This window comes from Seriola aureovittata, chromosome 12 (genome assembly GCF_021018895.1).
Source record: "Seriola aureovittata isolate HTS-2021-v1 ecotype China chromosome 12, ASM2101889v1, whole genome shotgun sequence".
NCBI lineage: Eukaryota > Metazoa > Chordata > Actinopteri > Carangiformes > Carangidae > Seriola > Seriola aureovittata.
In genome coordinates, this window is record NC_079375.1 from 10065122 (window position 1) to 10172862 (window position 107741).

Below are 107741 nucleotides of genomic sequence, written 5' to 3' on the forward strand. Positions count from 1 at the left end.
CACATATGGATTTAAATATGTCTTCAAGTGCAGCTATGGAAAATGAGGCACGTACCGATGCTGTTGCCAAATATGTGATACCAGAAGCTCACACATGTGACTTGACCTGCGTGTCTAGGGAAGCTGATGAGTCTGGCTGCTGATGAGATGTTCAGGTTGTATGCAGCTGTTATGAGCATGTAGTAGCCTGAGGGGGAAAAAAAGATTAAAAATCGTGCAATTGTTAAAACTCATCAAGTACTCAGAATGTAATCAGAGTGTAACCAGGAAAACAGATGTAGATTAACTCGCATTTAGTAATGTAAATGTGACTGGGGATGAATATGCAGCCTCTCGAACGCGCTTAAATCTACTGTTGTAATTTCACGATTGAACTCTTTATTTTGATATAGTAAAATAAGCACCACAGATGAATATGAAAATATAGGGAATAAAGTAGCTGCTAAAATAAAATTCTTGTTAACCGTCCATAAGATACTCACCTTTCCCAGCTGGGCTTTCATTATATTTCCCACTTGTCCTTTCCCACAAGAGGCTGGCAGTGTAATCATGATACCATGAACAGGTATCGTTTTCAAAATCACATGAGAGTTGGTCTGATCCTGCAGGGACATCTCCCTCTCCACAGTTGTCAAAGCTGATATCATCCAGCATAATGTCTTGGCCTCCAAAAGACCAAGTGGAGAGTGAAAACAGCAGCTGTAGGAAGAGAAGTGTTTTACTCCACATTTGTTCTGCAAATCATTATCCTTCAAACTGATTTAGCCGTTCAGGGCCACATTAACACACTATTGGGCCCTGGAGGAAAAATTGAGACGTGAAACCCCTATTGACCATCTGGTTCAACTGACACTCCCTGTTTGTGTATGTACACCTGTAAGTTGTCATGAAGTTGCCTCTAAGTACATTTCAAGTACAAGGCACCCAACAGACTACGCATCTTCATTCATTTTGCCTTGAACACGGGCCTGGCTCTAGACTTCGGCATGGGAGGGCAATGCCCCACCAAATGCTCCGACTGCCCCACCAAGTCGTCCTGTTTCATCCCAAAATTCAGACAATAACTAAAAAGTATATGACCAATCATACACATGCCACATTCAAATGATCAAAGTTAATTTGTATGTGACTGGTTGGTCTGGCCATATAAAGACTGGCTACATCGGGGAGAGCAGTCACTTTGCTATCATTTCACTTCACCGATACTCTCTATTTACCAGTCTACTGTACTCGCACTCAGTGACTTGACTCAGCTGAGAAAAATCTGGTTTTAGTTTTAGTAAACCATGAAATTTGATCTCTAGATTTTATACATTTATCTGGATATTTGCAAATTGCAGTGTTTGGGATTATTTTCAGCGGTTCACTCACTGATTTCTCCCACTCTAAGGCCCCCTCTCTCTCTCTCTCTCTCACTATCTATCTCGCTCTGTCACCATGCACTGATTTGTTGTTGTTAACACCTCGCAACAGCACTGTTACGGGGCTGTAGTCTGTGGAGGTTGGTTTAAAATTAAATACCTTATGGACCGATATATTATTAGATTCTATGGCTTTAGTTTAGTTAAAATAAAACAGTACATGTTACAGCTTACAGTCATAAAGAACACTGAGTATCCCAGTCACGAGTCTGCAAGTCTGGCAGTTAGTGATCTCTTAATGCTCCCCCAGTCAAAGCCGTCTAGAACCGGGCTGCTTGAACCTGCTTGAACCTGCTTGAACCTGCTTGAACCCCAAAACAACACAGTCAATCCAATTCCTCAGTACAACCTGGCCCAGGTTTTCTTTGTGTGTCTGCTCGTTTGTGGCAACACAAATCAATTGAGGAATATACTACATTACAATTACAGCACATTCACGTGGCAGATGCTTTTGTTCAAAGCGACTTATATTTAGTTCTTTCAAACCTTGTAAAGGCAAAGGCTAGATCTCATGTCGGGAGTGTATCCTGTTTAAACAAACAACTAAGAGCAAGTTCAGTGCTACAGTACAAGTTCAGATCAGAGATCTGTTTTTTTCAGGAAATGAGACATAAGCAGTTGCTGGCAAATTTTGTTGCGATGTGATAAGGTGTCTTTTTTTTTTTTGTCTGCAGCAGAAGATGGGCTGTGACTCTGCTAGCCTGACTTCAGTGGAGAGCTCATTCCACCACTAATCTTCTGGACAAACATGATATCAAGTAAAAGTATAAAATCTAGATTGCTTTATTGATGCCCCAGGGGGGAAATTAGGTGTTATAGAATGAAACCAGATAAAGATTCAATCAAATTTAGAGGTACAATAAAAAGTAATAATAAAATAAAAAATAATAATAAAAAAAGCGCTACAAGACCAATCTAAATAAAATTTTAAAAATGATTCCAGTATTAAAGGCGCATTAAAGGTGTTTCTATCTAACCTAACCTGACTTCTTAAATATTTTAGATTACAATGTCTGTGTACAGCCTAAAGGCATACAGGATATTTTACAAACCTTGTATCCTCCTGGCTGATTACCAATGAAGACTGTAGCATTCTCCCAGCCGTCTGTATTACTTTTAGAAATTTCCAGCAAGTCTTCCTTAGCGGAGTCTCTGTGCAATTGTACTTTGAGGCGTGCAGGAAATGACGACTTATTAGTATGGTACCAGAAGCTGAAACAAATTAACAGTCCAATCACAAAAACATCTGACAGCTAGCAAAGGGTATTTCACAACTTCAAATCAGATTTGACTAAAATCACAATCAATCAACCAATCAGTATCTAACTGTAATATACATAACTGAAAATAACAGATTCTTCTGAGTACCTGATCTGGCATCCCAGAGCTGCCCGCTTGTCAACAGAATACTCCAAATTAGCCGGAGAGTAAGAACTGACATTTCCAGGTATGTGCATGACGTGTCCTGGATCCAACAGACAAATATCAATATCAATAAAGGCTTGATCTTGTGAACAAATGAAACACTTTTATCACTAATTTAAAATGCCTCGTCTGTTTAAAATGAATATGAGCAAAGTAATGGCACAAACAGATCATGATAGGAAGTTAATAATTACCCCATGAGGTTCCTGTGGTATGGTCCTGTCCAGGTATTGAGGTTATGTTTGCCATCTGCCGTCTCCACTGGAAGGAGTCAGCACTAACGACTTTCCAGCCACAGGTGTGATGCTCAAAGTCACACGACCCTTGAGGAGGGCAACAGAGAATAACGTCAAAAGTTAAATATTAAAATTTGCACACTGTGAGAACTTTAAAGCATTCTTCTTCTCGGTATCCTGCTGTTTTATATGTCCTGTATTGATTGTATTTTTCAAAGCTTTTAATATGTTTAAAACCCCTAGGCATCCATGTATTCATCAGTGAATACACTTAACATGTTTTAATTATTGTAACACAACTTTATTCAGAGAATAGAAGTTGTAAAGAATAGTTGACACCATAAAAATGTTTTTGGAGGGAAATTTGAAATAGTGAATTATTGACATTTTAAGCGATTTATAGGCATTGATAGACATAGTGTTTAAATGAAAAAGACATAAAAATCTCTTTAAATGTAAGTAGACTGTATTCTAGTTTTATTTCTATTATTTTGTATTTCTGTGCATAAATAGTGACACAATATTTTTTACAACCTCGAAATGTTCCACTATAAAATTTTTATTATGACTAAAGATCTGTACTTTCAGTTTATGCTGAATAAAGGACACCATGCTTTTGAGTTAACCATAGTTTAAAAGGTGCTAAACAAAGACAAAAGTGAATGCACAGAAAGTTGGCAGAAATTAACCAAAATCTATTTACTCTCAACACAAAGATCGGATGTTGTTGAGTTAGTAAAAATCTAAATAAAGAATTCAGTTGACAATGTTCTGCAGAAAAGCCAGCATACCACAAAACTCCTCGTCAGAGCCATCTTCACAATCCTCCTTAAAATCACAGACAAGTTGAGCAGGAAGACATCCTCCAGATGTGCAGTTGAACTCCCCATCAGGACAAGAAGACACGATGACCAACAATACTGTAAAGACAGTTTTATGACAAAAAGATTAAAAGATGAGAACCTGGGGACAAATGTGACTATCCCCTTCAATTACACTACAGTAATCTTTCTGATTTAATTGATTAAACATCTCAAAATTGCCAGAACACCACAGCTTGTTAATTCCACAATTATATGCATGTTTTTCAACAACTATAGACATTGTACAACTTGTCACTGTGTAGTTTATTTGTGACAACTCTGGTGACTTCTTCTTACTTGACCAGTATGCATATAAAACAATGTGCACAACCTTAAGGATACAAAATGATATAGAAATGTGTGTGATATTTAGTTCTGAAGACCCTTACCTGACAAAACAAGTAATTGCTTCATATCTGGAGAAATATGACACATAGTCAGAAATCCAAAGAGAAGGCAAAATCCCTAAAGCATGACTGCAACCCCAGCTACCCCTCTGATTAACAGTTTGCGTATGAATTATTGGAGTGCAACTTCTATTACAACAATTGCGCTAAGGCCGTCAATCCTTATCGGTAAACCCCAGATTAAAGTCCAGGGTGTACTCAGTTAACTGCATTACATTTCCGTTGCTTGTCTTTATGGCTCTCAGTGAATGCTTCAGTTGTTTTACTGAGCAAAGCAAAGCTTTAGATTACAAGAATGACCTAATGTCATAAATGTTCCAGGTGATAGTACAGATTCAGAATTTTATAGTCTCCTGTTGTACATGCAAGCATTTGTAAACTTTAACTTCTAAAATGAAGTGAGGATACAGTATTGATTCATTAGTAAGTATTAATTTTGATTTTTCAAAAAGAAGTCAATTAAAATCAAACATATACAACTTGCTGTAATGCATCCAGTGAATTTACCAGAATCATGTGTATTTGGATCACAGTATATGTTGTAAGGCCAAACTTGACGGCATCTTATCTGGTGTTCCAGCTGGTAGGCAAAAATACAATTGAAATGAGATAGTCCATGTTCCAATTTCAGTGTGTGAGGTCAATGATAATAATTTTAACTTTGATAATCAGCTGTCAAACAGCTCTGCGTAGTAAAGCATTTCAGTAAGGACTTCTGAGTGGTTTGACTCCTCATAAATAAGCCTTGACCCAAAAATACTGAACCGGTATGAATGCACTTTGACTGTTCAAGTTAAATACCTTGGAAATACTATTACATAATTATTTTACATTATTTTATTCTTTTCACATTGGTTAAATGTGCAATGAAACACATAACCAACAAGGTTGCTTCTTTCCTTTTCCACCCAATAACCATTCTTTTCCTCCTACTCTGTCTTCTAGAGGGGCTGTAAACCCACTTCTGTCCAAGGTGTCAGGTCTGTTAGGTGTGCAGGCGTCTGGCCTATAAAACTGACAATGATAATGTTCTGACAGAGACAGGACACTATCAAAACACCTGAGCCAAGGTCGGTGTGTTTTCAGGAAATCATGAACGAAGAGCAGAATCTCTCTCTCACGCACGCAGGAGGGAGGCAACAGCAACGAGACTGACTTTCTATCAGCTGATAAGCAAAGAACAGCAGGTGGTAGACATGCTTTGGTAGACTTTAATCTTTTTTTTCATAGCTTTCAAGTGTTGACAGAGACTTTGAAGAGCCGGTGGTGGTATTTTGTTCAGTTTCCACACAAAGCCACCAATTTAAGGCAGCAGAAGTGACATGACATTTTCTGTGCCTGACTGAAATGGACCGTTATGGTTTTTTTTTTCCTCCACCTATACTTTATCACCATGTGCACTTCCTTTATGATGACCAGAACAGGACTCCCTGGCCACTTGGTTGGATAGCATTTGGTTTGTCTTTTATTTAATTTCTCATGCAGTTACGTAAAATGAGAAGGGTCTTCCCTTTTTGTCCAGGCTTGAGCTGGGTTGTGACGAATTCGTCCACGATAGTCTCTGATTTTGGGATTTACCATTTTCTGTCGAAGTGGCAATTTGTCCCAGTTTGTTTTACAGAATGTAGTTGCCACCTCGTGTGACAACTGGGGATTTGTCAATTAGTTTGTAGTTCTTTGACCTTAAACTTAAACTGCAGTTTTCTCTTCTTGGTTAATTACAAATTTGGGGAGTATCACCCATTAGTACTGTAGTGTTAGAAAGGAGCATTATTATTTTTTAAATTATAATTTCTCCTTTGTATTGATCAGTCTTAGATTTGGGGTGATATCTGGTAAATGCTAATCCACTGTGCTTGGTGGTTTTCACATGTCCACTTGGATACTAGGTTTTTTGTACTTTAGGCTTTGACATCAAGCTGCAGTAATGAGGTTGTTGCAGCTTGAATTACAACATCTTAATATATACATTTTTTACCATTATCATCACTAGTCCAAATTTAGAGTGACCCTTAAAATGTTAGGAGATAAACATCTGTATTGAGGACTTACAACAAAGCTACTCAGAAATTCCATTGGTATAAACCCACAACAGTATACAAAAGTGTACAAATCCCACTTGTCCTACTTAAGAGTCTCAAACGTTAATATTTCAGCACAGTTGCACCAAAAAGGAGAATCACAAAAGAGGAAGTGAGAATACAAAATGCTATGATAGATGTCAAGGAAGAGTTGGAGAACAAACCTCAACATCTGAATGCCTCTCCCCCAAAACAGGATATCGTGTTGCTACACTCAGGATGCACAAAATGTTCTCTTCATCAGCAACAATGCAATATCACTCTGGTCTAATAACCTCACAAGTAATTTGTGCTTCCTTACACCTAGCACAAATCGTTTCTAGCGTATAGGCGATCAATGAATTCATGACATTGAGTCTCTTTTTGTGATTGTAGGTAATCCACAATGGCACATTAGTAGTGTGCTATTATAGTGTTGTTCTTGTGTATGTCATTGAAAAATGCTCTAGTGCTCTGCGTGAAAAAAGGGAAATTATGAAAATATATAAATATATGAAAAATAAAAAAAATATTTCTGAAGAAAATCAGTGCATGCTTGCTGACAATGCAACACTCAAAACACTCACAAGCTTATTGCTGAGTTCCTGCTAGGTGGTTGCTAACATTTTTTCAAAGTGGTGAGCGATTGAGTGCACTCATCCTCTACTTTGTTTCTAGTACTCTTTTTTTTTTTTTTTTTTTTTTTTTTTTTTTTTTACACCAGTGGCCGTTATCAGGAATATGAACCAAAGTCAGTGAGGATGGATGCTGGTCTGGACCACTGAATCTGATGAGTCATGTTTAGAATGAATCTCTTATAAATCTTTTTTTTTTTTCTTCTTTTCCCCGGGACAGGAAGTGAATGGGGCCACTTTTTGCTCTTTCTGGAGTGTGACATCCGTGCGAGCAAAAAAGTGTGTGTATGGTTGCCCCTACTTCCCTCCCAACCCCCCACCCCCTTTTTACCAGTAGTAAAATGCTGAAATCTGCCAATCTGAAACATGACACTTACTCATTGAAAAGGAGGAAAGAAGTGATAGTGTCAGTGCTATTAAGATTCCCTCCTTTCCATGCTCATGCTCATAAGTCCTCTGCTTGCAATGCATGGACAATGTCTGCGGCTGTGAGACTTATCAGAAGAATGCTGACCCCAAGGATAACTCTAGTGGCCTCGGTGCTCTTCATCCTAACATTTCACTGTTCAACAGCAAATGGTACAGTATGAACTCAAGTTTTCATATGCAGCATTTTCTGTTTTTTAAGACTTTGTTCAAGGTTTGTATTTTGCAAGTCTGGGAGATTTCAGTATGTCTTACTTACAGGTACTGATGTAAGGATCAATTGTCCTTATTTGTTTTACTGTCTGACTGGAGAAGAAGCAAATTCAAATTCGGACATTCACTTTCCCACAGGAGTGTTTTCAGAACTACTGCTAGCACTGATTATGTAAATGTATTATGCAAAATTGCAAATGATGATGATGAATCGATATCGTGTTCTTATGCATCTTTAAAAAATATTCCTAAAAGGTGCAAATTTGGGCAAAACAATCAACTGACTCAACTAAAGTGATAGACTGTATCGACGGCTATTTCAAGGATGCTGTGAGTGCAGCTCTAGTCTGTCAAAGTTTAACAGGAAATGTGTTTTGAACAGAGAAGCTCCAGTAGAAAACAACAAAGATAAGTGAAACAAATGTATCTTCAGAAAGTAATAAAAAAAACAAAAAAACAACCTATTTTTATCTTTATGTTGTCAACTGTAATTTGGGGAAAATAAAAAGAAAAAAAAAGAAAATCCTGAAAAAGAAGGACTCATAGACAGAACGTGAAACTATCTTTGTTACAAGGTAAATTTGTAATTTATGTTGCAAATACATCTATGCATGTGATAGGCTGTTCAAAATATAATTGTGTGGATTAATTCAACAGATTTTTTTTTTTTTTTTTTTTCAAATTTCTCTGCAGATGCCCCATTCTCACTCACTAACAAGGCCACTGGTTTCTGTTTGCTGAAAAAATTTACCCGCTGCCTTGACATGCGCTGGACGACTAGTAATCGGCTTTATGCTGTCACAACCAAAAAGTGCCTGGGAGTGCAGGGCAAAAGTGTGGGGAGTGAAGTGAGCCTCTACGACTGTAACGACAAGTCTGACCTCCAAAAGTGGGAATGCAAGAATGGAACACTGCTCGCCCTGAAAGGCCAAGAGCTCTACATTGAAATCAAACCTGATGAAACAATTGCTCTCTCCAAAACCATTGGGCCAAATAACCACCTCACAATCACTGGGACATCTAGCGGTGCTTGCACAAGAACATACAGAGGTAGAGTATGAAAACTTTGGAGGGCACCAGACGTGTAGCCATAAGACTGAACAGCACTCTCCCTTTAAATTGGCTCATATGACTTTGTGTGGCTACACGTTGTTACCTGGCAACTAAAACTTACTGATTTCAAAACATCAGTTTAATTATAATCAACTAGAACGAGGCATCAAGCTCCTCATCATGAGATTTTGGCTGTGCACGCCTAGAGCACATCAATAGCGAAGAGAGGAGAAAGCAAACAAATGATTTAAGTCTGCCATGCAAATCTGGAAAAACATGACACCATTGCAGAATAATATATTGATGACAGTTCAATTAAAGGAGATGTGATGATTTGATCAAACTATTTTTTCTCTTTTAGAACTTTATACCATCGAAGGAAATGCATTCGGTAAGCCCTGCATGTTTCCCTTCATGTACAAAGACCGGTGGTTTGGAGACTGCACTACCTTTGACTCCTCACAAAAACGTCTTTGGTGTGCAATCGAAACCAAATATGAACGTGAACAGTGGGGATACTGCCCGACTACTTGTGAGTACTGCATCTACGATTGAAATATCACTACAGTGAGTAGGCAGGAAGTGAATGTTGTACACGTCAGCATTATATGCATCTTTAAGCAGATTAATTTGGTTCCAGAGCGCACATTAGTTCAGATTAGAAGTTGTTCTGATTAGAGGCCTAGCTCCAGTTTAGTCGACATGTTATATGTATGCAAAGCTCACAGTATTAAATCACAATTTTAGGTTACAATTATGAATTAAAATCTCTGAGTGAAGAATTTCATTTTCCATATTTCTGTATCAATAAACAGCCAGAGACCACTGGATGAAAAACCTTGTTACAGGAGCGAATTACCAGCTCAACCCACAGGCACTTCTGACTTGGCCTCAGGCTCAGGCCAGTTGCAAACAGCAGGGTGCCTCGCTGGTCAGTATCACTGACCCCCATGAGCGGGCTTACATCTCAGGTAAGGTGCCACCTGGTGGATTTTTGTTTTTAAACACAAATTATTAAAAATTGCACATATTGATCTGGGTGAATCTGTTTTATGTAAATATTATTAAATTAAAAAAAATGCAAGTAGAACTTCTGAACTTCTGCTGATGTAAAATGAAATTGTTAATTTAGAGGTCCCTGAAATTATCATCACATTGTGTTAGAAAACATAATATGATAATAAACGTATGCATCACTTTTGGATACGTTTAGAAAAGTTATGAAATTCATCAAAAAATTATGTTTGATAAACTGCTTTTTAATGAATCCACTCTGACAACATGCCAAAGATCTGGTCTTAATGCTTGTATGTTTTCATTCAATGACAATGACACAAAAGGTGCTGCACTGAAACAAAGATAATGTCTCTTGATTTCTAAAAGAAATCTTCAGTTTAGTTTATTTGCATTTGACAAAGACAGCATAATCTAACTGGATAAAGGAGACAAGCGTTGTTTTATGAAAAAACAAGAAATCATAGATAAAATGATCACCAGTTACTTTTTGCACCCATTAATGTCAACTTGTTTGCTACAGTTGGCTTCTACACACTGCATGAGCTTTCAAGAACTAGTGCAAACCTTTAAGACAGCAGCTATTTCATGCTCCACAACCTCACAGTAAGATCACACCAGTGTTTCTCTAAATAGTCCAAGGATCATTGTGACACTGTGAGCACAGAGGACAGATTGTGAAATCCATTTTGTACATGAGTGATACGAAGCCTTTGCACTTTGTCTGCAAATCTGAAGGTGTCATTGGGCCAATCACCTTCAATTAATTTAGTATCACTTACTTACAAATTATTAGATGCGCTGATAAATGATCCGTTTTTTTTGATGAATTCACAGACAAAACATTTGAAGCCTGATATTCATTAGGGACATGATCAAATTTGATTGTTATAATTTCTTTTTCTATACAATACATTGCTTCCCTTGTGTTTTTGATGCACTACATTTAGGTCTTTGTGGTTGTTTGATTTCTGTCTTTTTGTGGATTTGTTATTAAGCAACAAAAAAGGAACAGTGTGAAAAAGAGGAACAAGTTCTTAACTCTGTCCTTTACTCTTTTTTTTGTCCCTCACAACCACAAAAACACACATAAACATGCAGCACTCTTAGGATCAGCGAGGCAAAAACTTTGGACTGGGCTGGTTCTGGACCCAGAACATGGCTGGCAGTGGTCAAATGGGAAGCCTTTCCGTTATCTGAGATGGGGCACTGGTAAGTCGCTACTCCAGTAAAAAGATCCCTTAAGCCCTGACCCTCTGAGATACACAGAAGTGAACTGAAAAGCAAAAAGAAAAGTTGTTCTATTAAGCAAATCCCAGATGTAAGTTGTGTGTAACGTCCCCCTGTAACTTGTCTTCAAGAGTGGTCATTCATATAACAAGTCCTCCTTTTAACCTTTTGTATGAAATGAAACAGTCTTTGCTTCTTACAGTACAGTTTTCAACAAAAATACACATTTTAAACCTTAAAGCTGCTAATAGCAATGCTATTATATATTACCAATGGATCACATGACTACTTGTATATGAAAAGGGTCACGTGTAGTGATGAACCCACACTGAATAATCTGCCGAGCCTCTCAGCTCTTTGGAGCATTATAGCGTCTCATCAGCATCGTTTCCGGACGTAGGCAGCTGAAGAGCCGAAAAAAAGACTTGATCAATTCACTGTGCGCTACCTGCCCACCACCAAACAGCAGACAGACAAAGTTAGCAACCAGCTGATAAAGAGCCAGATATTTCCCTCAGGAATGATTGGAGATCAAAAACAGAACTAAAAGGAGAGTGTTTACTGGACTTATATTTGGCAGGTGGCCAGAAACATGCCTCCAAATAAAAGCTAATGTTGCCCTTTCTGTTGAATTTGTAAATAAGCAATTGCTTGCCAGTATCGAGCGTTTTCTAGCATCTGGTGATATCAGATACAAGAAAACAAGAATGTTAAATGGTAGTATAAATGCAGTGTTTTATTCATATCTAAAATTTACAATAACTCCTACAAATTATTCTGGGATTTTACATCATTGGAACATGCAATGCAAGGATATCCACTAGTAAAGAACAAATCTCAAGTTATATCTTGATGTTTTTTTTTTTTTTTTTTTAGGAAACCCACTTCCTAATCCGGGACACAACTGTGCATTTCTTGACTCTGCTGGGCAGCACACTTGGCAAAGTTCATCCTGCGTGAAGAAAATGGGCTACATCTGCTACAATGATGGGACCCCGCCAGCTCCACCACAAAGTACAGAAACATACTCTTACCTCCTTTGATTTCTGTAACGTTTCTTTATCGGACACACTCACTGTATGATATCAATCACTCAGTCGAATATATCTTTGTTCTTTCCATCAGTTGAGCAAGGATTTTGTTCAAGCCCCTGGATTCCCTACAATGGTCACTGCTTCCACCTCCAGCGTACCCCTCAAACATGGATGAATGCTCAGAAAGAGTGTCGCAAAGAACATGGGGACCTAGTGAGCATTCGCAATGTGGAGGACCAAAGCTTTGTCATCTCTCAACTTGGATACAGTATGTGATGAAGCCATACATGAAGACAGTCCAACTTTCACAAACAGTTGAGACAGTGGTGATCTGTTTTTCGCTGTAGAATGATTTTAAAACTTTTTTTTGTATTTGACTTTAAGTTCAAGTGACTCACCTATACTGGAGAAAATCCTATATCTTGACAAGTTGGCATGTTCTCACCTTTAGTTTGCTGCGTGCCTCATTTTCAAAACCCATTAAGGTGGCCTATGGAAGAAAATAAGACTTTTTATAATAATGTTCAAAGCATCCCTAAAATCAACACTTTTAGAATTTAATTCTTTAAATTTAAATACTCTGTGATTGTCCATGTTTACTGATGTACAGATGCTTCCAAAAAAATTAATTATAAATGTAAAGAGCATTTACAACTGTGACATCTCAGCCACCGGTTCATCTGTGATATACTCTTTACTGTCCATGTCTGCAGCATCCACTGATGAGCTTTGGATTGGACTGAATGACAGGAAGACAGAGGGGCTGTTTGACTGGAGTGACCAGTCAACTGTCAGCTTTACCAGCTGGGAGTATGGGAAACCAGCTGTCTCCACTGCTGAAGAAGACTGTGTTCTCATCACGGGGGAGGTAAGGAACATTATGTGGGTATAATGGCGCATATAAATCCTTCTTCTATACATAAATTTGTATCTGGACACATCATACATGGGCAAAGTGTCAGAAAAGCTTCATGCAACAAATTCTTTGCAGTACCCACCAAGAAAAAAGGAAGAAAGCAAAGTAAAAATCAAAACATTTTTGTTCCTCATTAAAGAAATGTTTGCACACAGATTTGATCTTGACTGCATAGAAACAAAGTGGTCACTAGCAAATAAAAAAAATCCAAAGGCCAAAAAAAAAAAAAAAAAAAAACAGTCAATAGTCCATGAAAAAAAAAATCTTCACTTCTCATTCAGTTTTCACCACAATATAAAACTGTTTTTAAAAACATTAATATGTGGACTATCCAGCCAGTAAAGCTACAAATATTGGTTTTATAAATGTCTTTATGCTGCTTTCTTCTTTCAGAAAGGGAACTGGGCAGATCGCTTGTGTGATGAGAAACACAGCTTTATCTGTAAGAAAGAGAGTGAAACTGAACGCACTGGAGATGAGGTAGAGCTGGACATAGGCTGCAAAGCGGTGAGTGAAGTTTACATCTAGTCATGGAAAAAAAGTATTTGGCCTTCATGAGCATCCGGCTAATCAGGGTGTGTGATTAAAACTCTGAAATTAGATTTTGGAAAAGTGACTGATTAATTCACTTTCATTGACAAGTCATCCCTCTCTTGTAGAATAATAGAATAATAATGCAATTTTACTCTTCGTTTAAAAATATTCGTTTACAACAATATGGTCATGCAAAATTTTATAACTCCTCAGTTTTAACCAGTGCTCAATTTCCAACAGGGTTGGAAAAGACATGGCTCCTACTGCTACTTTGTGGGAACTGAGACAAAGACTTTTGATGAAGCTAAAAATGAGTGCAAGAGCTCAGAGTCCTACTTAGCTGATGTTTCAAATGGGTAAGAAAATAACAATCATATTTTGTTAACACTAACAACTGTTTATTTAAGAAGTAATATATAAAATGCGGAAATATTTCCAGGGTGGACAACGCATTCCTAGTCAGCCTGGTAGGCTTGAGACCAGAGAAGTACTTCTGGCTAGGACTCTCAAACCAGAAAGAAATTGATCAGTTCGTGTGGACCAACACAGACTCAGTGAGGTTTACTCACTGGAACGCCGAAATGCCGGGTACGGAGAAATATAAAATTCCATCTTTAGATAGTAGGGATAAAAAGCAGCGGCACAATTTACAATTGACAATTTTTTCCCCTCATCAAGGTTATCGACAGGGCTGTGTTGCCATGACAACCGGGATTTTGGCTGGACTCTGGGATCTCCTGCCTTGCACTAATCAGGAGAAATACATCTGCAAACACCTGGCAGAGGGGGCAGTTTTAACTGTTCCACCACCAACTCAAACACCTCCTTCATGTGCAGATGGTTGGACTCGTGTGGGAACAAGAAACGTCTGCTCTAAGGTACAACCAGAGGTCAACCTCAGCTAAGCACAATTAAAATATGTTACATACTGATACCACAAGCACACGCAGAGTTTGAGCTACTCCAGGCAATTCAAATAACACACACACCAACTGTGGAACAATTTCAGTACCAGATTAATGCTGATGGTGATAGAGAGGTCACTTTTTACAAACACTACTTTAAACTTCTACTACTGTATGTGTGCTCTTATTTCTACAAAGTATGTTCTCTTTACTATGTAAATATTTTTCTGCATTTAGTTATTCTGTGCTATGATGGAAAAATGTGTTTACAACCTAAAACCTCCATAATATTTAAAATATTTCCTATCACACAAAGTCACATAAAATATGAATTATGAGATATGATAGAAAACAAGAATTGGTTTAAAAGTACTCTTTTAGTCTAACACATATTTCTTACCAGTGTGCTTTGATAACAGGATGTGTGTGTTACGGTACAGAGTGTGTTGGCAGTAGAGCTTTTGGTTCACTCTCTCTGCTCTTATAAAGTCATTTGCAGCAAACCAACGTATACTACCTGACACACACAGTTATGACTAGCTGGTAAATGTATTTGCAACTTGTTTCTTCTTTCTAATGCCGCCAGTGGCCAAAAAACTCAGTTAATTTTGGGTTTAAAAACAAGTCAAATATATCTTTTTGAAGAAACAAATTCAAATTCTATTCAAATCATCTCATATCCGGTGTATTTTAATTTAGCCCACGCTTCTTGTCTTTAAGTTTTTTACAGGGCCTCGTGCAAACGAGAAGACCTGGTTTGAGGCCAGGGATTACTGTAGGGCCATTGGAGGAGACCTGCTCAGCATCCACAGCCCTGCTGACCTACTAGTGGGACGGTATGAGATAGTTAAATACATCTTTAACTTAAAGTGGAAAACTGAAATCTAAAGCATTAATCCAGTAGTTAATGTCACACTTACTTAGCTGGCACCTCTTCTTTACAATGGCTTCTTCAGCTCCACCATCTTTGCTGTAGCTCATCGCTTGAGTCTTGCCTCTAGAGGACGTCAATGAGCGGAAAGTTAAATATTTTAGCTGCTTTACAGAGGAGCAATGAGACATAGCATCATCAGACAAATGCAAAATTAGTGAAAGCTCTGTGTTTTTGAATTATAAAATAAAAATGGATGCTCAAGTGATTTATATAGGTTTTTTTTTTTTTTTTGCTGCACTGCAGACATGGAAAAGGCTGGATTGGACTTCATGTCCCTGATCCAAACAGTGGTTATGTATGGAGTGATGGATCCCCGGTTAGTTGTCTGTTCTACTTTTTACAACTCATTTCATAACTAAAATGCTTCAATCTCTCTCTTTTTAATATGTATACATTTATTATAAAAAAAAATTTAAAAAATCTATTATTTTCTTTATGTTTACAGGTAAACTTCCAGCACTGGCAGGAAGGCGAGCCAAACAATTTTAATAACGCAGAATCTTGTGCTGAATACAAAATATATAACTGGGATGAGTCTGGGTCCTGGAACGATGTGAACTGTGAGACTTACAATGACTGGCTGTGTCAGATCCGTCAAGGTACAGTTGAGAAAACATTTACTGAATACTCACTTTTATCTCCTCTGAAACAAAGTATGAGGAGAAATTATTTTTAACTATCATCCAGGACACACTGTATGTACGATCTTTCATGTGTGATTGCCTTCTCCCATTCTGCAAAGCTTCCTACAAGCCATAGACTTCTCACAAACACATCCCAACAAAAGGTTAAAGAGAGGGGATAAGAGTTGATTATTTCTTTTATATTTGGCCAGTAGCCAGAACAGAAATCTAAACTACACTACTAGACTGAAAGGTAATAAAGCCAAAAACATGCAATATATAACTGATATTTTTCTTAATCATCAAAGTGACAGATAAGGTGCAGTTAAGAAAATGAGCAAAATCCAAAAACATCTATGAAGATATCGGTAGTTCTAGTGACACAAGAGCAGTACAAGGGGACGATTAACCCAGGACAATCAAGTGAAACCAACTCTCTCAAAAGTCAATGGTCCAATAGGTTTAAAGAAACCACAGCACTTGCTACAGGCATTTTAAACCTCCAAATCCAAATCCAGTGGGAGAAAGACCAAAATACTATACCGAATCATAGGGTGATGTGGAATTAAACATATACTGAACTACAGTGTAAGAAATGTTAGTCTTCTTTATGCAGTCTTCTACCTCTCAGTGTAATGTAACACCACAGGAAACTACAATCTCAAAAATAAACATATACTTAACTTATTACATCTCTGACAGCGTCAACCAAAGGTTAACATAATTGTCTTTGTATATGTATAATTAATGGCAGAACTGTTGTATTGGATTGCACGTTAAATCTTACTGGTGTACCTAATTAAGTAGCCACTGAGTGTATGTTGAAGATTTTTGTCTTTCTGCACTTTCTGTCTTAAATTTGAGAAAATCTAAATAAAAAACAATACAAATCCTGCCCACATAATAAATGTGAATTCCCTCAAATATATTCAAAGTTGAAAGTCAGCATGACCTTTGGTGTGTTTTCTAAAATGTTGAAGAGTATTGTAATTCTACTGTACCCAAACATACACTTTAAAAGTATATGTATACAAGTTTTAATAAGTAAGGTCAAATTATACATTAAGTAATCCCACAGTATGAGATTAGACACAAAGTAGGAAAGAATGGCGGACATGTTTGCTATGTTAGCTTTGTTTGGACTGAAACTGACAGTTGTTTGTGCCCTTACAGGAATGACTCCAAACCCGCCTCCAAATACAACCACAACAGGTAAGTGAACATTGTTTAACCACACACCCACCCAGGGTGACAAAAAAACCTAAGCCAGCTCTTACCAGCTCGCGATTGTATGTCTGCGTCAATCAGTTAAGTTGCAGGATACCATTTGGATTTAAAATGCCATCGCTTTCATAATTTTTTCCTATCAGACATTTGTCTTGAATTGTATCCTAATTAGCATGTCATATCTTGAGTGACAGTGACCCTGACCTTTGACCACCAACATCTAATCAGTTCATCCTTGAATCTAAGTGGACATTTGTGCCAAATTTGAAGGGATACCTTGAGGAGTTTCCAAGATATTGAGTTCGTAAGGCCAAACTGTGTTTTGGGGGGGGGTCACAGTGACCTTTGACCTTTGTCCACCAAAGTCCAATCAGTTCATTTTTGAGTCTAAGTAAATGTTTGTGCCAAAGAAATTCCCTCAAGGTGAGGTTTAAATTCCCTCTGTTTTGCCTCTGGCCAAACATAATGCCTCCAGCCCTGGTTGTCACCAGCATGAAGACATAAAATATAATTTCTATGTTGTTTAACCTTTCACTCAACAGAGGTTGAGTAAAATATTTACTGTAAAAGAAAGGAACATAAAAATATGTTTTTAAAACTCAAAATATATTTTTTCCTCAAACCTCTGCAGAGTTTAATACCACTTCAGATGGCTGGCTTGTGTGGAGAGGGAATCAGTATTACATTAACAGAATGTCCATGCCCATGGAAGACGCTCGTCACTTCTGTCAGAGGAGGCATGGCGACTTGGTATCTATCAGCAGTAAAGATGAAAATGTGTTCTTATGGAAACAGGTAGGTATTTTTTTGGTTTGAAAAAGAAAAACAGCACATTCAAATTTGGCACATATTATGTTTACTGACTAGAAATGAAGGTCTTGAACTTTCATGTATTTCTTAATGTGTGTGTGTCATCACAGATTTCCAGAAGCTATGGGCACTATTATATAGGTTTGTCAGTGGATCTTGATGGGTCATTTTGGTGAGTATCAGTAAATACCGTAAACTGTGATACAGTATATATAGTATATATAGCATTAATATCTTTGTTTTACAGAAAGAGAAAAGAGAGGGATTTGATATATATATACTCAAAAAAGTATATATATTTTGCATGTAAAAAAAGATAAATTAATATTTATATATATATATATATTTATATATGTAGCCTGGTATAGAGACGGGTATTATTTCAATCACTGACTCGTCCAATGTTCACCCGCCTCATTAAGCCAATCAAATGCTTCAGTTTGCCTTTATAAGCTGTTCTTCTTGATTTTAGTGGGTTTGTTGTAAGTTGACTGGCTACATTTATGGTCAGCCCTACATTGAACTGTCATCTGTTTATTTACTATATGCAAAATGCAAACATGATGGATAAAAGGGTCCATTGTCAAGTGCTTTTTGTTTCCATGATTACATAGCTCATCTTAACTGTGTGTGCTTCAAGGTGGATGGATGACTCTCCAGTAGCACTGCAAAGATGGGATGAAAATCAACCTAAAGCTGATGCCTTTGATGAGAACTGTGTTACTATGGCTTACTACATGGGTAAGTAATCTAAAGAGTGGCATGCAACAAATGGAAGAATGACAAATTTAACCAAGTATCAAAGTGAGATAAGACGTTCTGGTTAGTTTAATATGCTGCTGGTGAAATGTTACTCATTGCATCTCTGCTCTCCTCACAGGCTTCTGGCGCACTTGTAACTGTGGCCAAGAGCACCAGTCCATTTGTAAACGAGGAACCTCACCACCTGTCAACACCACTGCAGCCCCAACTAGTCCTCCTAAAGGAGGCTGCCCACTCAAGTGGACAAAATTTGACTCAAAGGTTAGAAATCCTGAAAGATCTTTAGTTGAGGTTCCAAATGCGCTCTTAGAGCACTTTTTATTTTGATAATAACAATATTTTTAAACATTTTAAACGATAATTTCTTAAAAAAAAATTAATTAAATAAGATAAAATAATAATTATATAGATATAAAAATAAATCTATATAAATAAATTTAAAATGTTTACAGAATTTTGTAAACAAAAAAAGGACAAAGGCAAAGCCCCATGAAACAAGGATAACAGTTGTTTGTAGAGTGGAAAATCATTATTTTATTTGTTACCGACAGTGTTATAGTATCAACTCTGCCCGAAGGACCACCTGGGAAGAAGCAAGGAGACAGTGCATTACCATAGGAGGAAATTTAGTCTCTATTCCTACAAGACGTGTGCAAGGTTTGGTCTGTTTTTATATGTATTTTTTTTTATAATGATCAAAATCATATACAAACATGTCTGCAATGTAAATAGAAAGTGGGAGAGCTAATTCTTGACCTTCGAAACAGTTGCAAAAATATATTCAGGAAAAAAAAAATCCCCCAAAAAAAGCTAGAAAGTGGATCCTGAGTTGTTGTTTTGTCAAACTAATTAAAGCTTAAGTTAATCATCATCCTTTAGTGTTTTCTTATTCTATTGTGGTAATGTATTTTGGATTTCAGGATTTTGTTTAATATTGTATGTCTGAAATCCTTAAATGAATCAAATCATATCACATTTCCTATTATATGTTGGAAATTATTCCAAAATAAGGAAAAAACTTAAAATTTCTATGTTTAACATTTTCAGCATTTTTGATCACCAAAATGGCTGAAGTAGCAAATACAGACCTGTGGATAGGTTTGAATGGCATAAAACACGATGGATTTTACTGGACTGATGGAAAACCAAGGCGATATACCAACTGGGGCTATTCTGTAAGTACATTCAATATATGTACAATTGCCATGTAAATGACCAGCTGTAAATCCTGTTTTTGCTGACCTCCAGTGGTTTAACTTGCTGCAGTTCCAGAATTGTTACACCCCTAGCATTGAGTTAGGCATACTGTTTAATAATATAATATCTGAAATATTGTTTATGCTAATATTTTGATTTTAATAAATTTTTTTTGCTCTTTAGAAAAATCAGCATCGTCCTGGGACATTTTATCAAAGATGGAATGAGGTAACATTTCCAAGATTCAGGTTAAAGTAAAATAATGCTTGTACTTACTTTTTGTCATGATGTAAAGCAGACAAAAATTCATGATTTTTAAATTAGATGTCATGGTGAAAAGATTTGAAATCCTAACCACTCCCCTGTCCTTAACCAGGAAGACTGTGTTGTGATGAACAATAATCCAAGTCTTGGCACCGGTAAATGGTTGATTAAAGCTTGCAACGACACCAACGGATTTGTCTGTCTTCGAGATCTTGGTGAGTTCATCCATTTTCTGCTTTATAAATGATCTGAGGCTTAAAAGGAATATAATATGTTGCTTAATTACAGTATGTCTTTTTTCCTGAAGTGCAATTGGTATACAACACTATTCTTCCCAAAAATCAGTATTGCATGTATCCATGTATTAGAGTGAGGTCTGTAAAACACGGTTTGGGGAATTGTTAGCAGTAAATATGACACAGAATTTGTAAATAATTGGCTGAATTGTAAAACTTTGATCTACAGTTCTTGTGACAATAATTATGTAAGAATTTTTGTCTTGCTCTCGACAGACCCAAACATCCAGGGTCAACCAGAACCAATAGTTCCTACAGTCTATGTAGCTCTGGGAAATGACAGCATCAAGGCTGTGACTCAAAATCTAACCTGGGGTGATGCCAAGAGACACTGCGAAGGTGAACAAGCCAGCTTGGCTAGCCTGCGAAATGAATGGACACAGGCCTACGTTGAGCTGCTGGCTATGAATCTCAAATCTCCTCTGTGGATTGGACTGAACAAAAATCAGGTACAATGCCGCAACCATCTGGAATTACTGTACTGTAGCACGAAAACTCCTACTTCCACTGGTAATTAGGTTAAAAAATCCTTTAGTAATTTATCAAGGGATTAAGTTACTGAATGAACAATTAACCAGAATTAGTAGCTTCAAGATATACAGCACAGAACCCCCACAAGGCAGCTGACTACTCTGAAACAAAAACATAAAACTGAACATCTGTTTAATCTATCAATGTTGCATGTTGCAAGTCACATACATGCTGATGAATTTTAATAATTTGATCCATCCTTGCTTTTAGACTGGGGGTTACTTTAGGTATACTGATGGCTGGCACCTGAACTTTGCCAGCTGGGCTGAAGGCGAACCTAGCAGGGAACGACCTTGTGTGTACCTGGATGTTGACGGAAAATGGAAGACTGCTTTGTGCAACCGGACCATGAACAGTGTTTGCATGCAGTCTACAGGTATGTATGTAAATGAATACAGTCCATCGGTCATAACAAGTGTCAGCCTGTGTAGGTTTAAGTGATTCTACCATGAATTATACTGTATTTTTCCTACATCTACGGCCTACTCGTTTAAGCTGGTTAACATAGCGCTGATTTACTGTATGACTGTCATATCAGGTATTATATTCACCTTGTTCTATATGACTACAATGACTAATGTCAAGCATTCAGTGCTCATTAATGTCTTTAAGAGAACAATGTTGAAAGCAAGAACTCACTGGAGATAAGGTCTGAAGCTCTCAGTGACTGGAGTCAGTGGACATCACCCACACTCTATCAGAGTGTTTTTCTTACTTTATTCCCACACTGAAGTTAGTTTGATTCCAGAAGTCCTTTGTTAAAGAAATTTATAAGCACTGATTTGGGGGAAAAAGAAGTCAGTTCACTGAGATACAAAGCTAAATCCTTCATCCTTGAACTGTGTCACAGCTAGTTATGGCAATGATCAAGAGGACCAGTATATAAAGGTTTCAAGTTCACTGCATTGAATGTCACAGAAGGTAATCTTGTAATTAATCACCATCATCATCACTGTCTCTGCCACTCGCAGATGTGGCACCAACAGAGTCAACCAACTTCCCAGGAGTTTGCCCTGAAGAGGCGAATGCGGAGTATCAACAGAGTTATACCTGGATGCCATTTAAGGGTCATTGCTATTTGTTTATCACAGATGAAACTGAATGGCCAAATGCAGCTAGCAACTGTGCAAGGCATGGTAAGAGACACACACATTCAGAGGAAGCTGGACTCCCGAATTTAGATCAAGTGTAGATGAAGTGTACGGTGTGTAGTTAACTGATTTCAGTACATGTGAATAATACAGCACCTAGCAATATGTTTTTAGTAATTTTTACAACCAGGCTGTTTTTCTTTGTGAAGGTGGAAGCCTGGCGACCATTGAAGATCCTTCTGAGCAACAATTCCTCCAAAGCAATGTGGAAATGTTTCAAGACAGCCACACCTCGTTCTGGATTGGCCTGTATAAAACTCATAAAGGTATAATCACACTCTTGAAAATCTTTAAATGAAAAGAGATTTTTTTAAAAATAACACTGTATTTAATGAAACCAATTTTAGTGAAAGGTTTAAACAAATCCATCATAGTATAATTGTCCTGCTGATAAAAGTGAACCAGACTTCAGTAACTAAATTGTAGCTGAAATGTCTTATTCTAAAGTAGTTTTCCTCTTTTATTTTTTGTTTCCTTGTTTCCTTTTCAAACACACCTCGACAGGACTAACACTGCAGACATAATGGTACATAATGATATAAAAATGGTTATTTAGCACACTATCAAAGTGAAAATAGTAACACCCTGAGTTTGTGTTTGGCCCTAGGGACATGGATGTGGTTGGATAAAACAGTCATGGACTACACTAACTGGGCTGAAGATGAGCCTGATTCTGACTTTGGAGCTATATCAACCTCAGGTGGGATTTGGAAGTCAGGTCGCAGATGGCATGATAGACCATACATCTGTAAGACACCTAAAGGTAAGCTCATCATACCCATATAAATATATTTTCATAAGCGCTTCTCACACGTGTAGCTTGTTCAATAATCCTGTGTTGTATGGGGGAACCATACGCAAGACTCTGTTAAAGGTCCATTTTCCTAAAAAGCTTATGAAATTAACTTTTTAGCATATAATGGCGGATATTGCTGCCTGAGCACAGGGGATGTAAATAATACCATGTGCAATAGGAGATGCATAGAAATGAATAAAATCAATTCGATTTTTATCACTGACTTCATAGTTAAAGATGTTGTTGTACTCGACTACATTACATTGAGAGGTGTTTCTCATTTTTTTCCTCCCCATGCATATACATGAGGGGGCAGAATATCAAAGATGTCTCTCAATACAATGTACTCCAGTATGACACCATTACTAACTAGTATAACCTTAATGCTGAAGCATATTTTAAACTTATATGACAGTGTCGCCAAAAACTGAACATTATGGGCATGGTAACAGTAGACATTATGGCAGAACAGTTGTATTGGATTGCATTAGCTTGTACCTAATAGAGTGATCACTGGGTTTACAATAAGTAAATTCTAAAACATTACTATTATATTCCTCTAGGATGAGGCTAAACAAAATACTGCCTTATGTAATATACACTTCATATAACAAAAAAAAAATGCCCATAAACTTAAATTCAGTCATCACCATTTTCACTATTTGGTTAAAAAGCCTTGACCAGCTGATGTCTCAGACCTACAGACATTAGCAGATACTCACTAGCTTTACTGGAGATATGCTTTGTCAAGGTTTTTTGCCTTCAGTCAACTCTACAACAAGTAAAACACACTTCCTCAGACTGTGGTTAGGTGACTGTCTTGGTTAGACAAAGACATCCCATTGTTTGGCCATTAAATTAAAAGAAAGCTTAAGTTACTATGTACTGTATAAAAAATGCTTCAAGTACTTCACTGTTCACCCAACACGGATATAAAATCCCCCAGATATTTATAAAGCTAAAAGTAAGCTCTTTAACCACAGTCACTGTGCTGGAGTACAGAGCTTAAGTTTATGCACTCAATTATACAGCTTGTTTTTATTTTATGTGTGTACTGTGCACTGCCGAGCAGTTAATACTAGAATTTTATGGGTAGATTGGGGAGTGACAGGGTCAACATGGATACAGGGATGATGGCATAGCATGGAGAAATACAAATGTACATTCTTTAAAAAAGAGATTAGTTATCTGACCATTCTTCCCTTCATCCCCACCAGTGATACTCAAAGATTCAGGGTCAAAACCTGGTAAGTTACACTTTTGTATCTACTTAAGCTGTGTAGTATTTGAATAATCAAATGGTCAAAAAAATATTGTCATTATCATAATTTTTATACTTAAAGTGAAATTTTGAATTGTTTGGACTAATCACTATTTGGTTAATCTGTGCAGAACCTCATGAAGGTCAGGATCCTCGCAGTCGTGTCCACACGAGTTTGGTAGTTGTGCTGATCATTGCCATCACTTCTTCACTGATAGTCATAGCATTCTTCCTCTACAAGAAGTCCCCTCGGCCCTTACCCACCTTTGACAATCCACTCTACTTCGACAGTGAAAGATCTCAGCCCGATGTGGTGGACACCAATAAACTGATAGAGAATGCAGAGGTAGAAAATCCTGAGCCTATTATAACTCTGTGATTTATAAAGTGGCAGAAACTAGTGGGACATACATGATGCTGTATCTCAGACTGATGTATTACACTTTCATTCATGTTTTTGCTTGGTTTGTTTTTTTTACTATAGACAGTCTATATTCAGTTATTTAACAGTATGTCACAAAGTGTGAGTTTCAATGGAGTTGGCGATGTCTAACCTCATGGAACAGAACAATTTAGGCTCTAGGATGTCTCAATGGAAATGATTAGTATTTGATTTTTTTTGATGACTGAATGTATATAATTGTTACATGTTATGCTTACGCCCACTAGATGCTGTTCATTGCTTGTACTCTTGAAATGCGCAAAAATCTCACTGCTTGTCACTTTTAAATGAACATTAAACTGTGTTGGCACAACACAATAAATTTCCATTTGGCTAGTTATTTTTTACTAAATAGAATTAACGGGGTGTACTGGTGGCTCACGTGGTACAGCGTGTGCCATTACAGCTTAGTCTTAACCGCAGTGGCCCGGGTTCAAATCCGGCCCTTTGCTGCATGTCATTCCCTTTCTCTCTCCCTGACTTTCCTGTCTCTCTCTCACTGAGGCAACAATAAAGGCAAAAAAAAAAAAAAGCCTACAAAAATAAATAAATAAATGGAATAACCACCTTGTGGTTGTATGACTCCGCCAAACAGTCATGTTGCATTTTACATCAATGTCTGTCCAGACTCAAAGACTTTGAAGGAATTTAATAAAAGGTAAGTTTACAGATGACTGAGAGCTGACTGCCAGAGGAACAGGAGGCCCCTGTCCTGGTTGTCATCCAGGGAGAAGTGAAGAAGGTGGACTCCTACAAGTCAAAAAAGTTGACCTTTGACATTTTGAATGGCCCTCATTTATCAATCTTGCGTGAAAACAGGCACAGATCTGAGCGCAGAATTGGTCTTACGATAGGATACACGTGTGATTCTTGAAACATTCCTATCTGAGCAATCCCAGCGTAAGAATGATCGGGTCTTGATAAATGCGGCGGCTGAATTCGATCGTCATTAACATGTTACGCCCTTAAATATTCCTGGTTTGGAGGCCTCGCCCACTAAGGTCAAACATGGTGAGAAGAGTTACTTGCAAAAAACAAAACTTTTCAGAGATGGAGATCGACGTCCTGAAATCCGAGGTGGCGCAAAATAAGGATGTGCTTTTTGGCAGTCTGAAGAGTGGGATCAAAGGAGCTCATAAAACCGCTGTGTGGAAGAGGGTAACGGAGGCAGTCAACAGCGTTGCCATAGAGGAACGGACTCCGGCTGAGGTTTGAATACAAGTCAATAATTTAACCTATGCCTAACGATTTAAATGGATCTTTTATTCATCCGCAGCCCAGAAGCTTATGCCTGCTGATTGATTAAGGCAATTCTTTACATTTAGGTCAAGAAAAAGTGGTCTGATATAAAGCTGGCCACCAAAAAGCGGGTTGCTGCACTAAAGCGCAACATCAGGCAGCCTGGAGGAGGCCAACCAGACTCCAGCCTGATCTTGACGGGGACAGAGGAGAAAATTGCCTCGTTGATTGGGTCCGAGGCGATCTCGGGCATAAGTGGTGGAGGAGACACAGACGCACTCGCGTCAGAGCCAGAGCAGAATGGCAACTACGCCCTTTTGCTTGCATTGTAAAAGAGACTTTGGCTCTGCAGTGCGCCCTCCTGCAGCCGCGCGCCAACACAGCTGTTTTGAAAAATAAAAGAATCGTTTGTCCCCCCCGGACACCACGTTTAAAAGTGATAGCTTGGCATCAAAAATCACCTGTACATTTATAGACTGGTAGTTTTTGCGATTGATGAATGCGTAATCAATTCCCTCTTCAAACGGGCATCTAAATTGTTGCATAACTCGATGATGACATGTCTTGGGAGCCGAAAGCGACTTATCAGCCAAGCATCACTCTCCATGATGAGATCCCTGCGGTCTCTGAAAACGCGCTCACGTCTGACACGCGCGTATTGTTCCTCCAAAACGAGTAAATCTGCCAGCGTTATGATTTGATAACTGTCAAAGCATCTGTTTAAATAGGGGAGTGAATAAACATCTGACCAACCACAGTGCAACAATGATTATCTCACCAGATGCTTTTAATTGTTGTTCCAGTTGTGTCACAGCCATCGGAAAAAACAATTACACAATTTTGCCATGAGATAATTTGCAAACATATCTCATCATAAGAACACAGATTACTGGAACGGTTGTTTCCTATCAGCCAGGTGCAGAAGGTATGGACACATCTATAAGATACTGTACGTTTTAACAAAGAATACTCTGCAACAAGTGACAATGTGAACTTCAGGGCCTTTCGCCCTCTTGGTTTGTTTGCCTGGTGCCTATACTTGTTGTTAACTGTGTGCATTGCTTTCACTCTAGTAAAGACTCTCTGGACTATTTTACCACACCTGTGCCAAGTTCAATCTGTACAGGATATGACACCTGTCCTTAGAAACCTTGATCCAAGAATTAATTAAGAAACGTATAGAACTTACAGAAACTGGGACGTCATGTCAGTTATTCAGTAGTTTGCATCTACCCACAGAGACAAAAGAGAAGGCAGATTGTCAGCATTATGGTGGCTTCCTTTTTAAAAAATATTGCACAATGCTTTATCTGACAAACTACAATTTCAAACTGCCAAAACTCTTCTCTAGAAACCATCTCAAACATACTTGGCAAGGCCAACTGAAACTTGAGTCACTTCTCTTTTTGTCATTTCATATGATGGGAAAGTCATAGCCAAGACTTTTTGTGTTAATCTCTTTGAGTTTTTACTCGTTTGATATTTTCATCACTTATGAGCCACATGTTAAATATTAAGAATGTCTGGATTCACTATTTACAATATTGTGCACTTCATTTAGTATCTGTCATTTCACTTGCAAGTCCAAATTCTGGGTGTATAAATTTAACCCCCCCCATGGCAATTAATAATATCTGGGAAAACTGGTGGTTACTTTAATGGGTGTCTAAAGGTGGTTTTTTTTGTTGTTGTTTTCTTAGATACAGAGTATCTCTCACGTCGGTTCATGTGTCGTATAGCTCACTTAAAGAACTCATATACTGTTTTGGAGCATAGTACTCACACTTCCTGTTTTCCACCATGCAAAGAAGCACATCCACTTAAGAATCGTAGTAATGTGTATTTACTGTATGTTCCTGGATGAGGGGAGTGCATCACAGTGAAACTGCTGAGTGTGCAAACACTGGGTTTAGCAAAACTTCCCTCCTATTCATGTGAAGTAAAAAAAAAATACTGATAAATATGTCTGCCACATAAAGCTGATTCATTAAAAATAACTCAAAAAAAGGTGTGACAATATGATGGGACAGGATGCGTCTGTACTACTTAAATTCACTTCTTTCCACAATCATTCACACGTCTCATATTCTCTGCAACAACACATGGACAAAGTCTTTGGCTTTAAGAAAGTTTAGAAAAATGCTAACAATCAAGATAACTTGTACAACCTTGGTGCTACTCATCCAAACATTACAATGTTTGGCTTCAGATGGTACAGTATTCCAACTTTTAGTTTTAAGCTTTTTATGTACAGTATACTATGCATATTGAATGGTATACTGCAAACTGTGTCCTTTACTATGTGTCAGTGTGTTACCTGCGTTATCCTGTTTTTTAGATTTGTTACAAGTCAATATTAATTACAATATTGGTACTGTAATTATAATAAATTAGTTTGCTTATTAATTTTTCTGTTTATTCTGTGAATAATGTCAGTATTATTGTCCATATAATATAAAAATCAAATAAGACACAGTTGAAACAACTCCAATGACAGACTGTTATTAAGAGCATTATCTGATATCTCCTGCATTCTCTTAGAAACAGAACTGTGTGTTGATAATTTGAACAAACTTTCTCTGCAGATTCGCCATTTCAACTAACAAACAGAGCCACTGGTTTTTGTTTGGTTAAAATACATAATTTTTGCCCTGAAATTCGCTGGACAACTGGTGACCGACTTATGGCTACGTGGCTGAATAGGTGCCTTGGAGCCCAGGGGAAAAGTGTGGGGAGTGAAGTAAGCCTCTACGAGTGTGACGAAAACAGTGAACTCCAGAAGTGGGAATGCAAGAATGAAACCGTGCTCGCTCTCAAAGGCCAAGAGCTTTACATTGAGCTCAATGCAGATAACACAGCAGTTCTCTCCAAAACAATAGGACCCAATAACCACCTGACAATTTCAGGGACGTCCAGTGGTGCCTGCACAAGAACATACAGAGGTACAGTAAACAAACTCATAATAATTTTTATGGAACTTAAAGTATAAAACTGGAACGATGAAGATGACAGATTTAGAGACTTCAAAGGTGGGGGGTTAAATATCAAATTATTATTATTATTTTTTTTTTTTTTTACACATAATTACAGTATATGCTAGCTTCAGCCAGCAGGAAGCAAACTGGTACTCATGCATTGGAATTTACAATACATGTTCCAAATACTCACAACAATAAAAGGCATTTATTAGAAGGATTTCATTCCACAGTTTCACACTTACTATCATAAGTTGTCACATATTCTTGTTGTTAATTACTATAAGTACAACTATTCTGAAACTAATTAAACTATTCTTTCATATGTTCTTTTGTCCTTGTTTGGGTCTTTCAGAACTTTTTACCATAGGAGGAAATGCAAATGGTAGGACCTGCATGTTTCCCTTCATGTACAAAAACGAATGGTACTCCGACTGCACTACGGTTGACGTGGAGGAAAAGCACCTATGGTGTTCAGTTGAAACAAAATTTGAACATAATATCTGGGGCTTCTGCCCAACTAACTGTGAGTACTGCCTGTGAGAAATAAAGGTTTCATTTTATTGCAGTGAGAGAGGGGCACATAAATACAATGCACATTCTTTTAAATGTACACTGGGCTGAAGGCTTTCAGGATAATAATGCCCCTAAAAAGCAGGGCATCATTTGATTTTGCACTGATCTCGACTTTACATCAGCCTCTCACATTCAAAGAAAACATGGAGGCATAAATGTGCAACTTGAGGGAACATAAAAAAAATTACATTCTTTAATGCATTTCCATGGTTTTGTATGTGTATTTCACAGCCAAACTATACTGGAACCAAAACATCGCAACAGGAGTGTATTACCAGCTCAACACCCAGTCAGCTCTGACTTGGTCCCAGGCTGTGGCCAGCTGCAAACAGCAGGGTGCCTCCCTGCTCAGTATCACCGATCCCCATGAAAGGGTTTATATCATAGGTAAGGTGACACTGACTCTATATTCAATGTATTGATAAAGGATACATGTGTTTAGACTGAGAAGTGTTTGAAGAATACCTACAAGTAACATTCATTCATCATTTCTTCCACATAATAAGTGATCCAGTCTGCAAGATCTGAAGTCTAGTTTAATCAACATCTACTTCATAATTATTAGTTTACTGTGTCATTTTTCATTAAAATTATGCTTGATTAACACGATTAAATGAAGGCATGGGTACTAAGTAAGAAAGCTATTATTTTATAATTTTTCATTTTCCATGCTTTTTTTAAAATACACACCCACAGCACTACTAGGAGCAGAGGGCAGGGGAAAAGGGGACAAGCTTTGGACTGGACTGACACTGGATCCAGAACATGGCTGGCAGTGGTCTAACGGGAAGCCTTACCGTTATCTGAACTGGGACTCAGGTAGGTTTTTTTTTCCACTTCATTACTTTTTGTTGCTACATTGATGACGCTAAGATAACCTGCATCTTTGATCAATTCCATCTGTCTTGTATTCTTTCTGCCATATACACACCATGTTGCCAGCCAGATGAGGAATTTATATTATATTGAATGAAAAGATGACTCACAGTCTCACGAAGTTTGACAGGAGGGGAATTTTCCAACAAGACAATGATCCACAACCCACTGCAAAAATTGTGTGTGCTGTTTCAGGAGAAAAAAAGTGAAAAGTATAACCTCACCAAGTTTGTCCCCTGACTTGAATCTTACTTGAACCTGACTATCAGCAAAAGCCCTTCAGCAAAGAGCAGCGGGAAAGAATCATCTGTGAAGAATGGCAGAACATCTCTGAATAGAGTCCAGCAAGATTGGTATCATCCATGCCCAGGAGGATCAAATCTGTCATGAAAAATAAAGGCCCACATACAAAATATTACCAAAATAAAAGAGAGGATCTCACTAATGAAGGACGGGTGTACAGACTTATATGGACCTTTCATTATAGTCAAACACTTCTGTTTCAAATTAATTGGCTTCATTCTTCTTGGGATTTGGCTAAAAACAAATTGTATCTAATGGACAAGATTTGTAATTACTTGACCTTTTAGTGATTGTGACCAGGTTTTTGTGTCTGATTCTTTTGGTTCTACTTTTCCTATTTCTACTTCTTTTTATTGTTGTTTTGACTGTTGACATGCGTTGATATACATCAGTAACTTTGCTATTTATATTGCAATTCTTTTTTAGGCCTGCAAGTGCTGAATTTACACAGTAGTGATGTAATTCGATAGCATTAGAATTTGTTTAAATGTTAGAAGTAAAATGAATGTAAAGTTGAAATAGTGGAGTCTAGGCTATTGTGTCAAGTTTAACCATTGTCTTGTTTTAGGACATCCACTTGCTAATCCAGGAGAAAACTGTGCAATTATTGATGGTGCTGTACAGTACTCCTGGCAAAGTTCAGTATGCACCAGAAAACTGGGCTACATCTGCAACAGTGATGGAACTTTGGCTCCTCCCACTGAAGGTAAAGAAAAGACCTGTTCTACTCTAGTAGAGCTGTACTCCCTGTACTGTAGTTAGTGTGTTAATATTTTGTCTTCAGTTAATTTCATATATCTGTCACTCAGCCCTTATATGAATTTCTTCTTTCTTTCTTTCTCCTGACCAGCTGTTGAGACAGGCTTTTGTTCAAGCCCTTGGATTCCCTACAATGGTCACTGCTTCCACCTTAATCGCACTCAGAAAACATGGTCCGATGCTCAGAAAGCATGTCGCAAGGAAGGAGGGGACTTAGTCAGCATCCACAATGTGGAGGACCAAAGCTTTGTTATCTCTCAACTTGGATATGGTATGTGGAGACAATAAAATATAGTGTAGCTTGAAAGAAGCCTTTACAACAAACAATACACCTTTGAGTCTGAAGGGCTTTCCTGTGGTGCCATCCTGTGGCAAACCAAAACATAACCTGCCCCTCTATTTGTTATTTACACATCTGCTAGTGACTAATTTAGAGGTCTTTTAAACATACAATCTGATCAGTCATGAACTGCTATTTGATATCTGTTGGGCTGACAAAGATCCTTATGGATCTCGTTTTGGTATCAATTAAGTTACTTTATGATGATCTAAATATCTGCCAACATACATGACCTTTGCTGTGTGTATAGCGCCTCTGTTCTAATTTCCTTGTTATGTAGAGCCTTACAACCAGTTAGAGTTACAACAGTAATTGTAAATGTTGCACACAGACCTATGGCCAAACAACGAGAGTCTACAGCTGACACACAGTCGGCGCTAATGAACAAGCGCTCCACAAGAAATTGTAGGACAGATGGTTTATTAATACTTTTTTTTTTCTGTCCCTGTCTGCAGCATCCACTGATGAGCTTTGGATTGGACTGAATGACAGGAAGACAGAGGGGCTGTTTGACTGGACTGACCACTGTACTGTCAGCTTTACCAGCTGGGAGTTTGGGAAACCTTCTGTGTTCACAGATCAAGAAAACTGTGTTCTCATCAAGGGAGAGGTAAGGTGCATCATGTGGGTATAATGCACAATAGCTTCTTGTAAAAGTATCATTATTTGTCCAGTAATAAAAACGGCTTCGGTCACCAAAATGGGAAAATGTGTAGCTATGAATCACACCTTGGTTCTTACTATGTGGCAACAATCTGGGGCTGGCCCTTTCCTGTTTCAAAACGATAACGCCCTGTGTACAAGGCAAGATCAAAAAGTGTCAACTGGCATCAACTGAATTAGAGTGCCAGACATGAGTCAAGTCTTAGCTACTAACATCAGTGGTCGACCTCGCTAATGGTATTGTGGCTGAATGGGAACAAATCCCTGCAGCCAAGAAGAGTGACAGCTGGCATACTAGTATTGTAGTACCCATGGTTTTGGAATGAGATACTCAATGACCACAAACGTGTAACATCTGGATCCACATATTTCTGGCCATACAATCTCCTGTACATGCTTATATCTATGATAATAAATTTGAACAGATTGCAGACTATGGGGGTTTTGTCTGATGACAAACTGTACATTGCGGTTTGTCAGTACATGCAGTTTCCACACAGATTAACATTTTATGGCATTTCTTCTTGCAGAATGGGAACTGGGCCGACCGCGTGTGTGGGGAGAAACATGGCTTCATTTGTATGAAGACAAGTGCCACCGAACCTTCTGGAGATGAAGTGGAGCAGAATGCAGGTTGCAAAATTGTGTGTGAACTTTACTTTTTCTTATTTATTAAAATATGTCTGTGGTTGATAACATTCTCATTCTTAGTTCTTTTATATTGCATCTTAGGCAACTTATGATATTTGGTATCTTTCCCAAACATACCTATTACTTGGCATGCTGTTTAAAAAGGGACACAATTTCAACAAATTATAAATTCAGAGGCCAGGTTGAGAGAAATACGCAGTGAAGAATATTATATAATATATTGATATTTATATATTATTTATATATTATATATATATATATATATATATATATATATATATATATATATATATATATGACAAACAGTGAAACTCTTTTCTGCCTAAAAAATAAAGAGGTTATGTTACAAACAATTACAAGCTGGACAGTGAAAGCCAGCTATCTCAGCATGTTAAGAGATACTGAATCAACAATATCAATAAGCAGCCCTGTCTAATCCCTGAAGATACAGTATGTTATGCCGTTTTACTTTTTGCTACCCCCTATAATGATGAAACATACTAAAAATATGACAAAAAACGAATGAAGTTTCCCCACAATTGTTTTCCGACAATCCAGGGTTGGAAAAGACATGGCTCCTACTGTTACTTTGTAGGAACAGAGACAAAGACGTTTGATGAAGCAAAAGACGGCTGCAAGAGCTTAGACTCCTACTTGGCAGATGTTTCAACTGGGTAAAAGCATTCGTATTGACTCCAAACATTCTGAACAGACTAAACATGAGCATGCTAGATTTTGGAGGTTCAGATACAACTCAAATTAAAAAAATAAATGCACTTTTATGACTGTACATTATTCACCGATATGAGAAATGTGTCATTTTATTTGTCTAAATATTTCCAGGGTGGACAATGCATTCCTAGTCAGCCTGGTAGGCTTGAGACCAGAGAAGTACTTCTGGCTAGGACTCTCAAACCAGAAAAACATTGATCAATTTGTGTGGACCAACACAGACTCAGTGAGGTTTACTCACTGGAACGCTGAAATGCCAGGTACAGAAAAAGAACTGAACTTCCTTTTATAAGATACGTTTAAATGTGGCTTCACCATCGACAATTGACGTTTTCTCCCTTGACAACATAAGGTCATCGACAAGGCTGTGTTGCCATGACAACTGGGTTTTTTGCTGGCCTCTGGGATGTACTGCCCTGCGACAATAAGGAGAAATACATTTGCAAACACCTGGCAGAGGGGGCAGTTTTAACTCCTGCCCCACCAACTGTCCCCACAACAAAATGTGCAGATGGCTGGACTCTAGTGTCGTCAAGAAAGTACTGCTATAAGGTAAGATCCAACGCAGCTTAACACAAGTGAAACACGTACACCTGCTACACATTAAAAAAAAAACACCCATAACTCGCATATCACCTCGGGGGAGACAAACCTCATAGTTTGCAAATCTCTGGTTTGCCAAATATTCACCAATTCCAGCTTCCCAAATGTAAATTTTGGTTGGTTTCTTGCATCTTTCATGCGAGTATACTGAATATCTCTTGTATTTGAACAGCTGGTCAGACAAAAATAAGAAGATAAGAGGAAATTGTGACGGGCATTTTTCACGCTTAATTGAAGGATCGAAGAAATAATCTTCAAATTAATTGATAATAAAAACAGTTGCTACTTACATCCATAAAAATGAAGAAAATGGATCACACAACCTAACAAACAACAAACACAATCAGAATTGCAACTATGCAACCAACCAAAATCTAAAAAATATCCTCTATTCTATAGTACATAGTTGTGTCTTTGGAGGCATTCCTTTAAATTATGCATGGAGGTTAAAGAGACAGTACCAAACCTTTACTCACAGTCAGATTTCTTGCCTTGTGTTTAAGTCGTTTTTGGAGACATCTTTAAACAAGAGGACCTGGTATGAGGCCAGAGATTACTGCATGGCCATTGGAGGAGACCTGCTCAGTATCCATAGCACTGATGATCTTAAAATGCCAATACACAGGTACAGTATAACCTGGTCTCATTGATTTAGAGCAGCATCAGACAAGATTTTCTGTAAAAAAATACACCCTTCTTTCCAGTCAAAATCACACATTAGCTGCATCAAAGCAGAGCATTCTCATTCTTTCTAGATGCTGTAGATTCATCCAGGTTGCCACAATAAATATTAGGTCATAAGTATGCTCATGTTAGTGTTTAGTGAATGGGAGATTATAAATTAAAGGACGCAACAAAATGTAAAGGTTGGTTGGTGTCCAAGAGAGCACTGCGACAGTGCTTCAACAGATAACTATGAAATGTATTTCTAACACAGGCTTCATTAATCATTAATACGAGTTTGCCCATTATAGCTATAGGACACTCTGGATTGGACTCAGTGCCCCTGACCCAATCACTGGTTACGTATGGAGCGATGGATCCCCAGTGAGTTGAACAGTTTTCTCTTTCTTCAGTGGTTGACTTTATGTGACTCAATTACATTGTCATTTCATGATTAATTATTATTTTATTTTGTTTACAGGTAAATTTCCAACACTGGGAGGATGGAGAGCCAAACAATAAAAATAATGTGGAATCTTGTGCTGAATTCAATCCATACAATCAGGAGCGGTCTGGGTCTTGGAACGATGTGCAGTGTGAGAAGTACAATGGATGGATTTGTCAGATCCTTGCAGGTAAAGAGTGATCATTTGGTTAATACGTTTTAAAGAAAAATATGTTATTATGTTGTAACATCTGTTGTTGAGTAAGTTGAGTGACCGTAAATTGGGTGTTTTCAGCAATGTCTTCTTCATGTATTCAGATGTACACAATTTCAATGACAAGGTACCAACTAACTCCTCAATACTATATCTTTTTATCTCCTTTCTATGTCCTTACAGGAAAGACTCCAAACCCGCCACCAGACCCCATCACTCCTGGTATGTGGGCTACTATGTACAAGTATGAGACCACTGAGAAATACAGCATTTTTACATGACTTTTGAAGTAAAGAATTCTCCTACATCATGCAGATACAATCTGAGCAATAAATGCCCTGTGCTCTTTTTGGCCCACCCAAAAGAAAATGTATATATTGTGATTGTTGGTTTCATTACAGCACCCTGTGTCCCTTGTGTTGTGTAGTGTCTTCTCTGCCTATGATAAAATATTGACATATTACTGCTCTATGCAAGATTTGCTCAGTTGTATTGGAATACAGTCCCTCATCTATGTAAACTGCTACCACAAAGGTATCCAGTTAAATGAATGAAAACTAGGGATGCATAACAAAACCTAAAAAAAAAAAAAAGTATAATTCCTTCTTTATGCTTTCAAATTTTTTTCAAAGGGGAACATAGGACAAGTGATTTACAGAGCAGATATATGTGCTATAGCAGACGAAAATGCAATTTAGTTTCAAGTGGAATTCAAGTATGATGACTTGGTGACACTCCCATGCTGCAGCTGTTACATCTTTGTGGGGTGGGCCTTATTTGATTTTTAGCAGTGCACATCTGCTGCATGTCTTTAAATTAAAGCAGCTATCAGACACCAAGCTGAGAGCAACTGAAAATAAATCTGACATTACATGTATACTGAAGCTCTACTACATGTTTCTAACATGTTAAAGACAACAAGACCTCAGATGGGTGGTTGGAATGGAATGGGATTCAGTATTATATTAATGAAAAGTGGATGGCCATGGAAGATGCTCGCAACTTCTGCCACCAGAGGCATGGGGACTTGGTGACTATCAACAGTGAAGCTGAAAATGGATTTTTATGGAAACAGGTGAGCAGTGACATAAATACCGCATTATTTACATGGCATTTAAATACGGAAATAACTGAAATGTATGGGTGGTTTTACCATATTCTTCTGTCTCTGTGTGCAGATATCCAGGACTTACGGGTCTTACTGGATTGGCATGACTGTAGATCTTGATGGAACCTATGAGTGAGTATGAATTAAATACAAATTAAAAAAAGTCAGAAAGAAAAAATTCAATATTTCCCAGCAATTAAGGGTAGTGAGCATCTGCATTCATATAGTGATATTAGAATTAAATTATAACTCATAAGCCTCTATACAGCTTTATATCTAGTAAGTCTATCTAAGTATCAAATTCATAGGACATTTCTGTGAATTCTTTGTTGAATTTTAAAATATGTACTGGTGCAAGTTTGGCCTGATAGAGATCCAAACTGTTGCATTCTTGTGTTCATTGGAAATATTGTAGTAATCTAATGTCTTTGACAGAAACGTACAGTATACGGTTGTTGCTGTTACAGTATTAATATTTTAGGACTTACTTATACACAAATAGTTGGTGGTAGTACAGTGGTGTTACAGAGTGGAGCTCTTTCCGACACACACTATCTTTAGCAAGTGCTAATGACAGCATGTAGGGAGAACACAGGCTAACAACAGTCCAGTTTAATTTAGGCCTAACATCAAGTTACTAACAGACTTTAACTGAATTAGTTACAGCCAATAAGACGTACCAGCAGCTAAGATGAGTAGCTGCAACCAAATGTTTTCTACACTGCTTTGCTAATGATTATTAGCGTTGGAGCTTAGTGAATCTGTGTATCTTTTGAACTTCACTGTCACAGCTCCAATGACTATTGCACTTGCCAATTTTCAATGGCTTATGCAGTGGGACAATATGAAAAGCCAATTGAACCGAGCTGGTCATCTGACCCACTTAGAGCTCAGCCAGCGGTCCACAGCAGGACAGTGCCTCAGCAAAGTCAGTGGGCTGCCGCTGTTAAATTTACAGTATATAGTGGAAACACTGCAGCCTTTAGGCTTGAGGCAGTATGTCACTTTGCTAATTATATTTTCAGAGTGAGTTCTTTTGGTTAAAAAATTTCAATTTTGCTTGTATTGCATTAAGGTGGATGGATGGTTCTCAAGCAGAATTTGAAAGGTGGGATGAAGGTCAGCCTAATTTCAATACTTTTGATGAGAACTGTGCTGTCATGGAGCATGAGACTGGTGAGTAAATTACAATATGATTTACCTTCATTGACATACATGCAAATGATAAATTTAACATAGCACTAAACCTGTAATCTTTAATATTTCAGTACTGGTTTATTTCTCGACACTCACGCTCATTAAGCCACTCCTTTGTCAAAAATACAAGAAAGATAAAATTACATGCATATATTTTTTCCTGTGAATCCACCCATGCTTAGGTAGGCATCTGAATCTAGCCATTTAAAAAAAAAAAACAACAACAACTACTAAACAGCAGAGAAGAACACTGAATTTAAGAGGCATTAGAGGAAAAATGCTGACCATACACAGAATCAGAAATGGGGTTTGATTCTGTGAAAATCTTACTGTTGATTATCGTGTGTGTTGATTTTAATATCTTGGATTTTTTCACAGGATTCTGGCATGATTATAATTGTGGGTTCGAGCACAAGTCCATTTGTAAACGTAGTGGCTCACCACCTGCCAACACCACTGTAGCACCCACAGTGCCCCCCAAAGGTGGCTGCGTACTCCCCTGGAAAAAAATGAACTCCAAGGTCAGAGGTCATTTTCAACCTTTATAAATAAGTTGTGTTAAAGTATGAGAATAAAACCGATTCAAAGACAGAATGGAAATCTCAAAGCTTGCAATGACATGGGCTTTTGATTTGACAACACTTTTAATGTTGATCCTTTAAAGGTACAATGGTATTTGGAGATGTCACATTAAGCTGTTTTGTTATGTGAAATTTGGACACATGTACTGTACTTATAAGTACAATGTTTGTGTGGATGTATTTGGTATATTTCAGGAATTGTAAATTAACTAATTTCTTTTCGTTAGTGTTACATCATTATTACCAACCAGAAATTAACATGGGATGGAGCGAGGAAACAATGTCAAACAATGAATGGAAACTTGGCCTCTATTCCCTCAAGAGATGTTCAAGGTTTGTTTCACTTTTTTTTTCTCCAATAAAATATAGACCAATCTTTGTAACTGCTCCTGTTTAGGGAGCATTGTCAGGTCCACTTTACACTGGTAAGAAAAAGTATGTGAATGAACTAGTTTTCTTCATTAATGGGTGCTTCCATGCCACAGACACTGTATTCCATGGAACCATGCACTATGTTTTACACATGGTAGACTCATGAACAGAGATATTAAACAGCTCAAATGACTCCTTTAAACCTTCAGCTTTTACTCTGACCTTATTTTTTAGGCCATTGAGCATCTGAATTGTGTCTTTGAAATCATCTTAGCTTATCTTACTACTTGTAAGTGAGACAACTGATTTAAATGTTTCTTTTGTTATCCAGTTTATAATAGACAAACTTGTTAAAAACAGGTGAACCTCCAAGACTCGCTGTGACAGCACAGTGTATTGTGTTTCAGGTAAAATTGGAGGGAAATTAACTTCCATGCAAATAAATCATTGTTCAAATTTTCAGCATTTTTGGTGACTCAAATGGCTGACACACCTACTACAGACCTGTGGATTGGCTTTCATAGTTTCCATGGTCATCAATTTTACTGGAGTGATGGGCGACCAAAGTCATATGTCAACTTGGCTTTAAATGTAAGTGGATACAATCTGAATTAGGTTTTTACAATGTGAAGCAAGTGGATTGTGCGTGTGTGTCTGTGTGTAAAAATGTGACACTTTTTTCTCCACTGCCTGTTTTCTCAATTTTAGAGATTGGTCTATGATAACGTATTTCATCCACCCCACAGGATTTTGGTAACGTTTAAATTTAACTTTTCTTAAGGCATAACTGTATACAACAGTGTAATATGCATCATGTAGACAGAATCTATGTAAATTCACTATTGTGAATTGGGTTTACATTGCAGGATCTCGATCATCTCGGAGATTTTAACACACCATTTTTTCATGTGAGTGCAAAGCCACATATTTTTACATGACTTTTTTTTCATGAAAATTACCGTACACTTTTTGAATTTGTGTTTGTAATCTCTTGGTTTACATTGCAGGACTTCCCGCATTTTCGAAGATTTGAATCTCTCTTTTCTCATGACACAGTAAGAAGTTTGCCCCTTATTTTTTCATGACTTGGAGAGAAATTACATTTCAACTCTGTTATCAGACAACCACATTTTTTATTACACTGTAACAAGTCAGAATCTTGAAAACTTAAAAAAAAAAAAAAAAAAAAAAAATTGTGACTGAGGCCCCTCAGTGTTCCAATGCAATGAGGAGAATAAAGCAAATACTGAACATCTCTACTGTATTTCTTCAGATTGTTTTCTGTAATCAGATTACATTTGCAGACCGTCAGTACCAGATTGATAATGGTCTATTCATGAATGAAACATCCATAATGGCAAAGTTTCTATAAAGGGGCTTGCAACCATTTTAAACTATTTCTTGATTTTACATGGGAAAAATACATGGCTAGGCCTTCAATAAACTATTACATACTAGCAGTAATAAATGTATTATGATGCTGTCGTAATTACATTGGATCCTAACACGGTATTCTCTTTTCCCCACTGTTTTCGCTGTGCCTCCCCAGAACAAATGTGCTGTGATCAATACCAATCCACTCCTTGGTATTGGTAAATGGATACCTCAGTCCTGCAATGACACCAATGGATTTGTCTGTCTTCAAAAGGCTGGTGAGCCCAGCCATGATGTAATAGATGTGCTACTGCATCTGCCACCAACCAACTACACTTGGGGCCAAATCAGTGCCTCTCGCTTGCTCCCTCTCTTCCTCTCAAGAAAAGGAAAAATCACCTATAATTTATCTAAGATGATGCATAAATATGAATAACAATCAACAAGTACTTTACAAAAAGTCAGTGTGACATTTTCAGAATTTAAATTTAGACTTTATTCTACCTGTAAGAGCACAATTGCACAACAGCAGTTGATAATTTGCAAAGTGACTCTTCAGTATTGTATTCAATATTTCCCAGCTATTAGGTGAGTGAGCAACTGCATTCATATAGGGATGTTAGAATTGAATGATAACTAGCTAGCTAGATTACCTCTATACAGCAGCTACAACAGCTCTAAGTGTAAAAACTAAATTTGTTTCCATTCTCCCCCTAAACAGACCCATCTCTCCCAGACTCCCCTGAACCAACAGTTACTACCGACTATGCCAAAATAATGAATGACTCCATCAAGGCTGTGACTCAACCAATGACCTGGGATGGAGCCAAAAAGCACTGTGAAGATGATGATGCCAAACTGGCTAGCCTGCGAAATGAGTGGTCACAGGTCTATGTTGAGTGGCTGGCTCTGAGTCTGAACACTTCTCTGTGGATTGGAATAAACAAAATGCAGGTAAAATCTCTATCACAGCTAATGAGTGTTTATAACTACTGACCACTGCAAAAATTCATAACAAAAGGATTATTACTGATTTAAGGAGAAAATGGCATTTTGAGATCATGAAAATGCATTTGTCCATGACAAGTAATTAAACCTCCTCATGAACATTAGTGGTGTGATCCATGGGTACCAACTATTACGGTGGGGAAAAACATCTCAAAACCTTTCAACAGTGTTGGAGAGAAGCTGATTGCACTTCTTGGATACACAGAGTTTGATCATTTCCCAATGTGCTCAGGGAAAGCACGTCATCAATTTATCAAACAACCAAAGCAGGCCCCACTAGTTGCCTAACACAACTTGAAAATGTGTGTTGCCTGTTTTTGTGCACCCGTTCACCAGAGCAGAGTCTGCAAATCACTTGCCTGCAATCATGCACATGACGTGGCTGCTGTCACAAATAATGTCATCAGGATGCTAGAGGCAAGCTTTCAGTAAAATATGGCTTTTTTTGAGTGATTGTATTCCCGTAATGAGCAGCACCTCCTTGTGGTACAGTTAAAAAGTTACTGTCTAAAGGACTGCTCCATGCCTTCATGTAAGAAACGCTTAACACACACACGTACACACAAAACTTCCAGTATCCAGTTCTATCCATCCTTACATTTTGCCAGTATATGGATAAATCTGTTGCTCGAGTTTGAGAATTTTACTATCCTTAGCCACGCAGATTAAGCATACATTTGAACATTGTTAGAAATGTGTAGGGGTTTTGTTTTGTTGTTACAGAATAGACTTTTAAAGCACACATACACATGAATGACACTGCACTGATCTGGTAAAAATTTCCTATTTTCTCCATATTATATTTTTCACACACAGACACACATATACATATATATAACACTTATAACACTTGTGAAGGAGCGGGAATGTCAGCAATCTTTTTTTTTCAAAGCCTTTATTAGATAGCAGAAATGGAGACAGGCAGGAAATGTAGGGAGAGAGCAGGGGAAAGACACGCAGCAAATAGTCCAACTGGCTGGGAGTCAAACTGACAACTCGCTGCTCAGGGCATTTGAGCCCATGTGGTATGCACCTTCACCATTTGGCTATCAGGTTGCCCCATCAGCACAAAGTTTGATGACAATCCATTGACAATGTTGAAACATTTCAGTAAAACCCGAAAATAACAGCCTCATGGTTGCACTAGAGGAAATCTATACAAAACAACATGGTAATCTGACCAATGCTTAATATGATATTTCAGACTGAGACTTCCATCCATTCAGCCATGCAGTATTGACTTAAAAAGCACTAAGATGTTCTTGAAAAAATAAAGAACAACTAAGCTAAATGCACTCTGATCAATCTTTGCTTTCAGACCAGTGGTTATTTCAGATATATTGATGGCTGGCGCATGAAATTGACTTCCTGGGGTCACAATGAACCAAGCCCGGACCGACCATGTGTCTTTGTAGACATTGATGGAAAATGGAAGACTGCTTACTGCAATCAGACTATGAACAGTGTTTGTATGAAGTCAACAGGTATGACCGATAACAGTCTAATGTTAAATTTAAATAAATGAACTCGTAAGTCATCCTTAAAGCCAACATGTTTCAACTTAGAATTTATTTCCCTGTAAACATTAGGATACCTCCTGTGGTTTTGAAGACACTTAACATTTTTATCATTGCTCAGAAATGTACATTACATGAATTTTACCCTTTTACCTTTTATGCTTTTCTATGTGAACAAATTATCTTTCAAAGTAGTGTGAAAAAAAAATTGTAAATGTTTATTTCAATGGAAAGGATTTTAATCAATTACTCCCTCTCTCATTCACAGATGTGCCACCAACAGAGTCAAGTCTTTTTCCAGGAGTTTGCCCTGACGACCCAGATTCATTAAAAATAGGCGAGAAATATTTCTGGATACCATTTAAGGGTTACTGTTACATATTTTTCACAGATGAAAAAGAGTGGGCATCTGCAGCTGCTAGCTGTGCAAGACATGGTAAGAATTTTCTTGTGAAAGATATTTTTAGTAATAAAATGCCTGTAGCTTTCACTAAGGACTACTGTTTTGTTTTGTGAAGGTGGATCACTAGCCAGCATTGAAGACCCGTCTGAGCAAGAATTCATTCAAAATAACGCAAAGATATATAAAGACAGCCACACCTCTTTCTGGATCGGCTTGTATAAAACTCACAAAGGTACCTTCACATTGACTGCTCTAATATGAAAAGAAATATTCAGCTACAGGTAAAAGACTATACAAAAAGAAAAACTACGCTTGGTGGAAAAAATATATACATATAAGGTTATTTTGGGGAAAAATGCTATGGTTTTAAATTGTGTTTTTCAATCTTCAATTTCTTTTAATAGTTCACAAAGTATGGGAACTTCTTTTAGGTTACAGCACAAACATATGAGGAGAATTCTTTGCATTAAAAAAATAAAAATAAATTTGGTATTAAAAGAAACTGCACAAGAAAAAACAATCCATGTGTCTCCAGGGGACTGGTTGTGGTTGGACAACACAGTCAAGGACTACACTAACTGGGATGAAGGTCAACCTACTTTTCAAAACCATGGAGCGATTAGTGCTTCAGATGGGACATGGAAGACAGGTGCACAGTGGTATGATAGACCATACATCTGCAAAACACCCAAAGGTAAAATAATTCTTATGTAGACTGAGCTTGAATTGTAATTATGTTTTTGTTTTTTTTTTGTTTTTTTAAATCATGCCAAGATCAGACAACACAATATATCTGACTTTTGAGCTGACTGTGCCACATTAGACAATCACAGACTTTTCTGTCTTACAATAAGCATATACTGTAAGTGATCGGTAAGGTGCCAGTGACAACTTCACTGTTCCATCTGGAACAGTTGCTCGTTACTTTGCAAATGAATGTAGAGTTAATTAAGGTTATAGGTTCACTGACATTAAATAAAACATCACAAGTCGTCCTTGCAGATGTGAACATAAAAGACTTATGTTCTTATTGGCTAACATCCCAGACCATTGTAGAAGTTGTCAGATTGGATGACATCATTGTCTAAACGTAATGAGGTTTCCCAGATGCTGTGTTGCTTCCACAATGACACATGGAGAAACAAGCAATTGTCACATCCAATGCTCCCATCTTTTGCTCCCATCTGTGTAGCTGGAAGCTGAATATTGTGTAATTTTAGTGTACTATTGTGAACATTTTCCTTCTTTCTCTATAGTATTTCTACCAGTGCCATCCCCATCAGCCAGTAAGTAGCACATTTTATCTAATTCATTTCACTCAAAATTGTGACAAGTTCTTTTGGCTGATCATCACCTACCTTTTCAAACTGTACAGGAGTTGGGATTAATCCTAATCACAGAGGCCACATCATTTTGGCAGTTGTACTGGTCACTGCTGTGATTGCCGTGGGGGGAGTGATTGCCTTCTTCCTCTACAAGAAGTCTATTCGTCGCCTAACCATCCCTGGCACATTAAACACCTTTGACAACCCACTGTTCTTCAGCAATGAGCAGTCCCCACCTGATACGGTTGACAGTGGTATGAAGGCAGAGGACGTGAACCATGAGCCTGTTATAACTGTATGATTTAATTAAAAAAATGCATGACTGATGATGAAGAAAAGTTTCAACAGACTTGGCAATTAGAGGCTAAATTGGTTAAAGCAATATATTTTGTAGGATGTGTTATTTGGACTGAAATTATTTTTAATCAATCACATATGTTGTAATTACTAAGAATGAAGTGGTTGACTACTGGGAAGAATTCAATATACTTTTTTATTTTATTTTATTACAACTGTTAGGATAGTGCTGTGAATTTTTATCTTTGCTACATGTCGTATGAAAGGTTGCAATGTCTAGTTAACAATAAACACTTACAATTATTACTGCATTTCATCCTGCTTAAAGTTACATTATGCATAGCTTTATCTAGCTGGAACTTTCCTTTTTCAGTGTTTTTAACAGTTATATTCAGCGGGTCTGTTTGATTTGGGGGAGGAGACCTCTGTGGATAATTTGGCTCCCGGTAAAAAACCTCTTGAACGAATGACCTGGGAGAAGCTTACGGTAATGGTGGTAAAAACAACAACTCCTATGATCCCACGTTATTTCATGACGTCACCCAATGCTGTCTTTTGTTATTGTTTTGATTGAGAGACCCCATGTGGCAGAAGTTACATACTGTGCATTTTATAGAAAAAGAAAAATCATGACAAATTAGTTTCTCTCCCTAAATTGCCACAAAAGTGGGCATTCAGACTGATACACACCATAGATGTTTACCATAGATGATTGTTAATATCACATTCAGACAAGACACATTATTCAGTTTTCACAAAATTGGCAATAGGAGTATTTGCAAAAGACCAAAAACTCTTAAGAGGAAACCTTCTGGCCAAAGTGTGCTGAACCACACAGAAAGGTTTAATAACAATGCACTAAGGATTACCAAACTCTCAATTTGCATCTGAAGTTGCCCATTTGATTTGTCTTCTAAGCATTTGTACTAACATCTCATTGATTTTGGGTCTTTTACTCACCATCAGCGTTTTTACAGCTCACTTCTCAAATTCACAGAAGCCACTTCCTCTTTGAATAATGCATTATTTTGAAGAGGACACACATCAATTTGGTCCAAATGACTAATTCATAATGAACCCCACTGACAAACGCAGTACAGAAACCAAAGTTGTAAACATCAAACCACTACTTAAAACAAGCATGTTTTCTCTCCCTTTTGGTCACACACATGCACCTACTTCCCCATGTAGCATTGCTAAGCCAAGGGTTAAGGGTGTGGACCAATGAGAACAGATTTTCAGCACTTCCTCTCTAAGCTGACACTGATTCAATAACCGTATTTGTGCATCTAGCTGTCATATTTTTTTCCAGGCCCATTTACAACCATCTTTTGTCATTTTTTCAATTGATCACTTGACAACTGAGCATTCAAAAAAGATAACATAAAACGAAAAATATACCTTAAAGTGCAAAAGTCAAGTGGATGACCATTGCCTGCAGTTTTTGTGGTGTGTTCAGTAACATTGGCTCTAGTTGGTCTCTAGTGACTATCCACATCATCCATCAGCCCATCCATTATTATATACCCACTTATTATAGCTGACACTTGGCAAGGTAAACCCTGTATTCCACCACACTGCTGACACCTACACCCAATTTAGAGTTGCCATGTAATCTACCCTGCATGTCTGCTGACTGTGGGAGTAATCCAGAGCACATGGAGGAAACCCATACAGGTGCAGGGAGACATTATGTGGTACAAGATGATACGAGGCAAAGCATCCTATCCAAAGGTTTCCTGTCAGGGCCCTTAGGGCTCTCGGTATGTTTGCCTAGTCCGGCTGCCTTCTTGTTGACTGTAAGACTGCCTTTTCCTTGGAAAGGACTGTACTGAGCTATATCTGCTGGGAAGTATTCTACAGTGATAACATTAAATGATCAAACAAGCCATTCCATCAAAATACACGAAGCAGTAACTGATGTTCAAAAATGACTCGACTAGAAAAAGAAAAAGTTGAGAAAATTGGGGACATTCTGACATAATTTTTTGAGAAGGTGCAGCATTCGCTTAAAGAAACAAGTCAGCATTATGAGAGCTTCCTTGTTGTGAATATTGCACAATACTTTCACCTTTACTTTAACCTTCAAAGAAGTTAAGATTAACAAGAATTTCAAATGGCCAACCATAAGCTTCACCAGAATCATTGTAATTAACCACAATGTATCACATCTACTTCTCTTCTGTCTTTACATGTGGTGAATCACGTGAACTGTGGATTCATAGACACGAAATAAAACGAGGAACACTACTGCATAGGGATGCCACAATTACGTTTTTATGCTGCACATATTTGATCGTCTTTGAGTGCGATCGGCTGATGCGATCATTTTTGGAATGCATTGCAGATGGCATATGCTATATCAGTCTCACACACTTTGTAAAAGTTCCACATGGCTGTTTTGTTTTGGTGGCCTGTTGCACACCGGTGCATTGAACAAGGTGGAAGGAGGGACTACATTACATAGCACACAGTGCTTCTCTCAGCTGATCTCAGAATCAACCACAGGTGATCGGTTTTTAAGGTGATCTGTGACTAGCATTAGTGCCGATCTACTGATCACATATTTTGAATAAATCAGGGCATTCCTACTACTGTAGATGATTATAGTGTGGAATAACTGGTGGTTACCTTAATTGGTGTTAATAAAGAATAGAAAGATAATCTACCACCATCAAACATCGGAAATCTTTCACTCTGGTTCATGTGTTTGGTGTCTGTGTAGGAAGTTACTTAATGGAGCATGATTGTGACGCTTCCTGTTTTCCACAGTCTTTTTATTATGCAATGGCACACATCCACACAGCTAGGAATGCAGTTTGTTTTAAAATGAAACAGCTAAGTGTGCAAATATCAGCATTTGGGTTCTTCAAAAAAATTGAATTATTTCCCCTTCCTTGTTCATCTTAAGTAAAAAAGGTTTTTAAAAGAAAGTCTGACACAAGACAAATGAAAAGTCATGATGACAGGATGAGACATGATGTGTCAGTACTATTGAGACTGACTTTTGAGAACCACTCACACAGCTCTAAAATCCTTTGCGATAAATGCAGGGATTAAGTGTTCTGCCATAGGACATTTCAGAGGAATTCTTACAATGAGGTTAACTTGTACATCTTTTGTGCTCCTCATCCAAATGCTCCAATGTTTGGCTTCAGATGGTACAGTATTCCAACTTTTAATTTTCAGCTTTTTATGAGATTCAGCAAATGTTCACTCTACTCTGTATATGAGATTGTTCTCTAACATGTGTCATTGAGTAACATATTTTGTGTTACCTGTGTTACCTAATGAATCCTTGTACATTTCAATATTGGCATAAGGCTTTTTTACTTTGTGCACTTTTAATTTGCAGACAATGTATTTAGACACAGTAAAACGAACTCCAAGGACAGACTGTGTTAACAGATGTCCTCTACAATGTCTCTCTTGTGTCTCTACAGATTCACCATTTCAACTAACTAACAAGGCCACTGGTTCTTGTTTGGTTCAAACAAATAACAAATGCAATGACATACGCTGGACGACTGGTGACCGACTTCTGATTCAACAGAGGAATAAGTGCCTGGGAGTCCAGGGGAAAAGTGTGGGGAGTGAAATAAACCTCTACAAGTGTGACGAAAACAGTGAACTCCAGAAGTGGGAATGCAAGAATGAAACAGTGCTCGCTCTCAAAGGCCAAGAGCTTTACATTGAGCTCACTGCAGATAACACAGCAGTCCTCTCTAAAACAATAGGACCCAATAACCACCTCGCAATTTCAGGGACGTCCAGTGGTGCCTGCACAAGGACATACAGAGGTACAGTACTGCATACAACAGTGTTGTTTTGACCGACTTGTATTCGCCACACTAGGATAATAACCACTGTCATAGAATTTCATGTACAAATCAAGAAAATAAAAAAATAAAACTAAAATGATATTTACATGTTAGCTTTATAAACTTGTTCATATCTATTCATGCAGTCACATTTACTTGATATATAAGGTCATATTTGTTTATAAATCTTTATTTGGAATGGAGAAAAGATATCATCTTTTGAAGTATTTTATCATATGGTTTTTTTTCTTATTCGCTTTCAGAACTCTATGCAATCAGTGGAAATGCAGCGGGAAAGCTCTGCATGTTTCCCTTTATGTATCGAGACCAGTGGTATTCAGACTGCACTACAGCTTCCTCAGAAAACCATCCTTGGTGTGCAATTGAAACAAACTATGAGTCAAATAATCTCTGGGGCTACTGTCCAACTAACTGTGAGTAGTGCCAGTAAAAACTTAAAACACTTCAGGTGAAAGATGAAGGTTTGAGGAGCTGTAATTATTTTTAACTAATAATTATACGATTTAGGACTTGCCACTAGTTTTACAGTTAAGTAAATTTCCATCATTTAATCAAGGCCAAAATTCACAACTTTAGGTTACAGGGAGAAAGTATTACACATCATAGCAAATATTAACACCCATGTGTTGTACATTAATTTAACAGCCAAAGCAGACTGGCATGTAAACCCAGCAACAGGAGCAATTTACCAATTCAACACCCAGTCAACTGTGACTTGGCCCCAGGCTGAGGCCAGCTGCAAACAGCAGGGTGCCTCCCTGCTTAGTATCATCAATCCTTACGAGCAGGATTATGTGACAGGTAAGGAGAAAATGACTCTACACTGGATGGGAAATCACCTTAGGGAATATACTATAACTGTATACCATCTGAACGTGTGAATGGATACTATTAATAAAACCAACTAGGAACATTGAACCTTAAAAACAACAACAACAATGCCCCCAACAGTACTACTGGGGAGAGGGGGCAGTAAGCTTTGGACTGGGCTGATCCTGGATCCAGAACATGGTTGGAAATGGTCCAATGGGAGACCTTACCGTTATATGAAATGGGACTCAGGTAAGTTTTTCCTCCACTTCAATACTTTGTGTTAATATTCTGACAAACATATGTTTTTTCTATACATTAAGCAGAGCTAAAAATAGTTTTCTCCCACAGGCTCATATCTATACTAGAAAAATGTCTATATTTGTTACAGCAGTACCAGTAAGTGCATTAATAGAAAGTTATGAAGTCCTTAAATTATATGCAGGCAGTAAGCTTAGAATAAAAACTGAAAATAGGGGGAAATGGTAAGCCTGGCTCATCATGTTATATCCTGTTTGTTTATGCCATAAAACTGAGTGTAAAAACAGCCATATGATGTTTTATAGATAGTAATGTGCGGGACTTAAAGACTGCGGCAAATCCGACAACTTATATAAGGCTGTTTCGCAAAACCAGCATATCAAGTATAACCATCACTTTGTTTTAGGATATCCACTTCCTTATCCGGGACACAATTGTGCAATTGTTGATCCTACTGTACAGTACTCCTGGCAGAGTTTACCTTGCACCAAGAAAGTAGGATACATATGTTATACAAAAGGGCCTGAGGAAAATCCTAAACAAGGTAAAGAAAAAATATTCTATTCTAGTCTAAAATAGAATTTATTAGCAATACTCAACCTGTGGCTGCTAAACGAACCTAATTTTTTCCAATGCATTAAACTGAGTTATATTATCATTCAGTCAGTCCTCATATATTATCATCTGTCAGTCATTATATGTTCTTTTCATCATAAGCTGTTGAGACAGGATTTTGTTCAAGCCCTTGGATTTCCTACAATGGTCACTGCTTCCACCTTAATCGCACTCAGAAAACATGGTCTGAAGCTCAGAGAGAGTGCGTTCTTGAAGGAGGGGACCTAGTCAGCATCCGCAATGTGGAGGAGCAAAGCTTTGTCATCTCTCAACTAGGATATGGTACGTCAAGACAATAATATCAAAGAAACAAAGGTTTACCTTCAAGGAAGAATTTCTTTGGGTTAAGATGTTGTCCATGAACCCCAACGTCTGATTCAAGTCTGGTCACAGGCCTTTGTTGCATCGCCCTCTCCCTCATTTTCTGTCATCTCTTCACTATCGTTATCTAATAAAGACAGAAAATGCAGGACAAGCAAATTTTAGAGTCCCACAAGGAAGACATGAATAAAAACAAAACAATATCATTCAGTATATTAAGTTAGTGGATCATAATTTATGGAAAGATAATTTTCTTTTGTTCATGTCTGCAGCATCCACTGATGAGCTTTGGATTGGACTGAATGACAGGAAGACAGAGGGGCTGTTTGACTGGAGTGACCACTCTACTGTCAGCTTTACCAGCTGGGAGTTTGGGAAACTAGCTGTCTCCACAGATATTAAAGACTGCGTTCTCATCAGAGGAGAGGTAAGGAGCACTGTGTTGGTATGAGGCACATATCATCCATATGTACATGCACACACAGAGGGAAAGTGACATTAAATAATGTTCTTTCATTTGTCCAATAAACCAACACTAACAATTTATTTAGATGTACATGTGTTAAATTGAATATACAATATATTGTGTACTGCAGATGTCTGTATCAATAGTATGATATTACATTTACACTGACTTTTTGTTTGACATCTTCCTGCCAGTACATCCACTCTCCTCAAACATCAATACTTTATGGTTCTTTGTTGCAGAAGGGGAACTGGGTTGATCGTGTGTGTGATGAAAGACACAGTTTCATTTGTATGAAGAGGAGTGCTTCAAAACCAACTGGAGATGAAGTGGAGCAGGACGTAGGGTGTAAAACTGTGCGTTCTTTATTTATTCTTGTTAGTTTTAAAAAAATACACAAATAAAAAAAAAAAAAGAGGTTAATACGACCACATCCAACTATAACCACTATAAACTCATCAGAACTTTTTAACCTTTTTTAAGCTCAGCTTTTTGGTTGTCTCTATACCTTCAAAGTTACCCCTCCTCCCCAGAGTGCAGAAAAGCGAAACAGAGACAGCGATGTGACCTGGTTGCTATGTTTTGCCTGTTTTTAGTTTAAAACTATATTTTAAAGCTATAGAATATCTATGTCTGCAATTATAGTGATGGAGTCTTTCATTTTTTCTGATATAGCATAGGTTTGAAAAGTAATTGAAAAATGAGACATGGTTAAAACTGATGGAGTGTGTTGCTTTCAGTCTGTTAGTTGTCAGATACACTGTACTACACTAAACTTTCTAGATTTTTTCTATTTTAGAAATCGCAGTAGAGTATGATAATTTATATAATGGTCATTTCATTTTTTTTTTTTTTGCCCAACAATCCAGGGGTGGAGGAAACATGGCTCATACTGCTACTTCATAGGGAAAGAGACCAAAACTTTTGATGAAGCTAAAGATGACTGCAAGAGTTCAGATTCTTACTTAGCTGATGTTTCAAATGGGTAAGAATGTTCATTTTCATTAACATACAACTGAGATTTAAAAACTGAATTTTAACAAAAGAAAAAATTAAGTAAGCCTTTAATATTTATGATTATGCTCTACTCTCGTATTTACAGGGTGGACAATGCATTCCTAGTCAGCTTGGTGGGGATGAGACCAGAGAAGTACTTCTGGCTAGGACTCTCTAACCAGAAAAACACTGAAGAATTTGTGTGGACCAACACAGATATAGTGAGGTTTACTCACTGGAATGCAGAAATGCCAGGTATGGGGAAATATTATTTTTTATCTCCTGTAAAATGTGGTAGAAAGTGGTTTCACAACTGACATTTCACAATTTCTCCCTTGACAACGCAAGGTCACCGACAGGGCTGTGTTGCCATAAAAACTGGGATTTTTTCTGGCCTCTGGGATGTGCTGCCTTGTGGCAATAAGGAAAAATACATTTGCAAACACCTGGCAGAGGGGGCAGTTTTAACCCCCACCCCATCCACTCTTAACCCTCCAAAGTGTGCAGACGGCTGGAGTCCAGTGGTATTAAGAAACTACTGCTTTAAGGTACAACCATTAGAAAAAAAAGAAAATCCACCTCAGCTTAAAGGATAAGTTCATCTATCTTTATACAATACTAAAATATGCTACACACAGTGAGGCTTACTGCTTGATGTAATCGTTGCTATGCTAAGCAATGTAACTTCATAGTGCAGCTACACTGAAAGAAAAGTAGGACATGGGACAAAACTTTTGCTTTCGTCAGGACAAATTTCCATCAAAGTCATTTTTTTTCAGTATTTTGACCTGACTTATGTTATTGCATTTCTTCTATTTTCTTAACTTGAATCATATTAATGGGTGTCATGTGAACTCATACTCGCGGAAAAGGGAAGCAACATAAAACCAGGTGGCATTGGTAATATAAACTCATTGTGTAGTCAAGAGGGTAAATAAGTTAAAAGTACAAACAAGGTGAGAGGATAACTAAAGAGGGGAACAGGGCAAAACAGATGCCACTTAAATAAAAAAATATATCACCAAAAGAAGATTATACCTTAACGGGAGATGCACAACTCAATTTCTAAACTAAAAATTAAAACTGGAACTGGAGACTCCTCCCCTCTGCTCCAACCAATTCCATTGCAGGGTCTAAGTAGCCTGATTTGAATACTTGATAGATATATTAACACCCATTAATATGGTCTCTTTAATTAAGGAATTATAACAGTTTCAGCTAGGTCAGTTGTTCCTCACTCATACACAAATGAATGCAACTTAGCAAAATCTAAAAAGATCTTTGATTCTACAGTTGAAATCTATGGTGTAAGTAGGATATCTAAATTACACACTTTAAGTACCATGGTTCAGATATATAGAAATGCTTGTACATTGTTATAAAACAAAGCACTGAAATTACTCCAACCAGGTACACATATCAAGAGTGCATCAGAACTTGGTGTGAAGTGACATGTTGAACCTCTTTGTGAAGTTGTTTACAGAGCCATCTTTCAAAAAGAGAACCTGGTATGAGGCCAGAGATTACTGCATGACCATTGGAGGAGACCTGCTCAGCATCCACAGCGCTGTTGAGCTTGATATGCTGGATGATCGGTACAGCAAATTGCACGATTAAAAAGAAAAAAAAAAAAAAAAAAAAAAAAAAGTGGTTGCCGTAGATGATAAAAGGTTGAATATTGTCTAACAGAGTTCTGGGACATCACCTCTACAGGAAACTTTTTACAAAAAGGTTGTATGCTTAAATCATTAAAATATGGTTGTCCATCATAGCGATGGAGAAGTCTGGATTGGACTTAGTGCCCCTGACCCAGTCACCAGTTTTGTATGGAGCGATGGATCCCCAGTGAGTTAATAGCTTTTTATTTCAGTTGTTATTTATAGTTTATAGTTTACGAGACTCAATTAAATAGACTATGTAGTTCTAAATCACTCATCATTATTTTATGTTTGTTGTTGTTGCAGCTGCAGTTCCAACACTGGAGGTATGATGCGCCAAACAATAAAAATAATGTAGAATTTTGTGTTGAATATCAACTGTATTGGCGGAGGATCGGTGAATCTTGGAATGATGTGCACTGTGAGACGTACCGTGGATGGCTGTGCCAGATCCTTGCAGGTTAAATAATAATATTGATAATAATGATGAAAAAAATACTAATGCATTTTTTTTTCTGCCTTGTTTGGTTATCAGGTTTTTGAAGATTATGAAACTCTTTGTAGCATTTGCTGAAGGTTAATTGATCAAGCCTGACTTTCCAATAATGTCAATCCTCACATTTATTAAGGTGTATGCAGCCTCAGCTTGAAGCTAACTACTACCACTCTGGTGCTCTATTCAGTGTTCAGATTATAATATTCTTCCGTTCTTACAGGAGTGATTCCAAAGCCACCTCCAGACCCTGTCACTCCTGGTAAGTGGGCCATTTCCCTAAAAAAACACAGAGTATACATTGGAAATGTACTTTTAAGCCAAACCTTGTTTTCTTGCTAACTTTACATTTCTGTTCTGATTGAAAATGAATTTCTAATTGACAATATGTAGACGCACTAAAAATGAATGGAGGTCAGCCACAAAGATAAATGACAGCAGCTCGCACTTGTTGGCCATCTGTTATTCTCTGAAGCTGCTGCTGCAGATTGATCCTTGTTTAATATTTAGTGTGCCACACTAGCTACACACCTTTACATTAAAACTTCAGACTTCAAACAAAAATACTGCGATTCTGTAAGACTGTACTTAAATTAAATACTAATGTTAGTATGCTAACATGCCCAAGTTTACAATGCTAACATGTTGATGTTGAGCAGGTATAATGTTTACCATGATCACCATCTTAGTTTGATGGCACTAGATGAAAAGTTGTGGTATCACCTAACTCAATGCTAAACTCATGGTAACCCACAAAGTCAGTAGGATTCAACCTCTGGGGAACATGAATATCTGTAAAATGATCTGTAATCCATGTTCATGACACATTTCTGTCTAAAGCAACATGATGGACCAACAGAGTGACCAACCAACATTGCTATCCAAACAGCCATGCTGCTTGCATGGGAAGCATCTGGAAACTTGAACCTACACATATACTAGTGACATATTGCATAATTTTAAAATGTTTTCAGACTACAATAGGTCGTTGGATGGGTGGTTAGAATGGAAAGGAAATCAGTATTATCTTAACAGCAAGTTGATGGCCATGGAAGACGCTCGTCACTTCTGCCGACAGAAGCATGCTGACTTGGTGACTATAAACAGTGAAGCTGAAAGTGTCTTTTTATGGAAACAGGTAAGCAGTGACATTTATACCACATTACTCATTAACAACGGCATTTAAGAGCAGAACATACTGAAATTTAAGTTCTGCTGGTTTTATTATATGCCTCTGTCTGTATATGTGGATATCCAATTCTTATTGGCCTTACTGGATTGGCCTGAATGTAGATCTTGATGGAACGTTCACGTGAGTATGAATTAAGTAATGAGTAATGGACTAGGCCTAAATACAAAATATAAAATAAAGTCAAGAAAAGAAGTTGGATTGAATGATGGAAAATCTTTCAAAAAAAGTCTGTGATAACTTTTTTGAGGTTCAGTCTGAAGATCTGCACCAATTTTAGTGAAGATTACAGTTTAATTTACAGGTTTTCATAAAATCCAAAATAGCGCTTACATCAATTACGTTTACCTGACAAGTTGTCATGTGTCAAACTTCTATGATATAATCAGACACAAGAATTTTGATTTTAAGGAAACAGTATAAACAGTTCAAAGGCAATTTTTATAACTGCAATTTTTATTATTGCACTGAAGTCAAAGGGAATAAGATTTCTTCCTCCTGATGGGGTTCAGATTCCATGTGCAAAGTTAAGTTTTCATACATAAAAGAATTGTGCAGTTCTGAACTCACTTTCTGTTTGGCGGTTTTGCAGCCATATTTGATCGGCTCTGTAAGACGAACTAGATGTACCACTATCTTCACTAGCTAGTTTCTAACTGTGTGTGTCTGGTCATGAGTGCTGGGCAGGTAGTGTAAAATCAGTTCTTTAGAACTTTTCAACAAAAACAGCTGCCAGCCAACACTATTACGGAGGTTGATAAGAGCCGAGTCTGCAGGCCAGAAAACCAAAACAGTAATCCATAATAGACAAAAGGCTCTGTCAAGCTAAGGGGGATGAGTTTGGTAGTATTTCTGTGAGTTTGCCATTCCAAAATACCTCTTCAAATTATTCATTTACAAGAATTGTTAATATAAAATATTGTTTGGTGCATCTTTAATTATGAAGCTGCTCAATTATTTCTTTGTTTATAAAATTATAAGATTTGGTGGCCTGGATTCAAGGGCAGAACTCACATTTTGTTGTGTAACCATGTATAACATTAAAAAAAGAGATCGAAATTAAAATGTTAAAGTAATGCGTCTTAAAATTTGAATTGATTTTCTTGTGTTCTAAGGTGGATGGATGGTTCTCCAGTGGAGTTTCAAAGGTGGGATGAAAAGCAACCTGATTTCCAGAACAATGATGAGAATTGTGCTATCATCACTAGCTCTATGGGTGAGTAACCCAAAATTGATTAATCTTCACTGGCATACTTTCATATGAATTCATCTGAGATCAGATGTAAAAATGCAAATTTTTTCCCTGAAATTAATTTCATATTTTGGATTGGCTCACAGGATTTTGGCATGATAATAATTGTGGGTATGAGCACAGATCCATTTGTAAACGCAGTGGCTCACCACCTGCCAATGCCACTGTAGCACCAACAGTTCCTCCAAGAGGTGGCTGTCCACAAAACTGGAAAAGATTTAAGTCAAAGGTCAGAGGCAACTTTTATTATCTCTTATAATAGTTGTTTCAAGGGATTCAAGGGAATATCACCTGTAATGTACCTGTAATGAAATGGGCCTTCAATCTGACAACACTGCCTTTTAAGCATCCATCTATTCATGGGTGAAAAAATAATCTACTGCTCATTTGAAATATAACACAAAGCTGTCGATTTTTCACCTATAGTGTTACAACATCATTAATAGCCAGAGGGAGACATGGGAAGGAGCAAGGACACAATGTAAAGCAATGGGAGGAAATCTAGCCTCAATTCTCTCTAGACATGAGCAAGGTTTGTTTTATGATTTTTCCAGAAAGCTACCATTTCTATATTCCATTGAAATATATATATATAATTTTATACACCAGAAATGTATAGTTTTATGAAATATTTCATAAAACTATACATTTCTTGTCGGTGTTAGCCAGAAACAATGGGCCTCATTATTAAAAGAGTTAAAAACGTTGTTTGGGTTAACCAAGAATTTTTGCTGGCTTCTTCAATATTGTCCTTTATCCAAAATGTAAGTCCACAAGTATAACATTTATATTAAGTAGATTTTGAAACTTTTCCATCATAGACCTTTTGGCGTTCAGGGCTTATCCAACCAAAAGCATTTTTAGAATAAAATGGAGCTCAGAGCACACGCTATTTATAGTGAAAGAGCGTGCAAAACCCAGTGTGCAGAGGTTAATATTGACATATGATTGTTTTCTTGGCTAAGTGAGCAGTGGAAACGTTTGTTCTCAGAGTAGAAAGGTATGAAATGCTGAGCTAAGTTATGTACATGTCAAAGAGGTGTGGCCCTGACACACACAAAAATAAAAAATAAAAACCTCAATGAAAATGATCAAGATGTGCATAGCCTCACATTATTTTCTGTCTTCTAGTAAATGTTGTACTTAAACATACCACAAAGACTACAGGTAACATCAGACTAACCATAAACTGTACATGTATGGTATATTCTGCACCTCGTGCCACTGCATTTAAATAGTTTTCTATTATGCTCAAAATACAAACTGTCAATGTCTAATTGAAAATTGTTACATTTGTGTTACATTTTCAGTGTTTTTGTCAACTCAAATGGCCACGGCTACTACAGACCTATGGATTGGTTTTCATAGGCAACGTGGTTTTGCGTTTTACTGGACAGATGGGCGACCAAAGCAGCGATACAGCAACTGGGGGACTGTAGTAAGTGGATAATGTGATTGTTGCACTAAAATTTGAAATACATGAGTTATGTGGTGCACTACTAAAACCTGTTTTGCTACAGGGATTAAAACTTTCTTTACAAGTGCAACAAGGTTTGTGTGCTTTTTATGAAAATGGGACACTTTGTTTCTCCACTGTTACAGAGCCGTTCTCTGAGATTTAGACAGGATTCTTATAAGGTAACATGTTTAAGCTTTACTTTACTTGAAGCATAACAATTTAGGTCAGAAACAACTGAGACATATTGGTTTTACATTGCAGAGGCATTGCTATTAGAGAAAGTGCTTTTATCATGATGAGTTGAACTACTTTGATCATTTAATTTTAATGTGTAAAACCATTTCATTTGTCTTGACTACAGCAAAAATACAATAAACTTTCATGATGAGCTGGGCTTTTGCCTCTGCCATACACAACCTTTAAAAGGGTAAAAAAAAAAAAAAAAAAAACCTGGCTTAGTTCAAGTTAACATGGAAAACTAGTCATTGTTCAGTGGATGGTGATTTATATGATCATATATTACCATTAGGGCCTCCTCTTAACCAAATATGATTGCTGTCTTGACACGGATGCCAAAGATTCACACTACTCGCATAGGAACAATAGAGTTTAGGAGATCCTTCTGCATGATTGCATTTATCAGCAGTTTTCATGACTGCTCCATGATGGACCCAATTCTTACAATAGTTTGCCCTTAACATCACTATTCTCCCTCTGTGCTTCAGGAAAAGGACTGTGCTGTGATGACCACGGATCCTAACATTGGCACAGGGAGATGGATAGCAATGTCCTGCAATGACACCAATGGATATGTCTGTCTTCGAAATCTTGGTGAGCCTATTCTCTGGCCTTTCTCTTTAATACAATTCCTGTGGCCTAGAGTGATTTTAGTAGACAAGAAATGGCACAGTATTGTCCACTGGTATTAGTTACATGTAGCAATTTCCAAGGCATTTGTCATCTGCTACTCACTTATTCAATTAAATCAAGAAATAATGAAGACATGTCTTGTTTTAAGATGTATTCAGTTTGATATCATGAGCTACAAAAATAACATAAAATCTTCATGTTTAAGCAGTTAGAAATAGCAAATATTTGACATTGATTATTTAATCAACTGATCGTTGCAGCTCTAATTCAGATGTTTACTTTTATCAGATATTCTTTATTTCCTTAACTGATAAAACTTGTACTAAAATACATGACTAAACAAACAACAGCTGGTGTATTTTAGAATTAATAATTTTCAGTGATGAAAATACAAGTGATAATGAGGTAAATTCTGAAATTCAGGAGCCACTTTGCAATTGCTTGGGTAGATCTATCCCATGCAATGTGTTTGGGGATACATTTAGTGACATTTATGCATTTATTTGGAATTAAAAAGAAGGCTTTGAAAAAAAGGCCTAAATTTTGCACTAGCCACAGTGCACTTTTGAGTATATTTCAATGTAGTGATGATTCCACCTTTGAATCCTCTAATTAAACTAAAGCAACTGATGATCTGTTGTGCAACCGTATTTGATCAGTATTTCCCAATGATCAATGTTGTGATTTCATTAAAAATTTAAGATGCCTTACATTGTATTTCAAACATGTGCCTATTCGAATACAATGGTTTTATAATTGGGTGAGTGAGTAATTTCATTCTTTTCAGGAAAAGGGAAAAGAAAAGTAACTTTTAAGCATCTATGTAATGGAGCCCCTGACACAAAGATGAATGGAAAAACTAAATTTGTCAAATTTATCACCCCAAACAGATCCATCTCTACCAGACTCTCCTGAACCAACAGTCCCTATTGAATATGTCAAAGTATTTAATGACTCTATCAAGGTTGTTACTCAACCATTGAACTGGGATGCAGCCCAGAAGCGCTGTCAAAGTGATGATGCCAACCTGGCTAGCCTACGAAATGGGTGGTCAGAGGTCTATATTGAGCTGATGGCTTTGAATCTGAACTCTCCTCTGTGGATTGGACTGAAAAAAACGCAGGTACAAGGCACAAAGTGTCTCAAACAGCACACAGCAAAATAACACGACTAACCTCTGCTTGTAACTTGATGTTTCTTAATAAATGTTCAAGTAAAAATGTTGATAACAGGAGCATCCAGGCTGAGTGGTTAGGGCACATACCATATTGTCATAATGACCACTGAGCAGCATGTCCCCTGTTCAATGAATTTCCTGTTGTGTTCACCTGTTGGCTGTTTATGATCATTAAATAGCCAAGAGCGGAGGAGGAGGTCTTCCTTACAGCGCTCTAAATGGTCAGTTAAGAATCGTTGGCTATCGGTCAGATAAAAAAAAAAAATTCAAAATGCTATGCTACAACCCTGGTTTTACGAATGAGAATAAGAGTTCGTATGATGCCTGATGCCTTGTGCCGTCTCCAGACAACATCACTGAATAAAGCCCTTAGCCCTTTCCACTTAACCAAGTCTCTACACTTGGCCATGACAGACTGATTGGGCCCCTCGGGCTTACATCACTGCATCTGTCTTACAGTATAAAACCATCAGAAACGTCCTCTAGCACCCATAATTAAGCTCCTGAACAGGTGTCATATATATATATATATATATATATATATATATATATATATATATATATATATCTTTTTTTTTTTTAAACTGTAAAAGAAAAAATATGGGAAGTCCGTGTCTGACTGGAAACACAAGCGGAACCGATGTTAAGCTTGCAAGGTGATAGCCTCCACTTTCCAGTTTGACAAATGCTCTTTAGATAGGCCTTTGCCAGCTGTCTGGGACGACAACAACAAAAAAAAAAAAAAAAAAAAAAAAAAAAAAAAAAAAAAAAAAAGGCACGGGTACCCAGCAGTCAACTGTGAACAGGCAGAAAAATTGGTGATGCTACCTGGTGCACCGCCCTGGCAATTGATATAAGCAATCGTTGCAGTGTTTTCAGACCGTATCAGAACGTGTCGCCCCTCTATGATTCGCGAAATGCTGCAGAGCCAGCCATATTTTCTCCAGCTATAAAGCATTGATGTCTTGGGTCTTGTGTTCTCCCAAACGCCTGTTGACCATCGCATACTGCTCCCCAACCATATAGGGAGGTGTCGTTTTTAATCACCAAACGGAGTGTAATCGGACCCATCTGAACACCGGTTGAGAGTTTGAGGGGGTTCATCCAGAACAGCAGTGTCTCTTGACTGTGATTGACACTAGGTCTACTCGATTATGGCAAAAATGATCAATATTGACATCACGATTATTCAGCACAATTTCTCATTGACTTTGGGAAAAAAAAAAAGCTATCTTTTTCTCTTAGGGGAGGCTCACTTTCCAACACCCCTGATTTATATTATTTATAACTTTTATGATGCCAAATGTTTTTTTATGCTATTGCGCATGACATGTATCATGAAATCCTAATAGAGCAACATTAGTATGCTTACATATATAGATGATTTAGATCCACAAGAGCCAATTTTACAAAAGAAAACATTTCACATACTTTGACAGTGTTGAAAGCCATCTAAATGTAGGAAAAGATAAGAGAGTATATTCATTTTAAAATAAAGTTCCCAATAATTACAGATGTCTGTATAAAAAAAAATTTAAAAATCTGTTTGATAAGTGATGCTGAATGCAGGTTGATCAATCTTTGCTCTCCAGACTGGCAGATATTTCACATATGTTGATGGCTGGCATATGACCTTATCCAATTGGGATACAGGGGAACCAAGTGTGAACCAAGATTGTGTATATGTGGATGTGGATGGAAGATGGAAGACCGCCAACTGCAATAAGAAAATGACAAGTATTTGTATGAAGACTACAGGTAGGGCTCATGCCAATATTAACATCTGGACCACTGTTTCAATATTGATACAAATTAATTATTAATTAGATGAACTTAATTGATTATAAGCTGTCATCATTGTATATTGTTTTAAATGTGACAAACTTTACTTTTTCTAAAACAGTGTCAAATAGGTGCTTACTTCAGTGCACTGGATTTGAAAGTATGTACTGTAATTAGATAACCTCAGTGTCATCACCGTCTCTACCATTCACAGACATACCACCAACAGAGTCAAGTGATTTCCCAGGATTTTGCCCCGAGGACCCAGAAACAACTAGATACGGACGCCACAAGTCCACTTGGCTACCATTTAAGGGTCACTGTTACCTCTTTCATACAGGAAGCACTGACTGGCCAGATGCATCTGCTAAATGTGTGAAATATGGTAAGGATTTTCCATGGATTGTCTAATAGATATTTTCAATCACTCAGTTGTGTTTTGCTTTAACCAAGGACCTACTGTTTTTTTGTTTGTTGGCTTGTTTGTTTGTGAAGGTGCAACTCTTACCAGCATTGAAGACCCCTCTGAGCAACAATTTATTCAAAACAATGTGAATATATATAAAGACGGCGAATCCGCTTTCTGGATCGGCTTGTATAAAACTCACAAAGGTACTGTCACATTGTCAGTGGAGAAACATTAAGCCACAATGAACATGAAAAGAAAATAATCTTTGTAAATCAGAAGCTCTGAAACAAAGAGGTTATAAAATTATTGTATGTTGATCATTCATTCGTGCTGAATGGAGAACTGAAACTGGCATAGAAACTACATTTGGTCAACAACAAATGTAAATGAATATATTAGCTGTACCAGTCAATATCTTTATGTTAAATATGGATTGAGAGACTTTGTATAATATGAAAGGCATTGCCTTTAATGACAAACCAAGTGAGGACTCACCACCCAGCTCTTACAATTGCCTTCAGGTTTCAGAGAGTTGTTTTAGCATCTTTCCTCTTCCTTTGATTTTCAGTTTGGTTGAGATTCAAACCAGAATACTGAAGACTGAACACATTAACAAATGCTAATGTTGCTCTGTATGTGTATGCTTATATATTTGCCCAAAACAACTTTATAAAAAGGTGGTAATATGTCAACGTTGTGTTTTCAGTAATTAATTAATGTGGCTCTGAGATTACATTTCACAAAATTCCCTCTCTTTTTCAGATCAATCGTTTAATCTTTTTTTATAGGTTTTTTTTTTTCTTTCCCCACAGTATAAACAATATATTAAATGTTACATTATAGATTATGAAAGCACATTTGGAAATCTACAGTCTTGCTAAATCTTGTTTCATTTCACACCACACTGAAAGAAATGATGTTGAGTATCAAACTAAAGAAATGCTTCATCTGGGACAAAAAAAAAAAAAAAAAAATTAAAAAAAAAAAAAAATTAAAAAAAAACTGTACAGAGAAAAAAAAAAAAAAAAATACTGAATTTTCTTTGTCCCCAGACTTATGGAAGTGGTTGGACAAAACAGTAATGGACTACACTAACTGGGATGTAAGTCAACCTGGTAAAGGCATTTATGCAACGATTGAATCGTCAAATGGGGGGTGGAGAACAAGCAGACAGTGGCCAAACAGAGGATACATTTGCAAAATAACCAAAGGTGAGACCGTCACTTATTAGGATTTATATCTAAGTTTCAATTAAAGTAATAGTTTTACAATGACTGGTAACTCATTCTGTACTAAAACTAACAAATTAAATCAAAATAATATAGACTATGCTGTCAATGAAATAATAAAGAAAAGCACTTTAGTCCTTTATAAAAGTTTATGTAATGTTTGTTTTTCTAGTATTACAAGACACACCATCGACAACAGGTAAGTTCCATCTCTTCATCATTATTATTTGACTCATAATTATGATTTAGTTGTTACGATTGAAAATCATTTCTGTGTTGAATCTGTACAGTAAGTCCAACGGTGGATCTTCAAACCCATGGCCACATAATTTTGACAACTGTTCTGGTTATCAGTACAGTTGGCGTGGGGATATTCATCATCCTCTTTATCCTCAAGAAGTCTGGCCACCGCCTACCCATCTCTGAAAAGTCAACTAACTTTGACAATGCACACAACGTCTCCAGCAATGAGCAGTTCCAGTGTGATCTGGTGGCCACCAATGAGCTGGTACCAAATGCAGAGGAAGAGAGCCCTGAGCCTGTTATAATGTTGTAATGTAAATACCAACAGAGTGCTACAGGTATTCTTAATTAGAGAACCAATAACTTTAATGCAGTTGGCAATAACTAACCTTAATCAACATAACTATTAAAGCTGTAGAAGGGCGACATTTTAATCCACGCTTTATTTCACATTAAGATACTCTACCTGCTAGGAATGTGCAGTGGACTTTTGCATTTGCCAGACTGCTAACTGTGTAAATTACCTTTTATCTGTCTAGAAATTCTGGTGACTCCTAAGACACTGTATGTCTTGCTGATGAGAATCAAAACAACTGTTCTAAAAGATGTTGTAAATAATAAAACAATGTCATCTACATTAAATCTTATATTTGACTTTTCCCTAAAAAAAAAATCATAGTGGGTTTATCGGTGCACTGGAGTGCTTCACTTTGCTTAGCTTAAATAACGTTTTTTTATTAGCATTTTCTTCATGTTTACATATCTAGTCCACCACTTCTGACAAATTCTTAAAAATTTAACTGCAGAGCCACTAAACGGCAGCAACAGTCCAACATGAGCAAATCAATGAATACCTAACAATTTACAAACAGCATGTAAAAAAAAGGGAAAAACAATTGAGCTCCTATTTATTCACTGCTTGTGCACTCGGATATTATTAACCAGGTAGGGAAATTTGTTCTCTTATAATGATAAATGATGTGGAAATGTATCAGTGGATTCGCTGTGTAAAGGAGGGGTGACTGTTTCTTGAACGCTAAAATACATTTTAAAATCCAATTCAACATGTTTCTTATTTAGCTTCTCAGCATACAAAAATTATGTACAACAGTGCAATGTGAAACTATACTCTGTTACAGGTTACACAGGTTGGACCAAAAACATTTACAGAAGGTTATATTCACATCAAAAACCATAAATGTATGAAGTACTATGCACTTTTAAGTACTGTGAAACTTTCAATATTTAGATTCTTTTCTGTCCATCAGAAAACCATCAGGGAGGCATCTATCTGGTCCTAAACTCACTCTGCAGCATGACAGCAACATCAACAAGACAACAAGGACTTTTAAAGGCAAAGGATGGTCAGAGGCAAAGGTTATTTCTGTTTAAGGCCCTTCCTATGAAGTGGATTTTAAAAAACGAATTACTGCAGTATTTTTTAAAAGATCACGTCTTCGCTTTACTTTTAATGCACTAATGTCTTTGCACAGCACTACATATGCTTAGTAGGATGTATCAAAGGGAGCCTACAAGCCCTACAGTATTTTAGTCATTGTTTGAGTCATTGTTTCTAACATGCCACTAACAGACCCTCTGCACTGACTCATTCTTAGACCACACATGGTCAACAGGTGACTGAATAGCTAATAAATACACAAATAAAAGGAAAAAAACCTCTGCTCCTGCTACTGTGTATAGCCTTCAGAGGTTGTAACAACAGCTTCAGACACATAGGCTAATATAACGTATACACCACATCAACTGGAACACAGCTAGGTGTTGAATACTCAAACACATAACCACGGAAAGACATGTGGGAGAGAAGGTGACCAGCGAACACAAATACAGCAACAAACATACAAACAGATATGAGTTGAATCTGACTCACATTATTTGATGTCGAAGTCAACCGTCTTTTCCTTCATGTGGATGAAGTATCCATGTCATATAATGCCCCAGTGCATTTGTTGCCATGTTGATTTCGGCTGTTGACAAATCTCGTGCCTCCATTTTTATCAACAGTGGAAAATGCGCGAGCTAAGCTAACGTTAACACTGCTGGTTGTTTCATTTAGCATCGCACGAATTGTTAACTTGCTGTTTGTTGTGGCGACGTCGGCTCGTCTGTTGCCAATTGTTTGTTCTCTAACGTTAGTAGTTTCAATCAAACGATGCCAACTTCACTGAAGAACCTGGCTACAGCTGCAGGGGCGGGGTTCAACGTCAAACGTTTAATAGCGCCCACCGTGATTTTATTGGTCTCACAGTCGAATTTGGGCGGGGTTAAACATCGACCGTGATTGGATGCTAGTTAGGAGCGTGGAGAGGAACGTTAATTATGATGCTGGCAATGGCAGTATGAAGAACCACACATAAGCGTCACGATATATTTTTATTATAATCTGTTGTTATAGTGAAATTACACTTTTAGACAGAGCCTAACATAAAGAATATAGCCTTGTGAGTGCCCCACCACCGCAAAATTCTTTTGAGGTAAACAGAAACCTTTAGCTTTACCTGGAAACAGAGAAGCGCCTGTATTCTCCATAACCTACTGTTGCTAGATATTGCTGGCATGGAGAACAACACGTAGCCTAAGTGTCACATTACATTTTCGTTACAATCCTTTCACTGAAATGGCGTCAACTTACTAGTTCAGACTGGATTTCCCACATTATTTGAAACATCCTGGATATAGAGTCCTGTTCAGTCCACCTGTCAATCATTATTTATTAAGTTTTTGTGTATTGGTAGTTAATTTTCTATGTTATTTAGACTTTTTTTTCTCTTCATGTCTTGTGCAGGTCCAGAGTCATCCAAACATTAACCATTTGTGTGAAACTTTGTCATGATCAGTGTGTGAATTCTTTAGTAATGGCTAAAATGTGTTTTCTAAGGTCACCATGACCTTGACCTTGTTTGTCCTTGAATCCAAGTGAATGTTTGTATCAAATTTAAAGAAATTCCCTCAAAGCCAAAACCATGTTTTGCGAGGTCATCACACCTTTCACCTTTGACCCCCAAACCAGGGGTCCAACATTTAACAAAGAATTAGCCTTTGACCCTGTAACCAGTTCATCCTTGAGTCCAAGAGAACATTTGTGCCAAATTGTAAGGGATTCCCTTGAGGAGTTCCTGAGATATTACACTCACCAGGCCAAAATCATGTTTTATGATGTCACCGTGACCTTGACCTATGACCATTGACCAAAATCCAATCAGTTCATCCTTGAGTCAAGATAGTTTGTATTAAATTTCATTTTATTTTTTATATGTACATTAGATTGGATGTACAACACCTACTGTTGATTAGATTCAAAACTTTGCAGTCTTGTTGAATGTTTCTCCTATCTATTGGTATTTATTGCATTTCTAGACTTGGTGTGCTGCATTTCTCTTAATGTTTGTGTTTTTACTCTTATATGTGCTTTGTCCTAAATTGGCAGCTACACATGAGAGGTTAATTCATTGTACATTTAGTAAACCGGATATACATTGCTGTATATGAAGTATCTATGATATTTAATCTCTATAGATTTAAATGGACTTTCTTTGACTTGATCCTTCTTTTATGAATATTTTGTTTGTTTAATCCGTACAAAAACCAAAGTATAAAAATAAGCCCCAGTGTAAAGCTTTGTAAGTTGTAATGTCGAACTAACATTTAGCAAAGAATTAGCCTATAAAATATTCCACATTAGTTTTTTAAACTGTAGAATGTGTCGCCTTGGTTTCTAATACCCTCAACTTCCCTGGAAATAACCCTCTGTTCCTCCCTTGCAAAACAACATAACTTTCTGATTTTATTTTGAAAGGACTTTCATTAAGGACAAAATAGTGTGAATAGCAATATGTGAGGCAGGCGCTGGTCTTCAAATAAAATATCACTTAATACATTCTTTGTTTTACATTTTAATGATTTTCAACAATAGAATGCATACTTGTTAAAATTAACTTCTGAATGCTGTACAAAACAAAAATAACCAAAACAAATAATACTGAAAGGAACTCGCAATCATACACAATAGGTCAAGTTCTACCAGACAGTTCAACAGGCTCTCTGGCTCTCCTTACATTTACTAACAAGGCAATTATGAAGTATGTACAAATGCATAGAGATTGTATTCAAGCAATATAATTTTTATCACAAGAAGATGCATAGAGTATCCAGCATATAGCACAGGTCAATGTCACCAAAAGATTATTCATGCTTCCAGACAGAGCAAACGCAAGTCAATAAATATGCTTGAACACCATTTTTAAAAAGTGGGAAGCAAAGTATGACTTCCCTTTAATCAAGTAGAAAAATAGTTTGACTTTCAGTACCAATGTTTAAAATAAACCGTTGGCTTCTGAAGATATGTATCTGATTTTAAATACATGGGGGCAGAGTAAGATGTGACACTGAAACACACGAGTCAGTTGTTCCCCACAGTTATTTGACCATTTGATTAGACAAAAGATCCCTTTGTGTAACTTTGCAGAGACAGAATTCATAAAACACCAAGCCAAGAACAGATGTTGACTGAATTATTTTCTTTTATCCTGTTATCTCAAGAATATGAGTTAATTACCTGATAACCTGTTTTGGGCTGCAATTGTTGATTATTTTCACACTGATATCTGCCAATTACTTTCTTGATTACTCAATTAATCATTTAGTGTATAAAATGTCAATAATTACAAAAATTACACATCACAGTTTCTCAGAGGCCAAGGTGATGTCTTCAGATTGCTTGTTTTATGCGACCAACAGTCAAAAACAAAGACACACAATTTATAATGATATAAAACAGAAAATGCAGTAAATCTTCACAGTTGAAAAGCTGAAACCAGATAACGTTTGGCATTTTTGTTTTCATAAATATCAATGAAATGAAACGACAGCTGATTATTTTTTTAACAAATCCACAGTTTCAACTCTATACAGGATAATAATTATTTTTATTGTTATATTATTTTTATTTTGGGAAAACCAGCCATTTTTTGGATAAATCTCAAACATGGACCTTTTGTGTTTCTCATTTTTATTAGGCGATAACAAGAAACTTGTGATCTCAGATAATAGGTCAAATAAAAGTTTTGCAATGATGGCTATTTTCAGCATCCATACATTTGAATGAACAATACAAAATTACAAACTTTAGAAGAGATTGTCAAAGAGAAAACTAATCATCAACTATTCTAATAATTGAATAATCCTTTTAGTTATTTTTAAAGCAAAAATACCAAACATTTTCTGGTTCCAGCTTCTCCACTGTGCGGATATGATGTTTGTCTTTGTCATATATGATAGTAAAGTGATTATCATTGGGTTTTGGACTCTCTAAAACAAGATATTTGATGTCACTTTGGGCTGTGGGAAATTTCAATTTTTTACAGTTTTCTGACATTTTATTGACAAAACGATTAATCAAGAAAACAATTGACAGATTAATTGATAATGAAAATAATAGTTTAATGCAGCCCAACTTTAGAAAAGAATACAGCATGAGCGAACTGATGCAGTTAAAATTGAACAATGTTTGTGCAAAAATACACACAGAGCCATATGAATTAGATGAAAATAATTCAGACAAAAAGTTATCCTACAAGTGCTAAAACTCCTTTTAGTAAAGAATAAGAAAGAACAAAGTGTGTGTATGTGGCAGAGGGTAAAAATGGCAAACAATGTGAGGAGAAGATGACACACTCTGCCCTGTCCATTAGTGCATTATAACTTGAGCAGCATAAAACCATGCACCAACCCACGGCAGAAACAACAGTCATGAGTGAATATAAGAATCTCTGTGCCATTGTCTTGCATCTCTGTCTCTATCTCTGCCTCGATCCCTATCTCTGTCTCTCTCCCTGTCCTTGTGTCTTTCTCTGTCACAGTCTCTGTCTCTCTCTCTGTCTCTCTCTCTGTCTCTGCCATGGTGGTGGTGGTGGTAGTTGTGATGATTGTGTACAGGATAGTGATCCGTGTGGTGCGTCCGTGGTGGAATATGCTGGTGATGCCTGTGCTGCCGATTGCGTTCATTGTGCTCCTGCTCATAGTCTTCTTCGACGTGTGGCTGGCTGTTCCCGCGATGATGCTGACGGTGGTGGTGGTGATGATGGTGGTTGCTGTTGTGGTGGTGATGGTTATGGCCTCGGTGGTTATAGCGAACCTCCTCCTCGTCCTCCTCCACCAGATCCTCCACCTCCTCCTCCCTCTCCTCGGGCGGATGCCTGCGGGGAAGCCTCTGGCTGTAATCCCTACTCGACTGTACTTCCATGCCACCGGGTGTTTGGCTGTGCTGGGCGTGGCTGTGGTGCTCCATCCGACGGTGGTGGTGGTGATGGTGATGGTGGTGGGTGTGCTGGGGTCTCTTTGGTTCAGTCCTCAGGAGCCGCTCTTCCTCCTCTCTTTGGCCCTCCTCAGCCCTCTGTTCCTGAACCTGGGCTGAAGGGGGGTCCTGGTTTAGGTGGTTCTCATGAGAACCCTTCCTCTTCGGAGCCGCTGTCTTCTTGTTCTTCTGCTCATCCTGGGATGAAAAAATTCAACATAATGTCACATGACTAGTCACACCATGTGTGTGCTATACATACAGTATGTCTTCAAATTTAGGCAACTAAACTTTTGTATTTTCAAGTCCATGGACACAAACCCATACACACACACACACACACACACACACACACACACACACACACACACACACACACACACACACACACACACACAGCTGCTGTTATGGAGGCAGCTGGCCCCCATGTGCATGTACTGGCAGTCACACCAGAGGCAATTTGAATATTCTTGGATGATAATATTCAATTTTATCATGGGACCTTGGAACAGTCAGCGCAGCGTTGTGCAACTGCTCACAGAAAGACAGACACACAAGCTGCCTCAGGCTTCTCTGCAACTACTCTTTATTTTGACTACTTCCACTATATCATCAAAAGTCTTTTTGATTGATTTTTTGATTACATTATACTGAGGTGTAAAACCAAAGATAATAAATGTACTTTTACTTGTAAACTGTACAACTTGCAAAGGTAATGGGAATGATGGAAACGTATATAATATATACACAAACACATATACATGTATATTATAGTTATTTATGTCTGTGGATTTTAATAAGGTGGTGGATGAGGGTGGTGGATAAGGAAGAGGAAGGGACGATAGTTTTAAAATATGACTGTGAGTAAACTCACACATCTGTTAGTCTGTGTCTATGGCTGTTTACTGAACATTCATTCAGGCCCTATGATAAACGCTTTTGGGATCAGTTTGACAATCAGATGTTTGGTCTGACATTTCCCTCTAGTCCTGATCAGTCTGGTCACACCTATACAAGAATTAAGTTTTACCTATACGCACCGCACAAATGTAACATCTAACAACAAGTCTTTGCAATAATTCTGACAGATTTGTGTCCACATGTGGTATGTGGTAAAGAAGTTTAAAAAAGCAAGGATGAGGGCTGCCTATAATTTTACATTTAAAAGGTGATTTTACTGGATTTCAGAAAGTTGCTGCATCATTAAATTGAAAATGTCTATATGTAAACTATCATGACACTTTAGCAATGTGCTTTCTGCCTCCTGGATTGTTTATAAACAGAAAATCAATTATTTCAGAAAAACTATACAAATCCTTTCTAGTTAATCCTAAAGAAGGCGCTACTGTAACCAACCTCCATCACTGCGGTGGAATGATAAAAATGCAGCTACAGTAGAATTTGAAGGTGTCTCACTCACCAGAGGTAGACCTATCTCATTTCAGCAACTTTCCAGTGGAGTAGGATGAGGAGAAATGAAATGAAAATGTTAGATGAAAAAATGGAAACAGGTACAGATGCAGCACAGTGTGAGGTTTCTGTTGTTAAACATTACTATTCCTACTGAAATCATACTGTAATTACAATGCATTCAGCAGACTCCCTGTACAGATGAGATGATTGGGATGAGATGAGATGACAGTATGAAATCTTTGAAAATCACATTATATTCTATCACTTTATTGAGTACATATTTTTTTTCCCATATACAGCATGTATCTGTGTCTGATGTACCGTTATTCCTGAAGGATTGGTGGGCAGTGTATTCTCGGCCAGATGGGCCACCAGTGCATTGGTAGGCTCCATTTCTGGTGGATGAGTGGCTCTCCAGTAGGACTCCAGATAATCAGCGATGTGCTCACAGGCATCTGTTAGCTGGTTTTCATCTAAGATGACATCAAACATTTCCTACAGAAAAACAAAAAAAAAGAGACAAGAGTAAGTAAAAGACCATAAGACAGAACTAACCTGTAACTGGGAGTATTTTAAAATATAGTCTTTGACACCACTGGTAGTGTGGCAGTGTGCTTTAAAAATGGTTCTCTTCTGGTAATCAAGTGAGTCTGTGATTCTGTCTTGTAATGAGATTCAGATAAGGAGATGTCAGGAAATACAGTGAGAAATATGTTGAATTTGACTGTGTTTTCACTTCATTAGCAGTAAAATAATATATTTTCTGTAAGTTTTGTTTCCCAACATGAAAATCTAAATGCCCTCCAACACTTAAGTTTTTATTTTTGTTGGCTTAACAGTAGTAGAATTCAAGTCGACTGTGTCGAAAAATACTGAAATCAGCTTAAACAAAATACCACTCATGTGCAAACTTTCCCCAAGCTGCAGAATCCCCCAAATTCCCCGAAAAATATGACCTTATAGTCATTGTTATAGTTGTCAATGTAATCTACAGTTCTGCATGTAAATCAAGGACCCACCACCATATTTCCAGTTTATCCCCAACTCACTACTGTTTTTCAATTTATAGTCAGTTACTACCAGTTTCACAACTTTAACTACTGAAACAAAGCCAAATGTATAGTTCTGGACAACAACTGACATATCTAACATAATATGACACAATATCACTACATGCATTCATTCAACATTCATGAACTACTACTGCATCAATTTCGAACAGTGGCCACTAGATGACGCTCACCGGTGGACATTGAGCGAGCTTGTCTGCTGCCACCAGCTGCACATTAAGGTGTTTGGTCTGAGACTTCCCTCTTGTCTTGATCAGTCTGGTCAACACCTAAACATCATGAGAGAGGAGAGGGAGGAGATTTGAAGAAGCAGAGAAAGAAAGATGGTTACGGTGGGTGAGTTACTGCCAGTGAAGCTCACTGTTTAGTAAACATACTTTATCTAACAGTAGCAATCACTCACTGGTGAAGCTTACCTTTGGTGAGGAGATCTTGACATAGACCAGGATTGGAGCCAGGGAGGTCTTGGACACCTGGAGAGGGTGGTTGACTGTGTCTGCATCTAGAACTACAAGCTGCAGGCTGCGGGCGAGCTCAAAGATACGCTCCACCTCCCCCTGGATCTGGGCTGCAAAAGCAGACAGTAAAAGCATGATGTTAGCACCTAAGGTCCAGGAAAGCCATCAGTTGTGCATTGTTCATTTCCTTGTTCACATCTGAAACAAGGAAAGACGCCATACTGTATCTCAGGTAATTCATGACGATGTATTTAGATTATCGACCTGTAGCCTTTAATAGTAATTTTTTATATTCATAATTTACTGATCATTCATTTGGAACACCCACATTGTGCCATTGCATGTAATTTTGAGTTATATCATAAATATTGTACGTAATATATACTTTTTAAACGTCTTCTGCATTATTATGAGAGTAGCTGAAATGATGGTGTTTTTCCTCTTTTTTTCAAATCAAGATGCGGAAAGAGCCTCAAATCTAAAATCTTTTATTTTGAAAGTTGGAGATAAATGATCAAGTTATATTTTGAGAAAGTTCATTCTTGACCTCGGAAACAGTAGCTGACAAAATAATCTCACCGCAAGGCCCATTTATTTGCCTCTCTGGAACTTTCAGTCATATCACACAAGATTCCTCAACAGAAGTTGGAACATGTGGCGAGATGGTTTTGTCAACGAAGTTACAAGTTGGTTTTGTAACTTAAAGGATATTTGGGATTTTACTTTTGTTTCTGCATATGAATTGAATAAAACAAAATTGAAAAAAAGTTAGTCATATTCATGTTTATGATAAATCATTTCTAAAACAAACAAGGAAAAAAGTACACAAACCTGTTAGCAACTCATACAGATAAGACTGCCTACTTAATAAGAGCCTGTGATTGAGTGGTGTATTTGTATGTTCCTGTGTAACTAATCCATCAAGACAACCAGGATGTATTACACTAATGGGAGGAGTAATTCAAAGTCTGGCCACAGGAGGGAGAGCAAGAAAGCAGGGCATGGAGGAGGCTGTGGCTGTGGATTTTTCAGTCCTTTAAGAAATGCTCACACTCACAAATAACAGCAAACCCACTACAACAAACTATCTTGATCCAAATTCAGTCTTGTTTTCATCAATTGTAAAATCAGCACCTGTGTATATTTACACATGGAACAGTGTCTTAGCAATGACTGCTGGCACTGACATGAGGTAATGAAAGGAAGAAAAGAAGGAAGGTAGAGCGTTGAAACACACATGGACTACCGGTGCTTTCAGTCATACATACCGGCAGCATCTGTGATGAGAGAGCAATGAGAAAGACAAGAGTAGAGAAAACCAAGTAAATCTTATCCCCTTTCTTCTCTACATCTATTCTTTCTTCCTCTAACCGGGGGGTGGGGTGAGGGGTGGGGGCGTTTAGACTAGCCTACTGTTCTGTGTCACTGGGGTAAAGACATTCTATTATCATGTAGAATGAGGGTTCATCTTTGCAGTGAACATATAAGAAAAATCATATAAACATAAAGTGCAAAGTGTTTCAGTAAGATAAAGAAAAAGTGCAGGTCTGACACATTAATTCCACACCTGGGTCAGACAGTATCACTTGCTTGTTTTAACCTAATTAGATTTCGAAGTGGGTAAGGTTTGCCACAGGGGACAAAACAATGAATGCCAGAGGGCTAACACAATTACAAGAAGTTATTTTAAAAATCAATTTAGTGTTATTTGCTGCTACTGATACAATCTGAATTGTATTGGTGCGGTAAACCCAAACCATCTGGCTCCACAAACAGATAAATTAAGTGCCAGTGGTGATTTGCAACGACCAGTGGAGGCAGGTTAGGATGATAAAGCCGTTTACCTAAATTAGAGCGAGTGTTGGACCGGTCCATTAAGGCCTTTTTGCCAGGGTTGTTGAGGATGGACCGTTTAGCCAGAGAGATGTCTGCTGTGACCCGTGTAATAGTAATTCTGGAGAAGAGACAATACAACAACCATTATTACACAGTCATGATTTTCATTATGTTTTATTTCCACATAAAAAGTTGTGACACAGAAGAATTAAATCAGAACATACCTGCCTTCAAATCGATGTTTTAAAAAGTCAAATAGTGCTTTTTGCATCATATCTGTCACCTGGAATTACACAGAAAACAGGGATTTTAAATAAAGCTCTCCTTTATTCAGGTTCAACACAAAATACCAATACATATTTGAAAAACTTCTAGATCTTCTCAGCTTTACAGCATCTCAGAGTGTGTGTGAGGCAGACTCACCTCTAAGCCCTTCAGTGATGGTCCCATTAGAACCACAGGACGCATTGTAGGCACTACATCATACATAGCCACCTGCTCCCCCTATAGCCACAAAAAAAAGAAAAAAAGAACATTAATTCGGTGTATTAGATACAGTAACAACTACAAGCAATATAATCACTAAGTTTTTATTTGACAACCTCAGTCAATAATCTCCATACACATTTCTTTTTGATTCTTTGGCTCAATCATCTTTCTGAACTTGGTGTCCCTGAATATATTATTGTATTAAATGAACATGAGTAATTTCTAGCAATTTGAAAATCGGAGAGATGTGAACTAACTAATGTGGTTAATGTGAATTGATGTCTAAAACACAACATACAAAGATGAACTGCAGCCATCACTGGATTAATGGATCTTATCTTCCATACACAACCTCTGATGTTTCATACTGGACTGTTGTCATGTCTGTTGCCCAATCTTTGGTCATTCACACCAGACACAATTGCAGAACTATGGCTCTAACCACATCACTCCTGAGCAGTAGAAATATAACAGTCCTTGTATGAACATTGGACCAGAAATGACTAATTGATTAATCCATAAATTGGTTATTACTATTATTTTTGACCATTGATAATCACGTATGTCAAACATTTGTGGGTTCTAGCTTGTTATATATGTTTGTAAACTCAATATCTGCTGCACATTTTCTGCAATTTGAATTCATCATTGTGTGCAGTGGGGAATTATAATGTGCATTTTCACTATTTTATCACAGTTTATTTAGAAAACATATAATTGATTAATAAAAGCAAAATCTAAAGATTTTTCTAATGATGAAAATAATTGTTATTTTGCAGGCCTGATAAGTATAAAGCATAGATGTGGAATTAAGTTCAGTAACTATGGGAAATGCAATCTTTATGCGTCAGATAAACTCATAATGGTGCAGAAAAAGTGGTTTAACTAAGACAATATTGATAAGAAATGTATGAGATGCTTCAGTTTGAACATCTATCACTCCGTGTTAACTTAATTAGTTCAACATAAAACTCCTTTACTTTGTATCCTCACACTGATGTGGAAAACACTTTTTAATGAAGACTTCATATTCGGTCACTTACCGGTTTCTTTTTCACATTCTGATTGGCTGTTCATAGAAAAGGATAAGAGAGGTACTTAATGTTAACTCACGAATTGTTAAAACTAACATCAAAGAATCTTTTTACACATTTCAGTAAACACTGGCCTTGTGATGGAGGAGTGTATTTCTTTGAGTTCATATCTTGAGCTGCTTGAGAGGCAGCTTTGCTGAAATGAGAGAAAAATACAGAATTAGCTCACGTCTCATCATAAACAGAGCCTTCTTTACACTCTAATTTCCAACGCTTCAGTCATGATGAAAATAGAGCACTTTATGTCTATTTAATAAAAGATTTTGTGCTTTCAGTATATCTGCAAATCTACTTATGAGACACAGCCATATAAAGCTTAGAGAGTAAATCCCTTCAAGTGATTCAGCACATACAGTTGCCACCAAACCCGAATTTCCAAGATCCCCTAGATGTGTTTCTGTCAGCCTAACTAGGTCAAGTCAAAATCTGGCAGTGTGGAGTGGATCTTCTTGCCTGCTGAGCTGATTAGAGTAAAAAAAAACCACTGACTGACCAAAGGATTCCTACTTTTAGATTTTCTGTCTCCAACATATTCCACATCTGTGAAAGTTGATTTTACAGCATGCTGAAATTAATAGAAACCGAAGGCCAGGGAAATTTATCAAAATACACCAAAACATGTAAAATCACTGGTATAGTCCCATCCTCTTTCAAATCCTTTATTAAAACCCACATTTTTTGTCAACTGATTTGCGTTAATTTATTTTAATTGCAAAATTGATAGGGATAATGCAGCATTGACATGATACCAGTCGAAGGACAGAGTCTGTCATACGCTCTACAGATTGTAATGCCACGTTCTGATTTGACTTGGACCTCAATACGTATGTTACCTGGGGCCCTTCCTAAATAATAATAAATATAATTGTTTATAAAGATCTTTATCGTTTCAATTATTACAGAATTTAAATTCAGTCAATTCCCAAATAAATGTGCAAGTGCATCTAAATTGTATAATAAAAACATGCTGACACTGACAAAACAACCAACCTGGGGCTAGAAAGTATCCCAGGATGGGAGTAGTGGATGATTTCTGAGGCTCTAGGCAAAGGATGTGTGTAGGACTTTTTGAATCCCTTATCAAATCTAATTAGGTTTTTATTTCAACATTAGCAGGTAACTAAAGTTATAAATAACTCAAGCTAAAAGATTCAGTTTTGATCAGCAGTCACTTTCTGTTGGCTGCGAACAGAAATATTACAGTTTTGATTAGCAGCCTAATTAATGCAAATAAGGAAATGTTGATGAGTTTAAAACATTGATCGGACAAGAAGCAGCTCAGCATATCTGAATTTACTTTAACACAGCTTAAGTATTTATTTTAATGAATTAATTTATTGTTGCTATTCCTTTTTTATTGTGTTTTTTTCTCTTTTATATTTTGCTTCTATTTTTATATTTTGATTCAAACTACAGATACGTAGGTGTGACCCTTATCACACTGATTTCACATCTCTAGTCAAAATGTAGTTTGACTAATCTCCGGATTTTTTCAAAGAGCATCAGCTGAATGCCGAAATATAATCCTCTGTATTTGATGTTGTAATGATGTTTTGTTTGTACATGTGCTGTGCCAATAACGATTATTATTATTAGCATGACAGGATAAGGCAGCACACTGCAGTAGGTTTGTGTGCTGGTATAAAACCCTCCTGTTTTGAATCCAGTGGAAAGAGCAGCATGATGTACATACTTGGCTAAGGCCTTGGCAGCTTTCCTCGCCTGGACTTCTCTTCTGATGAGAATGGTTTCCAGATTGACTGGACTGGGGATGAAGCCCACCACACCATCCTCCTTCACCGGCCGCCCGATCCACCATTCATTATTGAATTTCTGGAAATTAAAAAAAAAATTTTCAGAGTGTAAATTTAAGGCTTGATTTCCAGACATGGTTTACATTCCTTACTCTGACAATATTAGTAACTGAATTCAGCACCCGTGTAACTGCATTTTACGTCTTTGTGATCTGCTGAACTGTGTATCCACCTGTACTTTAATACAAATGTTATTTGTGTGTGTTTTTTTCGAAACCTCTTTGACATGTAGGAAGTCTCTGGCCTCAAAGGTAACAGCCTGGCCCGGTACGGGGACATTGTCGTCGTCTGCTGGAGTGTAAGAGAAGTTGCAACGCACAGCAAATGCCACAGGCTTGTACTGGGGACATAGGACAGGTGTTCAGACCAAAATGTTATCACTAATGTATGTCACAGTCATCATAATCCATACAGTTCTCACACACACACACACACACACACACACACACACACACTCACGCCAACACAAGTTATTAATATTTACATTTTTTCTCTACTAAAATACATCATGACTTATTGTTTTTAAATATATTGTATCTTTTGCAACACACACACACACACACACACACACGGACACACACACACACACACACACACACACACAGGAACACACAATCAGAGGGAGCAGAGGGAGTTTCGGGATCCTGGTTTTGAACTTGCTGGCTCACAGTCAAAGTCAAGACTTACTGGGACACATGAAACGACCAGAGCCATTATTAATGTCTGCTCAAGTTATTAGCAACACCTGTGCTTTTCCTACAATGACAAGTCAAAATGTCTGCTGGGAGAAAAAAAAGCCAACAGTATCTTCCTGTTTGCTGAACTGTAGCTTCTGCACGCTTCCTCCTGATTGAATGCCTGTCGGTGGTGTAATCCTATCAGAGTCAAATGTCAGTGGCATGCCGATCAAGCTGCTAATTACTCCACTTTGGAAAGATGAGGCTGTGGGAGAGGCTGTGAGGTCAGCAGGGGATGGGCCGAGCGTGTTTGCCGCCTTAATTACAAAGCACCAGTGGGAGCACATTAAATCTTTGGGGGAGGATTTAATTCAATATTCACTGGGACGTGTATCAGCAGGCGCTGCTTAAAAGGCAAAGAGAGGTGAAGAGTTTGATATGAGCTGTGATAGTTTGATGTCTTTGTGTGTAATGGTCTTTGTGCCCCACCCACCCCGCTACAAGAAGCTTTCATTTTCTCTTTATCTTTTTCGTGGGGGTATTATATATTGTAACTATGGTGAGACTTAGAATTTCATTCATCAATTAATAGTTGTATGACTGGGAAGAAGTGGAAATTACTATAATACTTTTTTTTTTTTTTTGACCTGGTGACCTGTTCTATCCTGCTATTTTATTTGACTTATTTTGCAGTCTTTATATTCTACAAACTTAAACACAGCTTCAAATAAAGTTAAAAACTATCTAGTTAAGTATTCAACAAAAGTGGCACATCACTGCACACATTAGCTATAATCAATATCCTTCATTATCATCCTTCTCCAGACGCTGAGCACATAAAGGGATGACAAGGATGAAGACTACAATGACTCATTTTAATAGCTGAATATTGCTCCGCTAATCCAATGTCCTGGTGTCTGTGTTTCCTGTCCGTGATGTAATCATGTCCTTGAGAGCAGCCTCTCTGAAAAATGAGTCTATGAGGGCAGCGGTGGCTCGGGTCAGGTCGGGTTGAGCCGGGTTGAGACCATGACGCAACAGTGAGAAAGTACCTTGGCCTTCTCCAGCTGCACCTGGGCGTTTCTTTCCTCAACGACATCTGAATCCTGACGCTCTCCCTGCAGGAGAGAGACAGAGTAATGACAGTTTAATCAGTTGAACTGGTTATGCATTGCAGTGTATTATTCAGTCTGTTTTTTTATGACTTTTCAAGCTCAAATGCTGAACGTTTATGCCAGCTTCCATAATATGGGGAATTGGGTTCTGGAAATTGTGATGGACAAAGCATAAGCATTAGTTACAGCCCTACATGATCAACTGTAAAACTAGGGTTCGCCTTGTTAAGACTGGAAATCATAATTTTTATTTGTTTTTTCAAAGGGTCCTGGCCTAGAAAGGCTGTAAAAATAATTTTCAAAATAAAACAGACATTAGAAAACATGTCACAGAATGAGATTTACATAAACAATTATATGATTTTGATTTTTCGTAAATAAAATTGCCTAAAATATAATAAAATAAAAGATCAAATTGTTGCAACAACCTAAGGTGGCACCTGAAGACAATCTAAGTACTGTCTGAACCAAATAAATATCAAATGAAAATAAAGAAGACAATTCAAAAACTCAAAAATAATGAGACTAATGCATTTATATTCTAATATAGCTCCAGATAACACAGGGCAGACAAGAAAGCAGTTTTCTTATCAATTATTTAAAAGCGTACTCCAGCAATTTAGTATTGCACTTCATAGCATTAAGTATGGAGACTTCAAGGATGAAGATAAATATAGATAAGGAAAAATGAAAGCATCAGTGAGTGGGCTGGCTTGGCTTTAAGTCCATACTATGATTTAACCCCAAACACTGGGACTGTAGACTTTCCAAAATTAAGCTTGTTAGTGTTCCAAGTTAAATCCTCCCTGTCTGATAAACATCCACATCTTTCAAACTCCATGCCCCCAGTTCCTTTAAAAAGTATGCAGCCCATGCCAAGATGATTCATGTTAGTCACATGAGTACATTTTGTCAGACTTGACAGAGTTCGTCCAGAGCCACAGACAACATTACACAACTGTTATACAGGCTGTGAGTTACTCCCCTGTAATGAAAAAAGTAAAGTTGGTGGCGTGCCCCTTTAAAGTCACAGAACAAAAAAGTTATTTGCGATTATACATGAAATTGCTAAAGGTTCCAGGCAGAGAGATGAACACTGATAAAACCTCTTTTAACTAATCTTTTTGGTGACTGCATTTACATGAATATGGGGGTTGTAACTTGATGGATTTAAAAAATGATTTTAACCCAAGACCTGGCTTGATAAATAACGTGGTGCCAGTGCTTTAACACTTCACCAGTAAGCTTAAGCACAAATAACATCTCTTTACATGCCTTCTCATTTTCTCTTCCCTTTTCCAGAACCTTCCTGCCTTTAACTGTCAAGAGGTGTTGCGGCGGATCCCTCCTGGGGATCCGCCAGGTTTATGTGCCATGTGTCCCAGAGATTAGATTGTCCCCTCAAAGACATGGTAATTAATGCCCTCTGTGTCATAGCCAGGGGGTGGCACGGCCCCCCCGCGTCAATCTGGCACTCAAGATACACACTTGCATCCCAAAGTCACAAATCAGTTCTCTCTGTTGTAGACAGTCTGCTCTGTCTGACGCATTTTAACAACACAGTGATACTGAGTCCTTGGCGTGCCAAAGTCAATATTCTCAAATCTAATCCCAAATTCTTTTCTCACATGCTGAAATGTTTTATTCTGTACATACTAATGACATAGTAGCTTCAATATTTCATGTTATATCTCAAATCTTTACTTATATTTCACAGTGTTTGTTCAATTTAATAGTACCTTTGTTACATGACATTAATTTGACTCTAATTTTATGTACATACACAGATTGGACAATTTCCACAAACAATTTGGGGTTCACTGTCTCACTCTTAAGACAGCAGAAGCCAGAGTTTGAACAACCAACTTGCAATTTGTGGATCTACGACCTATCAATGCTGGGTGAGTCTACCCTCTTTCTTAAAAAAACATATTCATATAAACCTAATTTGTATTATAAAATATGTTTTGTTGGAGACAAACTGCTGCCCAGGTTGCAGTTTTTATTCAGCATAGCAAGGAAACAATGATACTGAGAGTCTCTGCAAGTGTCAAGGTATTTCATTTGTTTTCCCTACAGTAGCTGTTCCTGGCAACGAAAGAATGATTATTGTTTTATGGTTATGTTTAGGCAATTCACAGCCAAAGAAGGGATGCAATGGCTTCTACAATATTTAAGCAAAACTACCACTTTTCCCTAATGGTAGATTTACAGTCATTTGTTTGGGGCCTGGGTGAAATTTAATATCATGATACAGTCCAGCCCAAAGATCTCAATATACAATATTATTGCAGGGGTGTTAAAAACCTGTTCAAAGTTTTATTTGTCACATGCCACCAAGTACTAGATTAAGCAAAGCAGTGAAATGAGGGTGGGACTCGGCCGCAGGGCAGACTGTGCAAAATTGCAAAATTGCAAAACTTGGCTTTGATTCTTTGTGTTTCCTCCTACAGCTTTCCAATGTTGATAGTTGAGAGTGACGATAACATGAAGCAAGGTGAGCCATTTCCACTGTAAGTTTGCTCACTGTGATGTGCGCTCTCTGTTGTAGAGAGTTAAAAGAACATACCCACAACTACTGCACAGCAGTGAGACACGCTGAAATAGAAATTACACTGATGTAATTCCACTTCTCCAAGTCTGCACATTACCCACCATCAACACATTTAAAATATTTAAAGCATGAAACAGATTGATCACCATAAATCTATACGGTGTTGCTGTATAGTGCTACCAGCACTGAACTGTTTCAGAAGCCTTAACCTAAACAAAGGTGGGACTCAGGACATGAACTCTGCAGTATAAGACTGTCACGTTTCCTGGCTTGGATGCAGACAGCAAAATCACATTTGACAAAGCATTAATGTGTTTTGTAGGAGCCTCTTTATGTTCATTAAAGAGGCTCATGAGGCTGTACTGAGTGAATATGAGTGTCAGTCCAGAGTGTGTTCACTTTTCAAACCTCATGCTCAACCAGCAGATAACAATTTCCCTTTGGCTCTCCTTTACCCCGTCGCCCACTCCTACTCTCGCCGTTATTCCAAATGAGTGCACACTGCGCTGCCTGACACGAGTGAGACACTCTGACTTTGACAATGATGGATTATGCAGCATGTCATTACTATAGGCCAGTAGTTATGATGGAACTATCTTCAACTCCAACAGACTCAGCTGTAATAGCTTGTATAATGAAATTAAGTGAGAAGACTGAAGGAGAGGTGGAGGAAGGGAGGATGAGAGGCAGGGAGGAAGCAGTGGGTGTGAGGGAAGTGAGAGAGAAAAAGAGAATGTACGATGAAAGTGAGGCGAGGAGACATGTTGAATGAAGAAAGAAAGAAAAAAAAAAACACGACTAACCGTGTGTTCAGACAGAATGTGAAGCAAACTTTAGAGGCAGAACAACAAAGTCAATGGGAAGACATGTAAAGGGAATTTGCCGGGGCGGTGCAAATTGACGCAAAGACACATTTGTGCGAGTTGAAAACGTTTCAGTTTGAATTAAAAATTCTGCTGATTTTCTAGTGAGTTCTGAGTCTGGGCCCAAGGTAAACACACTCACACAGACGTGACTGTTACATCCGTTGTTGGCCGGCTTACAGCTAAACTCTGTTTGGGGTGAATCATGGTGGAGTGTACAAGTGAACTAGTGGTTACAAATTATGCAAATGACATGAGGCAGGAATTTGCTTTTTGTTCTGTCTGAACAAACCTTAACAGTCATGCTAGCGGCTCTGTGAGGCGGTACGTTGGCACAGCAGTGTTTACCAGCCGCGGCAGGAGGGTTGGTATAGTTTTCACCTAGTGAGTCTGAGCGTGTGGACACACCTGCTGTAGTGAGAACTACCACAGAGGCTGTTTTGAGCACGTTGGTGGGTAGATGTCTAGATTCTGTCACAGCGATAGCACCACAACCGCACAAGGTACAGTCACAAACCCTTACAGGTGTGTAGCCGAGATCAAAATAAAGGCAGAGTTCAAACACGGGTGGGGTACGACCCATGACAATCTACAGCTGAGATAAATGTAATTAGCTTTGCATGATGGACAATAAATTCAAAATACTTAAGACTTAATTACAAAAGGAAAAACCACACTAACTTTGGATACAAATAACGTCTCAAATAACGTGAAGGATGAGGACGTGATGTAATAACGAGGTGGGACATTGTTGGTAATTAGTGAATAGAGAAAAGCAGGAGGACGCAGTGGAGACAGTGTCAAGACAGAGTATTCAAGATGATGAGGAGGGAATCAGAGAAGAAGAGGAAATAAATCTCCCTGGGGCAGAATTATGCCCAGGCATGGGTTTTTGTTTACCCATGACTGGTGTAGACATCTGTTCGCACAGCACCCGCCTCTCCTGCTAGCCAATGTCACCCAGCCAATAGTACAAAACGCCCCCGCTGAATTATTAAACAATGCTGAGCACACTACTGCAGGTGACTTGGAGATGTCTACTCTCTGGGAGAAGGGAGGCAAAAATTAGGGAATTACATGAATTATTGATAGGATTTTTAATAAAAGAAAAGTCACGCCTTCTCTCACTGTATTGTATGAAAATGGCAACATCATTCACATTTATTAACTTATCTCTGTAGGTTATTTTCCATTATAAATCAGATCAGCAAGGTTATTTTCTCAGACTTTAAAGCTGAAAAGATGAATCAATTTACTGATTTGTCACTTGACATAAAATTAACCTGTGAATATTGTAATTATGTTTAATTGTTAATTGTTTGAGTGATTTGGCAAACTAGAAGAAATTTCTTGAGTTTTAGGTTGATGGTTGGAAAACACAGACACTTTGAATACATCACCTTGCAATTCAGAATAGGTATTTTATGTAATCTTAATGACATTTTATGAACAAGATGATAAATCAATAGAATACTTGGCAGATTAGTTGATACTGAAAATAATCATTAATTGCAGCCCTGTTTCACAGAGAACCTTTTGTGACATGAAAAAATAAGGGTTTTAATAAATCACAGGCCAGTTGAAACTGTAGATTTTATTGACCAATAATATCCTGAATTGCTGACCTATATAGTATTTTCTCTCTCTTATATCCACATCATGCCATATCCTTTATTAATGTTTTTGGCTTCTTCTAAGTAGAACTTTCTATTTCTATTTCTTTTTTTTTTTTTTAACTCTATACAAATTTTCTTCATTCATCCCTCCATCTCTTCACCTTCCTCTCCTTTTGCCGATCTTTCTGTCCCTCCCTGTTGGAGAGCCATCCCGGTCCATTAGTGTGATTACGTGGTTTGGAGGGTGGGCAAAGGAAGGTGGAGGACAAGGATGATGTGAACAAGTGAAGCTGTGTTCTCTGGTGTGCTACCTGAAGGTGACTCCTTTTCCACTCAAAAGCGTTTACACAGCTCTTTAGGCACGCGCCAGAGGAGTACATTAGGAAAGGAGCATCTGATTGGGGAGATGGACTCCATCCCTTAACTGAAATAATCAGAGCCATCGAGTCACCAGGAGCCAGCTGGCTGGCCTGGAGCACTGCGATTCCCCAGAGGACAAACTGAACTCTGGGCTAAGTCTTAAAGGACCAGTGTGTAGGATTTGAGGGCATCTATTAGAAGAAATGGAATATAAAATAATATACAAATATATTATAATTATGTTTTCATTAGTGTATAAGCTTAAAATAAGCGCTTCATATCTACATATTTAGAGGAATCTCTTCCATCCAGCCCCCCATGTTGCATCACCATCTTTCTACAGTACTGCTAGATGCCACTAAATCCTACACACTGGTCCTTTAAAGAAAGGTGAGATAACTTATGTTCACATCAAAGACATTTACAGTTTATCCAAGTATTCATATTTACCTCTTTGATTTGTTTTAGTACTTGAGGAAACTGAAGTCTGCATTGATCCTTCCGCCTCTCAATTTGTATGAGCAGATTTAGACCAAAATACAGAAAAAAATACCTTCTTGTGTGCAAAAATGAAGCAAAGTTAACTTTCCCAAGCTTCAGACCAAAGAAAATTCACTAAGACAATCTAAGGAACAACCTGTCGCAGAAAATACTGAGACTGAGGACAAGAGAAGCACAGAACCATGTTCAAACGCTTTCAAGTGACCTTGATGTAAACCACTAAAGGAACCCTCTCATGACACTCACACTTCTTAAACACTCAGTTCAGTCTCAGTAGACATAGTCCCAACTGTGTCCCCCGATGAGAGGGAAGCTGCTGTGTGCTGTCTATTTTAGGTGTGAAATCAAACCCAACGTACATTTGCCAGACCTACGGTTTAGTCCTCCTCATCCTTGAAGTCTGTAAAACCAAAACATTCTGTTAAAAATACTTTAAGTAAAGCATAACTCTCACCTTTGAGTAGCAACCTTATTTGTCAAGTGAGGAATGGACTCATTGCTGCTCTTTTGGCCGATGGAGGGGAGAAAAAAAGACTCATTGCAACCTCAAGTCTCAGAAGGGTGCAGTGTGTTGAACCAGTTTGTTGGACAACTATCACACAGATGAATGTTTTGTCTGGCATGTTAAGGAAAAATAACAAAAACTTCAAGGATGAGAACTAAGTGGCTGGTTTGACGAATGCACATCTGGTAAACAATTCATGCAATGCCTCCTCACTTGGGTAGAAATGGTACACATGTCTGTGATGGAATTTCTGAGAGAAAAATCATCCATCCATCCATCCATCCATCCATCCATCCAACCATCCATCCATCTTCCTTCTTCTCCAGGCAAAATGGCCCAAGCTTAGCACAGGCAGAAATTATCCACTGCAGCAGATTGTACACTTGTGTGTCACTAAAGATACCATTCTTGCTGCACAATCTCCCACCAAATGGGGAGTCGTTTCCATGGCAACCATTGAGAGAAATATGCCACCTAAGCATAAATGACTCCCTCTGATGAAAATACTTTAATCTATATGCTGTGATCCTCGGAGAAAAACACATAAGAGGAAAAAAAAAAATCATCCTCTACATCTCCAGCTCAAAGTCTTTAACTTGATGTGTTTAGTGAAATCCGCTACATCCTCATAGACTTACTGAAAACACTGTAATCGAGCAGTACATCTAAATCAGTGGGACAGCCATTGAAGGGGTATTGAACTGACAGTTAGACCTCCAAAGAGAACGTGAGTATAATTAGGTCAGCGTTCAATACTGTTGCTACTGTACTTCTCACAGCTGAAGATGTCAAACATCAAATGCTGAACTGTCATTCAAGTCAGTTACATGCCAGTCACATAAATGAATAGTCATGTGTGGACTGACACACACACACACACACACACACACACACGCCTAAATGACATTAATAAGTATCTTAAGACACAGAGGAACAGGAAGGAAGATGATCCAATAATACAGTAGCAGCAGATTGTTGCTTACACTGCATAGTACGTGCATCTTTCACACACAGCTCAGACTGATCCAGCATCAGTGAGCATCAGAGTAAAGTCCACATGAAAGCAGCAGTGTTGAGGTGAACCATGTGAACATACTGTATCTCTCTCCACAGTGACTAGGAGAGCAGGGTTCAGACTAAAGGAGGTGGATGTGTGTGTGTGTGTGTGTGTGTGTGTGTGTGTGTGCTTGTGAGTTTGTTTGCTTTAGTAGGCAGTGTTATTCTGATAGTTTGCACTTTGGTGGCTGCTACTCAAGTACTGTCATTATCTATGTCTCATTAGTAGCTACAAAAAAACGGGGGAGGATGAAGAGATTCCACATCACAACACAGCAGCTCCAGTATGAGCAGATCTGTGACGCCTTCAGCCTCGTGGCAGTTGAGGTGAAGGGACAGCTATGTGGAGAAGAGTATGGACTCGTTAGGGTCAAAAAGAGTTTGAGCTGGTAAAGTGATTTTCACAAGTACACATGAAAGATACAAATCTTGAAATCTACAAGCTAGAGATCTACACATGTACAAACTTGAATTTCTCATGCAGATTCATTCTAAAGGTTTACAAAAGCTGATTTACAACTACACACTTCAGAATTATTTGTGAACCCTACCAGCTCAAAAATCTGTTTGACCCAAATTTGAGTACATCAACACTGAGCTCTGAAGCTTGCCGTGTGTGTGAAAACACCACGACTAGCGCCACCCACTTTCCTTCCAAATGGGTTTATCATGCAGGATTTTATGGTTAACTTTGGTGAATATCAGGGGGAGGCCCAGCTTATGTGAACAAGTGAATGTACATTCAGGTTCATACAAATGTTTACAGCAATGCAAGAATAAAGCACTGACAAATGTGTAATCACGTTTTCAAAACTTCAATCTCAAACCAGGTTGTAAAAAATTACTCCATTTGAGAATAAACAAACAATGAAACCAAAAATGATCGAAACTATCAAGGATTGATGCTTCCTTCATTCAGCATGTTATTATTGATATGTCATGTTTCAAACACTGTCATATACCCATGGTAGTGGGTTAATAATGGGTTAGTGCTCACAAGAGGACTTCAAGCACCAACCCTTCAACCACAGTCTGTACATAAATCTGAATACATACTGTATATCCTGTATATACAGTTTACAGTTTCAACAAAACAAGCAACCTCAGGATTTACAGGAGAAAAGGGTGTGAGGCAGACTACACGGCAGAGTACAGATAACAGACCAGCCTGTCTCCGACTGTCAGTGTCCCATGCTGTCTATATATGATATTTTTCACAAGTCACAAGTTCCTGCTGCTTGATGTGTACGACCTGGATCTGAATCTGAGTTTCGTATAGCAAAAATATCTTTCTACTGTAGCAGGTGAGAGTAGATCTGCTGGATTTGATTGGTAAAGTATTATAGTAGACCCCGTTGGTGAGCTTGTCCTCTTGAAAAGATGTCATCATTTTTATCTTGAACAAGGCAAAGACTGTTCATGAGAAAAAATGTAATATATTCACACGTAGTATGTCGGGATATTCTAGCTGATCTGCAGATACATTATTGGGAAAAAGACTAATAAGCTTCATTAAAACCTTGCTGGTGGGCTTCATAGATAAAGTCATGCATCAGAAAGGACAAAAACACTGTCTGCTTCCCAAACACCCTTTACTACAGTTCATTGTTGTCTGTAGAGCAGGTCACTGATCTAATTGTGACTAATTTCCTGTCGGTCCTCCAATGAGCTGCTGGCACTGAGCCCAGGTATTTGAAAATTTCTCATTTTCACCTATAAATCTTTTCTTGTGTTGGGTCTGTCTGTACCTGAGGATCGGTGACTTTTTATCTGATGACTACAATCCTTATATTTAGCTGCAGCACATTTACTTATGTTCTGTTACTCCGTTGATGACTTCTTTGCTACTCTGTCTCGTGGTCATTATCAGCCTGTTCATTTGCATGCACTCTGTGTTCCGATCCGGTTTTCTCCAAGCTCTGTCTAATCAGTTGCTTTGCATCATCTGTCTGAAGGAGCCTGGCTGCATGCCCTCTGCCTGATGCTACCATAGAGCAGATATGGCCACTCTGCCACCTTTACTTTGGCATGAGCCTCCATCTCTGGAGTTAAAGGCTGCATCATGGCCCCTTTAGATCTCCAATTATAGATCAAAAGAGACAGCAAATCTGCACTGCACTAGATGTAATCTATGCCTATACAATATGTTAATATGGGTTTGAGCTTTACTACTGATGTTTACGGTTTGTGGTTACATATTAAAGGAAGAGGTTAAAAGTGGAAACTACTTCAATTAATTGACTGTTAGCTAAGCCCCGTCTCAGCTTAGTTACTGTTGCCACACAGATTTCCAATTACAACCGATAAAATCTGTAGCGATAGTTTCATCTGACAAAATCCATGGTTGTCGGCTATAAATAAAAAGTCTGCCTTTGTCTACCCTATCTGAATCATGGAAACTGTTGTGTTAGAAATAAATTCAAATTTTAAGTGGTAGATTTGTAATCAATGTAAAATACATATATGATACAGTTAATTTAGTTAACATTAGCTTCATGAGTTGGTTGAAAATGCTGTCTCTGGCTGACTTTTTAATTTGTCAAGCTGATTCGTATAAAAATGAGAAGCCCATACATGGGGTCTTAAAAATATATATTTGATAATTGAAATGCTCAGGGGGTTTCCAATCTCAGGATTATATCCATCTTGAGTTAAATGAACTAGCCAAACTCTTACTGCAGGGGTGATCACTCGATCATAATGGGAGCCAAATAGTCACATGACACAAAGAGTTGAACGACATGAAACAGGTGCAATGTGCAATATTTACAAAAATATGCAGCCCTAACTTTAAATAGAACAATAATTGTGTGATTTACATGTGTTGCAGTGTTAGTTTTGTTACATTAGTAACATAATGAGGGCTCCTGCAGCGCGTTGGGGTAGGAGTGTGTTACAGTTTCGTCTTCTGATATCACAACTCAAGCTCATGGATGTTTGTATCGTGGTTTTGATGCATGCTAACATTTGTAGCTTATGTTAGAGCAGATGAACACACTGTTTCATCCAATTCTTACATTTATATTTTTGCTTTTGTATTTTTGGTTTGGGGGAAAGTAAAAAAAGAATAAAAAAAAAACACCATCAAAACCCTTAACCATTATGTACTATTACCTTCTTGTAGTGTGGGTTTCCCTGAATGTAAAAGTAATGATACAAGAGTAACATGACATCTACAATTTCCATATAAGTTTGCAGTTAATGGCCTCTTATTCATGGCATTTCACTACTACTATAGAGAGAATCTGCACATTTAAAGGAACGTGAAAAAGAAAAAAAAAAGAGATTTGTCTCAAAGAAAAGCAGAACCAAAGACTAAATTGGAAAAAATCATTACAGGGGAACAGCAATGTGTATGTGGGCTCTCTTCCCCTCTCTCTCTCTCTCTCTCTCTCTCTGGGTCATGATTGTCTCTGAGTAAGGAGATTAAGATAGCATGCGTCAATCCAGGATTTAGAGAGAGAGAGACAAATGCAAACCCTCACAGACAGCCAACACTGCTGCTTGGAATGCATGTCCTCAAGCTCTCAGACAGTCATCATATAGAGATACAATAGCAGCATTAATATCATATACACGACTCAATTCCTGTACAAGATACGCTTCATCTATAGTTCATAGATGGCGAGTCTTGCCGCTCCTCTGCGCTGCACAGCACTGTGATGCAACATGATTATAGTTGGTGTAAGGAGGGGTGTGTGTGCATGTGTGTGAGGGGATTATAAAAAAGCATTTTGCCAACCATTCCTGTTATGATCTTCTCTCACATTTTGGACTGAGGCATTTATTAAACCAACACTATCACTGCAGCTATCGTCTTTTCTGCAATATGAAAAAGTTTGCAAATATTTGTCATGTTAAACAGAAAACAATTAGATATACAGTAGGAAATAATTAAAACAATACAATCATAAACATGGAAACAGGAAACGGCTCTATTGAGTATTCTCCTGGAAATTTCCAGACAGCTCCAGCACCTTATTGCTCCACTTCCTGCCCGGAAGAGGAGCAGGTATCTGGATGTAATGCCCCAGTAAAAGCTACTAAGAGGCTTTTCCTATTCTGAGTAACAAGTAGTGGGCCAACACTAACTAGTAAACTGAAATCCAAGGCAGTAGGCCATCCACAGGTTTGCTCAAGCTCCAGTTTGTGCCTCTCATGTGTTACCATTACATTCCCTTAAGTGGCGCTGGCAGGCATGTTAGCACGTTGGTCATTTACACATCCTGCAGATTCAACACGACTTTAGCATTCATTTTGTTTAATTTCTCTAGCTACTTGAAGAATGAAGCCCCAATATTCAGTCTGTTTTTGCTGTTTTGTTTTTGTTTAGCTCCACCAGCTCCTGAGAGAAATATCTGGCGCTTTAGCTGCTAAAAGCTTGTCTATGTTGACCAGCCATTTGCTACTTTTTGTCTGCCTTTAGCATTTGAAAACTGCTGCTTGCTCCGGCCAAAATGAGACTGGTGAGAGTCAACTAAAATAGTAGGCTTGAAAAAATGTGCTGAAAGACATTTGTCTATATAGCTCTTAGTTTTCCAAGTTAAGTCTCAATTTCCTCTACACGCAGCCATAGTTCTGGCTAGCTTTGAGTGACACATAAATAACACAAAAATAAAATAACATCAATAGTTGGTAACTGATATAACTGATGATAAAACTTTAATTCATTTTGGTTCACCTTTATCCATATTAAAAAAGAACATGAGCTCATTTCCTGCTAGCATCTTGTTTGGAGTAAGAAATAAGAATTGCAGCCCAGGAAATCTAAAAGAACAACCTTCTGTGTTGTGCAGCAGACAGAACTTTTTTTTCATCCAGATGGTTAGAATAGTCTTTAAGGATTCTGGAAATCTCCCCAGAACAGCAGTGAGTGCTGTTAAACAAGCCTCTGGGTTTTTCAAAGACTGACAAGTGGATGCTTAGCTCGGCAACTTGAATGTAATGGTAATACATTTTCCTCACTCTCCCTGCATGTGGCATTGCTGATGTTTTTTTCCAAATTTAAGTAAAATACTTTCTTCTAGCAAATGATGAGACTGGTAGGTTAGGAAAGCACTACAATAATATCATGACTGCTCTAGTCATCATACAGTCAGTCATACAGTAAGCATATGCTTTGTCTGCATGTGGAAGAGAAACCCAACTACACCTGCTGCTGCTATGATGCAAAACTTCTATACATGGAGTGCAAATAAGCCCCAAAGTGCAGTTCCATTTACTGTAGCTTGAATAAAACATCAGCCCAGGTTCACAGCAAGTCCAAGGGTCAGAAGTGAAAGAAACAGGCAAGAAAAGAGATTTAATCCATCTGATCTTTACAGGCCATTGGTTATGCAACTCTCTCTCTGAGGCCCATGGTTTTCAATTGGACACATGGCATGATACATGCATGAGGATATGCATCTCTATCTGCCCTGCGCATTGTGACTGTTTCAGTGAGTGCAATGATGTGGAAAGGCCTCACACAAGGATTAACGCCCAGTGCAACAGATGGTGCATTCTCCTGCCTTTCCTGTTCAGCGCGCACACATGCACATGCACACGCATATGCACACACACACACAGACACACACCCAAAAAAACCCAATAATCTTTATCATTTTACCTTTTTCTTGGGTGGCATGGTGATCGAAGTTGTCCACTGGTGTTATTCCGCGGTTCTAACGACCAGTTCAAGTTATCGTTCACCTGGCTCCACAGACAAGTGTGCCATGAGACTGGGTTTACCTCTGAAGCAGGTGGATGTGTCCGAGGATACCCTTAAATTTTTACAAACCCCATCCCCTCCCCCCCCCAAAAAAACACAGTCCTTTTAGCGCCGCTTCGTGCGTAAAAGGTGAGATATCTCCCAAAGCAACCGCGACGCACAGGACACCGCCGGAGACACGAATGAGTTGCGTGAGGGGTTTCACTTAAGTCTGTATTGTGGGTTGAGAGTTGTTACCCTTCCCCGAGTCCTAGGGGTATTAAAGGCTTATTTCTCGGTGCGGCATCTGTTGCGCCGCACACCGCTCACTCTGACCTCAAGCCTCAAAAGAAGGTGTCCGACACGTCCTCGACTGGTGAATAACGCGAGGTGAGGAACGTCTCATTAATGTCGTTGACCAGAGTTGCTTGGCTCCGTCCTCTGCGCGTGTGATGCCTGATTAGTGAGTGCGCGCATCCAAACAACTTCCCGGGGTTTGGCTGCACACATGGGAGCATTATAATGGCCTGGCTCCAAAATAGAAAGATGAAATTAAAAAGCTAGCAGTGCATAATTCCTTTGTGTGCCCGATTTACTACTGCGTTAACTACAACTACAGACAAACCCTGGGTTCATCATCCAGAGAGCTTAATCATGATATTCTCTCACCCCATTGGTTTAGTGTCATTATGTCACTACTTCAAACTTCTGCACTTGCCAAGTATCAGCAACACACAGAGGCTCACCACGGATTTTCTTCTTGTGTCCTCAAATTACACCAGAATGCGTGAGTTTGCTTACACTGGGGGCCAGGATCTTGGATAATATATATTTCTATACATTAGCTAAGTTTACAGTATTAGGCTGCTAGTATGACTGCTCGTGGACCAGCTACAAAACTGCAAGCTCAGATCATTCAGAGAGCTTTCTGGGCCAATGAGAACACCAGGATCATGTCCTCTGGGACATATTCACCTGATGTTGCAATTTTTAGACCAAGTCGCCTATCTTATCTGTTTTTTGGCAAAAACAAATAAAAACAAATTAATTAAAATAATAAGGGGATTTATTTCCATCAGAATTACCTGGTAAGCTATAAAACACATTTAGGTGATGATGTAAGGAGATAGCCCCTGGCAGAAAATATTAATGAGCAGTAAAATGAATGAGATTTATTTTATTGTTATATTCAGGTCGATGGGCATGGATCTCAAAACATGGAGAAATTAAGTATCAGTGAAGAAAGAAGTATCCGTGCGGCTGGTTACAACTAGGGGTAAGAAAGAAAACTTGGGTGAACTAACCCTTTCAAATGCTGCGGACAGTGCTGCTTAACACTCTGATTGGGGGCATTCTGAATAACAAGTATTTTATACTAGATACCTTTGCTTTAATAAAGCTTTACACGCAGGACCTTTCTCTTCGTGTATTTCTACATTGTGTTATTCCTACAAATAAAGACTGTGAACACTCCCTCCACCACAGTTTTCAAGGTAAGCAACACAGCGGACATCAGCAGATAGGCGACAGTGGCCGAAGTACCAGAATCACCAGGGAGAGCTGTGGGTGCCGAGGGACACAGATGAGAGCGTTACATAAGTGAGAATGGAAAAGAAAACGCAGGGCTGTAGTCAGCTGGGTCGGGCTGTGACAGTGTGGAGCAAGGAGCTGTGACACTGACCTCTGGGTCAGACACACATCTGGACCCACACTACACACAGGCAACAGAAACACACAGGCACACGCACATCACTGCCCTTATCCATACGTGTACTGCTTTAGGAGGAAGAGAAAGAATTCTTCGCACAAGGTCCCAACATTTAGCCCATGACCTGGGATTGAACCAGACTCTGGGCTTTACTAAATCTGCTCCATGACACCTCAAATCTCCTCAAGCAAGAGCTAGCTCTCCTCAAGTGCCAGCAAAACACTCAGACAGAGTCCATGCTTACTCTGACTGCCTCTAAGCTCAACTGTGAAGATGTTACATAAGGCAGCCTGATCATTCCTCTGCTGCTGCAGGAGCTACTCATGAAAGAAACTGAAATATTCTCAGTAATCGAAAACCACTGAACCATTTATACAATCTGTACATTAACTTGTTTCCATTCAGGTATATGCTGCAACGCATGTGAGCATGTGTTTCTGAAACCACTTGCTGTGCTCAGTCACGGTGAGAGCTTTAAACAGAGAGCCTGGGTGGAAGCTGTTACCTTCACTCTGACCACAAACACATTCTTTAGGAAAAGACAACTTACATTGACTCTTGAGCTCATCAGATGGAGTTTGCCTAGTTTTCATGTAGATTTTGGACTTCACATCCATCTTGGCTTTAAAATAAACAAATAAAAGTGCTCAGAAAAAATAAAAAAGGAGACATCTACAATTTTATGACAACTGAGCAAACTCTATCTCTTATCCTAAGTATCCTAAGCTGTGTTCATATACTACAAAAAAACACAATATTGTAGATGGGAAATTGTGTGTATGTAAACACACATAGTTTAGAAATCTGGTTTGGAAAAATCAGGACAGAGCAAACGCCTTGAGCACTTATCAGTGACTGTAACTGTAACAAATCAAATATCATTTTTTTTAAAGGACAAAAACAGATTTCACTTTTGAATATCTCCTGGCTGCAAAAGAGAGTGGACACAAGTTGATTAAGACTCATCATCATCATCATCATCATCATCTGATACTTTTTCCGTTTGTTGGGCTTCTTCACTGTATAAAGCAGTTAACACAACAACTCAACTCAAGGTCCACTTACTCACTTGTTCAGGAACTTTCAACAGTATCATACAGCCTTCATCAGCAGATTGTGTTTGTTCGGTTGTCATAGAACCGTAGATGTTAAAAAGTTCTATTGATTCAAGATGTCTAGAGGTTCACAAAATCATGGGATGTTTGAGCAAACTGCAGTCTACTGAATAGGACTGTGTGATATAGTTGAAAGCTCCACAACAAACAAGTAAGTGGACCTTGACTTGAGATTGTTTGGTCAAACTCAGATTTCTGTTGCTACTGCATCGTCTACCGAGCCACTAACACACAACCCCTCTCATCTCACTCCCCCTGTGCAGACACACCACACGTGTTCATGGGCACATGTGCTCTCACACATACATAAACAAACATCTGTCCCTAAGCTTCTTACAACCAGAGTGTGTGTGTGTGTGTATATATATATATATATATTTATGTGTGTGTATGTGTGTGTGTATGCTGTCAAGCTGTGGCCAATAGGGCAGGGCAGGGCTGCTGGGACAGAGATAGATGGCACGCACAATTATAGGCAAAGCTCCAGACCTCGACCTCCACTGTGTCCACACAGCTAGAAACCACACATCTGCCCTGACCTAAAACAAGACTCATTATTGGGAGCAAGTGGCCAGAACTGAAAGTTTAATTATTTGCGTTCCACTGCGGTCATATAAACTCAGCACATGCAAGCTCCACCCCCTCCACGCTCATTGATCAGAGGCTTACTGTCGCTTTTTGCTGTGAATCTTTTTGGTCAATGGTCTATTATTTTGGCCAGGATGGTGTAATGCAGGCTAGAGAAGAGGATAGAGGGCTTTGCGACAGTTGTGACCACACATCTGTTGGGCACATTAAGGCAGATGTGCAAATGAGCCGTCAAAGACAATGGTTTTATCTGCTCTGTTTTCTCTCTTTTCCTGAAGCCTATAAAACATGCTCCTTCTTTGGCTCAAAGCAGAGCAAGTGTATTTTGGATAAGCATGAGACCAAACTGCTGTATGTTGAAATCCCTAAATATATATAACATTGATTATAAAAAAAAATTAAAATACAGGCAACGATAACAAATTCCCAAGCAGATAAGGCTGGCAGAAATGAAAAAGCACTAAAACTGAACTCTTATTATCCACTCCTCCACCCACCTACCACCCAGAGAGGCAGTACTCACCCAGGAGACATTTTTGTTCTTGGGCACTTTTGACATGGCTTGCAGGTGGAGAGGCCAAAGGCCCAACTCCCGATACACCCGTCCTCACACACACATATACAGATGACAATCCACCTTTAGCAGCAGCAGGAGCCCGCTCAAAGATGGAGACAGGCTTGTCATTTGATGTCCTCCATCGTGCCAACGACCCTCACCAGATTCAAATCTGCCTGGAGCATCGCCCTCCAATCACATCTCGGCTAAACATGCTCCAAAACTGACTCAAGGATGATGAGGAGGATGAGGAGGAGGAGGAGGAGGAGTGGGAGCGAGAGAGAAACAAAGATAGGATAACTCCAAAAATGCCCGTCAGAGGCAGAAATAGAACATGCAGAAAAGTTCCTTCAGTCTTCCATCTGAATCCTCCTCTTCCTCCCACTTGTCAGTGGCTGTCTGCTCTCTCCAGATTCATAAACCTTGTATGAATATGCAACCAAACATCTGGCTGATGCTCCTCCTCCATGATGCCAGAGGCTGGGGCCAGGAAACGGCCAATCCTGCCCTCCTGACATCTGGGAGAGGAGATGGATGGAGGAAGAGATGTGGAGGGGAAAGAAGGTTGGAATACCATGATACAGAGGAGAGGAAAGAGGGATGTTAGAGCAGAAGCAGAGAGAGATGGAGGGACGGTGAGTGTTTCAGGATTGAAGTGGAGTGAGTGAGGAAGGAGGAGGACAGACGACTGGAGAGGGCCAGTCAGTAGCGGGCATTTCAGGCCGACACAGATTGGAGGGCAGGTTACTGATCCCTAACATGAGATTAAAGAAAAAAAAAACATGTTATATTGAATTGGTTGTTCTGAACTACAGTATTGCCATTTCTTGCCCATTAATTCCCACAAAGACAGAAGATGGACAGCGAGAGATAACATGGACATTTGTCATTTTGTATTTCCTGTGTTCCCTGCATGTATGTTTTTGATTGCAGTCATGCTGCAGAGCTCCACAGCAGTGACTGGCTGGAGAGAGGAAGAGAAGGTTTGACAGAATCAGAGCTTGATGGTATTATAGATGAATGTTTCTCTCTGCCAATCCCAAATCCCAAACTCAGTTGTGACGTGCTCCCTTCTGGAGTCACAATGACATAAATATATTGCTCGCTTGCTCGGTGAGGTTGCAACTCAGGGTTTTACAAGTTAAAGGAGCAGTTCAGCGTTTTGGGAAGAGTGAAATGAGACGTTCGACACCATTCTCACACCTGCGCTTAAAGTACAGAGCTGAAGCCAGGAGGCAATAAACCTGGCTTAGCATAATTAAGCCTGGTTCTCTCCAAATAAGTCTACCAACAGCTCTAAAGTGGGCACAACTGTTCACGAATGGAAATGCATAATCTACAGGTTTTCTTTTAGCTGGAATCTTAGTGGACTGCATCTTGTTGTCACAGTGATGTCGTCAGTGAACCGGCAGAGACGCTGCACAGAGACAATGGATCAACTGTTGATTGTCAGGAAATAATTAAAGCATGTAACTCCTCCTAAAACCAACTGTTTCACTTTAACATCAGGAAAGGATGTGAGGATAATGGGAAACCCCGAAGGTCGGCAAAGTAATCTTGGGTAAATTCAACACAGAGCTGTTGACAGTGCCCTGAACTCTGCTGGCCTCTACATAACTCTGATATTAGTGATATATTTAATTGTTGCTTTAAGTTGAAAATGTCCTCCAATTAACGGACTTCAGTTTTATTTGCTTTTATCTCATTGATGACAGGAAATAAATCCCAATCTGAATGCCTCTTCTAGTCAGACATAGCAGCCTATATTTAATTCAAGATTTGCAACATCTTCAATTTCATAGGCACTTAATGTATTAATGTATTAATGTAACTCTCCTTAACTCCTCTAAACTGCATTTTTAAGAAAATATAAATAAATAAATAAATAACTAGCTGAGGCAGCCAGCAGCAGCCTTGAAGAACTTCCTTGGTCCTACACAGATACTCGTCTGTGATCTACAATCCCATCGCCCCGGGTGAGGTAGGAAATAGCAGTATGAGCGTTGAGTGTGGAAGCAAGTCAATACCGACCACAGTTTGATGCGTGTTAACCAAATCCACAGGATTTTGATTCAGCGTTGTAATCAATGTCCACCCTTGCACTGCATGGATCTGTGGTCCTTATAGATTCAGCTCGAAAGAAGTGGGCTACAGGAGGAAAGAAAATCGCAACCAACTTCTGCAGTATGAAAAATTCAAGAGAACCCGTTTGATGCTGCATCCTGCACATGAACTGAACCTGGAGGCAGAAATACAGCACCAAAACCAAAAGTGTCCAAAAGAAAGAAGAAAAAAAAATACTGCAACAGAATCCAGAGAAACTAAACGTATGAAGTGAATTACTCAAGAGTGTTTGTTGTAAATTGATTGACAGGTTCTGGTCATTCTATGAGAAAGGCAACACATTTTTTTTTCAGTGCTCTAGTGTCTCTACTCCACCTGTAACCTTTCCTTTAACCTGCAGATTTGAGGTTTGGGACATGTGAGCGGAGTTTCTTATTTTTAAGCTGTGAAACTTCTCAGCCTCAGTGAATGTGCAGAAAAGCAGGTAAGAAGAGAAACTCACTGTCACTGATAGAAAAATATGTCTATCAGTAATCCGTTGAATTAGAAACCTCTTTCTTAACAGTCACAAAAAGTAAGAAAAAGTCAATCTTAATCAAGCAAATTTTCATTTCGAAAGCAGGAGAATCCAGGTTGGGAGGCAGAGCCGTTGTTGCGTCTAACAGCGCTCTGTCTTGTAAAGTTTTGATTTGCTGGCAGGGCTTGTTACAAATTCTTTCTGTTTTGAGGGTCAAGTATCATGAGCCGTGTGGAATCGGTTACATTTATTCATTTCGATTTTGTTCAAAGCAACATACAAATATAAAAATCCAAGTGGATCAGGGAGAAGCTATCGAGAAGTTCCACGAAACTCAGTTTCAAATTCCACCTGACACAAGTGCCACAACCTCGCAGGTGCATGAGGTGAGACATAACGTAAGAGCATGGGAGATGAGAGGTTATGGTGCTACTGACATGGTGAAATACTAGGACGCAGGAGTGCTAGGGCAGGAATCACAAAAGGTGCTTCAGTCAGCTCTTAAGTAAGATATTACTTTTGAATCCAGCCATGAAATTATAATGCGGTTTCTTACGACCAACTGAAACAAACACAACAAACACAGTGCTTCAATGTGGAAATCAAAACGAACATAATGTTAGATTGACTGTAAGGTGTAACGCTTGACTGAAGGTCTTTCAACTGACCTCTCTTCACTAGAAGTCAGACATACAGTGAACCAAACAGAAATGAATAAAGAACACACAAATGCATGTATACGTTGTGCAGACACTAAAATGCATATGTGCATGTACACACTTTGAAGTCGGCTTGATTGCGTGAAATGTGCTGAATGAATTTAGAGAGCATTTTTGCCTTTCCCACTTTAAAGCAAACGGAAGAGAAAGTTAGGAGGTTAAAAAGTTTTTCTTGCTGAATTGTCTTTGCTCTTTTCAAAACTTTTATCAGATTTATGTAATAGGGATAACTGAGCCCCGCCCTTCACCTGTTGGCCGGGCCGTCCTGACACTCAGCATTATAAAAGCAGCAGCAACTACGCAGAGAACAGTAAGATGTCTTAAGCTCCTTCTTAGAGCCAGGCGAGCACTTAAGGTAATCCAACTCTGTCCTCTGCCAGCAAAGGCCACACCTGGAGGAGTGACCTGAAAATGGAAATGTAACTACATCACATGTGGTTTGTGCTGGAAAAGTTGAGATCCATTTTGTTATTGTTGCTTTAAGCATAACTGAAATGTATTAACATGTAAAACCTAGTGATTTTGATGTGTATATGCCAAATCAGAAATGTAGTGGTTCCCAACCTTTTTGATTTATGATCCTTTGAATCAAAGCTATGCCGACTTGCCACCAAAGAGAGACACTCCCCACTCAGACTGTTTCATTTGAATAGTTTTTACATTGCATGATGAGATAAAGCTATCCAGCATTTCAAAATAAAGAAGCAAATCTGGAAAATCCAATTAGTCATCTTGTGACCCCTAGATTTATTCTCCGGCACTCTGGGGGCTCACAGCCTCCAGGAGGGAAGCCACTGTCCCAAAACAAGTGGTGACTTACTGTGATTGATTCATCTTTTTTAATCTCATTGATGACAATGTGCAGTTGGCAACACAACAAATAATGTATTGCAGCAAATGGAGTGAAAGTAACGGTTGAGTAATGTACTTGCACCACATTAGGCAGAAAGGCATTGACCATTTATCTTCAGCTTTTCAAGCCTGACTACATCTAAACAACACATTTTTTATAGATTTTTCTTTTTTACTTCTTCACATTTACACGCATTTGCTCAGCTCAGGGTTTTTCACTTTCACTAAACTGGTGTAAGCACACAAAATCAATGGCACTACACTGAATGTGGGCACCAGGTCCCACTTCTTGATGTGTCACAGCTTTTAGCCGTCTGTGTTTTTTTTTTTTTTTTTTTTTTTGATTCTGTAAGCTTCTTTCCTGGCTTGTTGCTGAGGTGGGCACACATTGCATGCAGCAGTACAGTATGTGGTAATCTGTGAGGCTCTGTGCTGACAGCCTATTGAGTGCTGAAGGCTGACAGTAAGCCTATTTCATGTAGGAATGTGGTTACGATATGGGTCCTCTGCAGTCAGCGCCATCGCACAATGCACAGCTCGGAGACTGTATGGTATCAGCTGCAAAAGGACTTAACAGGGGTTGGGGTAGACACAGACACACACACACACACACACACACACACACACACAGAAAAAAAACAACAATGAATATAGTGATGAAGCAGCAAAACAGAGTGGAAGAAAGCGACGGCGATGAGAGCAAAGAAAGGCAGAGAGAGTTAGGGGGAAAGACAACAAAGAGAAACAGGTGGAGGAGAGCAGTGAGACTGTCCTCCATCTCTGTCATTGAGAGGACAGTAAAACCTGGCCCGTAATGAGATAACTGCACCTGTCTGTCCTCCCCCGCTCCTCTCCTAAATCAGTCAGCTCAGCCAGGACAGACGACGTGAAGGAGAACAGCTCTTCTAAGCAGCTGTCATGTATTTAAAAAAGAAAATCACTTCATCTTTGCCATGTTCTATAAATTGTTCACTTCACTTGCTCGGTGATGAAATCAAACTGTTGCCTCACAGGAGGAGGGGGGGTACAAACCAGAGCTGAAACCATCCAGTACCAGTTATCGGTTTTTATGAAGTCCTGTGCTGGGATCAATACAGCGAGCTGTTTGACACTGCCACTGTCTGCCCTGATAAACTGCAGCCCGGCTGAAAACTCACACAGACCGTCACTGAGTAGTGAACACCTCAGCAGCAAAAAACAGGTTGTAGGAGTCACACTCACAGCTGCTCGTAGACTGCTTGTGTGTTGTTGTGCATGCTTACGTACTGCAGATGCCTGGACACATGTAAATGAATCATCACCAGTATTTGTAGAAGTATACAGTGGCTTGTGACTGCACATTACAATAATCTGCACTGGCTCATGTATTGTATGATTCATTTAGGATGTGTGTGTCCCCCTCCCCAAATCTCTCTCTGTCTCTCTGCTACAAAAAACCTCCACTGTTGCTATGGGATCAAAAAGATGGGGATGGATGCCGCAAGTGATGCTACGATGGTCACTTACATAGGTGGACTGCACTCTCCGCCAGTGTCCCAGCCCACAGCAATACATCAAGACATCCAGTTGGGGGGAGAGGAGGGGACAGGCCGACAGAGCCTCCGGGGTGGGTCGTTTCAGGACAGGCTCACACACAGGATCCTCATGGCACAGGTGATCCACCTGATCTCCAGCTCTTCAGGGGAGTTTGGGGATCCTGTGAAAGAAAAAGAATCCAACCTCCTACGTCCACAGGTTGTCGCAGGGGAGGATCACCTGGGGCTTGGGTGGCTGGTCTGCTCCCCTCCCCTAAGTTCTGTCCTCCGATGAGTCCAGGTGACCCTGACGCCAAACGTCTCACAGCATCTTCAAAGTCCCGTGCTCTGTGGGGAGTCCAATTCCAGTCTATACTAAATCCAACGACTGTCCCGAGTCTCAGCCTGATGTGCCAGGGAGTGTGAGGTTCGGATTTCTTGTCTTAAGGTGCGTGTGTGCTCACCTCATCCCAGAAGGACAGGTGGTTCATCATCATGCCATCATGTGTTTATTTACCCTCCCACTACCACACCTCACCCTTCTCTCTGTCCTGGCTTACCCTGTCAGAAAAAAAAACTCCCTTTCAGCCTCCCCCAGCTTAAGCCCCCCGAATAGTCTTGCTACAAAAACTAAATGTCATTTTCTTCCCTGTGTGTGTCTCTCAGTGCTCTGTAGTCAGATTTATCCAATCAGAGCTCTTGCATCTCTCCACATCCGTCTTGCCTGTATCCCTGTCTGTCCCTCCCTCCAAAGCCCACCCCGGGAGTCCACATTCAGAGATTTTTGGGTTCTCTGTGATTCCTCTTGTCTTCCTTCTCAAAAATCCCAGGCTCTATAGCTCCTCCTCCAGAATCTCTCCCTCTCACTCCACCACGCTGCTTCCCTCTCTCAAGGGTCCTCTCTCATCAGGGGCGTTCCTGCTTACCTGAGTCACTCTTTGTACCTCCTGTTGTCACTGTGCATGTTTGTGTGTGTGTATGTGTGTGTTTGTGTGTGTTTGTGTGTGTGTGTGTGTGTATGTGTGTGTGTGGAGGCTGCAGCTGAAGCTCACCGCTCTCCCTCTCTCTCTGTTGCCATGCTAGAGCAGGTAACATTCGGCTAGCGCAGGAGACACACAGCCTGAATTCAAATGCGCCTCCAGCCTCTCAGATTTACAAAGCCTCCACCCCTCCTTAACAGCAACCCCTCCTTAACAGCAAAGCCCCCCACCCTCCCACCCCCCTTCATCTCGCTATCTGTGCTCTCTTTTTTTTTCTCATTCTATCTCATTCTCCTCATCTGATCGCACAATGTCTCCTCCCTCTCCCCCCCGCTGTTGCTTCCTTTTGTGTCATTTCTTCTCTCTGCTGTCGCACGCTCTCGTTTTTCATGTTACCTTGAGAGTGGGCTGAGGCGGCACAGGGGATAAGTCTGCTTTTGTTTAACACTGCAAAAAAAATAAAATAAATCTGCTGCTTTTTAAGCCATTTCTATCTATAATTGAGTCCAAGAACCTCTTGACACAAGTGAAGGAAATCTGCTTGTGCAATATTTCAACCTGTTTCCGAGAGTAACCAACTCTTTTCTAAAAGTTTATCTAGATTATCATTTCATCTCTTTGTTTTGTGGGTAAAATGGCAATAATCCTGTTGAACGTATCAGGCTAGTATGTTAACATACTAACATTCGATTAAAAAAACATAAAGTGCAGTTGAAGATGAAGGGAATGCCATTAGTTTCTCATAAACCAATGTTGCACCAATGGTGCTCAATGAAAAGTTAAGTGATCATCACAGTCATTAACATCCTCTGGGAATCATGAATGTCTGCACCAAATCTTTGTGGGAATCCATCCATAGACGGTGAAATACTTCACTGGATAACTGAAAAGTAAAATTCAGGCAATCACCTTGGTCAGTATGAGTCATTACCTGGGGACCATGAATGTCAGTGCAGCATTTTGTAGCAATCCATCTCAGTCTGGACCGAAGTGATAGACTGACTGACCAATCGACAGGCCAATGTTGCCATCCCTAGCTCAACGCCACTAGCATGGCTAACAACTAAATACACTAAAATAGAAATTACACATCTAAACCAGAACCAGACTAGAAAGAGGAGGGATAGAATTGTAATGTACATACAGCAGTTTTGATTGACATGATTGGCATTAATCAAGACAAAATAAATGCAGATTTTCTCACTCGTTTAAAAAAAAGAGCCCTTAAAGACTCAACAATGGACAAAAATGACATGATGAAATTGATATTTTTGCAGTGTAGATGCTGAATATGAAGATAAAACTGGATGAATTAATGCAAAGCTTCTCTAGGCATGCATGAAAGGCTCATTTGAAAATATAAAAAAAAAAGAAGTAGTGAAAGCCTGTGCCTTAGAGAACTCTTTATAGTTGAACGTTGATCTTACAGAGTCAGATAAAGAGGAATGGATGCAGGCTGTTGCTTCTCCCTTTGATCATTCAGATCATTCACTCGGTATCATGGGAATAAAAAAAGTGCTCTGCAGCCTGCCAACATGACATACTGTAAAAATGGCCACAATAACCCAAGCTGCACTAATGCTTCCTTGCAGATTATAGTATGAATCATTAAGGAGGAGGATGATCATGGCTGTGGGGAAATTAAGGAAAGTTATTTTTAGTTCACATACTGGTACATGAAAGCGAGCCAGCTCTGGTCCCTCACTGTGAATTACAGCTGCTTATCTCGTGTCCTGTCACTCACCATGTATATCATTAATAATGCCTTTAACAAATCTTCCCTCTCAGTGCGGTAATGTATTTCAAGCTGATATAAATCTCTGCCTGAGATTCACTAAATTTATCACCAGGGATGTAGCAGGATGTTTGCTGCTATTTCTCTAATTCCTTCATTTTTCCTTTATTTTTTTGAAGAGACAGGAGTTGCCGGTTTGGCAATTCCTTTAAACAGTTTGTCCTGCAGCCCTGGCTCATCCATCAGACGGACAAAGACCAAGTGCTCCATGGGGTATAATTCTGTCAGACTTGTCATGGTGGAGGACTGGCGATTACAGTACACACCGGCATCTCTCTGTGGTGTCACTGTGGCATTCTGCATTGATACACTCGCACACACACGCCAAGGTTACAATCCAGTGAGTTATATGGCCGCAAGAACGCATAAACCACCATGGTGCCTGCACCACAGGCAAAAGACGAGGCTGAGATGCTAATTTGCAACAGCCAAGGACGAGGCAAGGCAAATTAAAAGCTGCATCACATAAAGAAAATCTGCTTATCTGCTGGATCTGTGATAGAGGCGAACATACGCTGAGGAACAGAGTCTGCACCGAAGAGTGAATGGCGTGACTCTACATGTTGAATCCATTATCGAAAAAACATCAGAGGTCTTGTATAAAATTTCAAGTCTACTGTAACGAATGTGAACGTATGAGAAAAAGGAAAAACAGGTGGAGAAATTGCAGATGCATCTTTACAAGCAGCATTTTCCTGTTATGGTTTTGGGACCACTTGACCCCTTAGAGGGAAAGGTCGCAGAAAAATCAATAAAACATTAGTCTGACTAATCAGCTTTATCCTATGAAAAAATGTTTCTACCCAGAGAGGAAAAAGCTCACCCACAGGGTATGAGGGGTCACTGAATGGTTTGAGAAGTATGAGGATGATAATAACCATAAGCTGTGGTCTGATACGCTGATACGCTACCAGTTTCAACCCAATCAAACACCTTTGGGAGATTTTGGACTAACATGTTAAACTGAGGGAATATGCAGCACAGCGTTTCTGTCCTCCAGTTGATTTCCAGAGAAACTGTTAAAAGTGATCGTGTGCACATCCACCAGACCTCAGCAGGATAGTTGCTGGGTATAGAAAAATCCATGAAACACAAAACAAAGAGTAGCCACACATAATTTTTTTTTTTTTTTGCCTGAGGAAGATCTGTTGGTCGAAACGGCGCTAATAAAAAGGGAGCTGTGAATTTAGTGTGCGGGCTCTCTTTGTTTTGTATTACTTGGAGAATCTGTGCCAAAGCACTGAAGCTGCTCTGGAGGTTTGCAGTGTCCCAACACTTCACTAAGAAACTCCTTGTTGGTTTTCCTTAGAATTGTGTTATCATTATGAGTCGTGCACACTACGATTGTATAATTATCTGCTCCATGGCATCAATTATGTTATTAATGTTATTAAAATGCTGTTTTGAGTTTCAGTGTATTCAGCATGCCAACTACTTTTGCACATGTTCTAACAGAGAAAGGTATTATTTATATTTTTTCGACCACTTGGGAACAACGACAAGGTGTAAACACAATACAAGACTCACATACAGTATCACTTTATGAGGTTAAAATAATGAATATGTTGGCAAACAGCTGCCTATTAACAAATCCAGCAGCCACAGATAAACAAATGTATTTGGAGTTGTGTTTCTGGCCACCTTGTGAATGAGAGTCCAGTATTCATTCTCCTTTGAGCTCTGGTTTCATCTCCACAAACTCTTGAGGGAAATATTTCGTTCTTTAGCTGCTAAATACACGTTCACCAGTAAGTTGCTAACTTTGCTCTGCTATTTGGTGCCATCAAAGCGTCCTCGCTGAAAGCTATCTGCTGCTGGAAACAGGTTGATGCAAGAGAACCAGAACAGCAAAGTTAAGAGTCATAAAACGAAATACAGAAGTGCTGAAAGAGGCTCAAATGCTCCGTACAGTGGAACAGCAGAGTCTCTGCATTGTCACCATGAGTGACCC

The 107741-nt window shown here is 38.5% G+C and overlaps 4 protein-coding genes and 1 long non-coding RNA gene across 7 annotated transcripts; 3 read left to right on the top strand and 2 right to left on the bottom strand.

The window, feature by feature from the left end:
* Positions 1 to 7408: 7408 nt before the first annotated feature.
* On the top strand, positions 7409 to 24992 carry LOC130179150 (macrophage mannose receptor 1-like). The gene is made up of 31 exons (XM_056391937.1): positions 7409 to 7626; positions 8380 to 8736; positions 9101 to 9271; positions 9555 to 9710; positions 10855 to 10965; positions 11860 to 11997; positions 12109 to 12285; positions 12731 to 12885; positions 13327 to 13440; positions 13708 to 13823; positions 13907 to 14055; positions 14146 to 14345; positions 15093 to 15208; positions 15550 to 15622; positions 15752 to 15905; positions 17103 to 17141; positions 17788 to 17951; positions 18077 to 18138; positions 18607 to 18707; positions 18847 to 18989; positions 19280 to 19385; positions 19776 to 19903; positions 20109 to 20153; positions 20302 to 20404; positions 20702 to 20934; positions 21227 to 21392; positions 21988 to 22152; positions 22317 to 22433; positions 22775 to 22930; positions 24181 to 24210; positions 24356 to 24992. Exons 1-31 carry the CDS (start codon positions 7524 to 7526, stop codon positions 24601 to 24603), a joined length of 4296 nt encoding a protein of 1431 aa, XP_056247912.1. The 5' UTR covers positions 7409 to 7523; the 3' UTR covers positions 24604 to 24992.
* A 2947-nt stretch (positions 24993 to 27939) lies between these two features.
* LOC130179307 (macrophage mannose receptor 1-like) lies at positions 27940 to 45429 on the top strand. The gene is made up of 33 exons (XM_056392206.1): positions 27940 to 28117; positions 28491 to 28847; positions 29236 to 29406; positions 29688 to 29843; positions 30153 to 30275; positions 31204 to 31341; positions 31486 to 31665; positions 32190 to 32344; positions 32928 to 33041; positions 33607 to 33722; positions 33892 to 34040; positions 34133 to 34332; positions 34887 to 35008; positions 35358 to 35430; positions 35528 to 35681; positions 35889 to 35927; positions 36620 to 36780; positions 36884 to 36945; positions 37889 to 37989; positions 38389 to 38531; positions 38819 to 38924; positions 39427 to 39554; positions 39672 to 39716; positions 39830 to 39871; positions 39971 to 40018; positions 40513 to 40615; positions 41059 to 41291; positions 42664 to 42829; positions 43131 to 43298; positions 43381 to 43497; positions 43801 to 43959; positions 44522 to 44551; positions 44641 to 45429. The coding sequence occupies exons 1-33, from the start codon at positions 28045 to 28047 to the stop codon at positions 44889 to 44891; spliced, it is 4383 nt and encodes a 1460-aa protein (XP_056248181.1). The 5' UTR covers positions 27940 to 28044; the 3' UTR covers positions 44892 to 45429.
* Positions 36678 to 66247, bottom strand: LOC130179310 (uncharacterized). The gene is made up of 4 exons (XR_008829275.1): positions 65851 to 66247; positions 50737 to 50863; positions 36859 to 36939; positions 36678 to 36754 (listed from the first exon to the last, which is right to left on the bottom strand). It is a non-coding gene; the product is annotated as an uncharacterized LOC130179310 (long non-coding RNA).
* Positions 47793 to 64985, top strand: LOC130179309 (macrophage mannose receptor 1-like). The gene is made up of 31 exons (XM_056392207.1): positions 47793 to 48048; positions 48331 to 48687; positions 48972 to 49142; positions 49375 to 49530; positions 49681 to 49791; positions 50207 to 50344; positions 50518 to 50697; positions 51009 to 51163; positions 51445 to 51558; positions 52072 to 52187; positions 52305 to 52453; positions 52547 to 52746; positions 53672 to 53793; positions 53971 to 54043; positions 54163 to 54316; positions 54573 to 54611; positions 55324 to 55486; positions 55599 to 55661; positions 56654 to 56754; positions 56877 to 57019; positions 57217 to 57322; positions 58101 to 58228; positions 58393 to 58428; positions 58975 to 59080; positions 60010 to 60242; positions 61889 to 62054; positions 62293 to 62463; positions 62574 to 62690; positions 63540 to 63698; positions 63889 to 63915; positions 64007 to 64985. The coding sequence occupies exons 1-31, from the start codon at positions 47985 to 47987 to the stop codon at positions 64270 to 64272; spliced, it is 4284 nt and encodes a 1427-aa protein (XP_056248182.1). The 5' UTR covers positions 47793 to 47984; the 3' UTR covers positions 64273 to 64985.
* A 1610-nt stretch (positions 66248 to 67857) lies between the features above and the next one.
* LOC130179295 (voltage-dependent L-type calcium channel subunit beta-3-like) lies at positions 67858 to 104192 on the bottom strand. 3 transcript variants are annotated; one of them, XM_056392189.1, is made up of 13 exons: positions 103008 to 104192; positions 80176 to 80241; positions 78664 to 78786; positions 78326 to 78465; positions 76707 to 76768; positions 76582 to 76607; positions 75473 to 75553; positions 75274 to 75332; positions 75058 to 75167; positions 73172 to 73323; positions 72929 to 73024; positions 72007 to 72180; positions 67858 to 70470 (listed from the first exon to the last, which is right to left on the bottom strand). In XM_056392189.1, exons 1-13 carry the CDS (start codon positions 103053 to 103055, stop codon positions 69727 to 69729), a joined length of 1881 nt encoding a protein of 626 aa, XP_056248164.1. In that variant the 5' UTR covers positions 103056 to 104192; the 3' UTR covers positions 67858 to 69726. The 3 variants fall into 3 exon arrangements, with proteins under 3 accessions (XP_056248164.1, XP_056248165.1, XP_056248166.1); XM_056392190.1 differs by lacking the exon at positions 103008 to 104192 and adding an exon at positions 97317 to 97545; XM_056392191.1 differs by lacking the exon at positions 103008 to 104192 and adding an exon at positions 93302 to 94004.
* Positions 104193 to 107741: the final 3549 nt, after the last annotated feature.

Excerpts from the sequence above, each read along its gene's own strand:
- LOC130179309 (XM_056392207.1), top strand. The coding sequence starts at position 47,985 with ATGAGGTTAACTTGTACATCTTTTGTGCTCCTCATCCAAATGCTCCAA. Across the intron at positions 49,531-49,680 it reads CGAGCAGGATTATGTGACAG|TACTACTGGGGAGAGGGGGC; the intron begins GTAAGGAGAAAA and ends TGCCCCCAACAG. Across the intron at positions 53,794-53,970 it reads CTTGATATGCTGGATGATCG|CGATGGAGAAGTCTGGATTG; the intron begins GTACAGCAAATT and ends TGTCCATCATAG.
- LOC130179307 (XM_056392206.1), top strand. The coding sequence starts at position 28,045 with ATGCTAACAATCAAGATAACTTGTACAACCTTGGTGCTACTCATCCAA. Across the intron at positions 31,342-31,485 it reads TTTGGCTCCTCCCACTGAAG|CTGTTGAGACAGGCTTTTGT; the intron begins GTAAAGAAAAGA and ends TCTCCTGACCAG. Across the intron at positions 38,532-38,818 it reads GGAAAAAAATGAACTCCAAG|TGTTACATCATTATTACCAA; the intron begins GTCAGAGGTCAT and ends TCTTTTCGTTAG.
- LOC130179150 (XM_056391937.1), top strand. The coding sequence starts at position 7,524 with ATGTCTGCGGCTGTGAGACTTATCAGAAGAATGCTGACCCCAAGGATA. Across the intron at positions 15,623-15,751 it reads TATGGAGTGATGGATCCCCG|GTAAACTTCCAGCACTGGCA; the intron begins GTTAGTTGTCTG and ends TTATGTTTACAG. Across the intron at positions 17,952-18,076 it reads ATGTGTTCTTATGGAAACAG|ATTTCCAGAAGCTATGGGCA; the intron begins GTAGGTATTTTT and ends GTGTCATCACAG.
- LOC130179295 (XM_056392189.1), bottom strand. The coding sequence starts at position 103,055 with ATGTATTGCTGTGGGCTGGGACACTGGCGGAGAGTGCAGTCCACCTAT. Across the intron at positions 76,769-78,325 it reads GCTGCCAAGGCCTTAGCCAA|CAAAGCTGCCTCTCAAGCAG; the intron begins GTATGTACATCA and ends CTCTCATTTCAG. Across the intron at positions 73,324-75,057 it reads CAACACTCGCTCTAATTTAG|CCCAGATCCAGGGGGAGGTG; the intron begins GTAAACGGCTTT and ends CTGCTTTTGCAG.